Genomic DNA, 126,188 nt, shown 5'->3' with positions numbered 1-126,188 from the left:
TTATGTCCAGCCAGGGGAGAGGAGGAGGCCATCGTGGGATCTTGGGCCTCTTCATCCTCATCCTTTTCCCAGTGTTTATCCATCTGCAGAGTTGTTGCAGAAATGTCTCCTGTCTGCCTTGAAGCAGAGGAGCCCTCCCCCAACCTCACACCCCCACACCCTGCAGTTCCTGGAAAAGGACTGATGTAGTCTAGTGGGATGAACTGAGAAAGGGAGGGAGAGGAGGCCTGGCCAAACTCTAGTCCCACCTCCAAGGTGGGCCTCGGCAAGTCCCTTCAGCTCTGTCCTCCATTGAGAGAGCAGCAGGTTGGGCACCCAAGTCTGCAGGGACCTTCTGGCTTGATGTTTCCTCTCCAAGAAGAGGCCAATGTCCCGGGCAGTCTTGGGAAGAGGAGCGCCAGATTAGCACAGCTGGTATCGTGCCTTCTGTCATATTGTTACCAATTAGACTGGTGAATTGCAATCCGAAAATGCCACCCCAAAGACCTTTCAAAGCCTTAGTTATCAACATAGCGCTGTCTCTGCAAGACTACAATTCATGCTCATCTTCTTCAGGAGAATCCCTTTTTAAGTTGGCCTTGATTGGTGTGTCCAAAGTAAGCATGTTGGCCACTTTCTAACAAGCATCTCCCCTTGAAAAAAATTGAGTGTCAGGGTTCTAGAAGTCGCTCAAGCCTGCAGTGTGCCCTCCACTTGTGGCCATTATTGTAATGGAGACTGGACAATGTGTTACAGTTCTTCGTAGGTTTCTCAAAAACATGGTGAATGTGCTTATTTGGACAGTGTAGTCAGGTCGGTAAGAGGCAAATGCGTTTGTTTTTGTCATTTGTGTCCTCTTCATGGCCTTCTGAAAGCTGAGGCCTCTAGAGAGGGCTGGTGACGGTCTCAGCTGCTTAGACAAACTGAAGAAGAAGCATAAACATCCTTTTATACCTTAGTGTCCCTCCTTGTAGCTTCCAGCCTACCTTGTCATGCATTCTCTTGTTTGACCCATCTACCTGTGAGGGAGGCAGGCAGGCAGCAATATTCCCATTTTAGAGTTGAGGAAGTGGATGGAGCTGGAGGAAACAACATTTGTTGAGGGCTATGATGTGCCAGTCACCTTGCTCTGCACTAGGGATGCAAATAAAAGCATACTGGATAGTCTCTGCCCCCAAGGAGCTTATATTCTAATGGGGAAAGGGGAGCTGGAAGGGGTGGGAGGTATGGCAGTTGATAAGGAAGTAGAGAAGTCTGGAGAGTGGAGCTGGGAGTAAATGTCAGGCTGCCTAACACGGTGGGCCAGGCCAGGCAGGCTTCCCCACTGAGGAGATGGGGATCTTAGTTGACATTTGGTTGCGACTCTGGCCGGTATGTGGCTGAGCTGGGGGTAGAGCTTTCTTCTAGACTGTGTTACCTCAAAAAACCTCAGGATTTGCAAACCTGCAGGTTAATGCTTCTGCTTAGTTACAAGGAGCCTTCATTGTCTTATTCCTACACTCTTCTGGCAAGACAGCGATTTGCTCATTTTATCTACCAAGGTGAATGGCAGGGGAATCTTCTGGTTAGTTGAGGAGATGGGGGAAGACATGCTGCTCTCACCCCAAAGAACAGATGAATTATTTGATTTTGCTAAAGCAGCATACTTCTGTACTCAAAAAATCTATACTTACTATAAACAAAAAGCACATATTTTGGAATTGTTTTTAATTACAGCAAAATCTCAAAGAATCATAGTATCATAGATTTCAATCTGGAAGGGACCTTGGAGGTTTTCTAGTCCAACCTTCATTTTACAGATGTGGAAACTGAGCCTCCATTTAAGTGACTTCCCTAGAAATACACAACTAATATCTGGCAGAAGTGGGATTAGAACCCAAGACTTCTTGATTCCAACTCTTATTTACCACCCCATGCTGCCTCTCTAGCAGGTGGCAGAGATGACACTTGAACCCAGGTCCTCGCTGCTTTCTCTTCTTAATAGTCTGCTTTTAGGAGTGAGGCAAACAGCAGCAAACCAAGTGATGTCATGGCCTCAGTTGTCTCATCTGTAAAATGTAAGGATTGATTGGGCCGACTGCCCCAGGGCCCCTAGTACACATGTGCTAGGACTCCTTGAAAAAGAGCCCCATTAGTCACAGCACATGCTCATAATCTCCCAGCTACATGGAATGAAAAGCTTGAACATCAAGAGCCGTAGCTGGGGAGATGGATTGGAAGCAGGATAAAGTCCGCAGCACTCCTAGAATTGCCCTGTGAGCCTGGGGAAGATCAGCGTCCGGGTCAATACTCTTAGTCAGCATCAGAATCCAGCCATCCTCTCCACCTGTGCTCCAATCTGCAGAACATCAGCGTAGACAAGAAGAATGTCCAGAGGCCGACATCCCAGGACTCTTTCCATCTGAGCATTCAACACCAGTGAAGAGAATAAGAAGAATCATAATACTAATAACCATGACTTCTCTTATATCTAATGTACGGTGAAAGGAGAAGTTTTGAAGGCTGTGGATAAGTTCACTTACCTTACTAGGATACTTTCCAGGGATGTCCACATACATGATGTGGTTTACACACACATCAACAGAGCTAGCTCTGTGTTTGGGAGGCTCCCAAAGAAAGTGTGGGAGAGGAGAGGCTGCCTACTGTACTGAAGGTCTGCAGAAGAACTCACACAGGGCAAGCACTCACATGGAGGTCAGAAGAAGCCATGCAAGGACACCTTCAAGATCTCTCTGAAGAATCAACTGAGACAGGGGAGACACGGGCACAGGACTGCCCAGCATGGTATGCCCACATCAAAGAAGGTTCTGAGCTCTCAGTAGCTCAAAAGAAACATGAGACGTGCAAATTTAGAAAAATCTCCATCTCAAATGTTCATATGGACTATTTGTGCCCAACCTGTGGTAGAGCCTTCCTAGCTTCTGATCAGCCATAGTCAGACCCATTGTACATTGACCCCAAACAGTAATGTCATTTTGGTCCTCTTCGAATATGAAGGAGAAGAACCCCATGAAAGTGTGTAACCATGTTCAGAAATACTGCCTTGAACACAGAATCGCCCTCCATTATCAAAGAAAGGTGGAATTAGTAGTTGTTGGCATCCTGGGAAAGGATTTTGAAAAATAAAAAGTAGAAATAGAAAGCCCTTCTGTATAATGAATCCCCAGTTAATCAGAATTTCACCGGAACTCCCCATTCTTTAAACTGTCTAGGAAATCGAAGTTTCATTATATAAATACAAAATCTGGTCATCTGGATTTGGGAGGTGGTTGTCTTTTTTTTAATAAAAATTAAATGAACCATTTTAGTCAGATCAAGATGAGAAACCGAAGAGATTGGGTTGTGTAGCCAATTCAGTCTTTATCTTCGTCTTTTCCTTACCAGCTTTTTTGAATGCCCAGGTGATTTTTCAACATAGAATACATTAGTTCAAGGGAAGAAAATCCACTTCTTACACTGCCATCAGAAGCTCTGCCTCACTAAGCCTGGCCTCTTACTCCAGTAGTCTTGGCCAAAGGCCACTCCTGAAGTTATTTCTTTGCACCCTCACAAGCAAAATGATGTTTGTGGTGAGTTGGGGAATACTATATGTTTGGCTCTATCTCTTTCTAAAGAGGTTTGATCTGGTTATACTTATAGAATACTCTCAGGAATTTGTCATTTGAATTGCCAATTCCTATGTTTTGAAGCTAAGCTGTCTCTATATGGGTTCTTCTTTCAGCAGCCACTGCTTTCTCTAGCCATAGTGAGGCAGCAGGAGGTGGTGGAGACAATGGGAGATTATATCCTTGGCACCTGGGGTCTTAGTGTTCTCCTGGCCATTTTCAATCTGTTCCTCTTTTCTTTCTCTCTTAGCCATCCAACCCTATTCATTTCTTCCCTCTCCCCTCTTTCCTTCCTGTATTTTGCACCCTATTTTTAGCATTCATTCCTTCCCCTTTCCCAGTGAACCTCTTAGCTTGTCCTTCACCATCGTTGAGATTTTGCCATTCATTCTGCTTTGGTCTTCCAGTATGGTCAGGGAGGTGAGATGTATTTTTCTCCTTTTGGTTTCTGACTGAAGGCTCCTACATTGTCACACATGTGCCTGTTCTCATGTTTGGGTATGTGTCAACAGATCTCTGGAGATGTAGCCTTGTGTTCTTTTAGTGGCTGTGATTATGGATTACAGTAGAGCTATGAGAGGGGAAAAAGGATATATAGAAACCAATATGTGATCATATTTTTTTAAAAAGTGCTTTGTGGGGACACGATGTCCATGCAGTTTGACTAGAAAAGTTGAGTTAAGGACAGATTGTTTAGAAAAAAGAGAAAATTCTTATGTTTCAGACAGTTGAAAATTGCCATTTTGATCCCAATAAGAGGGTTCCTCCTCTGAAACAGAGGTGGGACAAGGCATCTGTACATCCTAGGTGAGGATTGCAAATCTAGCCCCCAGTGAGGCCCTCAAAGGCTCTGAGCTCTCACTGGAAGACATATAAATTGACTTAGTTCAAAATAATCGTGGAAAGTAGAGAGAGTAGAGGGAAGTAGAATTTTCAGGCATGGAAGATCTGGTCACTTACAAAAAGTCATTAAAAGGAAACCCCACCTTTGCACCCCTATTGTATATTGTGCCCTAGATGGTTGTTCTCCTTGCACAACCCCAGCTCATTTTCTGATTGATTATCTTGTGAAAAATTCAGAAAGGAAGGAATCCAATGCCAAGTTCCTCTCATAAGTCACATGTATCCACTGGACTGTTTTTTATAAGAAGTAAATAGATACCCGTTCCCCTCCCCCTCTTTTGCCATAGCCAAAGAGAACCTTTTGATTTTACAAGGTTTAACCCTTTAACTTCTTTGTCTTTCATATTCTTTACTGATCCATCTACATTATCAATGTGGTGTGCCCTTGAATGTGCTCTGTCTGAGCAAACCCAACACCAGGCTCTTTTTGTGGAGTCTGAGGGGCACCTATGCGGTGGAGTTCTGGTAAAGGTCACTTGTGGCCAGAAGCTTTGCCTACCTCTTTTCCTCAGGGAGGCTGTGCTGTCACGGGGTTAACAAAACTTCCCAGGTAGAAAAGGAACATGAGAAGAAGATAGGATAGACCTAGCAGAGCCGTTGCTACTTTGGGTGGTGAGTGATTCCATTCACTTAGGTTGGGCTGGTGATTCACTGCATCTTTGAGCTGGTAGGGCCCCATGGGGCCATCCCACCAGCATCCCCTCCACAACATACCGGAAGAGTGGTCTGACATCTAGCCTACACTCGAAGATCTTCTGAGAATGGTGCTGACTGACCTTTGACCCAGGGTGTTACTGCCACTTCTCAGCTTCATGGTAGCCTTGGATTTGATGAGGATGCCAACTATACCTTTGGCCAAGTCATTGACTGAAATGAGCACAGATCCCTGGGGCACTCCACTGCAGACCGCCTTCCAAGGTGACATCAAACCAGCAATGACTTTTTTGGATCAAGCATTGAAAGTTGGTATGGAAGCCAGATTATCATGTAAGAATCATTTGGGTAACAAGTGTATTTTAGGTAGCACTTATTTGGATAGTTAATACTTCATATTTTGTATGATTTTTGTATGTTTTTATGTTTTCTTCATAAGATTTGCTTAATTCCCACCTTTCCTTTGCCACTTCCCATTCTCATTCACATTATAGTTATGTGTATGTCTGTCCCCCGCCCCCCTTACTCTCCCTCTGGGAAGGGACAGTCCTATTTTTCATCTCCCTATTCCCGTGCCTACAGCAGGAATCTGTATGCAGTAGGCACTTAATAACTGTGAATTAATTAAATTGCTCAATTCCTTCACTTTTCCCTTTCTGTATTAAACACCTTCAGAAAATTCAAATATCTGAAAACAGTTGGGTTTCCTAATGCATTCTTTGGCGTTTCCTTGTCATTTATAGTCTGCGGTGGTGAAATCATGATAGTAAGAGCTGTCTGGTTTTCCATGGCTGGCCCGTAGTCACTTGGTATGAGCCTCTGTCCACCCAGCTTGTTTTTGACATACGTGCATGCACACATACATGTATATATATACACACACACACATACACACACATATGTGTGTGTGTTCTTAATTAGAAGTAGGCTGGGCACTCAGGATCTGGTTTGTGGACTGTGGCTGGAGGCTCCTGGCCTGTGCCAGTCTTAAGTATTAAAGGAGGAGGAAAGTGTGCTCCACTGTTCCTGGCCTGTTTGGTTCCAGAAACCAAGCCTTGTGATCACAGATACCCCCATGCTATGTCATGGGACTGGGATACCACCAAATTGGAGCCAGTGATAACTCGCTGTTTCTAAGGCCATGGTTAACTAGCAAGGAAAGTGAGCATGAGGGAGAACAGCTGATGAGTGGGAAGGCTGGGTCGCCTCTAATGCCCCTAGGTTCCCCTTCCCTTGCCCTGATCGCAGCAGGTGGTTCCTCGAGGGAACTGAAGGAGAGATGGCTGCGAGTCATGTGAGCCAAGAGACTGTGCACGTGGGTCACAATCTAAACTACTAGAGTGAAGGCTCATCAACCAAGGCTGAAGTTTATCTTTAAACTGCGAGAAGAAAGAGCCCCTTAGACAAGTATGTGGCGTACCTGTGAGATTGAAGACAGGCTAGTTATAGGACATGAAAGTTTCCGAACTTCCACAAGGCCTTATCACATGAATAACTTATATGGAAGGAAGTCTTAAGTCAGTTGGTAGAGTGAAGGCCACAAAGGCCACGTTTGGAGGGGGCAGAATTGCCCTGAGGAGCCACTGAAGTGACTGTCTGTAGGACAGAGCAGTCTCCTTGACAGTTGACTTGGAGACAAGCTATCAAACATGGAGAACAGCATTGATCTGTTTGTAACTTGGCATTGTCCAAACTGTATTATATGCTTGAGGAGGAGTCTAGGCTTCGGGGGACCCAGGGAATTGGGCCTCCTTTAGTAAATTCCATTGAGATTGGCCCAAGAAAATGAGAGGGGTCACATAGAATACATTAGTTCAAGGGAAGAAAATCCACTAATTACAATGCCATCAGAAGCTCTGCCTCACTAAGCCTGGCCTCTTACTCCAGTAGTCTTGGCCAAAGGCCACTCCTGAAGTTATTTCTTTGCACCCTCACAAGCAAAATAATGTTTGTGGTGAGTTGGGGGATACTATATCTTTGTCTCTACCTCTTTCTAAAGAGGTTTGATCTGGTTATACTTATAGAATACTCTCAGGAATTTGTCATTTGAAATGCCAATTCCTATGTGGGCCACGATAACATGTCTGAGATGATTGGTTTGGGAAAGATCAGACATTGAGAACTGGCAGAATGCAATAACCTCATAGAGGAGGTGGGAGTAGTGGGGATTCTTGGAAAACCAGATGAACATTGGGAGCCAGGACCAGCCATTGTGCACCTTAGGTCAAGTTTGAGAATTGTGCCTTGGCGCCTGCTTCTCCAAGGTTTCACAACTTCACTGTGGTGCTGGGCCTGACAGAACAGAAAAAGAAAATGCTGGTGTGCCATAAAGAGTAGCATTTTGTAGCATAAAAAGTTCTGAGAGACAGAGTTTTGGGCTTAGAGTCAGGAAGACCCGAGTTCAAATCCTAATTCAGGTACTTACAACCCATGTGTTCTTGGGCACATCTCTTAACATCCCTGGGCCTTACGGGTAAAATGAGGAGGTTGGACCTGAGGACTCCAAGGGTACTTCCAGCTCTAATTCTGGGCTCCTTTGAATAATACTAGTGTCCTTCACTGCCCTTCCTTGAGTGGCTACCTGCCTCACTTTCCCCTAGTCTTGGCTCTGCCCTAATTCAGACAGTGTGTCCCTTTGGCTGCTTTGAGGGCAGCTCAGCCTCCAGTCCAGGGGACCCTGGTGTTTGTAAATACTGCTCTGGAAGGTTGCACTGACCTGGAGAAGAATCCAGTGTTCTGTGCACACTTGGAAAGGGCACTGGACAGCCTGGGCGGGCACCTCACTTGTCCGGGCCTCAGTTTCCTCATGTGTTAAAGGACAAGCTTCATCAAAGAGAGCTCTTAGCTTTGAGGTTTTCATTTTGCAGAGGTTTGCCGAATTGTGTGCTGAAAACAGGCCCGAGCAGTAAATGAGTTAGATTTATGTGGTGAACGTTGAAAATAGCTAGTCATTTCTGCCACAAAGGAGCAAAGCTGTGAAGATGCAGGCCACAATCTAGAATTTTGTTCTCCTGCCTTAGATTTTTTTCACCTTTCCAAAATCTTATTATCCTGTGCCTTAAGAAGTCTTGTGATTTCATTTGAGCATGGTGTTTTCGAATACCATTGGTGCTCTTGCTTTCCCCCCTCCCAGTTCCTTCCAGGGTTTTAATAGGTAGGGGAGGGGCCGATGCCCAGAGGGGTTCTTCTTCCATCGAATTTCCCCCTTTGAGGGGCCTGGTTTTGTTGTTGTTTTCTCTGGGAGGTGTGTATGTGTGTGTGTGTGTGTGTGTGTGTGTGTGTGTGTGTTGTGGATTAGATTAAAATGAATCTGAATGTGGCAGATGGGCCTGTCTCTTGCCTCCTAGTACTAGTTAGTGGATGGCCCTGGCATTAAGGAGATTTCCTAGTCCAGCTTGGTTTTTCTTGTTGGAGGGCCTTCGTTAGACCTTCTTCATGCTGCCATGCCAGCTGCCTTTTGGGGGAGTCATGGGGTAATGACTGTAGACATTTTCAAGCTGCACTTCTGGAATTTGGAATGATCTCTTCAAATTTTGGAAATCAGCATCTTTGTGAGCACTTTAACTGTGTCTTTAAAATGTGTATGAGAAAACCTTTTCCCCTCCCCTTCCTCCTCCCCCCTCTAATTAGCTCCATCTTAAGCTCATAAATAATTTGGGGAAAGTAAGTAAAAGCCCATTTTAGCCGCAAGCACAATTTTACCTTTTGGTTACAGATTTGAATTTGACACTGTTGTGCTCCCAGCTGGTACTTGCTGGAGTGTTAGTGTGGGCCATAAAGGAGCAGAGGAAGGCCGGTAGGGGGGCACGCCTGGCAGAGTGGTGAGAACCCTTGGGTGGGAGCCAGGAAGCCTTGGGTTCACATGCTCGCTCTGCCCTTTACTGGCTATGGTGACTTTGGGCAAGGAGACCTCGGTTTCCTCATCTGTAAAAGAAGGGGTTTGGACTGGATGACCTCCCAAAGTGCCTTCCAGCTCTAAATGTCTGATCCCAGCAGCCAGTGGGGACAATGATACCTAGGGCCCCTGCCTCATCGAAGTGCCGAAGGCCTACGGGATCTTGGAGCTGGAAGTGACCTCAGCTGTCATCCGTGCCAATGCCACCCCTTTACTGAGGAGGAAATTGAAGGCCAGGGAAGGGAAGCAAGACTTCAAGACTGCAGCCCTGGGGACACGAGGTCCTGTCAGTCCTCGGGCACTGCTTGGCTTGCACTGCTCAGCTCACTTGGCGGCGGTGGCGGCAGCAGCGGCGGCGGCAGCATTGGCAGAGGCGGCACCACCAGAGGCGGCAGAGGCGGCACCACTAGAAGTGGCAGCAGCGGCAGCGGCGGCGGCGGCGGCAGCGGGAGCAGAGGCAGAGGCGGCACCACCAGAGGTGGCAGCAGCGGCGGCGGCGGGGCAGGCGGGCTGCTCAGCTCTCTGTCGGGGCAGCTGTGTGCCGACCAAGTGGCCCAGGCCGCCGGGCAGCGGCCACAGCAGCGGCCCGCTCCTTGCACCCGGGTTCCCCTCCTGTAGGCAGGCAGGCGCTCCTTGGGAGCTGAGCTGAGCGCAGCCGGAACCTGAGCCGGAGCCCGAGCCCAGCCGGAGCCAGCGAGGAGCGAGTGAGCGGAGCCGCCCCCAGAGGAGCTGTTCTCTGTGCTGCCCCCTCCGCTGCCCCCGCCCCGCCCGCTGCTGCTGCTGCTGCTGCCCAGCCTGCCTTGCAGGTCAGCAGCTGGCCCCGGCTCCCTGCCCCTTCGGCTCCTTCCCTCCATCTCTGCCCTGCCTTCCTCCTGCCCTCCCTCTTTCCTTCCCTCTTGCCCTACCTGCCTCCCGCCCTCTCTCTATCCCTGCCCCCTCCCTCCTCCTCTCCTCCCTGCCCTGCCTGCCCCCTCCCCTCCTTCCCTGCCCTCCTCCCCGCCCCCCCCACCCCCGCCCTGCCTGTCCTGCCTCCTGCCCTCTCTCAATCCCTGTGCCCTGCCCTCCCTGCCTGGCGGACACCTGCTCGAGGGCAGCGGCTGCCTGCCGGGTGGACTCCCCCCATCTCCCCTTCCTCTATACTTCAGGCAGGCTGCAGTGATTCGTGAGCTGGGGTGGGGGTGGGGGGTTGTTGTGAGGGGAAGGGGGATTGCCGGTGGAATTGGGCAGGGTCCCTGATTATTAGGGTATTAGGAGCAGAGCTCGGGTCTGCTGCTGCTGCTGCTGCTGCCGTGCTGCAGGAGGTAGACAGGCAGGTGGGGAGGGGGGAAGGGAGGGGGAGGGAGGGAGGGAGGTCCGGGGGACTGCCCCAGATGTTGTTAAATGCCGGCGCAGGGGCTCATCCTGCCTGGGGATCAGCCTAGGTGAAGGAGAGACCCCGGCCGGATGGACACGCCATGCAGGCTTGGGCAGCCGTCTGGGGGAGGGGGGGTTGCCCGTACTTGGCCTTGGTCGCACAATGGATGTGAAGGACGGGCGCCGGGGCGCTGGGCGCTCTCCTTAATGGCATAGCCAGGCGGGTGCTTGTTCAGAGCTCACATACGAGGCTCCCAGGCAGCTGCTGCTGCATTTAGTGGCCCCGATCAGCCCTGCCCAGCCCTGCCCAGCCCGGCTCAGCTGCCCTAGCAGTGGCCCAAGGCTATGCTGAGCTTACTAGCCCACTTGTATTGTTGCAGCTCCAAGGAAGACTGTTCAGAGGATGACAAGTGTATTCTGAGTAGGTAGGTGTGTGGCTTCCTTTTCGGCTACAGTCCCATTTCTATCCTGCTTTTTTTTTTCCTGCCTCTATTGGTCAGAAATCAGGTTAAGAGGTATAGAGCAGAGGCTAGCCAGAGCTCTCCTGCCAAGGCACAGCCATGGCATTGGCAGCTTTGCCCGGTGGTAGCCCAGCCGAGCCAGGGTGAATCCTGAGCCCCGGCTGCTTTTCTTAACTAAAGCTGCATTGTGAGCTCCCCGAAGGCATTTCTCTACCTCCTGCTGTCACTGTCTCCCTACTGAGGTGGCATTGTTGTGGAGGTCGGAGGCTAGCCTCCTTGGAGTAGCATAGGGGCCAGGCAGTGCCTCGAAGCCCTCTTTTTCCGGTGGAGAGCTACGGTTTGAGGGCACCGGCAGCATCTTTGGCTGGTTCGGAGGAACAGCAGCAGGAGCAGCAGCAGCAGCAGCAGCAGCCGCCGCCGCCACCTCGGGCTCTGCTGTGGCAGGGGGAAAAGAAGGGCTAGCTAGTTGGTGGTATGTTATGGAAACACTGTTTACTGTTATTGTAGTACCGTGGTGACAACATGCCTTTGAAATGGAAAACGAGCTCTCCTGCTATCTGGAAATTCCCAGTTCCTGTGCTTAAAACCTCCAGGTCATCGCCACTTTCACCAGCATACATGTAAGTGAGAGCAAACAGGCTCTTGAGGTGGGATTTCTTTCCTGAGACAGGCTACCCCGTGCCCGAAATGCCACGTTCTCTGTCTCCAGTGACATTGGCATGGGCACATTCTTCCTATGTGGGCTTCGCCTCCACAACCTGGCTTCTGCAACTTGAACTTTCTAAGTGATGAATGTTTTCTCATAATGGTCAAATGCAAAGACACCTAATAGGAAGTGGTTTTGCACTATTTCTCGTTGATTGGCAAGCTGGATTGGGGTTCTGAAGATCCAGGACCCCCTTTGTGACTTTTTGGGGCCATGTCTGTCCTGAAGCGACTGCTGCCTCATCTTAGTCTAATGCTCTATTTTCCAGATGCCTGCTAGTTTCGGGGCATTTAACAATCTCTGGCAAGTGTCTCCGTGGATTGGGAGAGAGTGAGCGTTCCACCAGTGTATAGTAGCATAGGAGAGGCATTTTCCAGAGCCTGCTCTTCTGTGGTGCAGCTTTTAAAGTTTTCTCTATTTGCAATAATGAAGCTCAAAGCCTCGAGTTGCAAGGTTGGGGCATTTGTGTTCTATATCTACACAGCTGTGTCGTTGTGGTGTGTCTATATACCTGCTGCATAAACGTCTGTTTACCAAATAGATTTGAAATAAACATGTGCCTGAGTGTTTGGGGATAGCTTGCTGGAGTATTTTTTTTTTATTAAAATATTGGTTTCGTGAGTTTCATTCACAAAGCTGTGCCTGCAAAAAGAAAATCCAGGAAGTGTAATCAACTGTTCTTTTCCCGTCCTGTACATGAGCCCTTTTTTTAGGTGGAGGAGGGGGTGGGAAGCTTGCCTTTTTTACATTTTTCTTCCTTCAGTACAAAGAAGGCTTTGGATTTAAAGCTCGGTCATATTTGCGGCTGCTGTTTCGAATGTCCGTGCCCACTGTCTAGTCAAGGAAGAGCGTCAGCTCGAGGAGTGGAGGCTTTTGTTTTGCAGCTTCATTTTGCTTCTTTCTCACTTAGTTTTTCTCTTCTTGGGGTTGTGGGTGCCCAGTGATATCCTGATTGTGAGGGATGCTTTGAAGCCCTTCAGCTGCCGCCGCCACCACCGCTGCCGATGCTCAGCTCGGCTGGGTTTGGGCTTTTCAGTCTTGCAGGTGCCCCCTTGGGGTCTAGGAAGCAGGGAATTGGTGTCACTTGGCAGGCTTGCTGGTCCCAGCTTCTCTCAGCTTTTCCTTAGCAGATTATTACTCATATTTTGTCTCGGAGATATTTCAAGTTATTCCATCTAAGCATATGTGAAAACGATTTTGCTTTCTACCTAAAATGATGAGCCCCATTGATGGAAAAATAACCCCATAGTTATTGGAATGTGGTGGGAAAAGAGGAAAGTGACAGGTTGGTGAGGGTTTGAAATGTCCTCGAAGTGTGTGTGTGTGTGTGTGTGGGCACGCAGGGAACCCCTGAGCTAATCAGATGTGGTTGTTCCAAAGTGGCAGGGGCAGGCCAAAGGTGAACCCCTCTGGAGGGCCAAATTGAACAGAAGGCATGAAAATCAGCGATTCTGATTTCATCTGATGAAAGATAGTCAGGATTTCTAATTCCTGTGTCACTACTCCAAAAATGAAATTGGCAGCCTTTTTTTTTTTAACAACACTCTTGCCAGTTTTGACAAAAACAGCAGTTAAAAACATCTTATTGTGCTTTTTGTATTACTTGCCTGGTTGGGTCCAACTAAATGCAGCATCTTTCTGTGCATTCCCTGGTTTGCTTAAGCATCAACCTCTTTGCCCTGGGGATATGAGGGAATCGGCTTAGGCTGCAGAGCCTAGAGAAATAGTCCAGCTCCTGTATACCGATGCTGCGCATGGGGGGGGGGGGCACATCTGTAGAATGTCAAATGTAATTGCATGTCTCCCGTTACCCAAGAGCACTTGGCCATGGCAGTGGACTCTCTTAGTCAGTTGGCACATCTGTCTTCTTTGCATAGAAATGTACAGAAGGCTTTTATATTTGCAGACGCAGTATAGAAAGCCTGGGAAATCGAGCCTAAAGCTCATCCAGGTTTTTAAACTAAGTGCTTTAGTTTTTTGTCACAAATACTCAATGAACAAAGTTCATTGTGATGCCTGGACAAAAATCGCTTCTTTCTTAGCAGTTGTGTGCCCATAGCTCCTTTGAAACTCATGAGCTTGTCAGAGAAAATGACCTGGTAGCAGTATATCCTTTCCTAGGCAGGGTACATACATGCTAGTTACCATGCCCAGAGTCCAGTGTGATTCCATTGAACGGTCCTACTCCATTGGTGCGGTACCAAGCAGATGTGAAGCTGCCCAGTCTTTGGGGCTTTGGAGTCTGAAGATTTTGTACTACAATTGAAAAGATGGAACTTTGGCCACAGGAAGAATACATTGGCAGGTTGTGAAATAATAGGTTTCAAACATGTGCAATAATCACACGTAAATGAGTGTCCATATAAAGTTAGATATGTTTGTGTTCTTCTGCAAGATGCCACGGAGGAAAAACCAAGAGAGCCTTTGTGCTATACCTGTTTTTCCCCCTTAGACCACATTAGCATCTACTTGAGTTCCTTAGATGGGGGTGGGGTGGGGGGAACCTTTTGCGGTGTCCTCGACATTTCTAGAACTCTTGCTTAAGGTACATCTTGCATGTTCTCAAAGGCTGTGCTTTGGAAATGTCAGTATGAGGGTTTCTTAGCTTCATTAAAAGTAATTTGCAGTGATAGAATAGCTCCTGAAGCCTGGAAACCAAATGGAAAGCCTGTTCAGCAAGTGTCTGCCTGTCCAGGATGGGTGCTGCTTCTCTCCAGTGGGCCCAGTACCCTGGTGGTCATGCCTTGGCAGCGAAAGTGACAGTGGCCAGTGTTCTATTGAGGGCCAAGGCTCAATCAAAATGGAGACAGACCTGGGCTTTCTGGCTTTAGAGTCTAGGTGCTTTGTCCTTGTTTTCTGGGTTTGAGATTTTCAGTAAGTTCTCCACCCCTTTAAGGAGCTCAACTGTTGGCCTTGCTAAATGACATTTGCCTCATTGAGAACTGAAAGGAAGGGAAATAAATGCCTGTTCATCTTGTGTACCTTGAACACTTCTTCAACCAAATGTTGGGATGGGGAATGGGGGACAGAACTGACTCCATAAAATTCTGAGGAGATAAGATGGGGGAGCTCTGGATGGACTCATCCCTAAAGCCTCAGTTTGGATCTTGTTAGCTATAGCCCTGCTTTCACTTCTGTTCCCCAAACCATGCAATGCAAGGCAATCCGCCTGAAAAGGAGGGATCACATGTTGACAGTGCCTGTGCATTTGTTACAGCGACTGCCCATCGGCAGATTAATTGGTGTCCAGCTTTACCTTGGGGGGGGGGCTAGCTAGTGTTCCATGTAAACAAATCCCAAAAGGAGAGGCTTTTTTCCACAGGTGGGAACAGTTGGATTTCACAGGTCATTCAAGAAACGTCCATTCGGGGAAACTGGAGGTGTGTTCACACCTCAGGTGGCTCCTTCCTCGGATCTTGGCAGCTTGCACCAAACATTGCGCTAATACTAGCCATTGTGGGAGACTGAGGATATGTGATGAAAACAATGATTTGTATCCTCTTCTCAAGGTTTTACCTTTTAGGGGCAGAGAATAGAGGGGAAGGGGTAATGAACTGGGGAAAACCAGCGACTGCATGAGACGAGCTATGCAAAGTGTTTGGCAAACATGAAAGAGATGAAGATGATGATGACAATGATAACGATGATAGTCACTTCTCCCAAGCCTGAAACAATGTCCTGGAAATGATGAAATGGAAGATTGAAGCAATCAGATACCACTCTCCCAGTGTGACTTTTCTAAAACAATGTTTGTGACCACGGCTTTAATGAATGTCATTAAAGAAGACATTGTCTCCTTTGATCCTCAGTGTTCGGTTGCTTTCCTTTTGGAAAGCCTTGTTACATTAATGCTTGCAAATGGAAGCCCAGATTTTCTCCCAAGCCCCAGTTATCCCATAGACGAATATTGAGAAAGTTGCTGTGATTGGGTTGGTAGAACTCAGAACTTCTCTTTGCCCAGCACAGAATGCCAAATTGTTCCTGGGAAAAGGAGAACTCTACTGTCTGCAGAAATGCTTCTTCTTCCTTGGGTGGGCATTAAAAAAGAAGAAACCGAAAAGTAGATTTAAAAAAAAAGTTGGCTTCCTGTGTTTTGTCCCTGAAGCCTTTTTGCTTTCTGATTTTCATAATTTTAGAAGCCTTTTCTTGTATTGCCCCATCTACTAACGTATTTAGTAAAATACATTTCACAATGATAGCAAATTAGTGATGGCAAATAGTACTTGAAGATGTGGAATTGTGCATATAAGTATTGGGGAGAAACCAAAACAAAACTCGGGGCAGTAAAGGATGAGTATTTTCCCAACATGCTATATATCCGAAAGCTTGGAGCAGGCTTACTTTTGTTGGCTTTAACTCTCTTCACATATACCAGTGAAGATGTATGTATGATGTGGGAAAATAGCTTATGAATGCAGGTCATTTAGCCCAAGTTTGCAATCGTTTTTGGCCCAGTTTTGGGTGAATATCTGTGGTAAGACCTGGATTCTCAGAGCCACAAGGGATGGGAGCTTGTCTAGTCCAGCATTTTCTAAGCCAAACCATCCTGTGCATGTGAAAATAGCAAAATTGTGTCTCGTAGATTGCTCTGACCTAGGCAGCTTCATCCCAGTGAGCAGCTGACCCTCCCCCTTTCACTTTGCTCCTCCTAACGTCAGGGAGCCAGAGCTGGGAGGAATAGTCATTTTTTTTAAGTTTGAAGGGGCTGTAGCAAAGGTTTTATGGACCAGTCAAAATTCCCATCATTTGGGAAAGGCTGCTCTAATCCAACCTCTGCAGTACCCCCTCACCCCTGAAGTCCTTCTTTATTTCACCCCTGATCCATGGGCATCTATATTCTGCCTGAATAGCTCTAGTAATAGGGAGCTCACTACCTCTCAAGGCAACTCACTCTGTTTGGGGATACCAGTAATTGTTAGAGAGTTTTTCCTCATTTTGAACATAAAACTGTAGCCCTTTAATTAATCCTTGAAGTGGACACTCACTGGCCTTAGTTTGTCCCCTGAAATTTCATGTTGGCTTAGCAGTTTTCTATGTATTTTTTAGAACTGATAGCAATTTTGAGGCCTTACTAAGTCTTTCCTTCCCCAGGCTAAACATTCTTAGTTACCTGAACCTATCATCATGTGACCTGGATTCCCTCTGGTCACCAGATTAGGATATGCACCAACTTGGTGGGATAAGCATCAGTTTGTCAGGATCCGTCCTATAGTCCTATAACATGATAACTGGAAATGAGCCTGATACCCCAGATGTTATCTGACCAGTACAGGGTACAGGGAGATTAGAATCACTCTTCTTTGGAATGCTGATTTTTCTAGCAGCCATTGTTGGCTCATGTCATACTTGTGGTCCCCTCAGACCCTTTGGTGTATTTCACATAAATTGTTTTCTAGTTATATCTTCCCCCATCCTGCCCTTGTGCCATTGTTTGAACACAAATGGCAGAATTAAAATTTTTAAAAATTTATACATATTTACATTAAAAATTTACACATATTACACATACACATATATACACAAAAATTTACCTTTATGCTTGGACTTGGAGATCATTTATAAATCTTTGAATATTAATAATGACATAATAATCAATTCTTGGATTGGGTGGTTCCTTCCAGAGGACTTACTGTTCTCTTCCTCATGATGGTAGCTATTTTTCAGTCTCTTGAATGTCTTCGGTGAAGGAGATCCTATTCATTTAATCTAGGTAAGGCAAGTGGAGACATGGCAACATTGGGCCTTCCCCTGAGCCCGTGTGCCCAGTGGGGGAGGTGCATGTAGGACCCAGGTTTCCCACCTGCATAAATTGCTTGATGCATATCTCTCCAAGTTGATGTTCTTGCCATTTGCAATCTTCCAAGCCTGAAACCTGGCAAATAAGAGTTATATTCTCCAACAATCCAATTTGTAGGTTCTTGAAAAGCTCTTAGCACTGAAGCCCTGGAAAATAACGGAATAGAAAATAGCACCAGCTGTGTGTCCATGAGTGTTCGGGCTTCTTGGAGTTGGTATTTGTGAAACAGAAAACTTAGTGTTTTTGAGACCTTCACATTAAAAGAAAATCAATCAGCTTTTTCTCTGGATTGTTTGGTTCCTTACTTGAATGTAGCTTCTGGTTACTTCAAGGGGAAATTTGCCCCAGGAGAAAGAAGAGCCCTGGGATTCCCCAGTATCCATCTCATCGTGGACCATCATGGTCACCAAGCATTTGAGGGTCCTGACTCAAATTTAGAATCAAGAGAGCCTAAAAGACGGGCAAAATCAACTTTAGCTTGTTTTCCCTAAACTACATAGGGCCAAAAACTAAAGCATGATCATTTGTGAGTTTATTGAGAAGCTCATTTATGACACTTTAGGCAAATTTGGAATGTTTTCCTAGAGGTCATGATAGCACGATTTAGTAGCTGGGTCTTTAAAATGTCAAGCACTTGCCAGTTTCTGGATGACTTTTGCTCCTCCTGGAGTCAGCCTCAGCTGCCCGATCTGCTTCTGATCGAAGTTGAATGGCCCCCTCACTCTATGACACCTGAGGCAAGTGGGGCTTAGCTTCAGAGATGGGCTTTCAAGGCAGTTGGTGCAAGGTCTTCTTTCTTTTTACTTACATTTGGGCTCATTTCCAAGGAATTGAAAACTTGTCAGGTGTAGGAGGGCTTAGATTTAGTATATATTGAGCCAGAGCTGGGGCCAGTGAGTTGAAAACTGAGAAACAAGTTGTTTTGCTCGATATAAGGAAAGGCTTCCTAGTAATTGTAGCTCTTCCATAATGGAAAGTCTTGCTTCAGGAAGTGGGAGCTTTCCCCTTCTTAGAGCTCCATGAGCAGAGACTGGCTGAGCACTTACTGGCTATATTCTATGGACAGGCCTGCCCAGGGATGTGTCGGAGTAGATGCACTCTGAGGCCACTTCCTGGCTCTGGGTTTCTTGTGTCTGATTATAGACTTTGCTCAGACAAATTCACTGTTGCACTCATTGGACTTTCAGGTGCTTTTCTGCCCCCTTTTGGCAGTTAATGTATTTCTTCAGGTTAGTCCCATCTCTGCCTTTGAGTCTTCCAAGTACGTGTGATGGACAGCATGCTAAATCATCAGCATATTGGGGCATTGTACATTGTCAAACCTCCATCCACACTTGCTGAGCTATACTATCAACTCAGAGAAAATCAAGGGGTTTTATTAATTGCTATGAAAATGAAGCAAAAAAGTCTCTAGTTAAGTAACATTCTATTTCCTGTATGTTGGAAGTGTTGATAATGGAATCAGGAGCATGGTGAAAATATTGCGGCAGAAAAATGGGCCTGAGCTAGATGGATGAGACAAGATGTAGGGTTGGAGAGAGGCATTAGATTTTCCAGTGTGGATGGTGGTGTTACAAATGATAGAAAATCATACCATTGAAGCTCAATTTGCTGGTATCCTTGGAGCAATCAGAGGTTGCTGAGTGCATTATATATAGTACATGAGTGCATGGCTCTCACCTTCGAGGAACCAAGAATTTGGTGCCAGCACATCTGATGGGAGCTTGAGTAAAAATAGAATTACCTAGAGTTTTTAATTACAGGGAGAATAACATTTACCTACTGGCATGAAGTCAGCATCCATGAGTATGACCACATTTGACTACAGTTTAGCATTCTAAGACTTCCAGATGTTCTAGACCAAAATAAGAGGCATGACCATTTACAGAGGTAGAGAACATGATGACCCTATAGGGTGGGCAGAGCGGCTTTTCTTATCTCTATTTTATCGATGAGAAGACTGAGATTCCGAGGGTTCAAATGATTTATTCCAGTTTATGTTGCATAGCCAAGATCACAGTGGGAAGGGCTTTAGTGGCCTTTTTTCCCACATATGCCTGAGCAGAAGTGTCCTCAGTGGCATTTCAAATCAGTGGCCAAATAGCCTTTACTAGAAGATGTCTAGCGGTGGGAAGCTCCTACCTTGTGAAGCCCAAATCTGCCTCTTTGCAACTTGTCCTAGCTCTTCATTCAGAGCAAATGAAGTCCCTCTTCTATGAGACAGCCCTTCACACACCTGAAGACAGCTCTCATGTTTTTTGTGAGTCTTCTTGTCCAGTCTAACAGTGAGCCAGTCTTGGTGAGGCAAAATCGTGAGGCCTTCATCCTCCTGGCCACAGCTCTTGGAAGGCATTCCAACTTGGCCGGTTCAATTCAACAAATATTCATGAAAAGCCTGGTCCGACGCTCAGTGTCCCTGTCCTCAGGATGCTTATGTTCTACTAGGGGGAAATAATAGGTACAAAGATAAATGAATAAAATGCACATATAAAGTGATATAGAACATTTTCAAGAGTGATACCTCACTAATGACTGAGGGCAGAGGGCACCCTCACATGGGAGTTGGTACCTCAGCTGTGCTCTGAAGGAAGCTAGGTGGTACAAGGCCAGTTAGATGGCAAAGTGGATAGAGTGCTAGTCTGGAGTCAGGAAGACCTGAGTTCAGATCCAGTCCCAAACACTAGCTGTGTGACCCTGGGCAAATCATTTAAACTCTGTCCACCCTCAGTTTCCTCATCTGTAAAATAGAGATAATGATATGTGGTATGTGAAAGATGAAATGACTGAGGAAGCAAAGGCTAGAGCTTCTGAACATATCGATTTATTAAGCAGTACATGCCTCCTCAGCTTGGCTCTGGACCCTGAATACAGAGGGAGACTGATCTTTATGCATTAAAAACAATCAAATAAGATCAATAAATTAAAAGAAAACAATGAAGCACGAGGAAATATTGGGGACTTTCCACATTGGGAGGGGGAGAGTGAACAGGTGCAGTTCCCTGAAATCAGAGAAAAGGGGGTGTCCCATTTCCCCCAGGTGTCTGTGTTCAGTCCATGGCACCTGGAAACAATAGTCGATGGATCAGTATGGTATGGTGCCAGTTTGCAGTCATGTGGGCTGCTCGAGATGTACAATTGTGGGAAAACTTCTCGCATCGATCTTTGGATCTGACTGGGGTTCTGGTCCGCATAGCTGAGGTCCTTGTTTAAGGGTCTCTAAACAGAAGAAGAGGTGGCCCAGCTTCCCAGCCACACAGGGCTGGGTTCTAACAATGCAGTAAAGTTTTCTCACAATTCCCATCATTGAATATAATTTTCTCACAAGACAGAAATTGAGCTAGACCCATAACTGAATGAAAAGCAACTAAGCTAGATCCACAAGTGAGTCACAAGATGGAGTCAGTGTGGTTCACTCAATTCCAACTACCACTTGCTATTTTTTAATCCCTTATGATTGTTTATTCATGTTTATCCCCCCCCCCACTTAATAGCATTTTATTTTTTTCCAATTACATGTAAAGATACTTTTCAACACTCACTTTTATAAGGTTCTGAGTCCCACCTTTTTTCTCTCTCCCTTCCCCAAGATGGTGTGCAGCCTGCTCACCACCTGCTATTTGAATTCCCTTAGTTAGCACCTGCCTCTCAGGGCTGTGCAGAAGATAGAATGAGATGATATTTACAAAGAATTTTCCATACTTTAGAGTGCTGTGTAAGTGTGACCTGCTATTATTATTATCATTCTTGTAAGAGATAAAGAGGAAGAGAGAATGTATTTTAGACATGAGAGCCACTTAATGCTTAGTCATACATTCACTTGTGCACAGGCATGGCCATTTGGCCAGAATGGACTGATCCAATGGATCCAATGGGGTGAGCTTGCACAGGTAGGCGGGAGCCAAATTGCAGGAGGCTTTTGGTGCTAAACTGGAGAGTTTGTATGTTATTCTATGGGTGCAGGATACCACTGAAGACTTCTGAGTTGGAGAGGGGGTGTGGAGAGAGCTTTGCTTTGGGAAGAGCCCCTGGGGACTGAATAAGAAGATAACGGTACCAGGATCCATTATCCCTTTTACTTTACAAATGAAAAGTCTCTAAAAGCTCAAGACTGGGATGGTGTCCATGTGTCAGATATCAAAATACCATCAAGTAGTTTCATCGTCCACTAAGCACACACCATTGTGATGGAGCCGTTAGAGTTGAACAGCATGCCTCCCTTTTCGGTAGAGCTCTCTTTCCTGTTATTAGCATGTGTTGTCCTGGACAGTTCTTTGAGAGGCAGCTGAGAGAGGGCCAGCCTTGTAAGCCAGGAGGACCCCAATTCAGACCCTGCCTCTTTTCCTTACTGGCCTTGGATTCTTTATCCAGCTCTGTGATTCTTCCCTCCCCAATGCAGATGACAATCCCGCTATAATTTAGGGAGGTTGCGTTTGAGAGTTGGGGAAAATGGTACTAATAAGAAAGAAAAAATAAAGTACTGTTTGAAGGGGGAGGGGAGATTGGTAGGAAACATGGCTTTCTTGAATAAAGCACTCATCAGTTGGTCCAACCTTGAAGGTATTCTGGCCCAGAGATAGTAATGTGATGATGTGATTTACTAATTTATCTCTTCCAATTTCAGTTCAACTAAGATGATTTGGAATTGTGTGATGAAGGTGAGTAGATCATTTCAGAACTAGGAGATGATTTTTTCCTCCCATTCATCTCATTAGTCTTGTATGCTATTTCAAGTCAAGATGGAGGGAGACCTGGATCTTTTCCTGTGTTAGGCTGCTAATCTCTGTGAAGTACAAGGCCAGTCTCTAATATTCATCAGCATTTCTTATTGGAAAATCCAGTCACTTGTCCATGGAGCCTTCTTTTGTCAGTGAATACAGTTATGGTTCTCTTTCTGATGAAAGGGCTTCATGGGAGATTAGCCAGGTGGGATGGATCTACTTTGTGGAGGAATGTTTAGGTTTCACATGTTCAGCTGGAATATAAGGTATGGGGGAGGTATAATAAGTGACAAAGATGATTGGATCCAGCTATGAGGGGCTAAACATATCCAACAGGGAAGTTTATATTTTATCTAATAGGACACTGAAGCTTCTTAGAGGACTGACATGGACAAACCCATGCTCCAAGGATATCCCCTTGGGAGCTACATAGAGGAGAGATTTGATAGGGGATGAGTTAGAGGCAGAGCAGCCAAGATGAGAGCTGGTGAGGGCCTGAACTGAGAAGGGGGTGTTGTGTGAGTGAGGAGAAGGGGGCAAATGTGAGATATGTCGAGGAGTTAGAAACGACAAGACTGGGAAATTGATTGATATGGGAGGGTAAAAGAAGAGGGGAAGAGTTGCGATTGATTCTGAGGTTACGCATGTGGGTGACTTGAAGGATGTTGGTGACCTCAGCAGAATCAAGGAAGTTAGAAGGAAGTGTGGCTAGGCTTAGGAGGAAAGAGGATGATTTCTGCTTTGGCCATGTTAAGTTTGAGGTGTCTGTGTCTTACTATCCCAGGAGGAGATAGCCAGCAGGCAGTTGGTGATGAGAGATATAGGACTGAAACTCAGGAGAGAGATGAGGGCTGGATATGCTATTTCATCTCTATTACTAGGCTTTTTTTTCCTGTGAGTAAGGTTGTGTATGTGGGATTGACAGAGAAAACAGAGAGATAGAAGAGAGGTGGGGGCACAGTTTCTTAGTTGTATGGATGGAATTTTTATATGCTGTGACTCCTAGCTATCTTGAGTTTTGAATGTATTTCTTGGGTTCAAATTCGTGCCCCTGCCAAGTCCTCCTGTCTCCTTCAAAGCTCCATGGGAAAAGGCAGCTCTCTTTCTCCATTTGTTGTGCCCCTTGAGCTAATTCATCTGTTCAGCTTCCAGCAGAGTTATCTTTGTTTGAAGGAGGACGTGGGTGAGGGGAAAAATGTTCTTAATTTTTAAAAAAATGTTGGCGATCTGCAAGGGGATAAATAAGTCTTTGACCAAGACTTTCTGTCTTCTTGATACTTAGAGTTGGCTTTGCTTTATGAATTAAGACATGGCTACTGAGTGTGGAACATTCCATGAGTGTTCTCTAAAGAGAAATCTTTTCTATTTTGCCAACATATTGTATGGCAGGGACAGAGCTATGTAATGAGGGTAGAGTGACTGGAGCTTTGTCCCAGGGTAGAGATTTTAGAGTGTACTGAAAGTATTTGCAGCTCTTAAGTAGAAAAAATAGAACAGTTTAGCACCTAGTTAGCAAGAAGAATAGGTAGGAAGCTACCAATGACCTACTTCTCTATACCCTATGATGTCAGATTGGGCCACCCTGACAGTCTCCCTTTAAGGGAGACTGTAGCTTATAGAAGCCTGTTCGTGGAAACCAGTGTTAGAAGATTCGACCTGATGGTCTTGTGGCCATCATGACAGTCTTGCCTTAAAGGAGTCTATAGTCTTATGGAGCATGCTCATGGAAAAGTACTGACAATAACATTTTTGGAAGGTTAGTTAGTATAGCTGTGTCCCCCCAAATAATATGTTGTCCACTACCAGCTTGTTTTTTCTCCCTGTTGACAAAACCCTAAATAATATTTTGCCTGACCCCGATATACAAATTGTCTGGCTCTAGGAAGGCCATCCAAAATCAGGTTTAAGAATCCTATTCTCAGAAGGGTGTACCAGAGCACCCCCTCCCCTCCAGCAGGAGCACCCCTTCCTGCTGGAGCACCCCTCCCTGCTGGAGCACCCCTTCCCTCCAGCGGGAGCACCCCTTCCTGCTGGAGCACCCCTCCCTGCTGGAGCACCTCTTCCCTCCAGTGGGAGCACCCCTTCCTGCTGGAGCACCCCTTCCCTCCAGTGGGAGCACCCCTTCCTGCTGGAGCACCTCTTCCCTCCAGTGGGAGCACCCCTTCCTGCTGGAGCACCCCTTCCCTCCAGTGGGAGCACCCCTTCCTGCCAAATGGACCCTGTTCTCTGTCCTCCCCAGTGCAGTGCTGGCCTTACTTGAGTTATATACTCTTAAGTTCATGTGTCTGCCTGAGTCGGATGTCGAGTCCCCTTTTCCTTTCTCTCCTTCCCTCTCTTCCCTATTGCTTGTGATAAAGCTTTGTATTGAACTGATTCTCATCATTTAACCAGTTATTCTCAGCACCTGAGCTCATGACGAGGTGGTTTTCCCCATGTCTCTGTCTTGCTCACAGGCCTTTCCTTAGATGTAAACTGAGAACCCAGACAGAGACTTACCTTACTGACAGCCATACTCACACTGGGGGAGCTGGGTGCTGTGAGCTCAGCCATAGAAAGCAGAGGTCAAGCAGAGGGGAAGCCTGTGTCCTCCTAAGAAGGACTCCTTATGCCAGAGGACTGTCACAAAGCACCCCAGCTAAGTCTCAAGCCCAAACATGGTGTCTGGGGGCTCTGACTATGAGCCAGTGTCCCGACTTCAAGGCACATTGCTTGCAGTTTGCCCTGGTACAGAAGTAGCTAGTTAGGGCTCTTAGGTTAATTCTCTTTATACCAAACTCTAAGGAAAGCACCATCATTGTGGAATCGTATTATGATGTGGAGTGGATGCTGCTGGAGACATTTGGTCTTATCGTTTTGGAGTGAGAAAAAATGGAGCAGAGAAACCCCTGCCCTGTATACCTTGAGGCTGGTCTCCTTCTGAGACTGCAGGTCTTTTTCTTTTGCTTCCAGCAGTGGCTTGGTATGTGCAGACGGTGTGGTTGAAGAGAAATAGGCAAAAGCAACTGAGGCTTGAAATCCAAACTGAAGGCTTGTATGAGGTGGCTTCCCCTCCCCTCTGGACTTTCCTGATGGTGGCTACATGCTGCATAGATAATGGTCAGAGAAAGAAAGCATTTAGTTGTCCAGAATTATTCATTATAGAAAATGTGTGTTGTAACCAGATCAACAGAGCACTGTTACTAAGAGCCCTCTGCTAGGACAAGGAACTAACTATCTTAGGGACAACCCTGGATTGTAATCGTGTTCTTGTAATGAGGAAAAAAAGTACATCCCTTTGATGAGTAGTTTTCCTTTCTCTTTTAAATTGCAAATTCGTTTGGAAAGTCTGAGCAGGCACACAAGACACTCATGCTTCTCTCCAGTGATTTCTGATGAAGAAAAATCCATCTTCCTTTGTCTCCCTCTGTTCTGAGCCAATTACTAAGATTTCTTGAGTAGAGCAAGAATCCTTCTCGGTCCACTCCCCTCCCCCACCAACCCTCATCCTGCCTGTCAGACTCAAGGCCATCTCTAACACAGATGTGAATGGGAAAGCCCAGAGGAGAAGCACTGGCCCAAGCCCATTCACTTGTACTCTGGAGGACAGCGAAACTGACTTAAAAACTGGGGCAGCTAGAAGGCACCAAGGCTAGGGCTGGAATACTCAGAGGGGAAGAGAAGTCAGAGGAAGAAGAGGCAGAAGAACCAGGGCCATTGAGCACATGGTCCTACAGGCCTCACCAGGCCTAAGAATTGAGATTCCCAACGCTGGCCCTGAGACATCGTGGAGGACTGTGAAGTTACGGGCAGTATACTTTGCTTATGAAGGCAGGGAAGCATGCTAGTTAGTCCTTTAAGGATCATATTGCATTTTATCTGGAAAGTTCAGTTATGTGGCTCCTCATTGTTAAGTAATCTTGCCTAAGTGACATGTTTCTTCAATTAGAAATAGCTTCCTTCTTTAATCATGAAATGTTTCTTAGTTCAAAGAACTCGTCAGAGAAATACATGAATGAATGAGAAGCATTTATTAAGCTCTTACTAGGTGCTGAGCTCTGTGCCAAATACTGGTGATACAAAGAAAAGCAAGATACTGTTTGCTTTCCAGGAGTTCCCACTTATTTTAGGAGGTTATGCCACAGGACTCAACTGCAGGGCTGATGGAAAGGCCCAGTGATCCTTAGGGTATGGTAGCAAGAGACATGGGAAGGCATCTTCTTTAAGGTAATTTTTTCTGATAAAACCAGATCCATTTCTGATGCCGAGCCTTTTACCTGACATTGAAGGCCCTTTACAGCCTGGCTTTTTCCTACCTTTCTACACATACCGTGTCTCATTCTCCTTTAAGCAGGCTGCACTGCAGACCAAGTGAACAGCTCTCTGTCTCTCCCCAAACTCCCTGGGCTTCCTTGCCTCTTTCTTTGATCTGTCCTCGACTTTCTGAGCTATCCCCTTCTCTCCTTTGGCCATTGAATTCATAGCTGCCTCCTCCATGAAGCCTTCTACTCTTCCCCCTCTGCAGGGATGGCCTTCCTGCCCCTTTGGACCTTGGTGGGCACTTGCTATCGTAGATCGCTTAGGCATAGCCAGCTTGCCATTCTGTGTGTTGCACTCACCTGCACTTGTGGCTTATCTTCCTAACAGACAATAATCTCTATGAGGCGAAGTGTAGCCTTTCCCCAAAATGTGGTATTCTCTCTCTTTTAGTCCAGGGCTTTTGGACACTGTGGATGGTGCACTGATGGGTGCTGACTTAGAATGAGTGAATGAGAAGAAGTAGAGAAATAGCCTCTTTTTCATGAATGGCAGTTGAGTTGGACAGAAAACATAGAGACATTGGAACTTGAGGAGGCCCCCCTAGGATCACCCTAGGAGGAGACTGGCGCCAGAGGGAAAAGACGAGCCAAAGTGCCAGGAACGGAGGTGAAGAGAAGCTAACTGAAGTATGGGAGTGCCAAGGGAGGGCCCCATCCTAGGCTAGCTCCTCCCAAGCATGCTGTTCCATTGGGTGGTGCTCTTCCTTCTTCATTCCCGGTGTCCAGTCACAAAGTCCTGTCGTGATTGCCTAAGACATGTCTCATTTCCACTGCTGCTGCTATCACCTCCTCAATTTAGGCCTTTACTGACCTTGGGCCTGGGTGATTGTAGGAGCCTTCTAACTAACTAGTCTCTGAGCCTCCTGCCTCTTCCTCTTCTGCCCCTTGCCAGGCGTCACTGCCAGGTTAGCCCTCCCACTGTCGAGGCAGCTGTGGCTAGAGCACAGAGCCTTGAGTCAGGAAGACCTGAGTTCAAATGTGGCCTCGGACATTTCTTAGCTGTGTGGCCCTGGGCAAGTCACTTCCCCTGTTTGCCACAGTTTCCTTACCTAGCATCTGTCTCCCAGGGTTATTGGGAGGATCGAAGGAGAGAATGATTGTAAAGCACTTAACACAGTGTAGGTAATTGAGTAGGTACTCTAGAAATGTTCACACTGGTTGTGGCAGTCTCCTGCTGGAACTCCTTCAGCGACTCCCTGGTGCCCTCCAAATGACATTCAACACCCTTCCAGAACAGTCTTCATGCAGAGTTCTCGCTCATTTGTCACCCACAAGTATTTCATGCTTTAGTCAAACTGGATTATGTAATGTTATACAAACCTCCTGTGTTTTCCCACCTCTGTGCCTTTGTCCATGCTTTCTCTTCCACCTGGAACACCTCTTCCTTTGCATCTTGACTTGTAGAAATCCTACCCATCCTTCAATGCCACTGGCTCAAATCCTGCTGCCCCCCCCCAAACTACCTGTGCCAATGTTGGCAGCAGTTTGAACTTTTGAAAAATAGAATCATTGTATGTCATTTGTACCGTGAATGACCATGAAATGCTGATGAAACTGGCCTCCGGGCAGCAGGGGCAACTCTTATAGCAAATGGCAATCTGGTGGCTCTGGTTTGTTCTTCCATGGGCTTCTATAAAATCTGGCCTCAGCCATCACCACATTTTACCACATTCTAAGACCCAGCACCCCTGGCCATCCACTGCTTCCAAACACTCAGAGAGACAGAGAGACACTGAGTGACTCTCAAGATTTCCTCCTTTGGATCTTGCGCTTAGAGGTGCAGGTTTTCCTAAAGAGAACAGAGTCATTCTTTGGGTGGCCTCCTTTCTTGAGCCCCTTCAAGCAAACTGCATTCTGCTGGGGAAAAGCAACATTCTCAGGGAATGCAGACATAAAGTAATGGGTGGGGGGAGACACACCTCACTCCTGGAGAGGCCTCAGGGTGGCGGGGGGGGGGGGGGGGATGACACTGGCAGAAGGGAGGAGGGAATGCATTTCAAACCCAGTGCAAAGGGGCCAAGAATGGAGAACGAAAAACACGGTCTGTGCTCGTTGCCTCAGTTTCTCTCGCTTCCCTGCCCCCCTTACATTCTGGCGTCTGAACTCATTCCTTCACAGAAAGCCATCTCTGCAAAGTCACTGGTGAGCTCTGAATCACTAAATCTGATGGTCTGTTCTCAGTCCTTGGCCTTCCTGACCTCTCTGTGACACAGCCACTCCTGACAATCCCCTCCTGCTAGACGAGCCTCCCTCTTCTTCCTTGGGTTTTCCTGACCTTGCTCTTTGCTGGGTGCTGGGGCTCCTCTTATGTGTCCAAACATTCCTCTTCAGTGTCCTGAGGCGGCATCATCCTCGTCCTTCCCCCTGGATCTCGTGGCTCAGTCCCAGCCCTCATCTTTCCTCTTGTCTGGCAGTTTGCTGTCAAATCATGCCCCTTGGTAAGCCAGGGCTCTTTCTCCTGTTGTGAGTACCAGACCCCTGTGGCAGGCAGGTAGGCAGTCAACCTGCCTGGTGAAGAAGCCTGTGGGTCTCTGCTCAGATCAAAAGAAATGCCTGCTATTGGTGAGAGGTTAGTGCAAACAAAACTGTCTGTTCTTTTCCTTCCTCCTAGGTCATGTGCCCTGCAGCCTCTCCTTGGAGGGGTTTCGGGACTCCAGGCCTAAACCTGAGCCTCATGGTGCCCACCTGCCTGTGGCCTTGGGCAGATCCCATGAGTCAGCAAGTGCCTGACATGTGTTAGAGTAATGAATCAACAGGCATGAGCAGAGTTATTATTCTTGTCGATGACAATAATTGATACTGGGCTCTTGAATGTTTGTAAAGAGCTTCATTAAATGGCAGCTGTTGTTCTTATGGCTCTTTCCAATTTTGTTTAATATTTACTATGTGCCCATTATGGGCAGGGGATTGTTTGAGGGGCTCCTTTCCTATCCTCCCATCCCTAACACGGATTGTAATCTCTCAATGACTTGGGTGATTTGGGAGAGCTTCTGTGGCTAAACAGTTTGCTCCTCTGAGACCACTGTGCTATTCAGTCTCCCCAAATTTAGCCAGGCTGGTTATTTATCCCCAGATATGCAGCTCCTCCATATGTCTGTAGTCAAGGCCTTTCCAGCTTGGTGCTCAGCTGGCAGAGCTTGTGAGAATCCTCACCATGAGGACGACTTTAGTGCAGGGGCAGAGAGAGAGAGAGAGCGCCATGATCCCACACAATAATTAGTGAACATGGCAAGTGTCCTCACAAGATTTGGAGTGCTCTGTAAGGCCCCAGGTGGTAAGAAACTAGTCAATGGGATCAAGGAAGACTACATGGGAGAGGTGGCTTTTAAACATTGGGCAGGGCTTAGGATGTGAGTGAGAGCAGTTCAAGCATGGGAAATTGTGTGACAGAGAAATAGAGTTGGGAAACTGAGGGAAGGTGATTACTCCAGTTTGCCTGCAATGTCGATTACATGGAGGGACTAATAGATGGCCAAAAGCTTGGGAGGCTTTGAATGCCAGGCCAAATAACAGCCCGGGCCTACTGAATGTTGGTGTTTTTCCCCTTGACAACCACTTAATTTGGTATGTGAACAGATGTATATACTCTTAGTACTGCATGCAGTAATGCCTTACACTTACTTGTATAGTATCCTTTTTTCTATAGAGACTCAACTGCTGTTCTGTTGAGAAGCCTACACTTGGGCCAAGTGAAAGATAGTGCCCGGCAGAGAGGGAGCATTCCCTTCACGGTGGACTCTTTTTCTGAAGCTCGTTACAATGACTGTATATTAGAAATAAACGTACATGAAAGAATTGGCAGACATATTACCTGTCACCTTTGAACTTTCTCCTGCTTCAGGGGGTTGCCAGGTCAGCCCCACGTGGGGTAGCAAAGCTTCTGCCAGCACCACCAAAGTCCCCAGGAAGCAGCCAGCCAGCAGTGTTAAAGCAGCAGGCTGTGGTAGCACTTTGGGACAAGCTTATGTAAGCATCCATCTTGGAGTTGCTCTTGGACCTCTCTGACCCTGAGGGTAAGCGTTGGAGGAAGCCATGAATTTCTCCAGTTTCCTCGGTGAACTGGAAGCTGGGGGCCAATGGTGCCTGTCTTGATTTTCTTTCAGGTATTATCCATTGTTGTGAATGAAAGAGCAGACTTAAAGTTGTGGGTTTTTCCCTCCATTCTTTTAGATCTCTGGTGGAAGAGGAAGACCCTCACATGAAAGTATCTCTTGTTAACAGCGACATGGGCATGTCTGCCCACCTGCAGTCATCCAAGGCAGGAACTACACGGTTTTTCACGAGCAATACCCATAGTTCTGTGGTATTACAGGTAATATAGCCTCTCCTTTTGCCATGTTTCTGTCACTTCTGAAATGCCAAGCTGGAGAAATGTTTGGAATGGGCCACTATATATATATACATACACACACACACACACACACACACACACACACACACATATGCTTAGCAATGCCTCCAAATCCAAGTTGGGAAAAAACACATTACATAGCAGCTTGAGACTGTGGGAACTACTTCAGCCTATGCCAGGGGTGGGGAACCTTTGGCCCTGAGGCCACATGTGGCCTTCTAGGTCCTTGGGTGCAGCCTTTTGACTGAGTCCAAGTTTTACAGAATAAATCCTTTTATTAAGGAGATTTGTTCTATGAAGTTTGGATTCAGTCAAAGGGTCACACTTTAGGACCTAGAGGGCCACATGTGGCCTCAAGGCTGCAGGTTCCCCACCCTTGGCCTATGCAGTTACTTAGGGAGTCTGGGCCCTACATATGTCGACTCCAGGCCATTTCTTTAGGGCGCCATCCTGGGAAGTCCATTCTTTGTGGGATGCATGTAGAGGTAGGGGGTGCATAGTTCATTTTGGGAAGGTTTTTATTGAAATTAGCTGAACAAAATTTTGTTCCTCACAAGTATCTGACTTCAGTCATCTGAAAAATGATTTCTATACAGCACCTGTTTCCTCCAAGTACCTGAGCAATGAGCTATTCCTCCTTTATTTGGAATGGCTAATTGAAACTTCCCATACTGTGCTTATGTGAAAGTCTATTTTAGCCCATTTTATTTTCCAGTTAAATCAAGTCTCCTGACAATATGAGAGATCTGACCTTTCCCTTACAATCTTCTTTTCTCAATATTTCATAACTGTAGCAAGTGAGAAGTAGTGGTAGGCAACAAGGAAGCACACTCTGTAAGCTGGAATGGGGCTGGGGCAGGGTGGAATAGGCTATCTACACCCATTAAGTTTTCCTGGATGGGTCTCTTGGGATAACTAGAGCCAAAATATCCTCCTGGAGCCCTCACCTTGTCCTGAAAAGGTATAACAAGTTCCCCAATCCAGAGGGCTGGGGATGAGGGCATAGGGCCTGGAATGGGAGCTACCTGGATTAAGAACAAAGAATTGAGAATGATTAAGGTAAGTGTACTTCACTAGTTAATATTTCTTTAAATCTTGTTTTAAGTTGTGTGTTCTGTTTAAATGTGTTTATAGTAGCACTGCCTAACATTTTGATTTGACTATTTTAATAAAATCTCCTTTTAAAGATAAGGCATAATTGAGTGGCACAGCTTGCTGTTCTCACTCTGTGATGCTATTAGGAAGTCCATATCTTTGGCCGTAAAGCCACCACCAAGGTCTGTTTCTTCACCTGATGGCATCATGGCCTAATTGTTGGCACATGACCTAAGAAGAAATCACTGCCATTGTAAACCTGCATTCATGATCCAGTGATTGCAAACATTGCAGTTGAGTTTTAGTTTCTCCTTAAATGATGCCACCAAGTTCATTGTCCCCATTCTCAGATTGGGCACCTTGTCTTCTTCTTACTTCCCTTGGGGATTAACTCCCTGCTGACCCTTTTTATTCTATCATTTCCAGGGCAAAGAGCATTCCCTTCAGTGAAGGAAAAGGGCATTCTCATTCCATCTGCTGTCATCAGTGATCCTTTCCATTCTGCCACCCTCCTTTGTCCCCAGTCGAGTCCCCTCCATCCCAGAGTGCCCTCTGGCTGGCTGTAGTTACCCTCGCGAGTCTCTTGCATTCTTGATACCATTTTTACGGGACCGTGCTCTGTTCTTCTTTTTAGTACCTGTCCTTGCTTCCATCATGCAACTACCATTTTTCTTCCTCACTAGAATATTTTCCCTTTGTATCTTGAGAATGGCATTCTTGTGAGTTTACCAGCTATCCTGGGCTGACTTTCTGAACCCCTCATGTCCTGTTGTCTGACGATGAGCAGCCCTTTGCCGGGCTTAATAAACACTATTTTGATGTGCTAATGGCCCCCAACAAGAACAGGAGCTATCGGTTAAAGCATTTACTTGGGAACAGAACAGTCAATCAGACACAATCTTCTAAATTACTGATCGTTCTTACATGCTGGATGGTTGCCAGAGGCCTTTACAAGTCTACATAACATTGTATTTTCAGCTTATACAGTCTCACTCAGGATAATGAATTCCATGTGTTTACTATTTGGTGGGCAAAGAAATACTTTCCATTTATTTGTCCCTAAACTGGGTCCTTAGAGCTTGAAAGCCACTGTTATTGGGTCCACTTTGGACCTATGTCATCAGAGATGTCTATGCTGAGAAATGTTAACTGTGTCCAGAAATGTTAACATCTAAAGAGAAGTATCAAAAACTTTTAAATGGCTGGAAAATTGGTCTAATGAGGAAAGGTTATAGAAATAAAATTAGCTTAAGCTGGAGAAGGGAAGGCTGAGGAGTGGGTTAAATGAATATTCTAGAGGGGGGCTGTAACTACACCTTCCCCCAGAGTGCTGAACAGGGGGAAATGACCCTAGATAGCCAGCCCAATGAGGCCTAATTAGACAGAAGAGGAATTTTTTCAATGATTCGGGTGATTTAAAAACTAGAACAGGATATAAAGAGAGAGTTTTACTTTCCTCCACGTGTGGCAATAGGACCTGCAGAGGAAGCAGCAAAGAGGGCAGGGGGTAGAGGGCACTGGGAGCCCCTATAGCAGCTCTGGAAGTTGCCAGAATTGGTGCAGGACCACTAGGGTGCTGTCATGTGGTTGTAGGTGTTAGAGAGCTTGGTACACCTGGAAGGTTTGGGGGAGAGCCTGACTTGGTAGGGGCAGGGTCCTAGCCAAGGGTCAACTGAATAGCAGTGATAACCAAGAAGTAAGGAGCCTTGGACTTGCAGAGCTGGAGTAGGTTGGTGAAAGAGGCCAAGGAGTGAGCGAAGGCTAAGAGGAAGGGAGTAAGTGGGATGTGGTACATGCTGCTGGGCTTTCAGTTGGATTATCTGTAAATAACAGAACAATGGATGGAGGAGCCCAAGTAAGGTGAAGGGAGGGCTGAGAACCTTTGAATGGAGTCTCATGGAGATGAGCAGCTGCCCACGAAGGACGAGGGTGCTCAGTGGGAGAAAGTGAAGTCACTCAGATCCCAGGAAGCAAAGAAGTCAATTCTACTTCAGGTCCATGACACAATAGAACTTAATCCCCCAACCAAAAATAAAGGAGGACAAAATCATACTGGACTTGGAGAAGGGTTGTGTGATAGGTCTCTGAGTAGCCCAACACTGATGGGCAGTCCACCAGTCAGGAGTTACAGAGTGTTTCCTCTGTCTATCCTGGAACCTAGCTAGATAGGGGAGAGGAGACCAGGGAGCAGGCCGGGCCTGAAGCTTCTTCCAGTCCAAAAGCTTTATTCCTTTGAGGAATGGTGGATTTGGCCACAGGGAATGGTGAAGAGGAGAACGGTGAATGTGCCAAGCTGGTGTGGTGAAGGAAGTGGGGATTATACAGAAAGGAAATGGGAGTTTCTCTATAGTTTCTCTATAGATCAGATGAGTTCTAAGATTGCATGGCAAAGTAGAAGGAGTGCTGGACTTGGAGATAGGAGAGACTTGGCTTCAGATTTCAACCCAATGGCTCTGGCCAAATGCATTTACCTTTTGGAGCCTATTCCCATTTTACAGAATAGCAATACCTGTTTTTGTGAGACTCCATTGAGCTAATGTACATGAAGGACTTGCCAAACCGTGCTGTAGAAGTGCCGGCTGCTTCTTTCTGCGGAGGCCAAAAGAAGGTTCCATTTGGTGCAGGGACAGGGAATGTTCTGCCACAGTTTGGGTCCAAGAGCCCAGACAGAAATTGAAAAAAAAAGATTTCCCTGCCCCCTACTGGTTTTGCATTGTATAGGTCAGGCTTTGTCCGTAGGTCTCATGAGACTTGGGAGTTGGGGTAGATGGTAGAAGGGAGACACAGAGGAAGAGAAAGAAGAGGGGATTAGGAAGGGAGATGGCTGGCACAAGGGCCATCTGGAAGGGCGGGATGAAGTTGCTGCCTTTCAGGCTTTGAGCTGGGAAGATAAAACACAGATGAGACAGGAGACATGACAGCTTCCTGTCTCTGTTTCTGTCTTTTCCCTGTCTATGTGGTTCAGTGTTAAACTGAATAATACCTAGTCTAAGTGCTGTTTGCTGTAGGGGCCAGGCAGTTGATAGGGGAGCTAGATGGCCTGGACAAGCAGGATCCCCATCATGGAGGGAAGGGCACTGCAAGTGGAGGGTGATTGGAGCCATGGCTGGTCATGGCCACCATCTACTCAGAGGCCCTCAAGGCCTCCCTGTTGCCTTCTACATAAAGTTCACATTCTTTAGCCTTCCCCAAATCTAATGCTGCCATTTTCAGCCTTAGCTCATGCTGTTTATCATACTCCACTAGATCGTGAGCCAAACTGGAATGGTTGCCATACCCTACGTACTTGGATGCCTTTATTCGTGCTGTTTCCTATGCCTAACGTGCCCTTCCCGCCATCAAATCTTAGTACGAGATGGGACTGCAGAGACCATACCTGAACAGGAATTCTCATGCTGGTGCAGCCTCAGTTTGAAGACTTTTCTAATGAGAGAAAGAATGTGCCACCTTACTAGGTGGCCCATTAAACTGGATGGCATTAAAACCAGGATTCTGAGCTGGGGGTCCATAGACTTGAGCAGACCTTGGACCAAGATATCTGGGGTACCCAAACAGGTGAAGACTCCCACCACAGAGGCAGGGATTCTGCTCCTAGCCTCTCAGCTCTGTGGCTCCTGGGCACCACGCTCTTCTCTACCAGGTGCTTGATAAGTGTTTGCCAACATGACCAGTTAACACTGAAAGCCACTGATGTTGCTCAGTACCAATGAGATCTTAGCATGTGGGACAGGGGGAATGCCATGGCAGAGACGGGGAACAGCAAATGAGATGGTGATAGAGGTTCAGAGCTGGAAGAAAGGTAGCTGCTAGTTTACAAGGAATAAGACTCTTTGGGCTGCTTGGTGAACTCAGATCAGGGCTAGCGGTGCAGGAAGTGGACCACAAATCTCTTGGCAAAAAAGCAGTTTAGAAAAAGAGGAGGCCACATACTGACATGAGAGGAATGGTACAGGGCAGGGGCCTCAAGTCCTGAGTGAGATGAAGGGAAGCCATCTCTAGATGTGAGGATGGGGTCGTGAAAACTTCTCAAAGGAAATACAAGGTGACCTTAAGAGAAGTGGCATTCTAAAATGGCAGAAGGGATGAGTAAGTTGACTCCAGGCCCTTTTGGGTATCCTCAGTTCTCCAGGCCTTGGCCATTGGGCTTCCAGTCTTTCTGGCCAAACCTCTTGGCTTCCCTTCTACCTGCCGGTCCAAGTTCCTTCTCCCTGAGCTCCTTTATTTAGCCCAAACAAAAAAGTCTAGGTCAAGGGTTTTCCAGTTTGGCTCCAGATCTCACCCTTCCAGTTAAACCCATGCTGGCTTAGTGGTCCCTGCTCTCTCTCATGCTTCTGGTCTCTCTCTGATAGAGTGCAGGGCTCTCCTGCCCTAAGAATCCAGGGTTCCCTTTAGCCCAGGGGTTTTTAACCTTTTTTGTGTCCTGCACCCCTCTAGTGGGCTGGACATGCCTATGGATCTCTGCTCAGAATCATGTCTTTAAATGCATATATTAGGATTCAAGATGGGCTCTTAGCACTTATTCAACCAAGTGCCCATGAAGAGTTTGGCCTTTGTTTCCTTGATTAAATTAGGAGTCCTTGCTGACCTCCTTGCCTCAAGGGAAAGCCTCGTTTACATGGGTTTGAGTGACGTTTGTGACATCAGAGGCTTTTAGACCATGTGGGTTTAAGTCGCATCTTTGTGACGATTTTAGGTCAGGTGCATCCTAAGAGGAGTTGCTAAGACTAGAGCCAATAGTAAGAGCTTAAGTTCTGGTCGCTCAGATGATGTTTGATGATGGCTAAAGAGTGCATAGAAAGGGAAGACAGAGCTATTTGCTTAGGGCTCTCACTCTTGGTGGTGTGTTGATGTGGAGACTCCGGGCAGCTGTAGTTAAGAGCCCTCCAGCTTGTAAACCCGGATGTTTGGACTTTGTTAAAGTCTGGTAACTATGCATTGAGATTTGAATCAGACAAGGTCTGTCTGTTGATGTTTGTAATTTGTTTGTGTTTGCTCTGAAGTTCAGGGTGCTGGCTTTTTCCCCTGAACCAAGGGAATGATATTTGTATGCTGGATTAAAGTAAGATTGTTAACCCCTTAACATTGCTTTCCTTAGTAAAGCAGATCAAAAGAATCTGGACTTGCAGCGTTCTGTGAGCTGGTTGTTGTTGGTTTTACACCCCCACAGCAGCTGCTAGCTGAATTGCTGAAATGATGCATTAAATAAAATACAGTGGATTATGGAAGAAACAAAAGGTTAGTGAGAGCAAAGAGATCATTTTTCCCCATCCAAGTTCAAGATCCTCTGAAATCTCCTCACAGACCCTTGGAGGTTGGAGTTGTGTCTGTGCAGCCCAGATTAAGGGCCCCTGCTCCCACACCTTTGCAGCCAGGACCAGAGGCCTGCTGGGTTAGGCATGTCTCTGTGTCTCCATGAAGGCCATCTGCCTCTTTCTGTCCTCCCCACCCCACGCTTTGGATCTCTGTAGCATTCCCTTGCTTTTCTAGCTCTTATTTCGGGGCTCTGTTCTCCAATTCCATCTTCTTTTCAACACCCCTTCTCTCCTTAGATTTTTTCATGGATAGGCCAAGATTCCCTTCCTTCCCAGCCTGGCCTCCATCTTCTCTTTCCTTTCCTACCTTCATGGTACATACCTGCATTTGAAGGCCCCATCCCTTGGCCTTGGCCTAGTGTCTGTGCTTTTGACCCTCCATGTATGTTTGGCTCCAGTTTGTCTACAATGTTTCCCCTGGATTCCCAGTTCACTTTTTCAGAGAATAAGCTCTGCTCTTAGCCCCTGCCTTGGCCTCGATCTCATGTGAAGTTGGCAGGTGGTTTAATAGAAAAGAAGAGGAAATAAAAAATCTCAGCGTTTGCAAAGGAAAATGAGTATCCTCAAAGGAATCAGAATAAACATTTTTGCTGACTAGTGTTAGAAAAAGGAAAAGGTGACAACTTTTCTGAAATTCCAAATTTAAAAAAAAGGACGATAGAAAAAGCTTTTTCTGCCTCTCCCCCGGGTAATGGGCTGCTGTGAGTGCTTTGATGTGAGTGTCAAGGCCAATGCTTCTGCCAGGCTACCCTTTCCCACTTGACGTTCCTTAGGAGTAACATATCAGTACACGTACAACTGGGTCCCTGAATTGTTAGGAAAAATGACCTTTGTGATATATGATCTAAACCCAGAAACATTTTACACATTAAGGAAATTAATACTAAGCACGGAGGAAAATTTACAGCCCCTCAAATTGCTAAGTGAAATCTGGCACAATGATAGCAAAGAGGCTTTGTGACTTGGTTTGCCACAAAATCTGGGGTAATGGCCATAGGCAGGTCTGAAAGAAGGAGGTCCTGGTCCATGTTTCCTGACTCCTAAGCCACAGGTACTGGAGTAGTGTAGGGGTAGGGCAGGCAGGGACAGAGCCACCCTTGGAGGAAGTTCTGCCCTTCCTTACCTGGAGATACTGGGAATGGAACAGAGGGCTTTCTCTGCCTTCCATTGCTCAAAAATGAATGGGAGGATGTTTCTCTTGGAGTTGTTAGAGCAGCTAAAAATTGGACAAGAGTGGAAATCAATTGAGATGTGCCTCCTTTCTTCTATGACTTCATTCTCCCCTCCCCCTTCCATCCTGCAGCTGGGGGCATGGAGGTGCATGGATTTTGAGTGAGCATCTCAGCCCTCTATTGCCACCCACAGCTCTGGTGAGCTACATTGATGTTGGAGATCCTCACCTTCATTTCCAGAGACTGACTTAATTAGAGAGCATTTGTTATCATTGATTCCATTTGCCAGTAGGTGCCATCTGCAAACGTGATCTCTTCCTGCCTAAAATGTTTGCTAGTTTTGATTTTAGCAATTGGATTATTGGCCTACGTGATCTTTGCTTGCTAGGTGACGTTCACTTGCCTGGATCCCAATGAAACAGGGTTGGATGAAATGATCTCTAAGGTCCTTGCATTTTGTGCTATGACTGTGTTCTAACTTAAGAATTCTGGGAACAAACTTACTTAAAATGGGGTGTACCTTTTCTTAGGTCTCTTCCTCCCTTTCCCTGCCATGGGAAATAAATATAGATACTTCAGTACGCTGAAAAAAATCAGTGATTTCATTGGTGTGGTTATTGAGGATCATACTCCCTCCAGGGCATCACATGCCCAGAGCTAGTGAAGAGATTTTAGTGGCCATCTAGTCTGAGACCCAGAGAGGAAAAGAGATCTGCTGAAGCAACTAGTGAGTGGCAGAGCCAAGATTCAAACCCAGGCCCTGGCCCTGCAAATCTAGAACCATGCCATGTCGTAGCAGGCAGCTCTCCATCATCTCCATCATGATGGACGGCCTTTGGACAGTGAGCCCAGGTGGGCAGGACCTACCAGAACTGGTGCTCACTGCCATATCACATTTCAAGATGAAGCATCTGAGTAGGACTCTGGGGAGCCCTATAACTGTAGATTTGCATGTGTGTGTGTGTGTGTGTATGGATTTGTGTATATATGTATATGTATATGTGTGTAGACACCCACACCCACACACCCCTATATGCACATATATGTATATATATATGAGAGAGAGAAAGAGAGAGAGAGAGAGAGAGGGAGAGCGCGAGTGCAAATAAGCCATTGCAGTATGGTGTAGTGGATAGAGTCACATGTTATACCTGTGTGACCATGAGCCAATATATTCATTTCTCAGTGCCTCAGGCAGCTCCCTAAGAGTAAGTTTTACTAAGTAGTTGATCTGTATCAGTAGGAGGAGTTTGTATACTAAAAAATCCCCCATTAATGAAATTATGGGTTAAGGCTTCTCCCCCGACTCCCTCCAAAAAAAAAGAAAGCTGCATACACGTATACATAAATAAATGTCCACATCCACACAGACTCATTGAATATTAGAAGTGGAAGGGGCTTTAATGTAACCCCCTCATTTTACAGAGCACAAAAGGGAAGCTTGACGCGATATTTTCCCCCCCTCCCGCACCCAAAACAATATAGTCTAGTTTTATTACTGTTCATAGTTAGCCTGGGGATTTATTCAGTATCCCTTAATTATTCTGGATTCTGAAATTGCTTTGATTCTCTGGGTCTTTTTTGTAGTCCCAAATGCAACTTTACCACTATTAAGTAGCCTCTTGGAATTTGAAGAACCTTCTCTTCTGTGAGCCTTATCACTCACCCGCCCACGTAGCTGCAAAAAGAACAGGAGGCCACCAAGGGTCCCAAGGAATGAATGGCTGACGTTGCGATCTTGTTGTAGGGCTTTGACCAGCTCCGAGTCGAAGGATTGCTTTGTGATGTGAGCCTTGTCCCTGGAGATGGAGATGAAGCCTTCCCTGTTCACAGGGCCATGATGGCATCTGCTAGTGATTACTTCAAGGCTATGTTTACAGGTACAGTGCTTTTAATTTTCCATCTTAATTGGAAGTCAGTGTTTCCCGACTGTGAAGGATTGTGCTTTAGGACAGTGATAGTCTAATTCTTTGGGAAGGGAATAAACCAGCAGATAAGGTTGAGAGGGCCCTGGCTTCGCATGGCAACTGGATTTGAACTGATTTTCCCATCTGTTCCCATTTTGGCCTCCAATCGTTTCTTTTTCAGACAAAAGCCCCTTGGGCTAAGTGGGAGAGATCCTTTTGGAAACCCTTCTCTGCCTCCCTTTGGTACTTCAGGGATCCTTTGCTAATTACTAAAAATACTTGGACATCAGTGTTTCTCTCCTACAAGACTTTTCCTTAATTTTATTACATATTATTGGTAAAAGTGAGTTCTGCCTTAATTAAAATAACCACTTCCTTTTATCCCAATGTCTTTTTCTCTAGGTGGCATGAAAGAACAAGATTTAATGTGCATTAAGCTCCATGGGGTGAATAAAGTTGGACTGAAGAAAATCATTGATTTCATCTACACTGCAAAGCTCTCTCTCAATATGGACAACCTTCAAGACACACTGGAAGCTGCAAGTTTTCTCCAGATTCTGCCCGTCCTGGACTTCTGCAAGGTGTTTCTGATATCAGGGGTAAGACCCTTTTGGCTTGTTGTGGTTCTTGTCATTTACGTGCTCTCTTCCCTTTCAGACTCTCCACCATTGGCCTTCTGAACAGCCCATCATCCCATGGCTTGGCAGGCAGGCAGGCAGGTTCACATCTCTCTTTCAAGGGTCTTCAGGCTAGCAGATTCTTTAGAGGAACACAGAATGAGAGCAAAGCGGGCCCAGGAAAACTGAGTCATTAACTCAGAAGTTCCATGGATGGACTCGGATGTTATAAAGAGCCTTGGAGAGATGTGCAGGCATGAATGAATGAATGAATGAGTCAGTGAATGAATGAATTGGGCTCTTCTTCACTGGGCACTGAGCCAGGTCTCCTGGGTCTTGTGTAGCTCGTGCTTTCACAAAAGGCTGACATGTAAATGAAATACTGGAGAGGAGCCATTGGATCTTGGAGGGCTTGACTTGAAATAGTTTTCCTGAAATCTGGGTGGCTTTTCTTCCAAACCCCAGAGTAGGGAGCAGCTGCCACCCTTGTACATAGTGGCAAGGGGACACAACATCCATTCAGGGGCCAGTGCTTAGGCAGATGCTGGTGGGGGGATGGAGGGTAGGGTGCAGCCAGGAGCAGCATGCCCAGGCCCCAAGCAGGTTTAGTGACTCTCTCCGCTCCCCTGCTGCTGTCACTGCTGCCTCCTGGTGCCATGGCATTCTAGTCTGTTCGCTTCAGTCTTGATTTGGAAAGATTAAAACACTGGATCATACAAAGTTTTCTCCAGAAGAATTTCCAGATCTTGTCATTACATGTGACTTGAGGGAAGATGAGCCATCTTGTTTTTCTCCACTGCTTCTGTTGATCACATGGAAGAATTTCTTTTCCTCTAGGTGTTTGTAGCCCATTCTTGAGTCTAATCTTGGGAAAAAACATGGTTTGGTGTTGCTTTCCCAAAGAGATTCCCTTTTATAACACCAAATCTTCAAATTGCATTAAATTTCAGTTACTTCACAGCTTGTCCTTAATCGTTTTATCATAATTTTCAGTTCTTCAAGTCAACCGAGTTAATTTATCTGAAGTTTATTGCAAGCTAGATTTTAAAAGATGAAAGACATTAGAGTATCTTTTCACATCTCCATGCATATCTTTAAACTTTTACAGGGATTTGATTTTCTCGACTTTCTTGCCTTGAGTGAATGATCTCTCCACTGTAGCATACATTTGGCTCAAATAGAGGAAAACTCAGCTTATTTCTCACATGACTTTGTATTGCCTTACAGCATTGGCTGCTGTATTACTACTTTTTATTCCATAAATTGTGACGCTTTACTGTCATAATTTAATTGTGGCTATGAAATAACTATTTTTTATTTCTTAAATAGTGACAGGGTTGTTTTTTCCATGGAACTGAACACGCTCTCATGGTTTGCTCCTGGTTTTCTGTTTCTATCATTAAATGCTACCTTGTGTCCAAGGTGAATGAAATCTTGTTGAGTGTGCCATTTTATTTTCTTAAATACACGTATTATTTGAAATGGACCAACACTTAACATTGATTTTACAGGATTATAGTGGGGTATCATAATTTGGAGGTAATATGCACTGTTGAATATACTTTGTTGTTTGCCAGTTTATATCCTTGTTAATTAATTTTTTAATTTAAGTAGTTATTTTTCTTTATAAAACTGCATGAGGGTGAATCACATGTTGATTGTGCCAAGGCCTATTTCATAAACGAAGGCCAGATTGGAAAAAATAAAACCATGGAATCTCAGAGTTGGAAGATACGTCAATGGCCATCTAGTCCCACCTGTACCAAGAATCTCCTCTATATCCTCTCCTGAGTATGGTCAGCCAGCCTTCCCTTGAAGATCTGCAGTAAGGGGGAGCCCACAACCTACTGAGAAAGTTGTAGAATACCTATTTCATCTTCCACTTTGGGATGAGAAGGTTCTCCTGGCATCCATACTATATTGACTTCTTTACATTCCCCCACCCCCAGTACTCTGCTCTGGTGGTAATACTTAAAAACAGCCTGTTTAACCCCTTTCCTTTCTCTAGGTTAAATATTTCCAGAATAATTTATTCAAAGCTGGAATTACAACTAGTCATTAAAATGATATTTTAGCATGTTACCATTTATGCTTCTCCAAATAGAGGTAACTGTATTTAAATAATTTGGTAACTAAATACCAAGTTGGTGTTTTTTTCCTGTTGATAGATAAAGCACTTTGGTTGATTGATTTCTATAGACTACTGAAATGTGAATTAGAACCATATTGTTTCACCTCTTTGAAAATGCCTTTGTCTTCTGACTCTGGGATCAGGCTTCAGCCTAGTCATCTTGTGTGGGCTTTGTAACCAGTCCCTAGCTCTCCATTCTTGTTGGGCATCCAGGATACCTTTCAGTGTTGTGGGGGAGTGGGGTTAGTCTTTCATTGCTGTGCATTCCCGTCCTCGGAAACATTCTCCTGCTTCTTAGGTTCTATTTACACAGGCATTTTTGCATAAAGACTCTGAAGAGAGGGAGTCATGGAATTTAGGCGTAGAAGAGAGCCTGAAGGTCATCTTGTCTCATCCCCTCCTGTATAGGGGCAGGGACTCTTCTATTTCTACATAGAGCCAACCCCCAGGCCTCCTTCCCTTCTTTTTGCACCAGTAGTATGGGGTATTATGACCCCTGCAATGGATATCTTTCCCCAGGAGCCCCAAATCCCATTCATGGAGCTCCCTCCTTGTACTTGGTCCTCTGTTGCACATCCTTTCCTTTGTCTTTCTTCTAAGCATTTTCTCTCTTCTTTCAAAGGGCAGTCTCAATTTTGAATGTGCCCATTTCTCCTCCTCCTTTCAGCTAACCAAGGCATCCTCAAACTGGCCCCTTTGCTTGCTTTCCTTGCTGATAAGAACTACAGGCTTCGAGTTGCTGGGGATATATCTCCAAGGAAGATTAAGAATAATAATAATAGTAATAACCTTTTTTTCCAATCCAAGATCCAGTGGAAGCTCCAACCTTAAGTCCTCACATTTAGGATTAAGGCTCTTTCTTAAGCTGCTAATCTCCAGGAACCTGAAAGTGTCCAAGAACCCAGTCTTCACTGTAGGCTAGTATTTCCCTTGTGTTCCTCTCAAAAATACCTGCCTCTTGACCTGTTGGCATGTGGCTGTGGGCTATAGTGCAAACCTTTGGGTAATAGAGCAGCATTAGTTTATTTCTAATGAAACATGATATTAAAGCGTAGGGAGATAACAGACCCCCACCCCCACCCCATAGCAATACAGTGTGCATGCCAAATAGGGTTCTAATAGCTGATTCTTGCTGCTCCATGCTTTTGGAGAAGGAACTAGAGCAAAGACAGCATTAAGTATCAAATAACCCACAAAGCACCGGGCTTTTGGCACATAGTTAAGTACCTAACAAATGCTCTTCTTCATTCTTTCAAAACATTTATATTTGCATTTGGATTATATTTTTATACTTTCAGAGGAATACAATCTGGTAGCTTACATCATCCCTTCAGACAAAATTATGGGAAGAATCCTGAAATTTCCCATTTGGGAAGAACCTCAAAGGTTCTTCAGTCAAATGTGTGCCTGAAACATGAATCTGCTCCCTAATGTCACCACCCAGCGGTAACCCAGTCTTTGAAGGTCTTCAATGATAATTTACTCTCTCCCTCCCTGGGAGGCCTGCCCCATTTTCAATGAACTCCAGCTGTTAGGAAGTTTTTCCTCGCCTTGAGCCCAAAGGTGGCCCTGCACCTGCTGGTGCTCGTTGTGCCATTTGAGGTCAACCACAGTAAGTCTAATCCTTTTCCATATGACGGTCCTTTAATTCGAAGTCCCTTGGAGACCAGAAACACTTTTCTTTTTATTTCTTTTTGTACCCCCAGCCATAGCACAAGGGCCTGCACAGCTTAGGCTCTCAAGCTCTCTGGCATTGAATTGGAATAATTAAAAACTGAGCTCCCATCCTTTTCCTGCCCCTTTCCCCTTCTCTTCTGTAGTCAAAATTGCCCACCCCCACCCCAGTTCCTTCAACCTATCTTGCTGTGGAATGGTTTCAAGTATCCTCACCAGCCTGGTCACCCTCCTTTGGATGTGTTGCAGCTTGTCGATATCCCTCCTAAAATGGGGTACCCAGAACTGGCCACAGTATTCTAGCTGGGGAACAACCAGGGCTGGAGACAGAAGAACTTCAAGGAAATGGAAATATTCATTCAATTGTTTGGAAATGATTGCAGTATTTCTCTTAGACAGTCATTAAGTCTGGTCCTGTTTCTTTGCCTCTAATCTCTTGTTTGCCCTCCTTTGTCAAATCGCTATTTTCAGGTTTATCTGGGCCAGTGTTGGACCAGAGTCTCATGTCTACAGGGAATTAGGGTTCTCCATCTTTACATTATTTAAGCTTGCCTTTTTTCCTGGGTACATATAATTTATTTTTTCTTCATTAAAATCAATTTTAATGCTAGATTTGGTTTTTCCTTCACCTTCATACACGACTATAATTTAGCAATCTCTCTCTCTATTCAGAGAGCCATCCTTTATAATGACTACAGAAGCAGTCCAGCAGAACTGACCAACACATCGACTGAGTCTACCATACATACAGTGGAACGTTACTTCTTCTGACATTTTAATGTTCCACCATGTGGTTTGGGATCTAGAAGAAGTCAGCCACTGCCATGGAGCGTTCTCAGCCCCATCCCCCTATGTACCCTCCTCCCCACCCCCCACACTCTCCCTGGTCAGCCTGCCACTTTCCTCTTTTCTTGGCTTTACTTTAGTCTCCCGGCACCAACCCAACTCTTGTAGCTGAAATGCTCTATATTTAAGAGAACTAGATTTAGGAACTTTTCTTTCCATTTCATGTTACCTGGGTGATAGTTTCAAGTGAATAACTACCAATAATTAACTGTTGAATATTAATAATATGGGCCTTTTATTTTTAGCTGTCCCTTCTTCACATCTTTGGATCTCTTTCTTGCTAGCAGGAACGAATGCTCATTGTCCTCCCACAGCACTCTTGCTGTTGTATCTGAGCTCTTGAAAGGCTCAGTCCTTTCCACCAGGAAGGGAGCAAGCATTCTGGGAGACTGCACATTACAGCAGCTGTCTTTGTGAACTGGCTGCCTTGTCATGGTCCTTTCCAGGCCCCTGTATCTGGAAACAGGAGAATCCTGACATGTACTAGTACTTTTCTAAGCATCTTTAATTATTATGTAGTTTCTTTTATTATCTTTTTATACCTTTTTTAAATCAAAGGAAGTTCAAAATGGAGGGGAAGGAGTTAAGATGCTAGGATCTCATTTTTTATTCCTGTTGCTAAATTATATAGCATCGGTCTCATCTTGGATTCTGATTTATTTCCTTTCCCAATGTACCATGTGTGTGTATATATATATATATACATATATATATATATATGTATATATATTTATATGTGTGTGTGTGCATTTTTTGAGTGGGGATCCTATGCTCTGAGTAGGCAAAATGGAAGAGAGCCCCCCGCAATAGGATGCTATGCCCCCAGCTAAGGTTCTGCCATGCCTCCCTCTGCTACCTAACAAGGCTAGTGCATAGCCATGTTTTGGGGGGCTTCCTATAACTAAAATCATAATGAATCAGAAAATAATAGGTGTTTAATGTAGCAGGCCTAAACACCCATTTTTCAGATCAGTCTAGCAAACTAATCTGCCATCTGGTGTACTGTGGGGCTAGGTTAGTGCTGGAGTACTACACCTTGGGAATTTCCTTCCTCTTGGGCATCTCCTGGCCATGGGGCACTTCTTGTTACAGAATCCTGACTCTGAGTAAAGGAAAATGCTCAATGAGCTGCTGCCCAGAATTAAACTCTGTTTTTGCATAAACATTCTCTGAAAATTGTTTATGGTAACTTTCCTTTTTTCAGAAATAGTGCTTTTGTGACCCATGGAGGGCCTCAGTTGGTATGATATCCATTGCCATCAGCCTCCTTTTCACTTTTTAACAAAAGGAAAATCCCAACTGTCCACCATGCTGTCTTAGCCACCTGCTAATCTCCTATGATATTTGCATCCAAGATTTGTATGACGTTATGAAGACACACAATATCAGAGTAAAGAGGGCCCTGACTCAATTACTCATGGCTTAGTTTTTAATAGGCATATTTGTATGCTGGCCTTGTTGGCTGAGTTTATCCCCAGCATGACATTTGCTGATGCATTTCATTTCTTCAAGTAGAGATTTAGTATGTAAATGACTAGGGAAGAGGAGGAGGGAGGACAGCAAGAAATGGGAACTAGTGAACCAGGGCTGCTCACAGAAACTCTAAAGTTGAATTCTTTGTTGGCCTATATTGCTACTTTTGAAAGATCAGTTCCTGAGGGCAGTGAGAAAGAGGCCCATTTTGTGGGCAAACTCAAAGTATCTACAAAGCTTCCATTTCTTCTGTCACCAGCTGTGGGGAACACACACACACACACACACACACACACACACACACTCACACTCACACTCTCACACACATACTCTCTCTCTTTCACACACACACACACACACACTCACACACACATACTCATACCCTCACATACACATACACACTCACACACACATTCTTTCAAACACACGTACTCACACACACACACACACACACACACACACACACACGCTCACACACACATACATATTCTCTTTCTCACACACACACTCATACTCTCTCACACACATACACACACACACACTCTCACACACACACACACATACTCATATTCTCTCTCTCTCTTTCTCACACACACACACACACACAGAGTCTCCCTCTCCCTCTCCCTTTCCCTCTCCCTCCTCAGATAGAGCTAGATCAAATCCAGTTACATTGAAGTTAAGGGACTCAGCATATTCTCCCGTATTAGACATTTGGGGCCAATACTGGTTTGGGTTTTTTTGAGGTGGATTATGGCTTGGGCTTTGGTGCACCTGATGTTCTTTACTGGTCAATGGGAACTATGCTAAATGTCTAGAGCTTTGGAATATAGCTTTTGGTATTTGCATTTACTGTGTCCTGAGAATTCTGAACAAAACAACAAAGCTCCCTTGGAAGGGTCTTGCACAGGAGGAGCTGGGAAGCAGTTGAATTTGCTCCCTCTGCCCAACTCCTTACCATCTCCTCTATTCAGAGCTCAGAAAGGGCCAGCCTCTGCAGAGTTTCCTTCTCTCCCACCAGCTAAAATAAAGAAGAGTGAGAACTTGGCTTTCCCAGAACTAAGCTGAGATGCAGAAAATCAGCAAAGGAAGACAAAATAGGGAAGCCTCAGAGGGAAGGCCCGGGTTCAGGTAGTTATGTGAACCTGGGCAAATCAGTGGGCCTCTGAGTGTCTGTGGCAACTCTTGTCTATAAGTTGCAGAAGAACTGATGATCTGTATTGGGGGAGGAAGTTTCCATACTGCAGGTTCTTCCCCTCAGTGAAATCCCAGGCTAGCCTACACTTTGTGTTCTCTTTGAATCCCAGAATGTCCAAGTTGGAAGGGACCTTAAGGCCGTCTTTGTCTGACTGAACAGCTCTCGGCACCGTCCCCTTGAGTTGGTCTCCCAGCCACTGCCAGTGACAGAAAACTGACCCTGTCCCTCAGTGGCCAATTGCAATTGGCTGTAAAGTAGAATTTGTTGTAGATAAAGCAAAATGAAGCCAGCTGTAGTGAGGTTGCCCAGGTGCTAATGGAAGCCGACGGTGGCACAGATAATTACAATAGCTTGAACCCTGTTTTGCTTTACTAGTGTAGAGGAAGATGAAGGTGTTGGAGAAAGCTGTAGGCCTGAGCAGCTGAATGGGAGAGATGAGATGTGAACAGCCAGGTACAAACAAGATACAGACAGGATAGAGCAGAGATAGTCTCAGGAGGAAGGCCCCAAGATTCAAGAGGACCAGGAAAGGCTTCTTACACAAGGTTGGATTTTAGCTGAGACATAACACAAGCCAGGAGACAGACATGAGGAGGAAGAGCACACCAACCATGGGGGACAGCCAACGAACAGGCCCAGTCAGGAGATGGAGTATGAGGAATAGCAGAGAGCCCAGTGTCCCTGGATTGCACGGTCCTTGGAGGGGCGGTGGGGTGGTCAAGTTTGAGAGACAGGAAGGGGGCAGGTGCTTCAGGAAGGGCTGCAAAGGCCAGACAAAGGGTTTTATGTTGGATTCTAGAGGTGATCAGGAGCCATTGGAGTTTTGATTAGGAGGCTGGCATGGCCAGACTTGCACTTACTTAGGAAGATCCATTTGACAGCTGATCAGAGGATGAACTGGAGTGGAGAGGAGCTTGAGGCAGGGAGTCCCAACTAGAAGGCACAGACCTGGGTAGTGACAGCATCTGAAGAAAGAAGGGGGCACATGCAAGAGGTGTCAGCAAGGTAGAAACAGTAGGACTTGGTCATTGATTGGCTATGGGAGATGAGAGAGAAGAGTTGAAGATGACTCCAGTGTTTGGAGCCTGGGTGACTGGACAGATGGCGCTACCCTTCACAGTACCAGAGGGAGAGGGGAAGGTTTGGGGAGAAAGAATAAGCTTCGTTTGACATGTCCATTAGGCAATTGGAGATGAGGAACTGGAGGTCAGGAGATAAGATATCTAGGTTTCTAGTGTAAAAAAAAGTAGCAGTCAAGTTGGAAATATTTGATTTAAAATTAGCTGAGGCTCCAAGGAAGCTGAAAAGAAATGTGTTATTTTATAGCCCCCGATGGCTGCCTGTGCAATGCTTACATCAAACTCAAAGTACTCTTCTACTTTTAGAAGATATTTGGGGGAGGGGTGCAAGAGAGACTTTGGGTAACCAAGATGAAGGAGGGACTGAAGAGCACGCATGCTTGTCCAAACGGGCACGCCTTCATCCTCACTTCCAGATCCTTTCATTGTACCATCAAGGTTGAAATGCTCCCAGTTTGGCCACTTCTTAAAAAGTTGTATATGTGGCACGTGGCCCAAAGCAGGCACCAGTTATAAACAATCCATTTATGTGTTTCAGTTAAAAAATGATCTTTCCCTCAACTTAGCAAAACCATAATCGGCTAAATATACAATATGAGAAGGAAAAATCTTGCAACCTTTTAAATTTAATAAGGTTGAACCAGTAGCCAGGACTAAAAGGATGACATTCTCACTGTTCTTTGCCTTATCAGACCACGCAGAGAGTCTCGTGTTCACCTCTAGGCACCACATTTTTGGAAGGACATCAGCAATCTGGAAAGAATATAGAGATGGGCAACCAGGAGAGTTAAGGGCCTTAAGTGTGGGCTGTATGATCATCTGGAACTAGGAATGTTTAACCCAGAGAAGAAAAGAAGGGGCAAAACATATCCATGCTGTGTCCATGTATTTAAAAGACTGTCTTGTGGCAGGAGAAATCAGATTTTATCTGCTTGGCCCCAGTGGGCTGAGCCAAGACCCATGGAGGGCAGTTGCAGAGAGGCCTAGTTCAGGCTTGTGGAGAAAAGCTTGCCAACAGTTAGAGTCTTCCAGAGTAGAAAGGGCTGCCTGAGGAGGAGGCAGTGGCTTAAGTTTTCTTGACGCCATTTGATTTTTATACCACTTTCAATTTCTGACACCCCCTAAATAATTTAAAATAATTGAATCCTCCAACATAACAAAGAAAAACAGTTAAGCAAAACCCAGCTGTGTCGAACATCATTTGCCACATTCCATACCTGTTGGCCCCACCTGCCTTCCCCAAAGGGGGGAGGATGGCAGTCACACAGGTTTCTTCCACTGCTATCCAAACCCAGGCCCAACTGAGGGGGCGGTTCAGCTGAGGGCTGAATGTCTTGTTGAGCTGTTTTCCTGAAGGTTGAAGGTCCTAGTTGGCATTGAGTACGAACTTCCTGTGCTTGGTTTACCTTGCTCTGCTCCTCTTAGCCTTTGATTGCCCATGTCTCTGGCTTTCTCTGCATTTCAGCTCCAAATGTCAGAGAGGAGCTTCTTGTTCAGGTAGGGGTCAGAGTAGATAGTTCAGGAAGTCCCTCTCAATTCTCAGGTGCAGGATGCCCTGGGAAGTGCATCAACAAACTACATGCAAATTGGGTGGATTTTGGTGGGGGTTTCCCCCCCAAAAATGGATTTTTAAAGAAGTGATTTAGTCAGTGCATAACTTCCCATAGGCTTTCCATACTTCCCCTTTTTATGGCACCAAAAGATTCCTTGCCTTTAATATACTAATTGTTGGGCATGTAGATTGTTGCCCAGATAGTTTGGTTTTCCAAATGGAGCAGCTCTGAATTCTTTGGGGGGGACACTTTTGAGCTAATGTATGAGCAATGACACTTTTGGGTCCACAGGTAGCATCACTTTTGTGCTTTTTATTGGCATTTGCCTAATGGTGCTCCCAAGGGAAGTATGTCCTTATGGGGAAACCGAGAGAAAGGGGTAGAGGTGGATGGGAGGGAGGCTGGTGCTGGGTCCTTCCAGTGCTGTAGGATCGTGTTTGGTTTGGTTTTTTTCAAATTGTTAAATCTGACTTATGATTGCGAGGAGATGTCTAACTCTTCTGAATATTCCCAGAATTTGGATTTGACCAGAATTTAAAAAAACATTTTAGGCTATAGATGTTTGAGTAAGGAAAAATAATAGTTCAGTTGTCTTGAGTCCTACTGAGTTTCAGCATTTCTCTGACTTAATTGATTACATGGTTTCTTTCTTTTTTCATCCTTTCCCTGAGTTAGACAAAAAAGTGGTTTGAGTTTTCTATCCATCATTCTACTGAGATATGAACATTTACTTCTATTCTTATGCAGTTTCTGACTTAACTATGCTATCCCAATGTATACCAAGACATGCCCCCTACATACACACATACATACATGCACGCGTATGCACACACACACACACACACACACACACAGACAAAATATCATGGTCCCTTTTTGTTTTCCCTGAACAGGTCTCTTTAGACAACTGTGTCGAAGTGGGGCGCATCGCCAACACCTATAACCTCACAGAAGTGGACAAATATGTGAACAACTTCATCCTGAAGAACTTCCCTGCCGTCCTGAACAGCGGCGAATTTGTGAAACTCCCCTTTGAACGACTGGCCTTCGCGCTCTCCAGTAACAGCCTTAAGCACTGCAGTGAGCTTGATCTCTTCAAGGCCGCCTGTCGCTGGCTCCGCGCGGATGACCTGCGAATGGAGTTCTCTTCCAAACTAATGAAAAATATTCGCTTTCCCCTGATGACACCTCAAGATCTAATTAATTACGTGCAAACTGTGGACTTTATGAGAACGGACAATACATGTGTGAACTTGCTTCTAGAAGCCAGTAACTACCAAATGATGCCCTACATGCAGCCCGTGATGCAGTCGGAGAGGACTGCCATCCGCTCCGACAGCACTCACCTGGTGACCTTGGGAGGTGTCCTGAGACAGCAGCTAGTAGTCAGCAAGGAGTTAAGAATGTATGATGAGAAATGCCACGAGTGGAAATCTTTAGCCCCCATGGATGCCCCACGATACCAGCATGGCATCGCAGTCATTGGAAACTTCCTCTATGTCGTTGGTGGCCAGAGTAATTATGACACAAAAGGCAAAACAGCAGTTGACACTGTCTTCAGATTTGATCCTCGTTACAATAAATGGATGCAAGTCGCATCGCTGAACGAAAAGCGCACCTTCTTCCACCTGAGTGCCCTCAAGGGCCATCTGTATGCTGTGGGGGGCCGCAACGCAGCTGGGGAACTGGGTAAGTAGGTGTAGGGGAGGAGGTGACTCTCCCTGGCATTGACATCCAGTTCTAATGTAACTGGCTCTCTGAAATGAGAAGCCAAAGCATGGGACTAGAGTTGCATTGTGGGAAATAGAAGGCGATTGCTGTGTGTGTTCCACGATTTACTTCGTTCTATTCACAGCCTTCTGACCAGCTCAATCCGTCTGCACCGTGCTAAGAGAACATTTTCCCTTGATGAAAACCAAACTTGGGCTGCTTGCTCTAAGCTGTCCTTGTGCATTCTACTTGGTTATGTTGCTAACTTCTTTTTTTCTTCCTAAACCATGATTGCTTGCGATTACAGTTTAATATATTGGTGCTTTGGCTGCCTGTAATTAAATATACAAGGTGTAATTTTCTTATTCTAAATGAAATTGGAGTAAGAAGGATTCACAAAAAGGAAATCAGGAAGACTGCAGCTCCTCTTTGGTAACCTGGAAAGAAAGAAAAGGAATCAGTGACAGGTGTATTGCCAATACTATCTCGAGGCATTTTAGTGATTAATGACTGTAGGTGAAGAACTGTTAGTTTTGTCTTAAGCATTTGATTAGTGAACTCGGTTAGAATAAGGTACTGATGTCAACTTGACAGGCCTAGCCTCTGTCCACTGAATCAGGCCGCCTTCCCAAAGAAATGGTCCTCATGTCCTAGATTGCTCCAAGCCCCAGCTTCCTGCTTCACAAATGCCTTTGTTTGAAAGGGGCCCCAGGCAGCGAACACGTGGCCCACCATGTCTCATTGCCACTGTGCCAACCTGTGTTGGTGAATGCTCAGGAGTGCCATCTTTTTCTCTTGCATTATCTTGATTAGCTTCATGAGAGAACTGTGTGTTAGCGGGCACACCTCTTCAGGTGAGTAGGAGGATTTTTGCCATAAACACTGGTTCCCCTTCCATAGCTTCCTCCCTTGGGTGTCCTCTCCAAAGTCCTTTGAAATGAGCATTAATTCATTTGGTGAAAGCCCCCTTGTAAGAGTGCCAGTGGCCTTCCTCAAAACCAGCCTGTACAGTCGGTCCTACTTTTGAGCAAATCCAAGGACTTGACTAAGTAAGTAATTCCTTTGGCAGAATCCTTCTAATTACTCATTTAATGGCCCCCTATCCCTAAAAACAAGATGGAGGCTGGATGCCTTGGCCAGTCCAATTCAACAAACCATTAGTAAGCACTTACTCTGTGAGAATAGCAATGATGCTTCTGCAAAGAAGGCAGCATTCCTCTCAAGGCACTGTATAAATACGTGGCCCAGCTTGGAGTCTCTTAACATTACTTTGGTCTTTGTATGGGCACAGCATTTTGATTTTCTCCTGAAGAATTAAAAAATCACCATTAGACCTTTCTCCGAGTTCCACACTCCAAGTCTGGTCTGCTCCGTGTGTTTGTTATTTTGAATCAAAATGATAGTTGACATGCAAACAGCATTTTATAACCTGCTATAAAGAAAGCACTCTGCATATGTGAGGCCGGTTCGCCCCGTAACAGCCCTGTAAGTCAGTATTATTATCATCCCCATTTTATGGCTGAGAAAGTTGGGGCTTAGGGACATTAAGTGCACTCACTACCTGTATCACCCAACTAGTTGGTGTTAGGGGTAAAATCTGAACCGAGGTCTTCCCTCCAACTCTCTGTATACAAACCATACTACCTTTCTTAGATGTATATAAGCAAGATTTGGAATTTCAAGGTTCCATTGATCTTTGTTCCCAACTCATTACCTATTTATTTTTAAAATCATTTGTATAAGACAGGTAGTGTACTATCTACACACATGCACACATACACACAGTCACCTGCAGGATTTCTTAATTTGGAGGGGCCTTCTAGGCCACCTCATCCAGCTGAAGATTGCCCCAGAATTCCCTTCTGCAATATCCCTGACAAGTGGCCAGTCATCTAGCTGTCACATGAATGCCTTCAGCGACGGGGAGGAGCACACTTCTGCTTCTGCCACAGCCCTCTCTGCCATGTGATACTTCTGACTGTCAGGAAGCTTTTCCTCATGTCAGGCCTACAAATGTATGTGGTTTAACTGTTATCTTAAAAAAGTTTCCATGTTAAAATGGTCTTTGTGTGCTTGAGAGCATTTGAAGCCCAGGCCTTTGGAATACTTTGTCTTCTTTGTGAATTTTTCCTTGCTTGGGTTATCTCATCTGTCCCAAGCCTTCTGCTCTCCTACTCCCAAGGGTGTGTGCTTGGTGATGTCCAGCAGGCCAGGAGCTCCAATCAGCTGGAAAGGTCAGAGGCTGGGTCTTGAGCCTCACGACATGGCCAGTGCTGAGCGCAGAGACCCACCCTCTGGGAGCGCTCCAGGAATAATAAGGACTCCCACTAGCCAGAACTCTTTCCCTCAGCACATTTGAATTCCCTCTTTGGTGTTTTTTATGCACCTTTCTCCAAGCAGAAGCATTTCATTTGAGATTACATGCCTTGTGCCTTCAGCTTCACCAGTAGAATGAGACCCTAAATGCCAATTAAGGCCAATTGGACGTTCAGGCAGAGGAGTGACAGCTTTCAGATTTGGGGTACCCATTACTGGGAAGTAGCTACTGTGAGCAAATCCATGAGCCAGGCTTAGATTTGGAAGGCTCGGGATGCCTGTCTGTCCTATGTCGGGCAGGATGTACGTGCCAGCTGTGGCCTTGGGCCTCTGTTCTCCTGGCACTGTGTGGCATACTCCAGAGAAACAGTCGTGGAACTGAATTGACTGATCTTCCCTTGGGTGAAATCATTGATCTTCCTCCTTTCTCCAGAACAACTTGGAGATCCAGAATGAATTCTAGATCAAGCTAATTTAATTATGTAGTGAAAATCAGCCCTTATTTCCTCAGGAAGACACAGACAGATGGGCTTTGTTTGTTCTGTGTGACTCATGTCAGCACCTCGTCTTTCTTTTCTAATTCCATCTTTTCCGTGGATGTGTTTAGAGCTAAGTACAGAAAATAGCATCCGTTATCCACAAGATGCCACAAGACACAAGCAGGCCAACTTCTTTCCAAAGAATCAGCGCCCTATTTTTATATGTAGCCAAGCATGCTCATGACCTTAGAGCCACATATATATGAACTGACACGTGGACTTGGGCAATCTCCACCATTCTCATCTTCTTTCTCTGGCCTGGGTTACATACAGAATACCCGGTCTGTTTAAAATCTTGCTGATGACTCTTGCTGGAGCATGAATTTGACCCCTTGGTAAGTGGAAGACTCTCAGATGCCCCCCACCCCCTACCCCACAAACAACATTGGAGACCCATCTGTTCCCTGAGATAAAACTGCCTCTGTGGTTCCCTTGTCCCTCTTTTTATTCACCCTCTGACCTTTCTCCACAAGGCCATCCTGCCTCTCTCTTTCTGGTATTAATATGATATTCATAATGATGTTGCCAATGGTGGTGAGCAGCTGGCTATTCAGCCTCCATCCTCACTACAAACCAAACGAGAAGAATAACATCTAACTTGTATGGAGATTGCTATAGATTGGACGTAAGGAGGGGCTTTTCCTTACCAGTAAAGGTCACAAAATTGTGTGGAATTTCTCTTCTTAGAATTCACAGAGTTCAGGACAGCAGCAGGCATCTGGAACAGGATAGGTGAGAGCTACATGTGGGGATGATCTCTGGGCTTCCCTTTCTACCTTCTGTTGGGGGTTGGTCTTTCTGATCAAACTGCCTTTTTCTCTTCTATAAACCAATCCCCTTAATTTCTTTGCTGATGTCATACGGTCATCGATATGCTGGGCCCTCTTGTAAGCATAGCGAGAGGAGAGGGTGCAGTGAACACACCACTGGTCTTGGAGTCAGAGGGACCTGGACAAGTAATTGTACCTCTTTGGGCCTCAGTTTCCCCTGCTGTAAAATTAAATGTCTGGACTGAGTGGCCTCTATGGGTCCTTCCAGCTCTAAGTCTATGCTCCTATAACTCAGTAGCATTTGTTTTATTAGATAGCCCAGAGTCAAGCTGTATAAAGACAGTTGGGAGATAGACTAAAGAAACAGCAGTTGATGACGATAACATTCACTATTTGGTCTTCAAGGACTTGGCAGTTTGTACTTTGCCATGGAAATATCTTCTATTCTTGGGGAGTTGGGCACAAAAATGCTGCAATTTAGTGAAGCAGCAAGGGTCGGAAGGTAGGGTGGGGCAGGCTGGGCTGGGCTGGGCTGGGCCAGGGGTGGAGGGCAAGGCCCTGTCTGGGGTGGTGAACTTGGAGGCACTTTATAAGTCAACAGTGCAGCCTCAGCTGGTGCCACCCTGGGCATCGATCCCTAGGGCCTTAGTATTACTTAACCCACCTTAGAATGAGGTCTTTTGACCTAAGATGGGATTGATTGATTGACTCTCCTGACTAAACCATTCAATGTTGGATGGGGAGGCCAAATTCTACTTTCTAGAAAATTCTTATAGCAAGGTTCCAATGTGTGGTGCCATGATGTGGTGTATGATGATCTGTGAACTCCTGGACAAGGATTTCAAAGCTCTTAACAAAGATTAAGGAAGCCAGTGGGGGTAGTCAAGTCAAGGCAAAAGGAAACCTCAACAACTAGGCTAGTGAATATGACAGAGAGATCACTGGGTGGCTAGCAGAGCCCAAAGGGTAATAATATAACTTTGTTCAGTGTTCCCTGGAGCATAATGTTTCTGACGTGCACAATCCAAAAAGGAGGGAGAAATAAGTATGTGAGCCTTTGAGGCAGATAGCAAGAGGGTGCTAGGCCTCTGCCATCCAGAGACATATGATGGTCTTTGAACTGAGATTTGGGCCCAAAGCCTCTGACCTGACCCTGCCCTTCCTTAAATGGAAGTGACATTGGAAAGGTGCCCTGCCTGTGTCTCCTTTAGAGTCGCTCATCTGCCTTGCCTGGCTTGGAGATTTGTGAATGATCTCAAACATTTTGTGTTCAGGGGAAATCCATTATCACAAGAGAAAATGCACTTTAGTCACGCCCTTGACTTTGGTCTTTCAAGTTTTGCCTCTAATCGTCTTCAAGTCAGGAGCATCCAGTTGGTTCCAAAGGTAGGATCAGTGATTATCTAGATGCCATGGGCAAGCACTCAAGTCCATGTATCCCTGGCATTTGGACTGATCCAATAGGCTTTTGAAGGTGACCCTGGCCACCTCGAAAGCCTGTTTTGTACTGTTTAGCCTCCAGTACTAGCTTAGTTAGGTTGAGATTGAGTAGGGGAACAGAGTTGAGGCCCTTATTAATCCTGGTGATTTTTTAGGGTCCCACTATTTTTATACCAAGTACATAGGAGCAATGACAGTTTATAATGGAAGTGACAAGACATAAGAGAAGCATGTACTAAATGAACAGATCTGGCCTTACACACTATGCATTAGGTATTGAGATAGAGCACTGAGTCGGAGAATGCTGAGAACTCTCTTCTGGGTCTAGTACTTGGGCTAAGTAGCGATATAACATGAGCAAAGTCACTTAATCTCTCTGGGCCTCAGCTGGAAATGAGGAGGTTGGCCTAGGGGACTAGAAGATCTCCAAGGACTCTCCCAACTCAGTGAGTCTAGCTAAATTATTCATGTGATTTCTGGCATTATCATAAGATCCTTTTCAAGGGACCTCTCATGCATAATGGATGTGTTTCTGTTTTGTACGTGTGTGTGTGTGTGTGTGTGTGAGAGAGAGAGAGAGAGAGACCGTTATTCTCGGAAGAAATGACTTGATTATGCAAGTTGAGGTTTTAAAAAGATCTTGTATTCTTCTCACACCAGCCACAGTGGAGTGTTACAACCCGAGGATGAACGAATGGAGCTATGTGGCCAAGATGAACGAGCCCCACTATGGCCATGCTGGTACCGTGTATGGAGGGATGATGTATATTTCAGGTAAAGTAAACGGTACTCATCTGTGAGACTAACACAGTAGAGAGGCTCTGAAGAAAAGGATCCCACCACCTCTCCACTCTCCATGCTTATAGGTAGGAGTGGTTGTACCCACAGGCTGCGACAGTGGATAAGCCAACGATAATGCATCTGTGGTTTGGAAATGTGTTTTATTTTTACTTTTGAATACAATTGTCTATGACTTCCTAACACTGGAAGCAAATTATTTCATACTATAAATATCTCACTTAAAGGAAATCTCAAAGTTTTCCAGTTCTCCATTTCCCAGCTCACTACTGCCCACCAAAATTGGACAGCATCCCCTCCAAGACTGATATATACCACACACCAGGAAAGGAATACCTTTTCTTTGATCTACTGGCTAGGCCCCTATTAAAATGGCAGCAAACTAAAGTCTTCCTTGTGTCGGTAAGGATTAGAGTCTGTGAGGGAAGGGACCTGGTAAGGATTTGGAAATCAAATTTGTTGGGGATATTTCGCCCATTGATGATCAGGTGTCGACAGTAGAGATCTTCCCTCTCTGGCAGTATAGATGAAATTGGAGTATTTCGATGCCATTTCAAATACTCTCTACCAGGGGAAGAATGTTAGCATTTCATGAAGAGCTTATTTAGTCATTGGGCCTGCTAAGTAAGTGGAGCAGGGGCTGGCAGTGATGCTCTCAGCCTTGAGCATCATTATAAGGCATTCATCACTCATCCCAAAGGGAAGGGAAAAAAGGAAAAGGGAGAGAGACCTAAACTGAGAGAAAAAGAAACATGTGCAGGGGATGGTGAGTGGTCAGGTGTCTTCAACAATGGCCCTGGTGGGCTCCAGTGCTTTGGAAGAGGCACTATGGTGTGAGGTAGACAAGCCCTGAGCTGGGATCTTGCCTCTGCTACCTCCTGCCTGGGGGACCCTTCCATGGTTGTGAAACAAGGGAGTTGCCTTAAGTCTGGGGAGTCAAACATTAAAGTATACTGACTTAGAAAACCACAAATTCCCATTAGGTATGTTGTATTGCATTTTCCTACATTACGTTAACTATTTCCCAACTACATTGGAACGTGGTTCACCCCTACAGCAAGTTTGATACCTCTGGCTTAGATGGTTCCTGTGCTTCTTTGAAGGTCCAAATCCTCTGCTTCATGGGTTGCCATGGAGAACGTTGATTTCTGCTGTGGGGCCAAAGAGAGATGGGCCTTTCTTGACTGTTGCAGCCTGGCTGTCCCCTCGCTGGTCCCTTTCCCCAGCCCGGACTCTGACACCAGCATTATAACTATGGAGTTCAATGTTAATGCTTGATAAAACTCCTTAATAGAGGCGCCCAACTAATTTTGCCCATATTAGCCTCTTACAAATAACCCTTTTCCAAGTCCCCACTGGCACACTTACCATGCTTGTGGCAACTTATTTTCCCTTTGTTTGTGCATCAGCCACCCAAGCTCCCCTTCTGAACACCTTGAGGAGGCCTCTCTTCTCTCCATTTCAATGAGGCGAAGATTCCACTTGGAGCCTCTGAGGCTCAGTCCTTTGTGGTGGTGAGCCCTGGTGCTTCCTTTGGCCAGATTTTCTTCCCCTTGCTGTGGGCTATTGTCAGCCAGACCAGGAGATGGTCGTCGCTGGATACTCTTTGGCTGAGCTGCAACTAATTGTATCATGAGAGTCAGGCGAGGCAGACAGAGTAGTTGGTATCTGTAGTATATTTGAAGGAGAGAACAGGGAATGGTGGGCTCTGTGTTCTTGGTAAAATTGAGGCTCTTAATGGCGGAGCTGAAGATTAAATTGTTCTCTTAGAGAAAGAGCCCACTGAGAAATCCACCACTTGCCACATTCAGCTCATGTTTAGCCCCAAATAGACTTGAAATGGGTATATCTCTGAGAGTTCCAAATGCTCCAAGTCCGTCAGCATGAGCTCCTTGAACCAGGACCTCAGGTCGTTTTGGTGGCTGTAAGCACATTATTAGGACTTGGGCGCCCAGTCTTCAGGAGCAGGACATAGCCCAGCACTGACCCCTTCCTCAGCCCCAGAAGCAGACATATGCTCAGGATGGGATTGGCAAGGGAACTTTATAGGAGAAAGAAAAGGAGGTCATCCATATGCAGGCCAGCAGTGCTTTTCTGCCACCTGGCATAGGGTTCTTGGCTGCTGTTTGGGATGGGGCTGATTTGGGAGTTGAGGTGAGTTTTTTGGGAAAAAATCTGATTGGGCTATTTGGTGTAGAGATGGGTGAGAAGCACTGAAGGGTGTGCACATGGCAGAGTAGTGGCATTGGGGCTGAAAGGCTCAGTTATGGTGAACCTGGCTGCCCTTTCTGCCACCACTTCCCTAAAATGCAGCTCTGAGATGTCTTCCAGGCCTTGGGCTGGTGTGTCTTTGTGATAGAGCTTGTCTGTTTTATCAGAGGGCACACTTCTTGGCCTCTAGATGCATGCGTTGCCCATAACATGTCTTGGCACCTTTTGGCCTTGGACTTGGGGCAGAGTTATCTAAGGGAAACCTGTCAGGATGGTGCCAGTGCCTTCTCTTCCCCAGGAGTTTCTCTGTAATTTATATGGCATCATGAGAACTGTGTTGAGCACAGCAGAGATAATGAAAGGATGCGAGAAGTTTCTATGGCTGTCTCTAAATGGACATGAACGATGTCTGTGTGCTGCCTCCAACAGGATCACCCCTGAGCCTGACGTGATGCTCGGTTGAGACTGCTAGGGAACGTTCCCCAGTCGTCATGCAGAAAGCACAGAGTAGGAAAGACTCAGTGGCCGGCCGTACTTGGGGACCATAAGACATGAGGGTTCTTAGAAACTCAGGGTTAGCAGAACCTGCTTTATTCCCACAGACCACATGAAAGTTCTTGGGTGCCTGGCAATGTTGCTGGGCCTCTGCACCACCATTCTGTGCATCACCAATCACTGTATAGGCAGTGAAACGGAGAAGGACTAGGAGTTGGGCCTGAACATGGCCCAAGCCTCTGCCAGGATTGTGTGGCTCTGGCAGTGGGTCCACCAGCATGAAGGGGGCTTGCTTTGTTGGCACTTGGCCTCTTCTGCAACTGAAGTACACAGGGGCAAAAGAAAGATTAACGGGAGACTTCTTTTAGGCCAAGTGCAGGAAGGGCAGGATCTAGAGAGAGTAAATCAGTTAGATAGATAATAAAAAGTACTAATAAATACCCTGTAAGGCTCTTCATCCACAGGTGCAGCTCTCTAGGGCCCTACCTGCAGGGGGGAGGTATCCAAGGTCAATGAAAACAGCAGCCTCTACGGGTCTTTTTTGGATTGATCAAAAAGTTAGCTGTAGTACACTGAGCTACCTCACCCCACCTCTGCTGGCCCCTTCCAGGGTCTCCAGTACTAAGGGAGAAACCCACATTTTAAATCACTATTGCCATTGAGTCTTCTGAGCACCTGAAGGCTTTAGGTCTATGCCAAACAAATAATATTAAAACAGAGTTCTTGTTAGTTGGAGTGTAGTTATCTGAGGTTTTCTTGCCCATGTACATTGATGTGCTTTCCTAGATTCTCTGGGTTGTCCACATTTTCTGAATGATTCTGTTTCAAATGTTAGGGAGGTAAGTGAGCATTGTAGAAACCTCCTTCTCTAGTTTGAAAGAGCACCCAAATGGCCAAGGTCCCAGCATCCTTCTTGACATGCTGTTTTCCTTTCTCATTGTTTCTTGGCTTCTTGTGGCCTACTCCAGTACTCAGAACATCTGGCATTGTCATGGTCTCCCCACTGGCCCCGTATTTGGCAATTGCTCAGAGCACTTTCCCTCTATGAGTTCATTTGGTCCTCCTCACTCCTGAGCAGTAGGGGACAGGTGGCAGGGAACAGAGGTTACCCACTTGACCACTGATGAAATTGGCTGAGGTGAGGAGCTAGCCCAGTGTTTGCACTGCAGATGGTGCTTGGAATAGGGGAAGATGGAAAGGTCTTTGTTACCAGCCTCCACTCATTGGCTCCAGATCTATTTCTAAGCACCTAAACTTTCTTTGCGGGAGCCTTGGAAACTACGATGTCAAGAAAGGGCATGAAGGGGCACACATTGGTTTTCTTTCCCACGATGAAATGCTAATTTCTTCCATTTGTGGCTATAGAAACATTTGTTGTATCCACGTTTTTAGGACCACCTTTCATACATTCTCGTAATCAAATAACCACACCACACCTTGTGTCTCTGCTGCAAGCGTTTGGCCTAAATTTCTAGCAGGGTAGTATAAGCAGAAAGATCATTGGCTTTGGAGTCAAGAGGCCTGGGTTCTAATTCTTCCTCAGATGTTTCCTAGTTGTGTGCCCCTGGCTAAGGCACCTCACCTCTCTCATGGCCCGATTTCTCTCGCCAGTCAGATGGATACAATGATGCTGATGCTTCCTGCTGAGTACCTTAGGGCGATTCACAAATGAATGTGAGTGTTCACACTAGGTATAGCCTGTGCACTCAATGCCTCTTTTTTTCACTCTTCAGGAGGAATCACTCATGACACTTTCCAAAAAGAGCTCATGTGCTTTGACCCAGACACAGACAAGTGGACTCAGAAGGCTCCCATGACCACAGTCAGAGGCCTGCACTGCATGTGCACCGTTGGAGAAAAGCTTTACGTGATTGGTGGAAACCACTTTAGAGGAACCAGTGATTATGATGATGTTCTCAGCTGTGAATACTACTCTCCAGCACTCGATCAGTGGACTCCAATTGCTGCTATGTTAAGAGGGCAGAGTGATGTTGGGGTTGCTGTGTTTGAAAATAAAATCTATGTGGTGGGTGGGTACTCTTGGAACAACCGCTGTATGGTAGAGATAGTCCAGAAATATGATCCAGAAAAGGATGAGTGGCACAAAGTTTTTGACCTCCCTGAATCTCTTGGTGGTATCCGGGCTTGCACCCTCACTGTTTTTCCTCCCGAAGACACCGCAGGGTCCCCTTCTCGAGAGTCGCCTCTGTCGGCCCCATAAAAGCCACCCTGCGGGCTTGGGGGCTGCCGTCCTCTCTGGATCTGGGGCTGGGGATGCTCTTCCTCTTCTTGTCGCTCTTGTTGTTCTTAAGTAGTATTTGTTAGGGCTCTCCTCCAGCACTTGGTCCCATGACTGGCAAACAACCAGCGTTGATGTTATTTGTGATCTTTGTTTATTGTAGAATGTTTATCTGTGGTTAACAAAAGCATCCTGAACATGTATTCATCAGAGCCAAATGTTTAACCAATGAAAAAGCAAGGTATTGTCTTTCAACTGTTTTGCTTCTGTACTGCTTTGTACATCGATGGGGTGGGCGGGAAGCGTGGGGTCAGCTTATGAGAAGAAGCCCAACCATTCACCTTGGCAGTGGGATGTTGTCACTCGTGTGTAACCACATTTTCTGTGCTTGAAGATGGAAAGGTGTTTGCTTCTGGTTTTTTGACTGTGAGGGAGGCTATCTGGGTGAGCTTGCCTCCCTCTGTTCATGAAGTACTTTGGCCATCTCCCTCTCTCTCTCTCTCTCTCTTTTGCTCTTGCCCTCGCTCTCGCTCTCTTGCTCAGCCCACCTGACCAGGTGGGGTATATTCCAACCATAGGAAGTTGCTTAGACAGACAGGAGAACTTGTAAAAATACACTTCCAGAAAGCAGCACAGCCTCATCCCCAAGGCCAGGCTCGGGGCTGCCATCACAGGCATCAGTGCCTACCTTTTTTCATGTCAGTACAAACATACAACATTCTAAGTTTTAAAAATTGGATGGTACTTCAAATAAATACAAAAACATTTTTAAATCTTCTTCCAAGAAGCAGTTTCCACTTATCCCAACTGATAATCCATGGGCAATCAGTCCAGCCATATTGAATTTCAGGGCATAAGGGCCAGAAGCATGTTCGTCCTGAGCAGACCGATTTGTCCCAGCCTCGTTGTCCCTTTGGCTCCCATGAATCCTTCTTGTTCTCCTTGATTGTTGTAACTTTGCGTATTCTGTGTCCTTTCCACAGTCGCTTTAATAAGGTTATTTAGCACAAGATACATTTTGAGCAAGAGAGCTGCTTTTCTCTGTGAACTCAGACTTCCATGTTTTATCTTTTGTTCAATAAAACTTTTAATGTCATTGTGGTCTGAGGTACATCATTACTTACCTACCAGCATTATCACAGATGTGTGCACATGTGCATGAGAATGTGTATGAGTATCGGGGGCAGAGAATGGTGGTAGGAGCTGGTCAGACTTTATCTTGGAGGAGGGCATATTGGGACATTCATTCAGGCAAAGAAAACAAGACCCAGCCTACTCTTAAGAAGGATCCGGAATGCACCACTATGTGGCTGTACAGGGTGGACATTTGGCAGATCAGCTGTTCTCCTGTTCTACAGAAGTACTCCCAACAAGCAGGAAGAGTAAATTTAGACATCGAAAACAACTTCACCTCATCCAGGCCTTAAAGTTGGAGTGATTCGGCAGAACCAAACACATAGCTATTTTTTCTGGGATCTTTTAAGTACATTCCTGCTTATTAGGAGGGAGATGGACAAGAAGCCAGCCCAGTGGTTCCCAATGCAGATGTTTTTGCAGTTGGTTCTTTGATTGGATTAGGCTCATGTGTGGAAACTTGCTTTGAAATTGGCCAGCTGGGACCGGTTCACAGGAGAGGCAGTATGATTCTGAGCCAACTTGGAGCATCATGGCCCCTTTGGAAGGGGGGCTCTTAGCAATGCAGAAGTCAGGTGGATTTGACCTGGAGCAAAGCAGGATAAACTAAGCAGTGAGTTCATTAGGAAATAGAAGTTTGAAAGACTGATTGGAAGGGCTGGGAAGGTGGAACCAGTTGCCTCTTGGGCAGAGGTTGGATCCACTTAATTTACATTAGCTTGCCCTAATGGCTTGGAGGACTCAGGATCTGGTTCTTTGTACACCTATTGGAAAAGGGGCATATTTCCACGTATGGACAGCCACATTCTCAGCGTTCAGTAATTTCCCTTTAACATGCGTGCACACAGAGCATACGTTGCTAAAAATAAGCAGTTAACGTCTCTGGAATTCAATTAATGCCTCACCCACAGGTGCTATTATTGAGCAGTTTCAGTATCAGAGAAAGTGAGGGATTTTCTTAGAAGCTGAATCACTCATCATTCTGGTCAAATTGATTGACGTAGAATTCCACCTTGCCTAACTTAAGGTGCTTTTTCTGCTCAAAGAGGCAATTGAAGAATCCATTTTGTCTTGATTCAGTTAGAACATCAAAGGTCCAGAATATTCCTCCTTCCTTGGTCCAGGTTACAAAACGATCAGGGATGGGAAAAAAAGACTGAAGAATGGTCAGTATCCTTCCTCATTCAGGTTGTGTGTGTCCTGGAAAGAGAAGCCCATGTTCTGAAACTGATCGTTAACCTTAAGGACTATAAAAATGTCAGTGTGCATAATCCTTCTCGGGGAGTTACTAAGATAATTCCTTCATTAATAGTGTAGGATAGATTGTTCCACAGGGTGATTGTGGAGCATTTGATTTAGTTTGAAAATGCAACGCCCTTTTTTACTGCAAGGGCCCTTGTACCTCATTTTCTTTCTGAGCTTTTTCCAGAAGAGGAAACCTGGGCCCCAGGGTGGAAAGGTTGGCACTTTCCCCAGGAGGTCTTCTCTAAACACTGACCTCTGCACACACTCTTGCTTGGTTCTTGCTTTTCTGCATCTGGATATCCAGAACAGGATCTTGAGACCTCCATGTGGAACCCTTTGCTTAGATTTGTAGCCTTACATGACACGGGGAGCCCAGGAAGAGCCCAGGGGACTCTGTCACCATTCAGAAAACTGACCGTGAAGTGCATCACCGGAAAAATGAGAACTGCCTGCTTTATACTGAAATGCCATTAGCCAAGATGTGGTCAGTGGAAAGCCTCCCTCCGTTAATGAAGCTTGCAACAATGAGGTCTTGGGGGAGTTACTGTGGCTTCCCAAGTCATCCCCTTTCAGCCTTAGCTGGGCTGGCCCCTCACACAAAACCAGGTAATAATAATAAACCCACATTCCCAAAGCACATTTCTTAAAGCAAATCTAGGAAAAAGTAGTGGTGTTTCCTTCTTACAGAAGAAGGAACTGAGGCTTGGCAAAGTGGAAGGGAACTTCCCGGCATCACATGGATACTAAGTGTTAGAAGTTGGATTCAAATCCAGGTTTTCTAGGTCAAGAACTAGCACTTTTCCCACTAAACCATCTTGCCTGCTAGACCCTTTACCACTTTACAAGCTGACACTTTAGAAATGAAATTTGAATACACTCACTGTGTATAACGAGATGAAAGGGGGCAAGGCTAGAAATTACTTGCAGATAAGCATTCTGTATTATTCTGGTCTCTGCATATTTCCCCAGTCGTTAGCCAATCCTACTTGCGGTCAACACATGGCAAGCCTTTTGACGTGAAGGAGACAGGAAAATAAGCAGTGGACAGTACCACCCCTGGACAAAGAGGAGACATTCCCATACTTCATTTCATTGTTAGAAACTTTCTTCCCAAAGATAACGAGCTCCCGTCTGGTCCGTTTCTCCCAGCAGGGAGGTAGGGAGTGGAGCCATCGTTCCCTTTTTATAGCTAAGGAAATTGAAGGGCAGAGAAATCATGCCTTTTGCTCAGGGTCAAAGAACCAGAGTCAGAGGAGGCATTCGAACCTAGGGTGGCCCAGATCTAGTGCAGTTGGCAGCAAGGCGGGGGGGGGAAGGGGAACCCTGTTGATGTTCCACAAAGGAAGGTTATGGCAAAACAATACCGTGAGCACCAAACACCCAAATAACAGTTCCTTCTCTGGGAGGTAGGTGTGGGTGTCTGGGAAGAGTGGTAGTGAGGTGAGATGGGCAGGAAAGGGCCCTCTGGGGAGCCCTGCACTGCAGCATCCCAGATCCAAGAAGAAGTGGATGACTTATACTCTTCTTCTCCCCTCCACCCCCCATCTTGAGAATACCAAGCTGAGGTAGGGCCAGCCTCCATCTTTTCCCATGAGGAACCTAGTGACAGACAAGGGATTCAGTATAGTTCTGTAGAAAGTCGGACACTTCCCAAGGAGGCCTCCCCTTCCTACAACTCTGTCTTCTTACACCTTCCTCCTCTCTACAATCCAGTGACACTAGCCTCCTTCCTCTTCTTGCAGACCACAATCCATTTCCCTTCTCAAGTGAGCATGCATATTCCTACAGGGCATTCCTAAACTCTGGATACATAGGCACAAATGCATATTTTCAAGAAATGAAATGAATGACATTTTCAACAATGTTTTATTTAATTGGAATATTAACAAATAACATCTTCAATTCATTTTTGATGTAAAGGTTGATGCGCTTTGCAAGATTCACGCAAACTCGATGCAATAACTCCACATTGCCATCAATTGCCTGTGTGTCCAGACTTTGGGGATACCCTGTGCACGTCTACACATTGGATCCTTCCAGTTGAATGGAAGCTCCTTGAGGGCAGGGCCTATTTCATTTTGTCTTTGTATCCATAGCACCTAACAGTACCTGGCATACAGTAGATCCTTAATAAATGCTTGTTTGTGTTAACACAAGAAGAGAATGACATATGGTTATTAGTAACATCTCCCTGCAAAATAGTGAAAAGTGGCATGAGGGGGATGAGGCCCAATAAGTCAGGTCATCCCAGGAGCATTTTTTAATTTAATTTTTTCAATTAACAAAAATCTATTTTCTCTCCCTCCCAACCTTCCCCCTTACACTGAAAAAAAAAACCAGAACTAAAACAAGCCCTTGTGACAAATGCCCCAAATCAAGCAAAGAAATTCCCTCATTGGCCACGTGATTTGTAAGCCAGTGACCCTGGCTTCTTTGCCGTTGTTGCACAAGACCCTTCACCTCCTGACCTTGGGCATTTTCACTGGTTGTCCCCCTTGCATGGAATCCTCTCTTCATGTGTACTTCTTGAATCTCCTGGCCTCCTTGGCTTTCTTTGAGTCCTAGCTAAAATCTTAGTTTCTACAGGAAGCCTTTTCTAATCTAATGCTTTCACCGTATTATTGAAAATTTATCGTGTCTCTAGCTTGTTTGTTTTGGCATTTATTTTGTCTATAGCTCTATAAGCATCTATAGCTTGTTTGTACCTAGGTGTTTTGCACACTGTCTCCCCCACTGGACTGGGAACTTCTTGAGAACAGGAACTGGTTTTTGCCTTTATTTTTATCCCCAGTGCTTAGCACAGTGTATGGCACACAGTAGGCCCATAATCAGTGTTTAATGATCGACCGAAGGTGGTACTCCCTCTCGGGAGGTAGATAACACACTTTCTTGTAGGTCAGGTGGAATCATGGTTGGTCATAGTTCAGATTATAGATCAGAGTTCTCATGTCTTTCAGAGACATCATTTTAGTACAAGAACATTTTGAGATGCTCCACGCCTTTGCACAGATTATGTACTCTCCATGCCTGGAATGTTCTCCCTCCTCACCTAGGCCTTTTGGGATCCCTGGCTTCCATTAAGACCCAACTCAAGGACCATCTTCTACACAAAGCCTGTCCTGATCCTCTCAGTTGTCACCCACCTCCCAACTTTGTTTAGATTTTGCATTTAATTAGCTGTGTATTTGCTCTTTTTCTCTGAGTGGAATGGAAGTTTCTGGAGGACAAGGACTTCCTTTTCTTGCTCTGTATTCTTAGCACTTAGCACAAAACCTTGGTGCTTGTTGAACTGTATTGAATCCCTTGCTGAATCCCTTCCTCCCTCCCTGTCTGAAAGGTGCAATGCTCTAAGCAGCAGTGGCCCATGGCCCCACATCCATTGCTTGTTTTGAATATTGTTTCCTGTAGTGTGGGGATTGCTGAAGGTAAGAGTAGGTAGAGTGGCCATGACCCTTGCCCATCCTATTGGAGCCCCACCTCCTTGAAGCCCCAACGAGATTGTTTATAGTTAGATAGAAAATTAGAGCTCCCATCTTTCAATTAAATTCAGCCCATGTTAATTGAGTCCTGTGCCAAAAGTCTAAGCTGGCTTCCCTGTCCTCCCTCTAGGAGCTTCCAGATAGGAAGACTACCCACCAAAACATGAACGAGTTCCATAACATATAAGTCCAGGCAACATTAGTTTCATTTTGGGCTTTAATTCCAACCAATAAGGATTTATTATGCTTCTAGTTATGGCAGCTAGGTGGTGCTGCAGGGGATACAGTACTGGGCCTGTAGTCAGGAAGTCATCTACCTGAATTCAAATGTTGCCTCAGATTCTTACTATTGTGTGACCCCAGGCAAGTCACTTAATCCTGTTTGCTTTAGTTTCCTCATCTATAAAATGAACTGCAGAAGGAGATGGCAAACCATTCCGATATCTTTGCCAAGAAAACACCAAATGGGTTTACGAAGAGTTGGGCATGACTGAAGCAACTGAACAAAGTTATGGACCAGGCACTGTGCTAAGGTGTTGGAACTACAGACACAAATGAAACATTTTATGCTTAAAGGCTGCTAGGCAGTGCCACAGTGCACAGAGCACAGAGCACTGGGCTGGGAGTCAGGAAGAACAGAGTTCAAATTCAGCCTCAGAAACTTAACTAGCTGTGTGACCCTGGGCAAATCACTTAACGTCTACCTCCTAGGGTTGTTGGAAAGATAAAATGAGGTGACCTTTATAAAGCACTTAGCACAATGTCTGGCACATAGTAGGTGCTTAATAAATGTTTATTCCTTCCTTCCTTTAAGGAACTTCTACTTGGAGTCTTTGTATTCCCAGAACCAAGCACAGAGTCTGGTACATAGTAGGTATTTTAACAAATATTTTTTCAGTGGAATTGAATTGAGTCTGTGTGGGCTAGGTGCCAATGCAGAAGATGGCTAGATAAACAGTCAGTGTTTGCTATAAGAGGGCAAGGAAGGTGAGAGATCCCTGTGGGCTGGGCTGGAGTGAAAGAGGTTGCAACCTCTTTCATAAAGGGGGAGCACCTGAACAGACCCTGAAGAATGAAGAAAGTAGGGGTGGGGTCCTGGCTTTGGGTCCCTGGGCAGATTGGCCTCCATGTAGCCCTCCAGGTGAGATTGCCTTGAACAGAGGGGAGGCTGCCACTGTAGGGGGATGGAAAATGACATCTTAATAATGCCATACTTAGCTGAGCTTTGGGATTGGGTCTGTCTGGGCCCATGACAGCACAACAAGCTTACTACCAGCAGTTTGGCACAGGATTCGTTTCTCCAAAGGAGTGTGTTCAGATCTCTATTGGAGCTACTTCCGGGCAAGGGAAACACCCATTTCCTCTGGCTCTGTTTTCCTTGTAGTGATATCACTCCAGAAGGACTCCCAGGAAATTGGAGCATTTGTTTTGGGGCTAATATTATTACTGTCATAGTAGGGAAAAAGGCATCTGACATGGCGACTCATCTTCCCCATTTTGGGGGGGCCTCCACATGGGCTTTTTCCAGCAAGGGAGTTTAAATGGTGGTTTTGTTAAAATTAGAAGAGAAAAATCCCCTCTTCTGCTTATTTATTTGAGGCATTCTTCCAACTGCTTAGAGATAGGGCCAGCCAAATGATGGTATTAAGTCTGTTTGTTTCAGTGATATCCTCACGCCCTTTTTTCATCTCTTGGGCTCACCCTTAGGTGCCCTTCCAGTGAACCCATTCCCATGCATGTATAAATGGGTAATGATCTCTTCACCTCAATAGGGTCTTTCAGGGGACAAAGATACCTTAGGGTAAAATCTCAAATGGTAGAATTTCATGCAGCAGCAAACTGAGTGGGATAGGTAGCAGGGGGCTAAGAGACCTAGTGCAACTCAAGCGGTATTCATTAAATGCAGGCTGAGTTAATAGGCAACATTTGCTGTTAGGCACTGGAAATATAAAAAGATCCAAAGGAATGAAGCCGGTCCTTCCTGCAGGGAGCTTAGACTGTCTAACTGCTTCTGTTCCATGTCTATAGACACCTCACTCACTCCATTGTAGCCAGAAGAGGAATGTCCCTTGGAGCAACCAGTGACTGGCTAAGTCTGTTTCTACAGACTTGGACCAGGCCCCTTGTGGGCTGGCCATTTCTATGCTTGTTTTTTCTTGAGATTAGTTTCCTTAGGCCGATTCCTAGTTAATTAAACCCAGTCTGTGTATAGGAAGCACCTACTATGTTAGTTTTAATTAGGGTTAATGATGGAATTTAAACTTAGGAGTGAAGTGAAATATTTGGAGTTCCCATGCCAAATAAGTCAACCCTTCCCCCAATGACTGAATCATATCATCGGCACTTCAGAGTAACAAAGGAGAGAATCAGGGAGCTGAGCGCCAGGGTGGGCTCCCAGCTCTGTCCCCCTTGCTCTCCCTGCCTCTTCTCCTTTTTATTTGTAGGTCAGTTACTACTGACCTGCTGAGGAATTCTTGAAGCAGCTGTACATTGTTCCCCAGCCTCTTTACAGCTTTCAGATGCCTCAATATGACCATTTGAGGCCCCATCCTTAGTTCCTGGCTTTTCTCCCTTGAAGGTTTCATCTACTTACATGTACCCAAGAGTCTTTTCTGTGCAGATAATTCCCAAGCTCCAGACTTACATGTCCAGCAGCTCCATTTGGCTCAAGCCAAATGCATCATTTTCCTCCCTGCCATTTCCCAATTTTAGTCACTCGGGTTTGAAATTTCCAAGTTCTTTTCAACTTCTCCCTCTCTTCAGAACTAAATAAACCTCAAAGACTGTTGTTTCTTCTTCCCAATATCTCTCACATCCATTTCTTCCCCTCCATCTTGGTCACCACCACTCTAGCTCTGCCCCTCTTCACTGAATGCCTGGAGAATTGCAGTGACCCCCATACTAATCTCTGGATCTCCAGAATTTCCCCTTCTACCTCATCCTATGTGAATTAATAGGACGGGAAAATTATACAGTAAAAAGTTTTTAGTCATTTCTTATCCTCTGGAATATCTATAGGTTCCTTTTGATATCCTCAATTCACTTCACTGTTTTGGACCCAACCTTTCAAATAAAATCCTATGATTTTATCCAGAAAACAAAAGAAACCCAAATAGGATCAAGCAAAAGGGGTTTTGGTCAAATGTAAAAAGTGAACTTGACAAACACTCCTCCCATTAAACATTCTTGATGCCCAAACAGCTCTCCTCTAGAAAGTACTTTGAGGATGCTTGTTTTAACAAAGACTTCTGATTTGCATTTGGAAGGAAGTACAGTTAATTGCAAGAAAATTCTGAAATAGCAAAGGTATGGAAGCCACCTCCACAGTGCTATTTTAAGATGGCGGTATAAACAATGTCATTGAAATGAATTTTCTTTTGCTAATCTATTGTTTTCAGTGATGTCATTTTGAGTTCTTTAATTCCAAAGATGTTTCTATGTAAAAGCATGTAGCCATACCTGACAGTATTTACTACTGCAATATTATTATGCAACATCACAAGTGGAAGGGCTTTGGGTGGTCATCTAGTCCAGCTCCTTCATTTGATCATTCATTCATTTATTCATTGTTCTTTTCTCAGACTTCTCTTTTGTTTTTATTTTTTCCCTTTGGATCCAAAAAGAACCTTCCACTTGTTTTTTCAAATAAGTTTTATCGACACCTTTTGTTCTTAGATCATGATTATTTATGGATATAAATTCCTAGTCCTGCATCCCCTCTCTCCATATTGAATCTTTCCTCGTAAGAACTTAAAACAAGTGACCATCCACCTAATCCAACAATATTGGCAATATCCTTCCCTAGTAATGCCCTGCGTCTACACTAAGAGGACCATCAGAACATAAATGAAGAGCTTAAAAGCACTTCAGAGCCCATCTCTAGTGCAACCCCTTGCCCACCCTTATTTTACAGGCACCCATATTTTGTTTCTGGTTCTTTAGTACCACAAAGTATGCTATTATGATTATTTGGTGTATACTGGAAATGTGTTTGGACCTTAGACCTCCTTGGGGTATAGATCTAGTAGTGATATTATTCCAACCCTTTCAGTTTCCAGAGGTGAAAAGTCCATGAAGTTAATGGCACAACTAGGACTTGGAGTTGAGCTTGGCTTGACTCCCAGTTCAGTCTTCTTTCCACATGACGCCTTATTTCATTAATTCAAATTTTAAATCTGTAAGCAGCATTTTTCTTTTCATGTACCCTTCCCTCCATCTCTGCTCCACAGAATCTGTCTGATATACTTGTAAATTATGAAATTATTTGAATAGATCTGTTTGTGAACCTTATCAATGACCACAGTACCATGAAGATTTGATAGAATTGGAAGCTTTGGAGATGTGGTCCAGAGTATATTGTAAGACACATGTTAGCATGGAAGAAAGAAGCAAGTAATTGAGTAGCTTTTAATGGAATGGAGAAAACAAACAAAGAGAAATCATTTTTCCATCATGGAGGCAGCATGGCATAGTTGATAGGGTACTGGACTTGGAGTCAGAAGATCTGAATTTGATTTCCACCTCAGGCACTAGTTACTAGTTGTGTGACCCCATGGAAATCACTCAACCCTCTCTGTGCCTCAGTTTCTTCATATGTAAAATGAGAGGGTTTGACTCAATGGTCTCTAAGGCTTCTTCCAGCTTGAGAACTCTGATCCAATGATCCTGTGTTTGTTTCAACTAATTTTGGGGAATGGCCAATATGTCTATATTCAGAGCTTGCAAACTGCTCACCTGACTCCCTTTGCAACTCCCTTTCTCTCTCTCAGGGCTAGCTCACCCCTGACTCATATCATCTCAGTTGAGTGCTGATTGTGACTAGCTAATTTGTAGTGGAAAATAGCACCCCCAAGGCATTCTCACAAGATCTCCTGCCATTTCTGAATACAGCCTCCTTTCTTTGACAAAATGAAACCTTTACTTTGAGCCCTCACTGGAAATAATGGCTTTAGGCTCAGATCACATTCAAACATTTTTCTGGGGCAAAGAACACCACCACCACCAAAACAAAAACAGGAAACCAACAATAGTTCCATTAGGCTTGTTGGAGAGGCAATGATGGCTCCAGCTGGGTTTCAAAAGTTTGGGGGTTCAATTCAGCTCCCCAGGGAGAAACATGGTCCCAAGGCTGCCTAAACAAGCTGACAGGCAGTTTCATGAGCCAAAAAGCTATTCTTTTCAGTGGGAGAGAACTGATTAATGAGACAGTAATGACCATGTTTTGGTGCCAGAAACCATGCATTATATTATATATTATATTATCTTCTACTTTAGCGATTCAAAATTGGGTTCCCAGTCTGTAGACATTGAAGATCGGATTGGCTGAACCCACCAGGGAATGAGCAGCTAACTCCAGCAGGTCCAGGGCCTGTGGCAGACCCAGAGATGGAAATGGCGGGGAAACAAGGTAGTCAAGTCAGTTTTTCTGAGGAAAAAACCCAGCAACTGGAGGGTTAAATGTCAGTAATTAGGAGTGCACTTTATCTGTGCTGCCAAACTAGATACATGGCTCTACTTTCAGCACCATGGACAGAGGGCAGCCACAAAGTTAAGGTCTCGACCTGAGTCATCCATAGCAAGACAGTGCTGAGCTGGGTTAAACTAATCTACTATCATTGTAAACATGTGAGAAAAGATGGTACTGAAGAGGCTTAAGGAGGAGGAGGAAGAGCAGAGTTAATTGAATGATCACTATTATGGAGCACTAGGCAGATTTGGTTGCTTGTAGAGAATGACTCAAACCCAAGCAGGTGTCTAGAGTTTGGGAAGGAAATGGTGACATTGTTTGGGATCCCCAGGAAGCTTCCATCATGTAGGCATTTTTGTTACTTTCTTCAAGTAAATAAATCTCAGGAAGACAGCCATGGGTGCTCAAATCTAATCTAAATACTGGGGACTCTCCAAATTATTTCCTTTAGAATCCTGCTGTTTTGACTATTAATGTGAGTCATAAGTGGATCATCATGCACAATTTTTAAGTCTTTCTGTTTGCACAAAGGCTTTTCTTGTAATGGTATTTGTCTGACCTGTAGATCAGAAAAATAGATATGGACATCATGTGCAATTATACAGCTCTGAAATTTTGTTAACTGCTGACAAAAAGGGAAATGGGTAAAAGTAAAGACTTTCAGCAATTTTTAGAGAAATAGAGCTGATGCCAAGTAGTTGCCACAACAATGAGGCTAAAGGAGCCCAGAAACAAGCCTCATCTAGCAGATGCTTGATTTTAGCAAGTACAGAGATGCAACAGTCAAGGGCAACATTGGTTTAGAATACAGGCTCATTTGCAAAACATTACAGAAGTAGATGCCTAACAAAACTGTGAATAGTGCTGCAGAGAAGGATGAGAACTACAGAAAGCCTATCACAACACCCAGCTAAGAAAACTCATCACAAGGTTATAGATGGCACTGGAAGGATAACAAATAGATGGGAAATGGAATAGATATGCCAGTGTTTTAACACAATTTTAAAGACATGCAGGGATTAATTTTAAGTTACAGAAGAAGATTCCAAAAGAATGAAGAAATATCATAGCTATTGTTTACTTTGATGACCACTATCACCACCACCCAAAGGCAAATGAAAAGACATCAATAGCCACTAACCCATATATCTACTTTCTAATCTCTATATAATATATTTATGACAATAATCTATGAATATGTAGAGAATAGCCATGGTGAAAATATGAGAAGGATGCAGAGAGGCTTTCATAGATGATTTTCTAAAACAGACTCATATTTAAAATCATTCAGTTGACTAGAAGGTACATAGAACACATGTTCTACTTCTGGGTTCTTTTGACCTCACACAACAGAAGCAAAGAGAACCTCACTATTTCTATGCACAAATGCACAAAGTGTGAGCAATGAGCAAATTGCATTAGCATTCCTAATGCAAGGAGGCAAATATGACCTCAAAAGAATCACCAAGATTGGGTGGGATAGAAGCCATGCCTAGAACATCATATTGGAAGAATATGCCTTATTCCAAAGGAGCAGAGTAGGTATGGGGTGATAGAATTACGTATTTAGAAGATGCATTCATGAGGAATATAGAGACTAAATAGGGAAGCATGGTGAAAACCAGAGGTAGAAATGGAAGCAATATTATCAAGATGTTGTGCTTTAGTCTACTAAAAGCAATAAGGAATTTGGGCAACAGGTTGCTGTGCTGGGGCAGAGTGATGATAGAAGGGATATAAGTGATGAGGCTCTTGAATTTTCGAGATCTCCTCTCTCTCTTTCTTTCTCTCCTTCTTCCTTCTCTCTCTCCACCAAAGGTATAATAGCTAATAATTTTTTGACTTGTCTTTTTCTTAAGGAAAATAATATTCAATAGGACTTCTCAGAAAACAAAATAGCAGTCTTGTACAAGATAGGTTTCTATCAGTTTTTATACCATATAACAGTAAATTCTACATGGATGAACAAGTTAGATATAAAAATGTCCCCATAAAAATTTTGAGGTGATATCTCTCACATCTGTGAGTAAATTATAAATTTGTAGCTAACCATTAAAGAGAGAAAATAGACTATCTGAATCAGATATTTTAAAAAAATCCATTTCAGAAATAAATTTAATTTATATATAATAATTAGAGATAATATATACTGGGAAAAAATTTGTGTGAAAAGTCTCTGATAAAAGCCTTGGCTCATCTTAATGATAATTTTATCCTTCAAAAGGAAAAACCAACAAGAGCTGCTAGACAGAATTAAGAGTAATAGAGGGATTTTGATACTGTAGATTTGATACAAAGAAAACCTTCTTAAAAATCAGGGGACTTGATGAGGATCCTCATAGAATGGGAGCAGGATCTGTATGGGTAGAGGGGATGGGAAGGCATGGAAGATGGGGGCAGCCAAAAGCAGGAGAGAATCCACAGCTTTTCTAGGGCACTTTTCCCTTTTGTTTTTACATCTCAGTAATTTCTAGAAATGTCCTTCCTCTTCCAACCCCCAGGATTGACCCCTATTTTGTAACCAAGGCACAACCACCTGAAGTAGTCACTATGGCTGTTTCTGTATCCAGTATTCTGCCTCAGTAACCACCCCCGCCCCCGTTGGTTCATTCTCTATATTCTGGGCCCGTGATTGGCTCTTTATTTTCTCAGGGTTCAACTTCCTGTTGCTGTTGGTTGCACCTGCATCATTGTAGTCATTGTGTTTGTGGTTCCATTGCTTCTTATACATGTGTTCGTGGTCATTTCTTGTTGTACAACAATAGTGAACCAGTTGGGTGTTTTCCTCTACCTTTGATCAGTGAACGCATACTTTGTTTCCAGTTCTTTTTTGTTACCTTAAGCAGCACTTTAAGGTACTTTTTCAAAAATTAAAAATGTTTGGGAATTTTAAGTTTTCAAAGCACTTTTGGCACAATAACTGTGATGCTAAAAAGAGTATTTATTTTCCCATCTTACAGATGAGGAAATTGAGGCTTAAAGAGCCTTGCCCAGAGTGACACAACTCACTTTGGAGCCAGGAATCAAATCTAGGTCTTCTGACTCTTAGAGCAGCACTGCTTGCATTCACTCCCCTAAGCTTTGTGGCCCATAGGAAGTGATCCCCAAAAGCTTTTGGACTTCCTGCCTGCCTGATCATGACCTGTGTGAAGGCCAGGGAGGAGCCCATTCTGGGTGGAGCAGGAAACTGAAAGCACTGGTTTTGGCTCCCTGGGTGACTCTGGATGCACTTCTGGGAAGCACCAACCTCAACTGGCCCCATTCATCAAGAAGCTTGGATGCTGGAATTCGGAGTGGGGATAGTCTCTCTATCCCTTCTGCTCTGCTTTAGTTTAATTGATGGAGACTATAGATGCATGTAGAGTCTATGCCTGAGGGAGGAGAAGGAGAATGTTTATTAATAGACACTGATAATTAAGATCTCTGTCAGAAGCATTGCCTCAACTCCAAGCCCTCTTGGCAATGGAGTCATTTAGGGGTGACTGCCCATTCTCTGGGGGGAGGAAGAACTTTTTCCTAGCCATGATTTCACGGGAACATTTTTGGGCTTGAAATATAAAAATCCCTATACAAAGTTTTTATTATGTCCCTGTATGACAGACAGTTACACTCCCAGATCAATGTAGTTTGTCCAGAAGTCATAAAAGAAACTGTAAAAAGCAAGACTAAATCTCATTTACTCGGGCTGGTAACAGCAATAAAAATAGTCTACTACAGTACTAGAGAACTATCCCGGACTAGCACCCAGAAACCTCTGTCTGTGACATTGATGGGAACTGGAAGGGACCGGAGAGGACACTGAGGCCAACAGAGGTACTATAGCTACTAAGAATCTAAGGCAGGATTTGAACCCAAGACTTTCAGACTCCAAATCTAAAACTTTATCAGTCATCCCCTCTGGTCTCTCCATCCATTCATTGGGTGCTTGTTAGGTTGCTAAGTTATTCCATATCCATTTTCAGTATGCTTTACTTGTTAACAACCCCCTGCAGACCTTCTGGAAGCTGAATGCTGTGTGGGACTAATTCCTTTGTTCTATTTTCATGGTATCAGGGTCCCAAAGCCAGAGATGATGCATGAGTAGTGCCGACATGGCAATAATTCTGTCCTAGGGCAAAGGGAGCAGAATCCCCCAGGAAGGCCTGCTCACTGCCTTGCTTAGTTGAGGCACAGACCCTGCTCCAGGGCCTTGCCAGTTGGCTGTAGCTCCCTTTCTTGGAGTAAGTGCAGGGTTAGGGTTATAGAGGGGACACCCATGAAAGATCATTGTGAGTGATCTCAGTTTGACCCGGGTATATCAATGATGCTGAAAGGGTTGAATTAAGACAGGGGAGGGGGCAGCTAGGTGGCTCAGTGGAAAGAACCCTGGCCCTGGAGTCAGGAAGACCTGAGTTCAAATCTGGCCTCCGGCACTCACTAGCTGTGTGATCCTGGGCAAGCCACTTAACCCAATTGCCTCTTTAAAAAATGAATAAATAAAATTGAAAAAAGGGAAGGGAGTCAAGGTGGCTCCTTGGCAAAACTGTGAAGCAGGTGAACTTTAGTACTTTCTTCCCTCCCCTTTCGATGCCCCTGTAGCTCTTGATGTTGTTATTGACTTCACGTTTGTCCCCCTCAAAATTTCATTCTTAAGAGCTTCCTCTTCTCTCGGCCCAGCCTCCCTTGGAGAATTTTAGGCCATCACATCTGCCCTCTCATTCTTCCAGATTCCCAAATCCACTTTCCCCAAATCCATCCATGGTGTGGGTTACACTCTGCCTGGCTTTCCTGTCCTCTACTAGGAATTTAGAGACAGTGGTCACTTCCTCCATGGTATAGAGCACTGGCTTGGGAATGAGGAACACTGGAGTTCAAATCCTGCTCTGACTCTTGAGTACCTTGCAGGGAAATGGCCTGGTGTGGTGGAAAGAGTACTGGACACAACATCATGAACACCTGAGTTCAGATACTGCCTCAGACATTTGCCAGCTGTGTGACCTTGGACCAGTGACTTAACCTCTCTCAGTCTCAGTTTCCTTATCTGAAAATGAGGCTAATAATAGCCTGACCCTCTCAAGATGAGAATATTGGTCAGTGCTTTGCAAACCTTAGAGCACGATCTGAGTGCTCACCCCCATTCCTCCCAGCATTTCCATCTTTTCTATTTTGATAATTCAGTTGAGTCAGTCCAACACACACTTATTAAGAACCCATCATGTGCCAGGTACTGTGCCAGACACTGGGCATCTAACAAAGACTTTCTGTCCACAAGACACTCATCTTCACCTGGAGAATCCAACATCTGAAGAGATACAAAAAATTTGATGATTTTGGGAAGAAGGTGAAAACATAACAATTTAGGGGAGGGATGGGGGGGGGGTGAGGAAGAACATGGCCCAAGATCCAAGCTTGGAGGAAAGCTAGGGATCCAAGAGGTAGAGACAAGATTCGTCTTGTTCTACTTACTGATGCCATTTTGTTTTCCCATCACCTTCATTTTCAAAAATCTTCCTCTCTCTCCCTCTTTTCCCCAGCAAGTCATTCGTTGCAATAAAGATTAAAAATGAAAGAGGGTTGGGGGGGCAGCTAGGTGGCACAGTGAGTAGAGCACCAGCCCTGGAGTCAGGAGGACCTGAATTCAAATCCAGCCTCAGACACTTGACACATTTACTAGCTGTGTGACCTTGGGCAAGTAACATAACCCCAATTGTCCTGCCTTCCCCCCTCCAAAAAAATGAAAGGGGGTGAAAGAAGCAGTTCAGTAAAGTTAATCGGCATCCAAACAAGTCTGACAACGTGTCCATGTCTGTAATCCTTTGGGAGGGGAGATTTTTGAGTAGGACACTGACCTGGCCCTGAGGAAGATGACCTTGGGAGAGACTGGAACTCTGGCTGAGCTAGGAATGAAAGATAACTTGGGTGTCCTTTCTCCCAGGGCTATTTGCATTTAAAATGAAGCTTCAGAATTCCAAGAAATGAATCTGCTATGGTGGAATTTCTGGCAACGTGGAGAGGTTTTGCAGCAGCCTCAAATCATACCACACAGGCATCTGCATACTGCATCTATGCATGAGGCTAGAATGTCTCCTTCCTTTTCCAGAATTGTCTGTATTTCTAAATTCCCTTAAAGATACTTCCAGCTTCCCTTTAAAAATCTGAGCTCTTATCTGTGTCCTTGAGCACACAGCAGGAACTCATTAAATGCTTGTTGATTGAGCTGCCCTGATGCATGAAGAGACAAGGGACCCAGGAGTCACACTCATTCATTCCCAGTGGGAGAATGACTTGGCATAGAAGTGTGCCAAGTCTATGAAACAGTGTCTTGTCAGACCATCTTGGACTCCCTTCTCCTGTCATGACCTGAAGATCATCATGGTCAAGGCTCTAGTGGCTCTGCGGCCCTTCCCCATTCCACTTTGGATGTGTTGTCTGCTGCTCTGGCTTGGCGGTAGGCTGCTTCTCTAATCTTGTTGGTGCTGGCTGATGTGCCTGGCTTGGGGGACAGGTGCTAGCTTGGTGTTCCCTTGTCCCCACCTCCTCGTCTGTGCTCCTGTCCATGGGTATCTCAAGGGAAGCTGAACATGCTGAGTAAGGGCATGCTGTTTTCCATGCTGGATCTAATTCTGCAAAGTCCCCCCTAAGCCCTTGAGGCCACAGTGGACTGGAGCAAATGTGGTGAGTGGGTCAGTGGAGGGATGAGAGATTTGGAGAGCAATCACTCCTGTGGATGTTGTAGGAAGAGTCATCTGATCTGGGCCATTAAGGAAGAGAAGCATTTCAACAAGGGGAAATTTGCAAGCCTTGTGGTAGAGGAAGCTGGGTAAAGTGGGCCAGTAAGACCATTGTGGCTGGAATATGGAGCATGTGAAAAAGGGGGGTATAAAGAAAGAGGCTAGAAAGGTGAGTTTGAGTTGGTTTCTGAGTGCCTTAAATGCTAGGCTAAGGAGCTGATCTGAATTATGTCCTGCAGACACTGGAGATGCATTGAAGGATCTGGAGAGGCAACCAGGGGCTGTGGTAGATAGAGCACTACATGTGGTCAGGAAGACCTGAGTTCAAACTCTGCCTCAGATGCTTAGGAGCTTGGGGCCCTTGGGCAAGTCACTTCACCTGCCTATGCCTCAGTTTCTTCACCTGTAAAATGAGGACAATAATGGCACCTACCTCTCTGGGTTGTTGGGAGGATCAAATGCGATAATATAATGATGGTTAGCATACTTGTGTGGATAAGAATGGGGAGAAGCCTGGGATGAGGAGGACAGATGAGAGACTAACATCCTGGCCTCAAGTATGGGGGTTCCCAGGTTGGTTGGAGGCCATGGGTCACAGCAGGAGGCCAAAGGGCGCTGATAAGCCAGCATGTGACCTCTGTCTTGACCTAGTGCCTAGGCTAACAGGCTCTTGTGACTTCTCTGGCTTCCAACCGCATATGCCTGACTTATGCTTACCACAACAGGGCTACAACATTGTATGGGGAGGGGCAGGATCTCTAGTAGGCCCTTCTAGTTCATGTCCTCTAGTTGATATCTAATCTGATATCCTAGGCTGGGTACCTAGGACAGGTTGGGTAGGAGCAAGCGATAAATTCTGTCACGGACATGTTAAGTTGGAGGTGGGTACAGGGGGCCATCCAGAGGGAGAGGCCTAGTTAGCAGGTGGAGATGTCCATGGGGGCCTTGAAACTTCTTGAAACTCCCCTGGGGAGAAGGCCTCTTGAATTTCTGTTTGGGGACATAGCTCTTCCTCCATCTTTTACTGGGGACAAAACACACATTGCCAAGGTGAGGGAAAGTTATGCATAATGTATAGTGCAGCTGGATAGATGCAGACACTCACTCTCCAGTTCCCAGAGGTCCCTGGGAAATTGTAGTTATTGAGCAAAATCCCTAAATGTCTCATCTCCCCATGTTCTGCTGAGGCATTATCTAGGTCCTCTCGTCAGAGCTAATTACCATAAGCTTCATTCATGCACTGCATTTCCTGCTGTTTTCCTCCAATAACAGACCCTAGAATATAGCCACAACACCTACTCTCTGCAGATGTTCAGATGAAACAGTTGACTTTTTTTTTACCTTGGAACCTTGGCACATAGGAGGTACTGTGTGATCCTGTTAATGATTTTCAGTTCTGGGCTTTGGGGCAAAGAAAGCATTTTGCAAACTCCTGTTCTTTTGGGGATGGGGCTCTGGAACCCTGCACCCTCTGAAGAATCCAAACTGTAGGGAACCCAAAAGACAGTGGAGGCATGCACAGTGGGTGTACACAGGTGATGGTGTATTTCCAATGACAAAACATGTTCTAGAGATGCCCAGAGAGCTGCACAGCCAGAAAGGGAGATGGGCAGCTGATGTAACCCAGGAGAGTGAGAGCAGATGGGGAGCCAGAGCACACTGGGTGGACCCCCTCTCTGGGAGTTTTTGCCCAAAGTTGTCTGGTGGGTTGTCATCTGCTCCCATGAAATGTGTGCCCACACTAACTGCTCCCCAAGCATTGATGAAGTGCCAGGTACCACCAAGAACCATCCTGCCTGTCCTCTCTCCTTGGTACTGCTTTAACTTAACTTTAGAGTGACTCTGCAATGGCTGAACAGAAATCCTACCTCTCGCCAATCACAGGCAGCAACTCACCACCTCTTTTCCAAAAATGTATGATGTCTTTTGTTTTTACGTTACAGTCATTTTGGGAAATAACCTCCCTGGGCTCACACCTGAGCCCTCCCTTGTAACAAAGAAAACCAATTAAGCAAAAATGCCAGTAGAAAGACCATCTGGGAAAGTGTATAAAGCATTCTGCCCTAGGGGTCCCCCACCACTCTGCTCAGAGACAACATTATCTCTTCTCCTGGAATGTCCCTGGTGACTTTTTTCACTAATAGATGGGCAGCATGCAGCTATTCTCTCTCACTCCCAACCCCGGAAGTACCTCCTCCTTCTAGGGAAGGATCCTTAACAAGTGCCCAAAGGATTTGTTCCAATGTTCCTGCATTTTGCAGGTCCTTAACCCTGTCCTGAGTGTGTCTCCTTCACTCTGCACCACAGTGGTGCTGGGTATGTTTAAGGAGGCAAGGTTTTGCCCCAATGTGAGGAGAGCCAGGGTGCCAGTCTGTCCCAGGGCAGCTGCCTAGTCATTTCTCTCTAGGGAAACTCCCTAATCTTTCTTTCTTATCCCCTTCTAGCATTCACTCATCAAGAGCTGTTCCTAAGTACAAGAGGAAGGTACTTCCCTCCAATTGTCCAGGAATATTGTCCATCAACTTCGCTATGGCAGCTTGATGAAGACGTGAGTGGCTATGGGACACATCCTGTCAAGTTCACCTATATCCCAAAGGGAGGCTCAAAGATTGTTTTTTGAGCTAGAGAATGGATTGATGAACATATGGCCATGCTCAAATCAAGCTTAATTGGGCCTACCAGTCGCCAATCTTCTCTGAAGACCTTCTGAAGTTGGTCACTCGATAAATTTACATCTGTCATCATTTATTTGTTTGTTTGTTTGTCCATTCATTCATTCATTCATTCATTCAGCCTCACAGCACTGGAAAACATGGTCCCATCTGATTCTTACCATTGCCCCCATTTTTACAGAGCAAGACACTGAGGCCAGAGAGGGTGAGTGACTTGCTAGTATCAGAAGTAGGATTTGATCACAGGCATTTCTGGACTCTCACTACACCGTGCCCTCTTGGAGTCTCCACAAGAACGAGAGCCATCTGGTGACTGTCCCGTCACCTCTCTGGGCCTCAGTTTGCTCCACTGCAGATGAAGGGGGTTGGTCTACAGGACATCTGAGTTCCCTACTTACATGGAGATTAGCTCCTTGAATGCCCGGGGAGGTGGTCCAGAGTCCCAGCCAGCTCCTTAACACTAGATGTTAAGACAAGCTTCCATCAGCCCAGGGAGGTGGGCAGGGAAGAATTATTATCTTCTACTGATTGATGAGGAAAGTGGGGGCTTGAAAGCTGGGTTGGTCAGCAGCTGAGGGAAGATGTGAGCTTGGGCCTTTGATTCTCTTTCCTGTTTCTAGTGGCCTTCCTTCAGACTTCCTCTGGCCAGGTCTAGCTTCTCCCCAAATCTCAGGCACTCTAGGGGGCTTTCTCCACTTCAGTTTTGGATATTTTTCTGCGCCTACCAGAAAATTTCTGGAAATAGTCTGGGATAGGATCACTTTAGCAAAAACAGATGTCAGGCATCCGGAAACTAGCTCCATTTTAGATGTGATCACTTTGTGAGAATTGGTCACTCAGGCTAAACTTGCTAGGCCATGAACCTGGCTCCTGGCTGCTTCCTTAATTCAGTAGGCAAACCTAGAAGCTTCCAACTGCACAGAGTGGGCAATCCAAAGCCTCTTTATCAGACTCCATTATTCTAAGAGCTTCAGAAATTGAAAAAACAAAGGCTCTTTACTGTCATCAGAACCCAAAATGTGTACTGGTTATTCCATCAGCAGAATTTTCTGTGATTTCCACAATCCCTCAAAGGTAGCCAGCCACTCCTGCATGGCTCCGATCATGGTCTAAGGAGCCAAAGTCATCACGCTGTCTAGTCTCTCTAGAATGACAAGCAGCTACAACATAAACCCATGGGGCTACAGCTGTAGCTTATGTTATGAGGCAACATGACCTGGAGGATAGAGGACCACATTAGGAGTTCAAGTCCAGCCTATACTAGTTGTGTGACCGTAGGTAGGACACTTAATGTCTCAGAGTCCCAGGCAATCTCTATGCAGGTACCTGCCTAAGTGATTTTCCTAAGACATAGGATGTTAAGACAAGCTGCCAATCTGCATGGGTGGCAGGAGCTTCCATGCTTGGAGTTTCCCAGAGGTCCAGACCCCAAAATAACCAACCAAACCCACCTGTGTTGGCTATGTCATGTGCTTGTTTTGGGGTTCAAACCATAAAGCCATATATAAATGTGAATTATTGTGACTGATCGTGGCTCTGTCCTCAAATGTGCTTTGAGAGTGATGGAGTCTCTGGGGAAGGACATTTGCTGTCCCTGAAAGGCCATACTGGGATACACTTCCTTTGCTTACAGTGATATACCAAGAGTGGCCACATACGAGTGATGCATGGATATTCTTTCCCCCGATGCTTACATGAGTCTAAATGAGTGCACTAAGGAGAGATTTTCGTGGAAAGGAAACATCCCTTTGGAAGGCCCAGACAATGTGGCTGCACCTTCTCATACCCCAGGCTCACCTGGGTTTGGCCCTTACTCTGAGGACAACCAAAACTGCCTAAAGGCGCCAGAGTCAGCCAGTTTAATTATCCATAGTAACCCTTCCTCCCCCTCCTCCCCCTCCTCCTCCTCCTCCTCCTCCTCCTCCTCCCCCTCCTCCTCCTCCTCCTCCTCCTCCTCCTCCTCCCCCTCCTCCTCCTCCTCCCCCCTCCTCCTCCTCCTCCCCCTCCTCCTCCTCCTCCCCCTCCTCCTCCTCCTCCTCCTCCCCCTCCTCCTCCTCCTCCTCCTCCTCCTCCTCCTCCTCCTCCTCCTTTTTTTGCCACTTCCTCTTCCTCTCCTCTCGCCTTTAGCCAGTGGAGGTGCATGGCAGACTAGCAGCCAATTTCCCTCACTTCCCCCAGTCTCAATGCTGACTATCTAAATGGCAGTCCCTGGCCATGGTGCTGACCACTTCTGGAACAATGGCGCTAGTTTTACGCTTTACAGACGTTGAGATTTCTAAGGTCTCTTCTACATGAAATTGTCAGACCCTGTTATTTTATTGGGTAATAGCAACAAGTACTCCAGCAAGCATCTGTGGTTGGTGTTGGGATGTACTTTGAGGCTCAGATGGGATTATGGCTGTCTGATATTCTGGGAGTCCATCACAAGTCAAATCACTTGAGGGAGCTGCCACTTAGGAAGATGTGTTAGCTCCAATGCCAAGAACTGAGAGGTGGAGGAGTGAGAAAATCAGGTTTTTTCTCATTCCTTTCTTTTCTGTCTCATAGAGAAGTGTAAAAGTTTCATTCTCTCCTCACAGCAAGCAATCAGTAGCTTAACCATTTATCATCTGAAAGCCAAGAGTCTTGAGTTTGGAGTCAGAGGCACTGGGCTCAAATTCAGGCTGACACTCTTTATGTGACCTTGGGCAAGGGGTTCCTCCTCTCTGAACCTCAGTTTCCCCTTCTGGCAAATATGGATGAGAATACTTGTACTACTTCCCCTTCACAGAGTTGTTGTGAGGCTCAAATGAATTAATATATGGAAAGCTTTGTGCAAGCCTAGTATAAATGGGAGCTGTTATTATTGAGAAGGCTACACCTGCCCACAAAGGCATCCTCATTGATCTCTCTGCATCCTTGGGCATGGCTGACCCCTTTTCCTCCCATTTGCCCTCTCTTCTTGAGGTTTTGGTCACATAGCTTCCTCCTGGGCCTCCTTTTCTCTCTCCATTCTGTCACTTGGTAATCTCATCAGGTCCCATGGGTTCAATTATCATGTCTCTGCCTATGACTCATAAATCTAATCTTTCTCCTGAGCTCCTGTTCCATAGCACAGATATTCTTTTGGACATTTCAAACTGAAGGTCGCATGGGCATCTCAAATTCAGCATGTCTTAAATGGAAGCAAAAGGAGATAGTGCTTTGGGCATTAATGGACCTGAATTCAAATCCAGGCCACTTCCTACCTGTGTGACCTCAGGCAAGTCCCTTCTCCTCTCTCAGTCTTCTTAGCTGTAAAATGGAGGGGTTGGATCAAGGGCCTCGCTCTAAATCTGGCAATATTTTCCTCAAAACCCACTCTTTTATTGAACTCCCCTGTCACTGCCAGCATCTTTTGAGTCACCCAGGCTCACATCCTTGGTGTCATTCTTCACTTCTCACTCACCCTTACCCCACACATCCTGTAAGTTGCCACAACCTCTCTCATGTCCGTCCCCTTCTCTCCACCCCAAAGGTTGCCACCTCTGTTTAGGCCCTCATGACTTCTCACCTGGACTATGGCCACAGCCTCCACATTGGTTTCTGCTCCAAGCTCTCCTCTCTATACAGGTACCTGCCTAAGTGATTTTCCTAAGACATAGGTCAGACCATGTCACCCCTTTGTTCAGTAAGTGCGGCGATGAGTCCTTATTACCTGAAAGACAAATAGAAGTCAGTCAAAAAGCATTTTTCAGACATTGCCTATGTGCCAGGCTCTGAGCTAAGTGCTAGAAATACAAAGAAAGGCTCACAAGGAACCCACAGTTTAATAAGCTTTAAAACATGAAACGAGCTCCAAACCTAGCAGCTTCATGCAGAATGGATGGCTAGTCATCTCAGAGAAGGTAATAGGAGCTGGGGGAGGGATCATGAAAGGCTTCCTGCAGAAAGTAGGATCTGAGCTGAGTCTCCAGAGGGAGAACATTTCAGGAATGTAGGACAAGTAGTGTACATGCACAGAGATGGTCAGTGTAGCTGAATCAAAGAACATGGCAAGAACAGTCTAAGACTGGAGAATAGGAAGGGGCCATGTTGAGAAGAACTTTAAATCCCTAACAGAAAAGTTTCTATTTGGTCCTGGGGGTAATAGGGAGCCACTGGATTTACTCTGTGTGTGTGCATGTGTGTGTGTGTGCATGTGTGTGCGTGTATATGTGTGCATGTGTGTGCATGTGTGCATATGTATTCATGTGTGTGTGAGACATAGTTAGATCTATGCTTTAATGAAGATCAATTTGACAGCTATGTGAAGGATGAATTGGAGGGAGAGACTTGAGGTTGGAAGACCAAGTAGGAGGCTCTTGCAATGGTCCAGGGGAGAGGCGATGAAGGCCTGGATTTGAGTGGTGGCTGTGGGAGTAGAGTGAAGGGGACATATATGAAAGATGCTGTGAATGTGGAAATGACCAGGTTTGACAACTGGCTATGTGGCATGTGAGGGCGCAGTCAAGGATGATGCTGACATTGTGAGCTTGAGTGACTGGAAGGATGGTGGCATCCTCCACAATAATAGAAAGGCTGAGGAAAGAGGAGGGCTTGGGAAGAAAGCTAATTGCTTTTTTTTGGACATGCTTAGATTGAGATACCTACAGCATGAAAAGTTCAAGCTGTCCCAAAGGCTGTTGGGGATATGGGACTGTAGCTCAGAGAGAATCTAGGGCTAATTAAATGTGCATCTAGGCATCATTCATCAGGGCAATTGTAACTGAATGTGTTGGTAGCTGATACAATCACCAATGGAATAGTATAGAGGGAAAAGATGAGAAAGCCTAGGATGGAGCTTTGGGAGACCCAACTTTTGCATTTAAAGTTTTTACAATTTGGTTCCAATCTACCCTTCCAAGCAATCTGAGTATGAATTACTCCCCTTCATTCAAACTACCATCCTGCTACATTGACCTTCTTGCAGTGAGATGTATATATCTGCATGCAGGGCAGCTAGGTGTTGCAGTGGATAGCAGGCCTGGAGTCAGGAAGACCTCTTCCTGAGTTCAAATCTGGCCTCAGATATTTAGTAGCTGTGTGACCCTAGGCAAGTCACTTAACCCTGTTTGCCTCAGTTTCCTCATCTGTAAAATGAGCTGGAGAATGAAATGGCAAAGCGCTCCAGTATCCCTGCCAAGAAAACCCCAAGTGGGGTCATGGAGAGTTGGACACGACTGAAATGACGTGACAACAACAAAAGTATTAATAATTATTATTATCTAGGTAAAAAGCCTGTTCCTGGTCTTGGAAGACTGCAAAGGGGAGGCAGGGTCAGCTGAGGTTCAGCCTGTTGGTATAGCCCCTGCAGCTTGCAGGCCCATCTGTAGTTAGATGATACTTGCCTCAGGACAGATTTCTGTTTGTGCTCCATAAACTCTTCAATTATTTCCTTGGTTTTATTTCCCATTCCCTCATTTTTAGAAAATAGCCGGCTTGTTTCAGTTGAATCAGAGGGAGAAGGGATTTGGCTGCACCTGGGCCAAAGCAGTGGGGGAAGGGGGAAAGGGAGGGGTATTTGAGTCCCAGAGGCCAGTCAGGTGTCTATGGAAGCAGGGGCAATGTTCTGGGCCTAGGAGGGAAAGGCAGATCCTCGCTTCTGCCAGGGATGTTCCCTGCTAGGCTTTAATTCAGACCCATCCCTAAGTGGTCAGTGCCAGGCTGGGGGCTGGGCAGCCAGGCAGCCGCATGCCTCTGCCCTGCCCCTCCTCCCTGCAGCAGCCAGAGAGAACAGCTTTGTTTCACCAAACCTACTTTCCCGGGCCTGCTCTCCAGTTCGCTCTGTCCAAGGTGACTGTCCATCAGGAATCCTCTCTGGCTTTCCCTGCATTGGCTTTGTCATTTCATATGGTGTTAGCTTGCGGCAGGTTTTCGGTTCCCTAATTAAATGGAGGAAGGCAGCAGCATCTTGCTTAGGAACGTCTTAAACAAGCAGCTTTCTAGATGCTAACAGGGCAGCTCACTAGCCTCGTTTGAAGGTAGCCCAGGACACACTGGCTCCCAGAGCTTAGCCCCCCTCTACTCCTACTCCCAGAGGCTCCCCCTGGCCCACTGTGGGCCAGAGGCCCCTTGGCAGCCCGCCAGAAGAACAGCACTGTGCTCCTGCTCCTGCTCCTTGGTCTCTATACTGGACTCATTACATACAGGCATCTTCCCTCATGGAACTCCCCTGGCGCCGCCTTGCCCCCCAGTATTCCTGCCCCAAGAGGAAGGCGAGCTCTTTTCCTTGCAATTGGTATCTCAATGCTTTCAAACCCAGCAGGGACAGGCCGGGCAAGGAACATTTGAATTTCTCCTTGTGTTACTGTTAATGGCTTTGAAACAGTGTTCTTCATTGTCCTGCAAAATCAAATATAAAAGGTTTTCAATTATCTTCACTTAGGATTCACAAATGGTGCACTGGGAAAAGGGCTGGATTTGGAGCCAGAGGCCCCGGGTTCAAAATCTGACTTTGCCTATTACTCATGTAACCTTTGGCTGGTTACTTCATTCACCTTGGTGGGATTCAGCTTGTTCCTCTGTAAAACGGAGGGTTGGAATGGTCTCTTAAGGCTTCTTCTAGCTTGGATCTAAGGCTGCTCTGATCCATCGGGAGAAGGTGCTGTATCAAACAAGGTGAATTCCTTTAGGAAATTTAACTAGTCGGTTCATTGGTGTTACCTCTGGAATGCTGTGGGAGCCGAGACAAACCCCTGGTACGCTGGAATGTCTGCTTACCACCTAACCAAAAAGACACTTCACTTTCATGTTTACATTCGCTATCATTATATTTACATTTTCATTGGCTATTTGCTATCATAACTAAAAAAAGCACAAGCTTTCCAGGCATTTTCCAAATAGCATGCAGGGCATTTGGAATGTTTACAATGTAAATGGGAAAAGAGTGGTAATTTGCAGCAATAAGAGGCATGTGGCATTCTGCTTGGCCCCAGAGGGCAGAACTGGGGGGGTGGAGCTGGAGAGGGGGAGATTTCCACTCTATTAACTGTTATAAATTAAAACTATCCTAACAAAAGTTAGGATGGGCTGCCTCAGGAGGTGGTAAGGATATTGAGGTCCCAAGAGGAATCCCATAGCTGGGAAGTGGCAGATGGGAGATTCAAAGTCAGACCCTCTGGTGCCAAGGCCAGAGCAACTCTTTCTATTTCATCACAGGTCCTGACCAGCCCTTACTAAGGGCATGAGCTCCAATAGGCAACCTGCCTGGGACTCCATGTGCAAAGCGAGGCCAGAGACACCTAGCTTGCTTATGTCATGGGGCAGGCCATCACATTCAGTAACCATTTAACCCATTCCTGTGCCCAAGAGGCTTGCAGTCTGCAGTGGGAGGGAGCAGCAAGGGTGTATAAAACAAGTCTTCAGATAGCTAATGTATAGGTTATAATGATTACAATGTTATCTGGGCAAAAATAGAGACTTGGGAGGGATTGAAGAGTCACTTCCTGGGGGAATGGGGTGGGGGCATCAAGAAAAACTTCCTGAGGATACATGTGGTACCTGAGCTGAATCTGGAAGGAAGAGAAATCTTGGAAAACATTTTGTTAAACTAATATGCATCAAGGAGTTTACAACCGACTTGGGGAGACAAGCCTCACATTAAATAGATGACAGGCAAATGCAAGGTCACCCATAGATGAATGGGTGGCTGACATGGAAGAGCTCTGGACTTGGAATCAGAAAAATTTGAGTTCAAATCCCCTCTTGGATACTTATTATCTGCATGATCCTGGGCAAGTCACTTGACCTCTTTGAAACTGTTTCTCCATCTGTAAAATGGGATAATAGCAGCACCTTTCTCAGTTATTCTCTTGCTGATATGCTGAGTCACATGCCTCTAATTAGCATAGGAAGCCATGGAAGCTGCTAGGAGGAGGTGGACACACTTGTGGGCGTCTAGATTTTTGACTGTAGCCCATGTAATGCCTGAAGTTGAGACCTTTCTTTTGTGCTTTCTGCCTCATATTCAGACTGCATTAATTTGCTTTTCTCAGCCAGCAAGCCGTGTTCAGCTGAGCCCTCATTACCTGCAAGTCTCTCTCTTCCTTATGCTTAAAACTAACAGTACATCACACTTATTATCAGCTCAGCTGGGAACACCTGGAGCCCAGCCAACTGGCAGGCCCTGCTAGCTTCTCTCTGTTCATCAGTCTCCTGCTGCTGCCTCCAAAGTTCAAACTTCTTTTGTGTTTATCTGGTGGCTCCTTTTGACTTACTCCTCCCAGGGGGACTGTAACATTGATGCTGCCATTAGGGGAACCTTTGTGCTAGGAATTCAGTACGATTTCCAAGTAATTTTCTTCTGGGGTGGGGCATTGACTATAATGGGGACATGGGGGAAAGATATGTCACAGAATCAGAGAATCTCAGAGCTGGAAGGGACCTCAGAGGCCACCCACCTTGGGACAAGCATTCCCTCTTTGGCATTCCCCATAAGCGTTGCTTGAAGACCTCCAGTGAGAGTCCAGAGTCAGGCCCTTGTTGGACAGCTCCCATTGGTAGGAAGTTTGTGACTTCGGCTTTCAGTCCCTCCCAGTTCAAAAGCAGAATGTGTCTAATCCTTCCTCCATAGGGCATCTCTCCACATACATGACAGCTCTCATGTCCTTCCTCCCTTTCCCCTCTCCTCCACCCAATTTTCTTTCTTCTAGGCTGAGTATCCCCAAATCTATAAACCATAGGAATTTCAGGCTCTGGCCCATCTTGGCTGCCTCCTCTGGACACTCCTCCTCTAATCAACATCCTTCCTAAAATGTGGTACCCAAACCTGATTGGAATACTCCAGATGTGGCCTTCCCAGGGCAAAGGCCATTGGATCTGGCCCCTCCTCATTCCTCCATATAGAGTTAATGATTGTCTTAGCTTTTTCTGGATCCTGGATCTAATCAAATGAATTTTTAAAATGAATCAACTTTTTAATTCATTTTGCAGGCATTCAATTGAGTTCAGTTCAACAAACATTTATCAAGCACCTACTGTGTGCCCAGTACATAGTAGTATGCATTAAGGATACAAAGACAAAAAAGAAAACAATCTGTGCTCTCAGGTAGCTTACATTCTCTCTCTTTTTTTTGGTGGTGGTGATGGGATTCCAAGAAGTTGAGGTAAGAAGGGAGACAATTACAGGTCCAAGGGGCAGCAGGTGCAGATGTATGGAAGTAGGGAATTGTTGTGGATAGGCAATCACAACTAGGCCAATTTGTCTTGAACAGAAGTTTGAAACATGTAGCTCCCAATACTGGACCTCTGGAACATAGAATACAACATGAAATAAATCTGTATTCAAATTGCAAAGGGCTTTAAATATGAAAGAGGAGAGGGGAAGGAAATAGGGAACTTTGATGCTTCTTGAGCATGGAGTAAGATGGTTATATGTGTGAAGGAAAGAGGCAAGCATTTATTAAGCACCTACTGTATGCCAGGCACTGGGCTGAACAGTGGATGTTTTACAAATGTTATCTCATTTGGTCCTCACGATCCCCCTGGGAGGCAGGTGATGTCATTACTGACAGAAGTTACATGAGTTGCCCAATAGCAAGTAAGTGTCTGAGACCATATGTGAATTCTAGTCTTCCTGACTGCAGGCCCCAAACTCTGTCCCCTGGACTACCTCAAAGCCTGGATTTTAGGAATTTCACTTAGGCAGCTGTGTGGAAAATGGACTGGAGTTGGGCGGGGGAAGCTGGATGCAGAGAGACAGGAACCATCAAGATGAGGTGTGATGAGGGCCTGAAGTGGGGTGGTAGCCTTGTGAGTAGAGAGGAGATGAATGGCAGAGAGGTTAGGGAGGTGATTCACCCAGCTTTGGCCCTCTGCCCTGGGGCTAAAACTTGGGCTAAGTGGTTTGGGTTGGTGTGGGACCTAACCTGTTCTATCTGGCTTCAGACCATGCTCCTAGCCTAATCCAGCCATCCCCCAGGACACCATGGCAGTTAGCCAGGTCCCCCTCTCCATTTGGTCTGGGAACAATAATCAAGTAAATGCTAGCATTGTTACTGAAAGGGCTTGTTGGCTCAATTCAGAATCCTTTCAATTGCCTAGAACAAAGATTTGGGTAGAAAACAGAGCAGGCGCTTAACAGATGTTTCTTGACTGATTCAAATCCCACTTCGGACACTAGCTCTGTTGGATTCAATATACTTCTAAGTCCCTTCTAGCTGTAAACGGAGGCTTCCTAAATGGGAGGTAGCGCCCATCTTAGTAGAATTGAGCTCTCTGAGGCCAGGACTGCCTTTGATTTCTGGTCCTGGTAGCACGGCGCCTGGTGGGGGCACTGTTACAAATGGGAATGCCCGTGGGCATTCAACGGGTCAGGTGGTGGGCACTTGCAGAGGACTTGGTGGTGTCAATTGGAGGGGGAGGGCAGGGTGGTGCCGAGGGAGTTGGACCTCTCAGGTGACCAGGAGAAAGATGATCAGGTATGGGTGTGTGTGTGTGTGTGTGTGTATGTGTATGTGTGTGGTGTGTGTATGGGTATATATGTGTGTGTATGGATGTATATGTGTGTGTATGAGTGTGTATGTATGTGTGTGGTGTTTGTGTATGTGCCTGTGTGTGTATGAGTGCATGTGTGTGTATGAGTGTGTGTGAGTGCGAGTGTATGTGTGTGTGTGTGTGTGTGTGTGTGTGGTGTGGTGTGTGTGTATGGGTAGGGGTGCCAGGAGTCTCCACCTGCCACCCCTACCCCTTAGGAGGGTGCTCTTACCCCCTTTCTGTGGTGCTATAGTCAGTCTTCCCACTTCCGGTGGGCTTCTAACTGATTTTCTTTCCTCACCTTCCATCGCTCTGTGGCCCATTTCCTCTGCCTTCCTGCCTTGTTGTAGTGCTAGTCTTGCCACTTCTTGTCCTTTTGGAATGTCCTTAGCACCAAATTCGGCATTGTTCTGGCACCTGTTTCCTTTCCACTTCTGGTTGTGCTCCAAGGATTGGCTTCCGATGCCGGACTCCTGTTGTTCTGCCTTCCCTTCCCACCTCCTTGCTGTTCCATTACAGTGATGGTCTTCCTACCCCCTCCCCAGTCATCTGCTGGCCACCCCCTCCCCCCCCAAGACCAGGCCCACTGTGATGAGAGTCCAAGTCAGGGCCCTCTGTCCCACCAGGGGAGGTGAGAAGTGCAGCCTGTCATGGGCCCCCAGGTGGTCCTGCAGGGAGGCTCCATCCAGGTGCTCCCGGGCCCATTTACAAACCAGATTATTTCTCCCAAACTTGCCTGCTGGGCAGTTCTCTTCTGTCTGGTGAGTCTGCATGAAGAGATGTTTACTAGCCCGGCCTGCTTTTAGCTTTGGGAAGAATCAAAAGCCTGTACATTGGTATCTTTGCTGGATGAGTGGGGGCAGTCCCTGGCTTTTTAAAGCGCCTCCTCGTTCCTCACTTTCCATGAAGATTAGAAAAGTCAAAATCAGACATTGAATCTCCCTTTCATTCCCTTCCCACTTCCCCAAATCTGACTGCTAGGCAGAAAAAAAATCTAGAGCATACTGATGTACATAAACATACATGTCTTTAGCCATTTAAAAGGAAATTCCCTGTCCCTCCCCTTCCCCCTACCTTGCCCCTAAACATACAGAATCACAGATTTGGAGAAGTGAAAGGTATCTCAGCTAACCCGTAGCCCCAAGGAATATCCTCTCTAACATACCCAGCCTCTTCTTGGTGATTTCCTAGAAGGGGGAGCCTGCTGCCTCCCAAGGCAGCCCCTTCCATTTTAAAGGCTTTCACAGGGAGGAGTTTTTTCTTAGAATCAAACCTAAAATGGGTCTATTTACAGCTTGTCCCCATTGCTCCGGCAATCCCTGTTCCCCGTGGCAGTCCTTCAGTTTCCTTCTTGTGTCTCCTCTTCTCCAAGTCAAACATGGCTAATCCCTTCCGCTGATCCTTTTATAACGTGCTATGCCACACTATGTAACGTGTGATGAAGCAATGTGGAAGGCATGCTGGGTTTGGAATTTGAACCCTCACATTCAAATCCTGGCTCTGCCATTTTCTACTGTTTGACCTTGGCCGGTCACGTCACGTCACCTCTCTCTCCTCTGTGCAATGATGAGCTTGGATTAGATGACCTCTAAGGTCTCATGTAGCTCTAAATCTGTCAGTGAGTGATCTTACTTTGGGGGGACCCTTCACCTTTATTATTCTTCTCTTTATGTTATTCATTGTACCAATGCCTTTCCTAAACTGGTGCCAAGGTATCTGCCAAGTATTGAGTGGAATAGTCTAGATGTGGTTTGACCAGGGCAGAATGGAACAGGACCATAGCCTCCCCAGTCCCTGGCACCATGCCTCTCAACACAGCCTGAGAGCTCATGAAAGCCTTGGTATGTTGTTTACTCAGATCTTTTTCAGACACACTGCTGCCTAGCCAGGACTCCTCTCCATCTCACCCCCCATCTTATACTTGGAGTAGAATCCAATTCAACCACAATTCGTGGTTGTCCTAGGGACTGTGCATTCAAGTTCCCCTGTAAATTTCTGGGACCTTTGGGGACATGGTGACTCAGCACTTGGGCCTTTTTGGTGTGATACATTTATTGGCTGCTTTGGTCAAGGTGGTGGTCCAAAGCCAAAAGGACTTGTTGCTCTGGTATGATGCAGATAACTCTCAATTATTCACTTGGCTCTGGCCACCTTGTGACAGTGGCAGAGGGTATGGTATTATATCATTTAAAAGGAAAGATAACTTCCTGCTGGCTCTCTTCTTTTAACCCTAACCAGATGGCATCATGGAACTTCCATAGACTTCCATTGAAGGGTAGGAAAAGACTGACGCTTCTCTATATGGTCATCATGGTGATCTTGCCCACATGGTGGCCTGTGGGAACTTCAACTAGGTGAGCTTGGATGATGGGCTGAGTTTGTGTTCTTTTTGCATCTGAGGGGAATATCTAGCCTTGAGATGGACAAGTCCAAGCTTGTCTGTGGTCTTGTGAGTTTGAGAGGTCTGGAGGTCTTGAGTCCTTTTGGTCAAGAAGTAAATGGAAGCAAGAGAAGAGTTTCTCATGACTATCCCAATGCTCTTGGAGAAGATGACTGCCAACAAGAGGAACTGCCCAAACTTGGCTTGCTCCACTGGCATACACATGCCTCAGATACTTCTTAACTGTGAGACACTGAACAAGTCACTTAACGTCCCTATGTCTCAGTTTCTATAAAATGTGGATAACAATAGCACATACCTCCAGAGTTGTGAGGATGAAACTAGATAAGAGTTGTAACGTGCTTAGTGCAGTGCTTGGCATGTAGATGCTATAAAATGCTAGTTATTGCTTTTACTTTTGCTGTTGGACTGATTTACAGCTCCACCAAAAATGAGTCAATGTTCCTGTTTTTTGAAGCCTTCTTCTCCCTAAATATTTCTAATTTTCCTTTTTTGTCAGCTCTGCCCATCTAATGTGTGTGAGGTAGAATCTCAGAGAGACTTTAATTTTTATTTCTCTAATTTTCAGTGGTATGAAACATTTTTTCACATGACTGTTGATACTTCTTCCTTTCAAAACTGCACGTTCATATCCTCTGACCATTTATAAGCTGGGAAATGACTCATATTCCTCTAGATTGGAATCACTTCCTCATATATCTTGGAAATGGGACCTTTAAGAGAAAACCTCATTGTAAAGATATTTTTCCCCATGTAACTGTTTCCATTCTAATTTTAGCTGTATTGGTTTTATTGGTGCAAAACGTTTTTAATTTTATGTAATTGAAATGGTCCATTTTCTCTTCTTTGATTCTCTTTAATCCATATTTTGTTCAAGAACTCTTCCCCCTGTCCAGACATCCAAAAGGCACTTTTCCATTCTCCTCTACTTTATTTATGATGTGACCTTTTATAGCCAGGCCATATATCCATGTGGAGTTTATCTTGGTAAATGGTCTGAGATGTTTGGTCTATGCCTAATTTCTACTAGATTATTTCTAGTTTCCTCAGTAGTTTTTTATTAAACAGTGAGTCCTTACCTCAGTGGGAAGGGTCTTTGGGATTATCAAACACCAGATCTATTTGCTTTTGTATGTTGTATATCTAATCTGTCCCATTGCTTGACCTTTCTCTTTTTAAACTGGTAGCCTATTGCTGCTCTGTAGTTAGTTTGAGATCTGGTACTGCTCTGCTTCCTTCCTTCCTTTTTTCCATTATTGCTTTTGAGATTTTTAACTTTTTTATTCCTCTGGATGAATTTATTTTTTCCTGGCCATATAAAGTAATCCTTTGGTAGTTGGATGACTATCATACCAAACAGTTAAATTCATTTTAGGTAGTATTATCAGGGTTCAGCAGATTTATTACACTGACTTAGCTTGTTCATGTACAATTAATATTCTAATTATTTAGGTCTCTATTTCCAGAAATGGTGTTTTATAGTTATATTCAGATAGTTTTTATGTGTGTTTTAGTAGGCAGAATAACAAGTATTTTGTACATTCTGGAATTTTTATGTCTTTCTACTGGGTTTTGTTGGTAATATATAGAAATGCTGATGATTTATGTGAATTTGCCTTTTTTACTCCAGCTGAAGCATTTTACTCTGGTTCCTTATTTTAGCTGTGAATATGTTTCAAGTATGTTTCTTGTGAATAACATATTGTTGGTTTTTTCTTTCTAATGCATTCTATAATTCTCTTCTGTTTTATGGGTACATTCATCCCATTCACAGCTATGATTAATCATTGATTTTTCTTTATCTTCCTCTCTTAAACTTTTTTTCTCCCTACTCCTACCCCTGCTTTTTACCCTGGGCTCAGCGAGAGGACAGAAAGTCCTCCCCTACTCCCTTGGGTGGCATTTGCTCTGCTTCTTACCTCTTCCTCCTGTCTGCCACAGGATGCCCTTATCACTGCTTTCTGGACTCCTAGACTGTCAGGGCTAGAAGGGCCTTTCAATGCCTGTAGTCCAACCCATCTCTCCTACCTCAATCATCTGACATTCTTGCCACTGTGCCCTCCCTGTGTCTTTGTATGGACTGATCCACAAAAACCTCTTCCTCTCATTCCCCCTACACCTTTGAACTGTCCCCACCTTCTTCCATAGTTGGATAGCCTCCCTTTGTGGCAGGCATAGCTAATTGGGTTCTTTTCTGTGTATGCCTGTCTATGCCTGGTGGAGGTGATACTGGCTATATCCTTTCCTGATCTGTGACACCCCCACTTCAGCTTTATCCTTTCCCTGTATCCTTAGGAAGAGGAGTGTAAGGAGCCTGATCTCTAAGCCATAATATCCAACTTCATTCTGGAGGTCCAAGTTACAGGACAGATGAGCATCAGCTATGTTGAGACTGTAATTGTTATCCAGGGTCTTTGCTTTGTGTCTTAGCCAGTGTGTCACTGGGCTTGGGGCCTGGGTACCTTCATGTTATGTGTGGCTTGCCTCCTAAGGGTCAGAGAGAGGGAGATCAGATGCAGAGAAGCAAAGATTCTGATTCACAGGATGCTTGGGGTGAGGGAGGCCTCATCCCCTCTCCCTCTCCTCTCTCCATAGAATAATCTAGATCCCAGAGCACTCTGGATACTGCGGGATTGAAAGAGGAATAGCCATTGGGTTTGGAGGCTACACTCAAAGAGCCTGGCCTTATGGGAGCTGTTTGGAAGTCTGAAAAATAATGGTGGAAAATCAGTCTCTGTTGTGGGTGCATCAGCTTGGCTGAAGAAACTAATGAGGAAATCCATAAAATTTATCCCTGAAACACCCTTGGGAGTAATTTCACAGTCTGAGCCAGGGGGTTATTTATATATTTGTAGTCCTGAAAGAATAGGGACAATTCCCAAGACTCAGTAGCCAGGGAGAACCTCACCCCCAACTGCTGAAGGAAAGGGAATCAAATGTGGGAGGTGGGCCGGACCACAGACATCCTTTTCTGTCACATGGATGAACTCCAGGCCACTCCTAGAATCTCAGAGCAGTGATGGAAGGCTCCCCCATGGTCATCCAATCCAACTAATGCTTGGCTCATTCACCTTCTTCTAGAATATGCCCGAGAAATTCTCATGCAGCGAGAGAGAGACCACTAGCAACAAGGCCTGGAAAGAACACTGGGTTTGGGGTGAGAGATCCTGGCTTCACTTCCAGCTCTGCAGTTACTGTGCTTGGGGCCCTGCATGGATCATTTATTTCATCTCCAGAAACCTCAGGGTCCTCAGGTGGAAAACCAAGACCTGGAGGAAGCCAGGAGGCAGAAACAGGGAAGGAGAACATACCGGGCATGGAGACCATCCAATGAAAAGGCAGGGAATAACAAGAAGGCCATTTTTGCTAGAATGCACAGTCTGGAGATGGGCATAGCATTAGAGACCTGGAAGGAGAGGATGGGCAAGTTGGGAAGGCCTTGGAAGGCCAAACACATCATTTTGTATTTGATTCTGGAGGCCATAAAGAGCCTCGGGACTTTACTGAATAGGGAGATGTCATGGTCAGACCTGTGTTTTAGGAAAATCACTTTAGGGGCCAATGGAGAATGGATTAGAGGAGGAAGAAACTTGAGGCAAGCAGTGCTGGCCCCCACCTCCCAGCAGCTATTTCAGGAGTCCAGGTGTGAGATGGTGAGGCCCTGGACCAGGACAGTGGTGATATCAGAGGAAGGAAGAGGGCATATTCGACAGATGTTGCAGAGATAAAATCGATAGGCCTCAACAACAGCTTGGATATGGCAGGTGAGGAGTAAGGGGGAGTGGGACCACCTTTGCATGTTTATTGAGAAAATATATCATGACAAAATGAGAAATCTTGGTGCACATATGGATTCCTAGAGCCCTTATCATTATTCTGAGTTTCTCAGTGTCCCCCTGCCGCAGTCTGAAGTTATGGAAATTGCACACCTCCCAGTGGCTCCCTCCCTCCCAATGGCTTAATTCAGCAATGGCAAGCTTGTAGCCTTTATCAACAGCGCTGTTCCAAGCTAATACTATGAACGTCCCATTCCTTTTGCATTGTCTGGGGCTCTCGAGTCTTAAAACTTCCAAGGCTCTGCGTGTAATATGCACACATCATTCCTTGATGGCTTCTGGACAGAACAACTGTGATCTGTTGTTTATGGTCCCTGAAGCCTTCTGTCATAATTATCATGGAGAAGGGAGCCACACACGCTAATGATGAATAACTGAACACAGCTTCCCAAGGTGTGTCTAGGAAGTGTTCCTCGTTACTCAGGAGGGCACACACCTGCACAGCAGAAAGCCCTACTTTTGCTAATGAGTGGCCATAAATTCAACTTTGCTTTATTGGGTTTTGGTGCATGCCAGAGCACCTAAGATAGAAGCACCCATTTGGGAGAAGGCCACAGACCCACTCCTGGGGGAAGCCATCCTACAGTGGCTGCCACTTGGGTGAGCACTGCCTTTGTCTTTAAATCTACCCACCTGAGGCACAGTTGTGCTCTATCTCTCTCATTTCTGTCTCTCCTTCTGTCTTTCTTTGTCTTTGTGTCTGTATCTCTTTGCCTCTGTTTTTATCTCATGGCATCCAAGGGTGAAGGTCTCTTTCACCTACAGTAGGGATACTGAACAGTGAGTTGGGTGAGAAAGGACCACTTTAGACCCTGTGGCCCTGAGAAATGGGCTTGGAGTTTTGATCTTGGTCTTGCTTTGCTTGTTTGTTTTTCAGTTCTAGGTGCAGGGACTGGAGTCATGGACCGAGAGTTCAAACCATAGAGACCTTGGAACCCAGGATTACAGGCTGGAAGTTGCAGCCAGCCTAGCAATGAAGCCTTCAGAAGCCAGAGTCCTAAGAAGCAAGCTTTGGACCTAGAGCTTACTGAGATCAGTACTACATGTGGGGAAGAAGGGAATAAGCATTTCTATAGCACCTACTACGTGCTAAGCACTGTGCTCAGTGCTTTACAAATATTATCTGTTTGATCCTCACAACAACCCTGAGTTGAGTAAACTAAGGCAAGCAGCAATTAAGTGACTTGCCCAGGGTCACCTTGCTATATAGGAACTGAAATAAGCTGTGAAGCTAATCCCCTTCCCCAGCGACCAAGAGTGGTGTGTGTGTGTGTGTGTGTGTGTGTGTGTGTGTGTGTGATTTTACTCCCCAGATATTGGTGGAAATATTTGTATGCTTGCTTTTGATATACCTTGGAACCAAATAAGCCTTTGTAAAAGTTAGTGTGACTGCTAAGTAGTTGAGTGGAACTGAGGTGCTTTGACTTCTAAAATGGGCGGGGGGAGGGAATACCCTCAGTGGAGATTTGAGCCAATGGCAGAGAAGAAAGACCCCTTAAAGGTATTGGATACCCCAAGGGCGAGAGATCAGATGAAGACACCTGGCCTCCAGGCTCTGGGGACAAGAGCAGTTCCTGTTTCACTTAGATAAGAAAAGCAGTATCATTGGTTGGTATATACTGTTAGATACTGGTTTGTACCTACTTTCTGCCAGTTTTTCCCAGCAGTCTTTGTCAAATAGTGAGCTCTTTCCCCAATAACTGGGATCTACTGTTAGTATTTTCTCCTTGCCTGAGGAAATCTGGATTTAGGCTACAATATTCCTGGGAGTTTTCATTTTGGAATTTCAGGAAGTGAATCCAGGAATCAGGAATCCAGTGGATTCTTTCAATTTTAACTTTGTCTTCTGGTTCTAAGATATCTGGGCAGTTTTCCTTTATAATTTCTTGAAATATGTCTAAGCTCTTTTTATTTTGTTCATGGCTTCCAGATATGTCAATGATTCTTAAATTATCTCTTCTCAATCTATTTTCCAGGTCATTTGTTTTTCCTATGAGATATTTCACATTTTCTTTTATTTTTTCAGTCTTTTGACTTTGTTTTTATTATGTCTTGATATTTCAGGGACTCAGTTTCCATTTGGCCAATTCCAATTTTTAAGGAGTTATTTTCTTCAGTGACGTTTTGTATTTTCCCCCTCCACCCCCAAGCCTTTACTTCTCCTTTCATGAATAGCTCTAATTTCTTCTTCCATTTTTCCTCTCTACTGCTTTTATTTGGTTTAAAAATTTTTTGCTCTTTTAAAATTGATTTCTTTAACTCTGTAATGTTAATGGGGAGGGGGAGTGTAAGATCTTCCTCACCCATTAATACACCTCATGTTGAGCCCATTAAGGGAAACTTGCTTGCCTGTAGGAAGGCTTGCACACCTCTTGGTAATTAGGAAATGAGTCAGGAGGGATGTGATGCCTTGTGACTCTGAGCATATGAGCTGAAAGCATATACATTGTGAGAGGTGAGTTTTTGCTTTGGGGGCTCACTTATGAGAAAGATGTTGTGATTCTCTGGTCAAGACTCTGAGTGGCTGTATGTTCAGAGCTCCCTGACCCCTCAGAGGTAAAGACTTTCTCAATCCAGTGGTCTATGTAAAGTATATAATATTGTTTTGATTCAAACAATAGAGCCCTGTCTGCTGGTCTTTATTTTTCTTCTCTGTATTATTCCCTGTTTGTATTTTGTTTAATTAAAAAAGATTGTTGACCCCTGAAACAGCTATCTTTCCTTAGTAAAGCAGATAAAAGAACCTGCATTAGCAGCCATCCTGGGTATGGCAGTGTGGTTGCTGTTACAAGCTCTTCTAGGAATTCTTGTTGGGCTTGTGTATAATCTGCATTTTCTTTGAGGCTTTGTTTGTAGATGTTTTCACTTTGTTGTCTTTTTCTTAGTTTGTGTCACCATAGTTCTTTATGATCAAGTTCTTATTTTGTATGCTCATTCTTCCAGCTTCCTTCTTGATTTTTTACTTTATGTTAGTGTTGGGCTTTGCTCACTTCTGTGGGGGGGGGGAGGTGAGAAAGGGGGTCAGATGTCTTGCCTCAGCTTCTGTCCTATTAAGTCCTTCTGCTTTCACAGTTCAATCTTCTGTTTTCATATATCAGTGCTTCCAGACTGGTGTGATCTCGGGAGAGGTCTGTTATAGCCCTTCTGGTCTGTGCTCTGCAAGTTCTTGACCCAGGTTTGAGTCTATTGCCTCACGTGTAGTTGAGCTTAAATAGACTATTTCTAGACTCAGTCACTTTTAGCCCTCTGGAAGGTCCTGCAGATTCAGAGCAACTGAACTGCTGGTCTCTTGGTCTCTTTCCCTGGTTTACTTCACTGCAGGGTTATATGTGAGGCTAAAGGTTAGAATTGAGTTTGCTTTCTACTCTTGTGCTCAGAGCCACACAGAAGTTTCTAGAATTTATTTTGTGCTCAGTGCTCAGCTACTGTCTTGTCTTTGGTTGCAGCTGCTCCTCTCAGCCCTGGATCTATGGTCCAGAACTGGGTAATGAGTGACAGAGCTGCCAGCTGGCACCCATTCCTGCTTTCAGTGCTAGTTCAGGGATAAGTCTGGGATCTTTTTCTGCCCTACTGCTTCCTTCCTTGGTGTTCCATCTCAGTTCCCTTTCTGTACTCAGTCTGCTGCTACCACTGTACTGTACTCCTGGCCAGCACCCCATCCCAGTATCTGTTGACCTCGCTGTCTGTCTTCCTAAGCTGTCCTGAGCTAGAAAAATAACTCATTGTAGCTTTTTCTTGGCTTTCCTGATCAGAATTCCATCTGGTTCATTTTCTAGGTTGTTGAGGGAGCTGGATAAAAATGTTTCCTCTCACTCCATCATCTTGATTCTAACTCCCTTTGTAGTTCTCAAAGCACCTTCATATACATGATTTCAGTTCTTCAGAGAATGTTGTGTTCCATGTCTCTTAGTCGTTTGAATATATTAGTAGAATAATGAGATTTAAAAGCTGAGCCTTTGTTTCTGGAAAAAGCTTGGAGTCATAAAAGGAGCTTTGCAATTTCCTGATGAAAATCTTGCCTGCTTTCCTCATCTTGTTTAGTTCTGGCCCTAACCCATTGTCTGTTTTTTTCTGTTTCAGATATGTATTACTTATAAGCAAACTCTACTGGTTGTCCAGCCAATTTCATTTCATAATCTGGACAGTAGATGTTTGTCCACATGGTCATTCCTATGTGTATAATCAGGCCAAACTCAAAATTTTGAGTGGTTCTGAATCTCTTTCAGAAGGCCCAACAATGTTCTGAGGCTTGATGCAACCAGTACAATGTTATCTGCCAGTAGGAGCATCTGGGGAGGCTCACTATCCATGGGGACTCTCTCTTCAACTTGGACTCTGCTAGATCTCCAGTAGAGAAAGAAACACCTTTGGTGAGTATACATCTTCCTTTTTTATACCTCACTTGATGTTTATGATCAGAGGGCTGTTGAACAGGATTAGTTCTGTTATCCCTTTCAAAGCATTTTGAATGATTTTGATGTTTGGATGGGAGACACCTTGTTGGAAGAGAGCCTAATTTAAGGGGACGTTTTTTGCTTTATTGAATCAAATGGTTTTTCATAGTTAACAATTACACAGTGAGGTCTTGCATTCTCTTCATCTTCTAGTCATTTGAGAGATGGTAAAGAAGTGGTCTGTTGTAGAATGTTGCTTGTGAAAGCCTGGCTGTTCCATATTGGTACACTCATGGAGGATGTCCTCAATGCATATGTAGATGAGTCTCATAAAAAGTTTAAGAGTTTGAAGTTCTGAAATTCTTTTCCATGCTTTTGGTACCTTTGCCTCCAGCTACTTTGTAAAGTGATCCCTTAATGCCCTCACAATTGTGTTACCTCTAGGACAGATGTCCTCTATGTGCTGTTGGCCCAATCTGACTGCCTTTGTTTTCTCTTTAGTTCCAATTCTAGCTGTCCCATAGGGAGCACAGTGAGTTAAAGTTCAGGTCTTGTGGCTCTACTCTCCTCGATGGTGAAAACAGGTTGTCATTAAAAATCTTTGCAGATCTTTTCCATTTTTTCTTCCAGTTGTTGTCCCCATTTCATTTTCTTCCTTTAATGCCTTCAGAATTATTTTACTTAGTTGGATCACTTGCCAAGCTTTCTTTAAATTGGTTTTTACTCTTCCCTGCTTCCCCCAGCTTTTGAAATGATACTATCATTCATCATTTTTTGTAAGATTTTACAAATGAGATGGTCTTCCATGCTTCACAAGTTGGTCAAGGGTTTCTTGACTAAGGTTCTTTTTAGGATTTTTGGTCTCTTCTCTTTGTTATGGCAATTGATTTACATAGGTCAGAATTATATATAAAATAATTTTACTCAGTGTTGGTATAATTTCTTCTATTACCCATTTTTCATTACTAATTGCTTGATTAAATAGTTCAAGAGTAAGATGTTTCAAGTGAATGCCATATCATTCTCTCATTATTCTTTTTTTCTAGGATTTTGCTATCTGATCTCTGCTCCAATAATTTGATAGCCTCATTATACAAGGACAACTCATTAAATGATGATTCCTTCATTAGCAATGAGTCTTCTTGTCTATTAAAATGTAATCGACTTTGTTTTATTTGATGATATTTGATGCTCAACAGATCCAGGACTTACATGAGGTGGCAGATCTGTTCTGTCCTGATTATGCCAATTGTAGGGTGGCAAACTGTCCTGAAGGATGGTTTACTTCAGAGAGAATGCTGAGATACCAAACAAAGAAGAGAAATTCACGCCAGCATGGAAGTAAATAAGTTTTATTGGGAAGCTTACTCATGAGGCCCAGTCCTGGTGACAGGACAGTAGCAGATCTCTTCACCACCCTTAAGCCAGGCCAGATATTATAAAGAAACAGAACAAAGATGGCTTAGTGCCAAGAGATGGCCCATGATCTCATGGGTGGGTACATGTCAATTTCCAATTGGAGCTGTTTTACTATATATAATAACCATAATTCAATAGGTCGTGTTCTCAGGCTCTTGTTCCCATCATATAGCTTACAAATCCTTTTATACCAGAAAGGTATGAGGCTTCTGTGTAGTCTACAAGTTTGTCTTTTCTCAACCCTTCCTCATGAGTCATGCTTTCCAATAAATTTCTTACCATCCTCATTTATTTCCAACTTTGAATTGAAGTCGCTATCAAAGTGTACATGTCTCATCAAGTTCTTCATAGAGTTTCCCTAGATTTTCATCTTCCAAAACTGAATACTAGTACATAAGCTATGCTATGATTATTTGTATGGTCATTTTTTCCAATACTTGTCATGATTAATGCAACATGAGATGATCTGATGTCCCATGAAATGCATTCTTATTGCCTTTGGGTACATGATGAAGCTACTCTACCACCTCCTTTCTTTATCTCTCCAAGGACTACCTGTGAACCATCCTTCTCTTCAGTTGGGACATCCTTCTTTCTGCTGCCTTTGTTTATAGTGAGAATGGCAAGGTTGGTATGCCCATTGGACACTGGATGTAGATCTCATATTTAGAGTTGACAGATGGTCTCCCAACAGCGTGATGCTTAGTGCCCTCTCCCTCCTTTGATGCCACTCTGCTGCCATCACTGCAGAAGCAGAAGGGGGCACCAGACCCGAGGGTCATTTTGCATTTGTCACTGAACTCAAAGGATGAGTAGCAGAGCCAGGTCCCAAACTGCAGACTCCTGACCCTGGCATGTTCAGAGCTCTTTCCACAGTACGTCAGAAGTGGGAGAGGTTGCTGGTGACCCGCAACAGGAGTGAGAATCCCCTCAGAGGAAATCCTTCCACCCCCTGTAACCCTTACCAAGAGCTGTGACGGCTTTGTGAATGGAAAGCAGAAAGTACTCTAGAAATGGGAGTTATTGAAGGGAGCGCTTAGCACTTCTCTCCAAAGAAGTGAGGAAGCGCCCTGATCCCACTTCCTTACTTTTCCCTAAGCAGAGGGAATCCTCTCTCACTGACACCATTTGGGCATTATTTTTTCCTTCAAAGGATTCAAATCTTTTCAAACATCAGCCAGCTCCTACCCAGCATTCCCTAGTCCCCAGAAGCCACAAAGGAGAAGCTTTTCTTGTGAAATGGGGCACCTTGGAAGAATTCGCCAAGTTAATTAGAGGAGAGGATTGAGAAGTTCTGTCACCATGACACATTTATCCAGACCTGGATATTTTCCTAACTGTTGGTGATCCTTACTATTGCCACAAATTCCTACCTGGTTTTCTGCATGAGAGTTTCATTATTGAAACCTCCCTGTAAAGTAGGTGTTACTATTATCCTCATTTCACAAATAAAGAAACTGAGGCTTCCAGGGGCAAGTGACTTGCCCAGGGTCTCTAGCTGGTAGAAAATGGCAGATGCAAGATTCAAGCCCAGGTCATTCTGACTCCAAATCTGCCAACCCTTTCTCCACTATACTGTGCTACCTCTTATAGCCACTTAATTAACTTTGTCTTGGACACACAGACCCAATTTTCATTTGAGCTAGCTTCCCCACTGGGTTGTAGCTGTGCATGTTGATTATAGTAAGGGAAAGACCTTAGATTAAAAAGGCCAAGGTCTCCCAACGCATTCTGGGCCACCCCCAGTAGTCCTGACCTATGTCTTGCCACTGGACCCAGATGACTCTGGAGGAAAGCATGAGGCTGGTGCCTTTGCACAGCTCTGCCTTACTTAAATCCAATTGACTGGCAAGTTAAGACATCAATCTCCTGGTATCATTGGTCCTCTTTAAGAATGAAGGACAAATAGCAACAAACACCAGTGATAACACTGCCAAGTAAAGGCAAGCTGTTCCCCACCCCCACTACTGGATTGGTCCCAACACTCTAGGGCCATCTTCAGTGCTTGGCTCCACCCTTGCCCATCTTGTCCCTGCATCTGTCACTCTGTAGATGAGGTTTTAAGGTGACTCCTGATAAGCTGGCGGGAAGCTATCAATCTTGAATGTGAAAAGTTCCCAAAGCTGTACTTTTTGGAATTAAAACATCATGAAAGTCTGTTGCAACATCTCCCACACTCATCAAGTGACCAATAAGCAAAATTCGTTAGATACTTCCTGTGTGCCAGGCACAGAGCCAGGCACTGAGGGCACAAGTGCGTAAAATGAAACAAATCCCGACCTGCAGGGATCTTACTTTCAAATAATGAGAACAGCAAGTACCTATGTAAATATATGCAGGACAAATACACAATAAATGCAATATAGTTGAATCCAGGGCAGTTGGGGTAGTTGGGGGGAGGGGAGTCAGGAGAGACTTCATGGAGAAGGTTGTGCCTGAGCTGCATCCTGAAGGAAGAAGGGGATTCTGGGAGGTAGAGGAAAGGAAGGAGTGAATTCCAGGCATTGGGATGGAAGATAGAGTGTGGTGTATAAGAAACAGCAAGCAGTCCATTTGGCTGGACCATGGGGTGGAAGAAGGGTAGCGATATGATACAATATAATATAACATAACATGATGTAATGTAATGAGCCTGGAAAGCTAGGTTGGGGTAAGGGGCAAAAGGGCTTTCAAAGTCAAAGATGAGTTTCTGTCTGGTCTAAGAGACAACAAGGAGCTACTGGAGTTCATTAAGTCAATGCACAGCATGGTCAGATCTGTGCTTAAGAAGACCCACACTGATGATGGGGAGGATAGAGACTTGAATAATGAGAGACTTGATTTGGAATAATCCATTTGCAAGGCTATTGTGATAGTCCGGGTGAGAGATGATGAGGGCTGGACCATGGTGGTGCCACGTGAGTAGAGAGAAGGGGGTACTGAGCGCAGAAATGACAAGGTCTAGCAGCTGCTCGGCCCTGTGGATCAACACCAAAATAGTGCTGCCTTCAATAGAAAGAGGAACCTCTGACAGAGGGGTGGGCTTTGGGAGAAGATAATGAGTTCAGTTTGGACGTGTTCTGTGAGATGTCCTAGACGGGGTTAGTGATTCAGGACTGGAGCTCAGGAGAAAGCCTGGGGCTATCCATATAGATCTGTGAGTCATCTGCATAGAGATGATAATTAAGCCCATGGGAACTACTGAAGTCAGGCTGAGAGAGTAGAGAAAGAGAAGGGAAGAGGGCGCAGGACGGAGCCCTGGGCTTCACCCACCGTTAGTGGATGTGGCATGGATGAAGAGTCAGCAAAGGAGGCTGAGAAGGAGCGAGGAGGAGAATCAGGGATAGGAGAGCCTCTGTGAGGGGGTGCTGAGCAGTGGCCAGTGCTGCCCAGAGGATAAGTAGGATGAGGATTGCAACGATCCCGTCAGACATGGCCATTAAAAAGACTGGGGGAGGGGGCACTTTGGAGAGAACAGTTTCTGTTGGGTTGGGCAGAGAAGCCAGCCTTTAGAGAGTTTGGGAGGGAGATAAAGGAAAGGAAGTAGAGGCCTGTTTCTAGACATGTGCATGTCCTTCTCGAGGACACAACAGTTGAGGTTGAGGTGAGGAGGAATGGTTTTATAAAGGAAGACAGGGAGGGAGTGCATGGGGGGTGCAGAGCCAGTGCCAAAGCATGGGGGTGGGGCTTAGAATATCAGTGGGAGGAGCTTAGAGAAGGCCTGTTTGGCTGGATAGTGGGGAGAAGGAAGGAAGTCATCCTGAGACTGGAAAGATGGGTGGGGCCAGGCTTACTGGGCTTGAAAAGTTCAACAGAAAAGTTGCCATTGAATCTGAGAGGAACTCACAGAAGGAGTAGCTAGAGTTGACAGACACAGTCAGCTCCGTGCTTAAGGAAAATGGCTTTGGTGACAGTGTGTTAGATGCTGTGATGAGGGCCTTGAGGCAAGGAGACCAATGAGGAGGCAGTCCTCAAGTTGAGAGGTGGTGGCAGCCTGAATTTAGGCTGTGAGGACTGGGAATGATGTGAGACATAACAAGGACCAGGATTAAGGGGCCCAAAGTCTCTGAGTCTCAAAGCTGGAAGAAACCTTAGAGGAGGTGAAGTCTAACCTCCTCATTTTACAGATTTAGAAACTGAGGCACAGGGCTGAAGTGATTTGCCCAAGGTCACAGTTAATAAGTGTCTGAGGTAGATTTTGAACCTGGGTCTTTCTGACTTTAAGGGTAGTTCCACTATACCATGCTGTACTTTCTTCTATCTGGCATAGTGTAAATGTCTTGAATTCTTATCAAGTGACTTTCAGGGCCTAGAATGGGAATTGCATGGGTCTTGTGGCTCATGTCTACCATGCCAGCTGAAAGATGGCTCCCTTTTTCTGAACTGCACTAAAACCTGCAGATCTTTCTGAAGTGGACTGCTGTCTAGCTGTGGCTCCCTCCTGTTGTGCTTGTGAAGGTGCTTTTTTTGAATCCACAAGACTTGACATTTATCTTCATTAAAATTTCAGCAGGCAACTCTCTAAGCTGATATGTTTCAGAGGAGTTGCTGATCTGCATGGATGGAGGGAATTTCCATACCAGGAGTTCCTCATGCAGATGAAATCATAGATCTGGCTTTTAAAAAAATAAAATATTCTTAGATTCAGTCTAGCCCAGGGGTGGGGAACCTGTGGCCTCAGGGTCATATGTGGCCTTCTAGGTCTCTGGGTGCAGCCTTTTGACTGAATCCAAGTTTTACAGAACAGACCCTTTTATTAAGGTCTAGGCTTTTGAAATCAAGTTTGCCTTTGAGCCAGTGCTGTCGGGAGCTTGGCCTGTCCAAACACGGCATAGACGATATTCAGGAACTCTCGTGTCACAGTCTGAAGACAATTGCCTGATAACATTTAATGGTAATAATAATAATGTCTTGAAGAGGCAGCACTGGATAGTGGTTAGAGAGTTGTCCTGGAAGTCAGGAAGATCTGGGTTCAAGTTCCCCCTTAGACACACACTGGCTGTGTGACCCTGGGACGTGCACAAGGCAACTCTCTATGACTTGAAGGTGGCAGGGAAAGGATCCTCTTGCATTGGTAAAGGTCCCTACCCCAGTGAAATCACAGATTCATGCCCTATTTCTAAATATAATTGCTTACATTTGGATTCAGAAACATTTGACTTTACTAGAGGATTCAAGAGGCATAGTTAGTTTAATGAAAACAGATTTGGGAGTTTTAGTGATATGATATGGCCGTCAAAAAAAGCTGATGTGATTCGAGGTTTCATTAAGAGAAGGATGAGCCCAGTCGCTCCTTTGCACTGCATCTTCCATGTAGATGCCCAAAGCACAGGTCTGACCATGTCCCTTCTTCACTCAAGAAGCTTCATTTGCTCCCTATTACCTCTAGGATAAATCTCTTTAGCTTGTCATTTAAGACCTGTTACAGTCTGGCCCCAACCTACATTTCCAGACTTCCTGAAATTGCTCCCCATGGTGGGTTCCACAATTCAACACTGCATTTCCTGCCCTGTTCCCCCTGTTTGGAATGTATTGTCTTCCTTACCTTCGTGTCTTGAAATCCTTGCCTTCCTTCCAGGCCCAGTTGAGGGGCCACCTCCTGGTCCCCCTCATCATTCTTTCTCCCTCCTGCAATGACCATCTCTCTACTCATCTCTGTGCATGTTCTACCACCCAGGTGAAGATAAGCTCTTCAAAGGCAGGGCAGGGCCTTCTCTTTAGTTTTGTCTTGGTATCCTCAGGGTCTAGCACAGTGTATACAGCAGGTACTTGTTAGATGCTTGTTGAATTGACTGCTAAGAACACTTTAAAAAAGGAAATGTGCAACTTATTGGCAGTTTTAGGGCTTTTTATTGAATGCAACTGAATTGTGATAGAAAGTGCTGTTGTGTTTGAAAATGGTATCCTTAAGGTGTACTACATCTCTGGCTTAGGGTTGTGGTCTGAAGACCTTCCTGATGTTGTCCACATGCCAAGAGATTTGTGGAAGCAAAGGGCCCAGCATGGCTACCTGCATGTATCAGGCTCTAGTCTCCCTTGGGTGCTTCAGTTCCCCTTAGTTATAAGTTAAATGCTTACAGGTAGTGTCCTTACTCTTCCAGGTGACTAGGGCACCATTTAGTGAAGTGTAAAAGCAGTAGGGTATAGGCAGCATGTGGCTCATGGCTAAAGAGCTGGCCTTGGAACCTAGAAGACCTGCGTTCAAGTCCTTCCTCTGACACGTGCTAGCTCTGTGATCCTGGGTAAGCCACTTAACAGAATGATAATGGGTGGCTCCTGAACTTCCTGACATTCCCAGAGAGGTACCATGATACCTTTCCTGTTTGAAACTTAGCTGTTTTCCAACCTCACGTATATAGAACAAGCCTGAGAACCAGGGCGGAAGTAAAGAAAACCTCTGAGTAGCCCAACAAGATGTCCCAAAGTCCATGTGCTAAAGCTTACCTGTTACTTGTTTTCTTCTTTTCAGTTTTTAAGTTAAATTTTATTTTTTTAAGTGAAAATCTGCCTCATCTTCCTTCTACCTCCCTTCTGTCCCAATTGAGAAAGCGAGAAAAACAAGATCTCTATTTCAAACATGTATAATCAGGCCAAACAAATCTCTGCAATGGTCATGTCAAAAAAAAATTCAGTCTTGGTCATTGAGATGCTGTGTTGGCAACCAAAAATGGGCTCCTTAGCACTTAGTCAACAAGTGCCCTTGACTAGTTTGGCTTTTTCCCCTGAACTGAATGCTGTTTGTATGTTGGGTTGGAGTAAGCTTGTCCGCCCCTTCACCTTGCTTCCCTTGCTTAAGCTGATGGAAAGAACCTGTGCTTTCCTGGTCAACCCCTTCACCTTGCTTAAGCAGATTGAAAGAACCTGTGCTTTCCCCAGCGTACCTTACACCCCCGCAGAAGCTGGACGGTTAAAAGCAGCTTCCGTTGGAGCCAGAGGCTGCTATAGCCGCAGCCGCAGCGGAAGCAGGAGCTGCCAGTGGCAGAGCTGACCTACGGGAGGAAGCTGAACAAGGACTTCAGGCCAGTGGGTAATCTTTTTACCATAGAGGGGGAAGCATGATTTTGCTTTATGCAATCATGCTTCTCTGTAGCCTCCTGGTTACTCTTTCAAGGTGTAGTTATTGGGCCTGGAAGCTTTTGATCAATATATCAAAATGGGGTTGCTGGTTCATGGGTTGGTTACTGTGGAGCCTAAATATATGTTTTGATTCTTCTGCCTTCTACTTTGAGAATTTCTTATATCTGGCGGTTCCAAACCTTTCAGACATGTTTATGATCCTCTTTGAGATTATGAACTCTGCCCTCCTAATACAGATGCTTAGTGTTTCTAAGCCTTTCATAATTGTTTGTCTTTTCAGTATTGTTATTATGTACGTTGTTGTGTTCACTTCACTCCACATCAGTTCATTCAAGTCTTCCCATGTTCTGAAACCATTTCCATCCTCATTTCTTTTTTAAAAAAATATTTTGTTTTAATCAACCAAAATTCACCTTCTTTCCCTCCCCTATATTTTTCTTCCACAAATGAAAATAGAAGAAAAACAAACCGTGTTACAAATGTTTATAGTAAATCAAAGCATTTCCACATTAACCATGTCCCCAAATATTCATATTATTTTCGACTCCAAGCCCTTCAGTTTTCTATCAGGAGGTAGGTAAAATGTTTCATCATTAGTTCTCTGGAATCCTGGTTGGTCATTACACAATAGTAGTCTGTCATACGTGTATACTGTAACCTGTTCAGCCACTCCTCAACTGATAGACACCCCCTCAGATTTCCATTCTTTGCCACCTCAAAGAGCTATAAATATTTTTGTACATAGGGGCCTTTCCTTTTTTCTTGATCTCTCTGGGGTTATAGTGGTAATACTAAGTCAAAGGATATGCATAATTTATTAGCTTTTGGGGTATAATTCAAAGTTGCTTTCCCAAATGGTTAGACCATAGCTCCACCAACAGTGCACTAATATGCCTGTTTTTCTGTAGTCTCTCTGGCAGTTGTCATTTTGCTTTCCAATCTGATGGGTGTGAGGCAAAATGTGAGAGCTGTTTTAATTTACATTTCTCTCATCATAACTGATTTAGACCATGTTTTCATATGTCTATTGATATCATATATTGGATTTCTTACTTTTGGAACTGCCTGTTCATGTTCTTTGGCCATTTATCAATTGGGGAATGGTTGTTATTCTTGTAAGATCTTTTTGTGAGATTTTTATTAGAAATATTTGCTGCAAGGCTTTTCCCCCATTTACCTACTTCTATTCTGATTTTAGCTGTGTTGGTTTTGTTTGTGCAAAACCTTTTGAATTTTATGTAATCAAAAGTCTCCATTTTACCTCCCGTGATCCTTTCCATCTCTTGTTTTGTCACCAATGCTTCCCTTTTCTGGAGATATGACAGGTAATTTCTCCCCTGCATCTCTAATTTTGTTTGTGATGTCACCTTTTATGTCTAAGTTATGTACCCATTTGGAACTTCCCTCGGTGTATAGTATGATATGTTGGTCTATGCCTATTTCTGCCAGATTGCTTTCTAGTTTTCCCAGTGGTTTTTGTGGAATAGGGTGTTTTTGCCTCAATTTCTGAGATCTTTGGGTTTATCAAAAACTAGGTGGCTTTGTTCATTTGCTTCTGTATGTCGAGTACTTAATCTGTTTCACTGATCAACCACTGCATTTCTTTTTTTTAATTTATTTTTAATTTGCAACATTTAGTTCCACAAGTTTTTGAGTTCCAAAATTTCTCTCCCTCCCTCTCCTCCCCCCTCGCCCCAAGATGGCATGTAACCTAATATAGGTTCTACATATACCTTAGCATTAAACTTGTTTACATAATAGTCAAGTTGTAAAGTAGTATCATAACCAATGGAATGAATCATGAGAAAGAAGAAACAAAACCAAAAAAGGAGGAAAAAAAAAGAGAGTAAATAGTTTGCCTCAATCTGCATTCAGACTCCATAATTCTTTCTCTGGATGTACATAGCTTTTTCCATCGTGAGTCTTTTGGAGCTGTCTTTGAACCTTGCGTTGATGAGAAGAGCTAAGTTCATCGAAGTTAGTCCTTACAGATACTGTGTGTCTGTAATCGTGTATAATGTTCTCCTGGTTCTGCTCCCCCCACTCAGCATCAGTTCATATACATCTTTAGAGGTTATAATGAAGTCCATCTGCTCCTCATTTCTTATAGCACAGTAGTATTCCAACCCACTCCATTTCTTAACCAGTATAAGATTGTTTTGATGGTATAGTTTTAGATAGGCCCCCTTCCTTTCTATTTTTTCATTATTTCTCTTGAGATTCTATATTGACTTTTCATTCCTCAAATGAATTTGATTATTATTATTTTAGTTCTATAAAGTACTCCTTTGGTAGTTTGGTTGGTATGAAACCGAATAAGTAAGTTAATTTAGCTCATATTGTCATTGTCATGGCTTGGCTTATCCATGAGCAATTAATCTTTGTCTAATTATTCAGCTCTGTTTTTATTAGTGTAAAAAGTATTTTGTAGTTGTGTTCATATAGTTCTTACGTGTGTCTTTTTTTTAATTTTAATTTTTAGTTTACCACACACGGTTCTACATAATTTTGAGTTCCAGATTTTCTCCGCCCCCCTCCCCAAGATGGCATGGAATCTCATATAACTACCATGTATAACTTCACATTGAATTAATTTATACACTAGTCAAGTTGTGGAGAAGAATTATGACCAATGGAATGAATCATGAGAAAGAAGAAACAGAACCAAAAAAAACCCCAAAAACAAAAGAGAAGAAAAAAGGGCAAGCATGTAGTGTGCCTCAATTTGCATTCAAACTTCCTAGTTCTTTCTCTGGATGTAGATAGCATTCTCCATCATGAGTCCTTTGGAGTTATAGCCAGAATGGACTTTGTTTTCTTTGAATGACTCAGCTTGCCTCGTTGAGCTTCCCTGGACGCTGGGGCTTGCTCTTCTGGGGCAGGAGGTCCAGCGACCATGCCAGGGATCGGAGAGCTTCCTGTGTGATGAGTCGTGGGGCTGGCTGAGGGGAGGTGTGTTAACGTGGTCTACGCTAGGGGGAGGGGCCAAGTCAAGAACCAATCGGCCCTGGTCGTTCAGGCGGCGCTTGATGATGTCAAAAACTCTATAAGAGGGGGGAGGACAGCTTGAAGATCCTCCTTTCCTTTTCCGGTTGGAGCCAGAGACGCCTACAGCCGAAGCTGAGCTGCCGGTAGCAGAGCTGACTAGAGGCTAGTGGGTAATCTTCTTACCGTAGAGGGGAAGCATGTATACGATTTTGCCTTATACCATCTCGCTTCTCTGTGGCCTCCTGGTTACCCTTGTAAGGCGGACTTATTGGGCCTGGAAGCTTTTGATGAAAATATCAAATTGGGGACGCTGGTTTGTGGGCTTGTTATTGTGGAATGTAAATACATGCTTTAGTTCTCCTGCCTTCTGCCTAGAGAATTCCTTATATCCTGCAGTTCTGGACCTTTTAGGCACATATGAGATTCTCTTTGAAATCATAAATTCTGCCTTCCTAATATAGGAGTTGTGCCTGCACCTTGTGTTGCTGAGAAGAGCGAAGTCTGTCAGGGTTGGTCTTCACGGAATCCATATATCTGTGGTTGTGTACAATGTTCTCCTGGCTCTGCTCCACTCACTCAGCATTATGTCGTGTAGGTTTTTCCAGGTTGTTATGAACTCCATATCATCCCCATTTCTTATAGCACAATAGTATTCCATTACCTTCATATACCACAGCTTGTTCAGCCATTCCCCAATTGATGGGCATCCCTTTGATTTCCAATTCTTGGCTACCACAAAAAGAGCCGCTATAAATATTTTTGTACACATGGGTCCTTTTCCCGCTTGTGTGATTTCTTTGGGATACAACCCTAGAAGTGGTATTGCTGGGTCAAAGGGTATGAACATTCCTGTGGCCCTTTGGGCGTAGTTCCAAATTACTCTCCAAAATGGCTGGATCATCTCACAACTCCACCAGCAATGCAACAATGTTCCAATTTTCCCACATCCTCTCCAGCATTTATCATTTTCCTGTTTTGTTATTTTAGCCCATCTGACAGGAGAGATGTGGTATCTAAGAGTTGTTTTGATTTGCATTTCTCTAATCAGTACTGATTTAGAGCATTTTTTCATATGCCTCTAGCTATCTTTAATTTCTTCCTCTGAAAACTGCCTGTTCATATCCTTTGACCATTTCTCAATTGGGGAATGGCTTGTATTCCTATATATTTGGCTCAGTTCCCTGTATATTTTAGAAATGAGGCCTTTATCAGAGATACTAGTTGTAAAGATTTTCTCCCAATTTTCTGCTTCCCTCCTAATTTTTGTTGCATTGGCTTTTTTTGGACAAAAACATTTCAATTTAAGATAATCAAAATTATGCATTTTGCATTTTGTAATGCTCTCTATCTCTTGTTGGGTCATGAATTCTTTTCTTTTCCATAAATCTGATAAGTAAACTATTCCTTGCTCTCCCAAATTACTTGTAGTATCAGCCTGTACTCATAAATCATGCTCATTTTGACTTTATTTTGGTATATGGTATAAGATATTGGTCTATGCCCAGTCTCTGCCCTACCATTTTCCAATTTTCCCAACAGTTTTTGTGAAATAGTGAATTATTAGCCCAGAAGATGGCCTCTTTGGGTTTATCAAAGAGTAGATTGCTATAGTTGTTGACTTCTCCATCTTGTATTCCTATCCTATTTCACTGATCCACATCTCTGTTTCTTAGCCAGTACCAGGTAGTTTTGATGACTGCTGCTCTGTAGTACAGTTTAATATCTGGTATGGCTAGGCCACCTTCTCTAGCATTTCTTTTCATTAATACCCTAGATATTCTAGACCTCTTGTTTTTCCAGATGAATTTTGTTATTATTTTGTCCAGCTCTGCAAAATAATTTTTTGGTAGTTCAATTGGTATGGCACTGAATAGATAGATTAATTTAGGTAAAATTGTCATTTTTATTATATTAGCTCGGCCTAACCACGAGCAACTAATATTTTTCCATTTATTTAGATCTGACTTTATTCGTGTGAAAAGTGTTTCATAGTTACGCTCATATAGGCCCTGGGCTTGTCTTGGCAAATAGACTCCCAAATATTTTATAGTGTCTACAGTAACTTTGAATGGAATTTCTCTTTCTATCTCTTGCTGCTGGGCGTTGTCAGTAATGTATAGAAATGCTGAGGATTTATGTGGGTTTATTTTATATCCTGCAACTTTGCTAAAGTTGTTTATTATTTCAAGTAGTTTTTTACTTGATTCTCTAGGATTCTCTAAATCATCATATCATCTGCAAAAAGTGATAATTTAGTTTCTTCTTTGCCTATTCTAATTCCTTCAATTTCATTTTCTTCTCTTATTGCTACAGCTAATGTTTCTAGTACCAAATTGAATAATAGGGGTGATAATGGACATCCTTGTTTCACCCCTGATCTTATTGGAAATGCATCTAGCTTATCCCCATTACAAATAATGCTTGTTGATGGTTTTAGGTAGATACTACTTATAATTTTAAGGAAGGTTTCATTTATTCCTATGCTTTCTAGTGTTTTTAATAGGAAAGGATGTTGTATTTTGTCAAAGGCTTTTTCTGCATCTATTGAGATGATCATATGGTTTCTGCTAGTTTTGTTGTTGATATGGTCAATTATGCTAATAGTTTTCCTAATATTGAACCAGCCTTGCATTCCTGGAATAAATCCTACCTGGTCATACTGTATTATTCTTGTGATAAGTTGCTGCAATCTTTTTGCTAATATTTTATTTAAAATTTTTGCATCAATATTCATTAGAGAAATTGGTCTATAATTTTCTTTCTCTATTTTGACTCTACCTGATTTGGGTATTAGTACCATATTTGTGTCATAAAAAGAATTTGGTAGGACTCCTTCTTCACCTATTTTCCCAAATAGTCTGCAAAGTATTGGAATTAGTTGTTCTTTAAATGTTTGATAGAATTCACATGCAAAACAATCTGGCCCTGGAGATTTTTTTCCTAGGGAGTTCATTGATGGCATATTCAATTTCTTTTTCTGAGATGGGGTTATTAAGAAATTTTACTTCCTTTTCTGTTAACCTGGGCAGTTTATGTTTTTTTAGATATTGATCCATATCTCTAAGGTTGTCAAATTTATGGGCATACAATTGGGCAAAATAATTCCTAATTATTGTTTTGATTTCCTCTTCATTAGAGGTGAACTCACCCTTTTCATTTTTGATACTGGTAATTTGATTTTCTTTTTTTTAATCAAATTGACCAAAGGTTTATCAATTTTTTTAGTTTTTTCATAAAACCAGCTCTTTGTTTTATTTATTAATTCAATAGTTTTCTTGGTTTCAATTTTATTAATCTCTCCTTTGACTTTCAGTATTTCTAATTTGGTATTTAATTGGGGATTTTCAATTTGCTTTTTTTCTGGCTTTTTCAGCTGTATGCCTAGATCATTGATCTCCTTTTTCCCTATTTTATTCATGTAAGCATTTAGGGATATAAAACTTCCCCTAAGAACTGCTTTTGCTGCATCCCATAAGTTTTGGTATGTTGTTTCATTATTGTCATTCTCTTGAATGAAATTATTAATTGTTTCTCTGATTTGTTCTTTGGCCCACTCATTCTTTAGAATTAGATTATTTAGTTTCCAATTAATTTTTAGCTTATTTTTCCATGGTTCTTTGTTACAAATAATTCTTATTGCATCATAATCTGAAAAGTGTGCTTTGACTACTTCTGCCTTTCTGCACTGGATTGTGAGGTTTTTATGCCCTAGTACATGGTCAATTTTTGAGTATGTGCCATGTGCCGCTGAGAAGAAAGTATATTCCTTTTTATCCCCATTCAGTTTTCTCCAGAGGTCTATCATATCTGCCTTTTCTAAAATTCTGTTTACCTCCTTAACTTTTTTCTTATTTATTTGGAGGTTAGATTTATCAAGTTCAGAAAGGGGGAGGTTGAAGTCTCCCAATATTATAGTTTTGCTGTCTATTTCTTCCTGTCACTGCCTTAACCTCTCCTCTAAGAATTTGTATGCCTTACCACTTGGTGCATATATGTTAAGCAATGATATTGCTTCATTGTTTATGGTGCCTTTTAGCAGGATATAATGTCCTTCCTTATCTCTTTTAATTAGATCTATCTTTACTTTTGCTTTGTCTGAGATTAGGATTGCTACACCTGCTTTTTTTTACTTTAGCTGAGGCGCAATATATTTTACTCCAGCCTTTTACCTTTACCCTATGTGTATCCCCCTGTTTCAAATGTGTTTCTTGTAAACAGCATATTGTAGGATTATGGTTTTTAATCCATTCTGCTGTCAGCTTCCGTTTTATGAGAGAGTTCATCCCCTTCACATTCAGAGTTATGATTTCTATCTGTGTCTTTTCTCCATCCTATTTCCCCTATTTATGCTTTTATTTCTCCCTTTCCCCTTCTCCTCCTCAACAAAGTTTTGCTTTTGACTGCCGCCTTCCTCAGTTTACCCTCTGTCTTTATTCCCCTCCTTTATCTTACCATTTCCCACTTGCTACTTCTCCCCTCCCTTCTGACCACCTCTCTCCCTTTTTTCCCCCCCTTCCCCTCCTACTTCCCATAGGTCAAGTTAGATTTCTAAACTTATCAGGGTATGTTATTCCCTTCTTGAACCAGATCAGATGACAGTGAAGCTCAAATACATGCCTTTGGGGCTCAGGGCTCTCTGTCCCAGCTTTCCTTCAGTTTCCTGAGGTGTGGGGGAGGGGTCTGGCTCCCTGACGTCTCACTCCCTTTGGGTGCTCTCCAGCACTGTTGCTCTTCAGCAATGGTATCAGCTGTTTGTTGTTTGAGCTGATGTCTGGCACTTGCCCTGGGGGAGGAAGATTACATCTGGACTCCTGGTGTTGACCCCTGCCGACTCTGCCCCTCTGGGACTAATGAACTTCTACTATTTGACCACTGAAGCCCCACTTTTTTCTCCTCTGTTCCAGCGTTCTTTTTTTTTCCTGAGGAATTCTCTGGGGGGGGGGGGTAGGGATTAGAGCCTGGCCATTATGTCTCCCGGAAGTTCAAGGAGCCACATTTCATTCCTTCGGGCTGCAAGCCTCAGGGGTTGGGTCGGTGTCTTCACAGCCGGTGGCGTTGCGCTGCCTCTCATCACTTCCACAGACTGCCGTCCTGTGTTGGGAGGCCTGGGGATCTCCGCCAGTTTCGGGCACCCAGCTTTCTCCCCTATGTGTGTCTTAGTAGGTATCTTATACATATTTTATACTTTCTATAGTGATTTTAAATGGAATTTGTATTTCTGTCTCTTCTTGCTGGCTTTTCTTGGTATTATACAGAAATGTTCATGATTTGTGTGGGTTTATTTTATATTCTGCACCTTTGCTAAAGTTATTAACTGTTTCAATGAGTTTTTAGTTGACTCTCTAGGGTTTTCTGAGTAAATCATCTGATCATCTGCAACAAGTTATGATTTTGTTTCCTCTTTGCATATATTTATTTCCTCAATTTCTTTTTTTGTCCCTTTGTTACAGCTAGCATTTTTAGCACTTTGTTGTATAGCGATAATGAACATCATTGCTTTACTGGAAAGGCCTTTAGTTTATCCCCATTACATATATGTTAGTGCTTGATTTTATATAGATACTACTAAGGAAAAGATCCATTTATTAAGGAAAGATCTATTCATTCTGTGCTTTCTAGTTTGTTTTTAAGCAGGAATGTATGCTCTGTCTTGTCAAAAACGTTTTCTGCATCCAATCATGTAATTTGTGTTGTTTTTGTTATTAATATGGTCAATTATATTTATAATTTTCCTAATATTGAATCATCCCTACATTCCTAGTGTAAATCCAGCCTTGTTGTAGTGTATTATGGTTGCGATACATTGCTGCACTCTTCTTGCTAGTATTTTATTTAAAATTTATGCATCAATATTCATTAGGGATATTGGTCTATAGTTTTCTTTCTGTTTTGACCCCCTTTGGTTTAGGCATCAAGACTATATTTTTGTCATAGAAAGAATTTGGTAGAAACCTTTCTTTCCTATTTTTTTCAAACAGTTTATGTAGTATTAGAGTTAATTGTTCTTTAATTATTTGGTAGAATTTGCTTGTAAATCCATCTGGTCCTGTAGTTTTTTCTCTGGGAAGTTCATTTATGGTTTATCCAATTTCTTTTGCTAAGAGAGGGTTACTTAAGTACTTTATTTCCTGTTCTTCTAATCTAAGCATTTTATATTTTTATGAATATTCATCCATTTCACTTACATTGTCAGTTTTATTGGCATATAGTTGGGTGAAATTCCTAATACTTTCTTTTGTTTCTTCTTCATTGGTTGTGAATTACTTTTTTCATTTTTAATACTGATAACTAGTTTTTCTTCTTTCATTTTAAAAAAACAAGTTAGCTAATGGTTGATTTTATTGGCTTTTTTCCAAACCAGCTCAGTTTTATTTATTAATTTATTGTTTTTTTTTTTAAAGAAAATTTGTTAATCTTCTGTTTGATTTTCTAGATTTCCATTTTGGTGCTTACTTGGGGATTTTTACTTAGTTGAGTATTCAGTTTGCTTTTTAATTGTATGTGCCCAATTCATTGATTTGCTCTTTTACTGATGTTTGGAGATATAAATTTTCCCCAAGGATTATTTTGGCTGTACCCACCAAATTTTAGTATGTTATCTCATTGTTGTTATCATCTTAAGTGAAAGTATTGATTTATGATTTTTATCTTTGATTCATCTACTATTTATGACTAAGTTATTTTATTTCCAATTTATTCAAAAAATTTCTTCAGTGGCCCTTTATTGAATATAATTTTTATCAATTGTGGAAAAAATTCATTTAATATTTCTGCTTCTCTCCATTTGCTTTGAGGTTTTTATGTTCTAATACATGGTCAGTTTTTGTCAACATGACACACACAGCTCAGAAATATGCATTCCCCCCCCCACCCCATTTAGTACCTTGCAGAGGTTTATCATATCTAAATTTTCTAAAATTCTATTTCAGTCCAGTTACTTCTTTTTATTTATTTTTTGGTTAGCTTTGTCTTGGTTTTTGAGGGGCAAATTGAGGCCTCCAACCATTATAGTTTTGCTGTCTATTTTTCCGTGCAAGTAATTTACCTTTTCCTTTAAGTATTTAGATACTTTGTCATTTGGTGCATATATTTAATACTGATATTAATTCATTATCTCTGATAGCAAAATTTAGTTTCCCTGTCTATCTCCTTTAATTAAGTCCAATTTTACTCTTTCTTTGTCTGCTATGATTGTTACCTATTGCCTTTTTCTTTAGCTGAAGCATAATAGATTTAGTTACAGCCTCTTATTTTTAACTCTGTAACATCTTTCTACTTTAAGTATGTTTCTTGTAAACTTCATATTGTTAGATTCTGCTCTCTACTCCATCCTGTCCTATTTTATGAGTAAGTTAATCCCATTCCCATTCACAGTTATGATTGTTAATTGTGTATTTCCCTCCATCCTGAGAAAAGTAGGTGGCACAATGGATAGACCTCACTCAGAGCCTTTTGACTCTTATTTTAGACCCATGTATAAAAAAACTTGGCTATTTGGTTTCCAAACCCATAGCAGATTAACAGTAGCAAATTAGAGACTGGGAAAGCAGGAAAACTGCTATCTGATACATTGTATCTTCCAAGAATCAACTTTAATTTAGCATTAGAGATACAAGTACAAAAACTGAACAGTCTTTGCCCTCACAGAGATTGCTTTCTATTGGGCTTTACTTAGGCCAAGAGGAGAAACCCGTTCCCTGTGCATTCCTAAGACCGATTTCTAACTAGAGAAGGGAGGTGGGAGAATATACTGGATAATAAGCAAATGACTCTTATTGACCTTTGACACTGGGGGAAAAGGTGTTTGTTATTAGACACATTTTCAGGTTAGAATTATATTTTTCAGCAGCAAGAATCTTGCTTGTCTCCTTATTGTAATTCTGTGTTAACCTGGCCATTGCTTTAGAGATGGGGATCATTCCTATTGAAATTAATGTGATGTTTTCAGAAAATTTCCTTTCTCAAATATTTCATGTTACCTGCTATTTAGATTACTTGGAGAAGGGATTAGAATAATGTGAAGCTAGTTTTGTTTAAATTAGGTGAACCAGGAATGTATACTTTCATGCAAAAAAGGTTCTTCCTTCTTCTTTCTTGTTCTTCTTTCTTATTCTTTCTTCTTTTCTTCCTTTATTTCTTCTTCCTTTCTCTTTGATTCTCTACAATCATAGAATCTCAAAGTTGGAAGAAACTTCAGAGCCTATCTATCCAACCCATCCCTGAACCAGAATATAGTCTACAATGTATTCAGAAATGGTTACCCAGCCTTTCCTTGAAGAACCTTGTGAAGAGGAACATGGTTCCTTCTGAGGGAGTCTATTCCTCTTAGGCAGCTCGCAACATTAGGAAGTTTTTCCTGGCATTCAGCCTAAATCTGCCTTTTGGTAACTTTCTCCCATTTTGATTCTAGCTTGTGCCTTCTGGGACATGATTCCAGTACTTAGAGGCAGCTGTCATGCTCCCCGTTTTTCTCTTCTCCATGTTGTATGTTCCATGTTCATTCAAATATCATGATACAGTGTATTTTCAAGGCTCTTTGGCCTCCTGGTTACCCTCTCCCAGGTGTTCTCCAGTTTATCAAGGTCCTTTCTCAAATGTGACGTCCCAAACTGGATACTGTCTTCTAGATATAGTCTGACAAGAGCAGAGTCAAGTAACACCTCCCTAGTCCCAGACAGTGTGCTAACTAAGGCCGCGTTAGCTTCTTTGATGGCTAGTACTGTTGACTCACATTGAGTTTCCCATACTCAAAAAGATCCCCCATCTTTTTTACATAAGGCATTGTCTAGCTAAGCCTCCTCTATATCATCCTTTTGAAATGATTTGATTTTTTGAACTCAAATGTAAGACTTTACTTTTATTCCTATTAAATACCATCTGCTTGTATTTGGTCCTAAGTTCTAGGCTGTTGAGATTTTTTTTGGCTTCTGACTGTCAATGTGCTTTCTATTGTTCCTGCTTTGTGTGATCTGCAAATGTATACCATCTATGCCTTTATTTAAGTCATTGATCAAGATGAGAAACAGCCCAGGGCCCAGCCCAGATTTCTGTGGTGCTCCAGCTTCTTCCAAGTTGACACAGAAGTATCACTGGCCACTCTTTGGGTTGGTCATTCATACTCTTCTGCAGCCGTCTAATCAGACCAGCAGCTGGCCCATATCTTCCCCTCATGTCCACAAGAATGGTCTGAGCAGTTTTGTTAGATGCTTGGGTAAACTCTGGGGAAGCTGTATCTACTGCAGTTCTAGGAATTTTGTCAAATAAGCAAATGAGATGAATCTCCCACTCCCTATTCTGGATAAAGCTGTGCTGGCTCTGGACAATCACTGCTCTGTTTTCTGGATGAAACCTAGTTGCTGCCCTCAAAGACCTTACATTCTACTGGGAGCATGCAACAACAGATAAGTAAGTACAGATGATATGGGGAGAGAGAATGCTAGTTGAGGGGCTGGGGGAAAACCTCCCCAAGGAGGCAGCACCTGAACCTAACCTTGAAGGAAACTAAGGATTTTTAGAGGCCCAATGAAGAGTGATGACATTCCAGACTCAAGGGGCAGCCTGTACAAAGATGCAGAGGTAGGAAATGAAGTTTGGATGAAAGTAAAGAGTGTACAGGAGAGTG

At 44.4% G+C, this 126,188-nt stretch overlaps 1 protein-coding gene across 2 annotated transcripts; it reads left to right on the top strand.

Annotated features, from left to right (window-relative positions):
- The first annotated feature begins 9,360 nt into the window (after positions 1-9,360).
- KLHL13 (kelch like family member 13) lies at positions 9,361-64,388 on the top strand. 2 transcript variants are annotated; one of them, XM_036740298.1, is made up of 9 exons: positions 9,826-9,842; positions 11,358-11,470; positions 30,537-30,678; positions 40,044-40,176; positions 40,606-40,802; positions 51,668-52,463; positions 56,027-56,071; positions 58,210-58,323; positions 62,787-64,388. In XM_036740298.1, exons 2-9 carry the CDS (start codon positions 11,373-11,375, stop codon positions 63,272-63,274), a joined length of 2,013 nt encoding a protein of 670 aa, XP_036596193.1. In that variant the 5' UTR covers positions 9,826-9,842; positions 11,358-11,372; the 3' UTR covers positions 63,275-64,388. The 2 variants fall into 2 exon arrangements, with proteins under 2 accessions (XP_036596194.1, XP_036596193.1); XM_036740299.1 differs by lacking the exon at positions 56,027-56,071 and having other exon boundaries at positions 9,361-9,842; positions 62,787-64,387.
- Positions 64,389-126,188: the final 61,800 nt, after the last annotated feature.

This window comes from Trichosurus vulpecula, chromosome X, assembly GCF_011100635.1.
Source record: "Trichosurus vulpecula isolate mTriVul1 chromosome X, mTriVul1.pri, whole genome shotgun sequence".
NCBI lineage: Eukaryota > Metazoa > Chordata > Mammalia > Diprotodontia > Phalangeridae > Trichosurus > Trichosurus vulpecula.
Note: the sequence above shows the minus strand (reverse complement) of the source record. Positions and strands in the feature narration are given on the sequence as shown.

What these genes read in the sequence shown, in the direction of transcription:
- KLHL13 (XM_036740298.1), top strand. Translation starts at nt 11,373, where the DNA reads ATGCCTTTGAAATGGAAAACGAGCTCTCCTGCTATCTGGAAATTCCCA. An exon ending in CTTCAAGGCTATGTTTACAG is followed by an intron (nt 40,177 to 40,605) that starts GTACAGTGCTTT and finishes CTTTTTCTCTAG; the next exon opens with GTGGCATGAAAGAACAAGAT. An exon ending in AGGGATGATGTATATTTCAG is followed by an intron (nt 58,324 to 62,786) that starts GTAAAGTAAACG and finishes TTCACTCTTCAG; the next exon opens with GAGGAATCACTCATGACACT.